Here is a 141,258-nt window from a genome sequence, read left to right as displayed (position 1 = left end):
CCGGTCGGTCAATTCCTCAGGGTGAGGTGGATCTGCTCCACTAATGATAGCTTTGAAAAGCATGCCCGGGAGCTCCGAGATCACTTTCATGATTGTGGTTATAGTAACAGGTGTATAGGGAGGGCTTACGTGCGAGGCCGAAATACACCAAGGAATGATTTACTCTACCCTTGGGCTGATCAGGGCAGGAGAGGTAGACTCAAGAATGAGACTATTCATTTCATCTCCACCTTCAACCACGAATGGGACCACATGAGGGAAATCTCGGTTAGGCATTGGTCTGTTCTCGGTGCTGAACCTTCTTTGGCTCCATCAATTGGCGACTATCCGCAGATGACCCCTAGGAGGTCAAAAAATCTTAAGGATATGTTGGTGAGGAGCCATTACATCTGCGAACAACCCAACTCTTTTGGATCTAGGGGCCCTACTCCAGGATCCATCCTTGCGGCCACTGTCTTGCCTGCCTGAATGTCCTGCGGGGCACGACATTCCACTCTTCTGATGACTCTAGGAGTTACAAGATCAGACAGCGTATATCATGTGGGAGCACCAACATCGTCTATTTTGCGACGTGTCGGTGCCCCATGATATACATTGGCCTTACATCGAGAGAATTATGGGTGAAGGTGCGCGAGCACGTTCGGGACATTCACGCAGCCAAGACAGTGGCCAATCCCTCTATTTTGAAAACCATTCCCCGACATTTTAGGGCTTGTCTCGGTTGTGACCCAAAATCATTTAAAGTTCGGGGTATTGACATTATCCATCTAGGGATTAGGGGTGGGAACTTAAAAAAACTTTTGGCCCAACGCGAGGCCAAATGGATCTTTACCCTGGACACTATGGTCCCCAAGGATCTTAATGAATCTTTGAACTTTGCCTCTTTTTTGTAGATCCTTTGTATTGCATCTGTCTTGTATACATCCATTACAGAGGATATATTTTCTTGTTTTTAATCCTTTTTAATCTTTTTCTATTTAGGTTTTTTATTCTCCATTATTGTTATTTACCTTGTGGGGTCTATTTGAGCCGATTGGTACCTCTGGGATGCGAGATCCATTTTGCCATCTGCCCTGTCATCTCTATCTGCGCTGATTGAAGAAATATTTGTCATCTATTTGGCACTTCTTTATATTTTATCTACCTGCGCTGTATAAATGATTTGTTATTTACCCAGCATTTCATCTGAATAATCATTATATGTCATTGTATGTATTTTTCTTTTGCATAATTATTTACTATTTGTGTACTTTGTGGATATTTATTAGATGATATGTTATACGTGTGTGTATGTATAGGTGGGCACCATAACATGTAGCACATAAATGATAGCTGGGTGCAGCACAGTGCCGAAAGTACCAAGAAAGAAACAAGAAAAAGCACAGAATGGAGCGCACTCACAGCTGAATATCACTATGCAAAAAGACTTTTATTGTTCATACAATGCCAAGAAAACCAAGTGCATAATAAAAACAGTTAAAAAACACCAATGAAAACAATGTGGGCATTATGCTATTTGAATATATATGATTGCTATATCATCTATACTCTGCATGTATAGGTACGCTCACATCCACTTGCCCACATTGTTTTCATTGGTGTTTTTTAACTGTTTTTATTATGCACTTGGTTTTCTTGGCATTGTATGAACAATAAAAGTCTTTTTTGCATAGTGATATTCAGCTGTGAGTGCGCTCCATTCTGTGCTTTTTTTTTCTTGTTTCTTTCATGTTATACGTGTATATTTATATGCCATTTATGCATTGATTTGCACTTTGCATCCCCGGCAGTGTGCATGCACGCTGTCCCCTTGCGTCCTTCAGTGGGCCCTGGCGTCTCCATGCCTCCACACGTGCACATTTCCCATGTGCGTGCGTCTGGATGCCGGACGCCCGCTGACTCATGAAGGACCTTGAGGTAACACGGAGCATGCGCCGCTTATGCCGTTTGGATTGGCCCGTTGTCAACGCGTGACTGATCACGTGACCTGTTGCCAGCGTTACTAAAGGTCCTATTAGGCCGCCAATACCCCACTCCCCTTGAGAAAGCGACCAGGTGCGGACGCGAAACGCGTGTCGGGGACTTTCTATCCTCTCTCTGGGTGCCCATGCATACCCTCCTTGGTTAGTGCCTTGCTGGCAGCGCAAGTCCCCCCACTTCCCTTCTGAAGGGTTGCCACACTGTGTGGCTTGCACTCATTTCATCCTTTATGGGTGTTTTCGCATGGGTTACTGACCCCCATCCTTTTTGTGTCCTGTGCTTTTTGCTATAATGCTTTTTTGTACATTGTTTATATTGACTGTTACGAAATAAAATGATGATATATTTTTTAACCATTTGAATTCGCTACACCTCTTGTTCTCCTATTTTGATACTATGTTTAAGGAATGGAATGTTTATCAATATGGCGGTACTTTTTTATATATGTCCGCCATGCCTTCCTAAGGTATTTGGCACATTTTCTGTTCTAAATGTTTTTTTGCTCAGTCTAATCTGGCCTATTTTCTGCACCTTGAATAACCACAATGTTGTCCTGATGGTAGACTTAGATACTGAAACAAAGCCTTCCTGGAGCGTGTTCTTCACTTGGGTAGATGTTGTCAAGGGGCTTTCGTCACCATGCAAAGGATTCTGTGATCATCCACCACTGTTTTCTTCTGTTGATGTCCAGGCCTTTTTGAGTTTGCAAGCTCACCAGTGACTTTTTTTTTTTTTTTTTTTACAGAATATGCCACTGTTGATTTAGCTACTCCTAACATTTTAGCTATCTCTCTGATGGATTTTTTTTTTATTTTCTAATGTAATTTAAAGTATACAGTAACTCCACCAGCAGAAAAGTGAGCGCAGCTCTGGAGTGTAATACATCAGGATGTAACTCAGGATCAGTAATGTAATGTATGTACACAGGGACTCCACCAGCAGAAAAGTGAGCACAGCTCTGGAGTGTAATACATCAGGATGTAACTCAGGATCAGTAATGTATGTACACAGTGATTGCACCAGCAGAATAGTGAGTGCAGCTCTGGAGTATAATACAGGATGTAACTCAGGATCAGTAATGTATGTAATCAGTGACTGCACCAGCAGAATAGTGAGTGCAGGTCTGGAGTATAATAAAGGATGTAACTCAGGATCAGTAATGTAACATACTGTATGTACATAGTGACTGCACCAGCAGAATAGTGAGTGCAGCTATGGAGTATAATACAGGATGTAACTCAGGATCAGTAATGTATGTACACAGTGACTCCACCAGCAGAAAAGTGAGTGCAGCTCTGGAGTATAAGACAGGATGTAACTCGGGATCAGTAATGTATGTACACAGTGACTGCACCAGCAGAATAGTGAGTGCAGCTCTGGAGTATAATACAGGATGTAACTCAGGATCAGTAATGTAAAGTATGTACACAGTGACTGCACCAGCAGAATAGTGAGTGCAGCTCTGGAGTATAATACAGGATGTAACTCAGGATCAGTAATGTATGTACACAGTGACTCCACCAGCAGAAAAGTGAGTGCAGCTCTGGAGTATAATACAGGATGTAACTCAGGATCAGTAAAGTATGTACACAGTGACTGCACCAGCAGAATAGTGAGTGCAGCTCTGGAGTATAATACAGGATGTAACTCAGGATCAGTAATGTAAAGTATGTACATAGTGACTGCACCAGCAGAATAGTGAGTGCAGCTCTGGGGTATAATACAGAATGTAACTGAGGATCAGTAACATAATGTATGTAAACGGTAACTGCACCAGCAGAATAGTGAGTGCAGCTCTGGAGTATAATACAGGATGTAACTCAGAATCAGTAATGTAATGTATGTAATCAGTGACTGCACCAGCAGAATAGTGAGTGCAGCTCTGGAGTATAATACAGGATGTAACTCAGGATCAGTAATGTAATGTATGTACACAGTGACTGCACCAGCAGAATAGTGAGCACAGCTCTATAGTATAAAACAGTATGTAACTCAGGATCAGTAATGTAACATACTGTATGTACATAGTGACTGCACCAGCAGAATAGTGAGTGCAGCTCTGGAGTATAATACAGGATGTAACTCAGGATCAGTAATGTATGTACACAGTGACTCCACCAGCAGAAAAGTGAGTGCAGCTCTGGAGTATAAGACAGGATGTAACTCAAGATCACTAATGTAAAGTATGTACACAGTGACTGCACCAGCAGAATAGTGAGTGCAGCTCTGGAGTATAATACAGGATTTAACTAGGGATCAGTAATGTAATGTATGTATACAGTGACTCCACCAGCAGAAAAGTGAGTGCAGCTCTGGAGTTTAAAACAGGATGTAACTCAGGATCAGTAATGTAATGTAAGTACACAGTGACTGCACCAGCAGAATAGTGAGTGCAGCTCTGGAGTATAATACAGGATGCAACTCAGGATCAGTAATGTAATGTATGTACACAGTGACTCCACCAGCAGAAAAGTGAGTGCAGCTCTGGAGTATAATACAGGATGTAACTCAGGATCAGTAAAGTATGTACACAGTGACTGCACCAGCAGAATAGTGAGTGCAGCTCTGGGGTATAATACAGGATGTAACTCAGGATCAGTAACGTAATGTATGTACACAGTAACTGCACCAGCAGAATAGTGAGCACAGCTCTATAGTATAATACAAGATGTAACTCAGGATCAGTAATGTAACATACTGTATGTACATAGTGACTGCACCAGCAGAATAGTGAGTGCAGCTCTGGAGTTTAATACAGTATGTAACTCAGGATCAGTAATGTAACATACTGTATGTACATAGTGACTGCACCAGCAGAATAGTGAGCACAGCTCTATAGTATAATACAAGATGTAACTCAGGACCAGTAATGTAATGTATGTACACAGTGACTGCACCAGCAGAATAGTGAGTGCAGCTCTGGAGTATAATACAGTATGTAACTCAGGATCATTAATGTAACATACTGTATGTACATAGTGACTGCACCAGCAGAATAGTGAGTGCAGCTCTGGAGTATAATACAGGATGTAACTCAGGATCAGTAATGTAATGTATGTACACAGTGACTGCACCAGCAGAATAGTGAGTGCAGCTCTGGAGTATAATACAGGATTTAACTAGGGATCAGTAATGTAATGTATGTATACAGTGACTCCACCAGCAGAAAAGTGAGTGCAGCTCTGGAGTTTAAAACAGGATGTAACTCAGGATCAGTAATGTAATGTAAGTACACAGTGACTGCACCAGCAGAATAGTGAGTGCAGCTCTGGAGTATAATACAGGATGCAACTCAGGATCAGTAATGTAATGTATGTACACAGTGACTCCACCAGCAGAAAAGTGAGTGCAGCTCTGGAGTATAATACAGGATGTAACTCAGGATCAGTAAAGTATGTACACAGTGACTGCACCAGCAGAATAGTGAGTGCAGCTCTGGGGTATAATACAGGATGTAACTCAGGATCAGTAACGTAATGTATGTACACAGTAACTGCACCAGCAGAATAGTGAGCACAGCTCTATAGTATAATACAAGATGTAACTCAGGATCAGTAATGTAACATACTGTATGTACATAGTGACTGCACCAGCAGAATAGTGAGCACAGCTCTATAGTATAATACAAGATGTAACTCAGGATCAGTAATGTAATGTATGTACACAGTGACTGCACCAGCAGAATAGTGAGTGCAGCTCTGGAGTATAATACAGTATGTAACTCAGGATCATTAATGTAACATACTGTATGTACATAGTGACTGCACCAGCAGAATAGTGAGTGCAGCTCTGGAGTATAATACAGGATGTAACTCAGGATCAGTAATGTAATGTATGTACACAGTGACTGCACCAGCAGAATAGTGAGTGCAGCTCTGGAGTATAATACAGGATTTAACTCAGGATAAGTAATGTAATGTATGTACACAGAGACTCTACTAGCAGAATAGTGAGTGCAGCTCTGGGGTATAATACAGGATGTAACTCAGGATCAGTACAGGATCAGTAATGTAATGTATGTACACAGTGACTGCACCAACAGAATAGTGAGCACAGCTCTATAGTATAATACAAGATGTAACTCAGGATCAGTAATGTAATGTATGTACACAGTGACTGCACCAGCAGAATAGTGAGCACAGCTCTATAGTATAATACAAGATGTAACTCAGGATCAGTAATGTAACATACTGTATGTACATAGTGACTGCACCAGCAGAGTAGTGAGTGCAGCTCTGGAATATAATACAGGATTTAACTCAAGATGAGTAATGTAAATGTATGTACACAGTGACTGACCAGCAGAATAGTGAGTGCAACTGTGGAGTATAATACATCAGGATGTAACTTAGGATCAGTACAGAATAAATAATGTATGTGCAAAGTTTCTTAAAGTGATACATTTCCAATGTTTATTGAGATGTATTTGTCAGCTGTGCTATGGTGTTTGAATTCTAGCAGTCACTTGACCAAAAAAATTACCGCTGCCAGTGACACAGTCGTTTCCAAAAATTTCCTAATAATGAATCGTCCCGTGTTATTACACATGCAGTTCTCTAAATATTCATGTTGTGTTCTGTAAAAGTCGTCATTCTGCTGCTTTCTAACTGAGTATACTGTGTTTCAACTAGTCATTGTCAAGATCTCTGCTGGCTGCCATCAACTAAAGCATTCTTGTTTATATCAACTTTAGATTGCCTTGTGCTAAGGAACTTCACACATCTGAATGTTTGTTACAATGTGTAAGTATAGAGAAGAGTTTCTGCTTGGAGTACAGTCGGAAGATTTATGTTGCTGGCTTTCTGCCTGCACCATCCAATGGTTTCACACATTGCAGCTCTCTGATGGGGACCTGTAGAACTGATCATCCTGAACCTCCGGGTTCATAAACATAGTACATTTTTGTAACATAGAAAAAATATATCTTTTATACAGTTAGCTTGTGACATGGAAAATAATTCAAAACAGCAGTTCAGATTTCTATATCATTTGTGAACACAGAAGGCAGTGTGACGTTTACCGATTATGGTTTTTATTAACCTTTCAGTGTAGGTTTTAATGTCGAGCAGTAAGGCCATAAGATAGGCTGTAGTAGTACTGGTATTGCGCCATCATATCCCTGTCTTCTGAGTGTTTAGCTCAGGAATTAGCTGAGTATACTATATAAAGTCTGACAGGCAGTGCAGCGAGAGCCCACAGTCAGTGGGAGTGTGCCTGACATCAGCCTCTGCTCCCAAATTAATGATGCCTCTGCTCTAGGTGATATTTTGTGTGAATCCAAACCCCTGAGCTTTGGGCCCTTATTTGGATATTACAGAGGGCGATGGCCCAGGCAGTTCTGAGCTGCAAACACTTGGAGCAGAGTTCAATTCCAGCTGCAGAATATGATGCAAGACCCTCTGCCTCCAAATAATTACATCCCGTCCCTCGAAATCCCGAATTCCATCTTGGATTGTGCCATAAATCTGCAGCCCTGGGACATGGAAAGAATCCTGTATCTTTATTCCTTACTGGTTACATAGTTTAGGAGAATGCAGCAATCCTCTTCCTGTACAGTGGGAATGTATATAGGATCTTTGAGTTTTACAAAGAGCGTTCTTGGAACGTTTTCAGTTTCCTTCACCGGAGCGAAAAATTAGAAAGTTGACTAGGACGATCTAGTTATGAAGAGCTTCTCCGATGTGTGTGCTGTGCTTTTTTATTTGTTCTGATCCATTAGCTCCCAGCTACTACCGGTAACTACAGGAAGCTGCATTGTCTGTTGGTGGCATGGAGGTGAATACCCCGTAGGTTAAAATTGAAGTAAAAAAAATGGTATTGTGAGAACTGAAGCCAACCTCCACCATTTCCCTTTTACCTTTTGGAAGCACACATCCCCCACACAAAAACTATTATTGATGAGTGATCGTTCAGCTTGGCCAAGAATTGATGACCGGAAGAAATGCAACTATTGGAACGCTCATTTAATAAGCAGGAAAAAGGGGCCAAAGTTTTCCATCTTTCACCCTTGCTTAGTGTCGTATTATTGGTTGAGGCCATGCAGCTCTTGCTATCCTAACAGGAGTAAAGGTCTCGTTACATTTAGCGATGCACAGCGATCCCGACAACTATCAGGATCGCTGGTGCATCGCTAAATGGTCGCTAGTGAGCTGCCACACAGGCAGATCTCACCAGCGACGCAGCAGCGATAAGCGATCTGCCGGCGGTCGCTCGTACCTGTCACACCACAGCAATGATGATGACTTCTGCCTGCATCCATGCATCGCTAGTCGGTGCCAGCGGGATGCCAACGAGGAAGAAATGGCCCAGGATGTTCTCGCCCAATCAGTGATATCCAGCGGGGAGCCGGGTCAGAGGTATGTGTCACATGTAGTGAGATCGCTAGCGATATCGCTGTTGCGTCACAAAATCGGTGATGCTTTAGCAATATCGCTAGCGATCTCACTATGTGTAAAAGGCCCTTAAAAAGCAGAACCAGACACAGCCACACCCAAAAGGATGGCACTGTGCCAGAGTAAACAATAAGAAGTAGCACTTGCTGAAGATCTGTGTCTTTAACTTTTTGGGGTGCAATAGTTGGATCCTCAGTTATCAGATATTGATGTCCTCTAGGCGTTGGCATCTCCCAGCCCTGGTAAACCACTTTTTACACCGCTATGATGGTAATGAATAGATAACTGTAAATGTTGCTGCTCTCCCACAACTACAATCTCAGCATAATATTTTCACAGGAAGCAAAGCTAGAACGGTCATCCCCTGCTCTGTTCACTGGACGTCAGGGGCTTCCTTAACCAACTAGTTCAGAGGGAACACATCCTATCCCCATCGCATGGCCCCTGAAATTTTACATACCAAGTCCTTTTTTTTTTTTTTTTTTTTTTCGAGCAATAGGAGCATTTTTTTTTCCATAGCTTGTATCTTATATTCTCTAAAATGGAGTTAAAGGGGAAGTCACCTTTCAGAAAAATAGCATCCCGGGCAGCATTTTATAAAAATTTCAAATAAACCTTTCCAGTTCAGGGGATCCTGCTCTACACCCAATATTCAGTGTTGGCTGTGGCACAGACGTCACATCAACGGAGCAATAGCCAATCATGAGCTCAACGGCTCTGCTGGTGAAGACCTGAGCTCACCGATCAGCTGCCAATGTGACATCAGTGCTGCAGCCAATACCGGACACAGAGGAGCAGCAGAGACTCCGCACTGGACCTGGGGACAGTCAAACTGCGTTCTATATAGAAAAATGCCACAGACCAAGTTTTTCTTAAAAGAGACAACCCGTCTAAATGTGACCCGTCAGCAGGTTATTTACATATACAGTAGAAGTAATGGTTAAGACACTTTAACCCAATTAAATACCTTTTTTTGTAGCAATCCGTTGCGCCAGACCTGAAAAATCTAGTCTAGAAGCCATATGGAAATCAGTCTGGAAGTGCACTGAGGGCATGGCAATGCACTAGGAAGCACTTGTCTAAGGCTGGTTTCACATTTGCGTTAAAACAATGCTGCGCCTTGCGTCGTTAAGCCCCGCCCCGCCCCGGCTCCCTGCCCGCCCCATCCGGGATCACCGCCTACTTTCGCATTTGCACGCATGCGATCGGCGCACCCTATCTTTAGCATAGGGTGCGCAGATCATGCGCTGCCAGTGTGAAAGTAGCGTGCTGCGCACTTTTGACGGTGCGCCGTGCGCGCCGAAATGCAGCATGTTGCAGGTTTTCCCAAATTCTTAAAAAAGTGAGCCCTAGACCAATTAGTAAATTAGGGCTCTAGAAGGTTGTGTATAGCATCCATATAAGTTCCCACCCAGTTGTACAAGAAACGTTCACAGTTAAATTTTTGCATTTCTTAAACTTCCAGCATAAAGGTTCAATATAAATCTTTCTATTTCTTCAAACCAAACTGACTCACCAAGTCTATTTTAGGACGAAGGCTGACACCCACAATATGAGCTGCACATCGGGAATGGGAGACATTCATGTGACTGGTCGTATTACGCGGTAGAACTTTCACCACATAGGAAAGCCTAATCATGGCTTACAAGAGGCGGAGGTCTCAGCTGTAACAAAGGGGAACATAACATCAGGGCAGATAACCAGTATACACCCCTGCCAGACAGATATGTCATGAACATGACATATCTGTGATCAGTTTGTTAGATCAGACTCCGATAATTTTCACATGCAGGAAACAATGTTATCTTTGCTGTATTCAGAGTTACAAGATAGATACATACAGTATATAGTTAAATAGTGCAGGAAAAAATATTCCCCATGTGGCGATAACATGCCAACTCAGGGCTTTTGCCATTGAAAACTGTAACTTAAACCAATGGGACCCATTTGTGTGTGTATCACCAACCAATCACACACGAAGCATCTTTCATTTCACCAGAGCTGTTCAAAAGAAGCTGAGCTGTGATTGGTTGTTATGACCAACAGTTTTCCCACTTGACAAAACCTCAGCAGACACTGACATGGTGGGAGAAATCTAGCATCCCTGGGAACAGAAGCTCCCAGCCATTGTCTGCCCCCAGAAAGGAGCAGAGAGTACATGACAAATGAATCCCCCCCTCCCGTGCCTATATACACATCATACATCCTCCCATAGGCACATCTTCCCTCTTAAAGGGATCATTGGTATGGAAGTCAGAGCAAATCCATCCAGCGCTTTGGTTTTAACCCCAGGCCTCTCTTAAAGGGATCCCCGGTATGGAATTTAGGGCAAATCCACTCCGCACTTTGGTACTGACACCAGGCCCTTCCTAAAGGGATCTCCTGTATGGAAGGCAGGGCAAATCCATCCAGAGCTTTAATTCTCACCCCAGGCCTCTTTTAAAGGGATCTCCGGTATGGAAGTCAGGGCAATTGCCTTCAAATGCTCTGGTACTGACTCCAGGCTCTCTCAAAGAGATCTTCTGTATGGAAGTTAGGGCAAATCCCTTGGCGCTCTGATTCTGACCACAGGGTTCTATTAAGGGGATCATTAGTATGCAAGTCAGGGCAAATCCACTCAGCGCTCTGGTTCTGATCCCAGGCTTTCTTAAAGGGATCCTTGGTACAGAAATGAAGGAAAAGCCACTACGCTTTGGTACTGACCCCAGGCCTCTCTTAAAGGGATCTCCGGTATGGAAGTTAGGGTAAATCCCTCAGCGCTCTGATTCTCACCCCAGGCTTCTATTAAAGGGATCATTGGTATGGAAGTCCGGGAAAATCCACTCAGCGCTGTGGTTCTGACGCCAGGCTGACGTGATGATGTGGGATATTAGTGGTAGTTGTCCGGTGGCTCTGGCTGATGAGCTGATGTGGGATATTAGGAGTAGTAGTCCAGTGGCTCTGGCTGACGGGATGATGTGGGATAATATGGGTAGTAGTCCGGTAGCTCTGGCTGACGGGATGATGTGGGATATTAGTGGTAGTAGTCCTGTGACTCTGGCTGATGGCACGATGTGGGATATTATGGGTAGTTGTCTGGTAGCTCTGGCTGACGGGATGATGTGGGATATTATGGGTAGTAGTCCGGTGGCTCTGGCTGATGGGAAGATGTGGGATATTAGGGGTAGTAGTCCGGTGGCTCTGGCTGACGGGAAGATGTGGGATATTAGTGGTAGTTGTCCGGTGGCTCTGGCTGAAGGGACGATGTGGGATATTAGGGGTAGTAGTCCGGTAGCTCTGGCTGATGGGATGTGGGATATAGTGAATGTGGCTATGCAGAGTGGGCAGGGCTCTACACTCAGCTATATATATATATATATATATATATATATATATATATATATATATATATATATATATATATATAGATATAATCATTATAATTTGTTATAACTAACCATAGTTAGTTACTATGTCCGGGCAGCGCCGGGCTCTTCAGCTAGTAAAAGATAAAGATGATTGCAAAAGTAACTTCATAAAAAAATCTACCTAGAGTTTTGTTAACAGCTCCTCTGCAGTCTTGTGTCTCCATGGTTTCAGACTACAGTGTAGTCTGACACTGTAATTTAAAGGTATGTCAAGGTCTCGTGTCTTCTTGTCAATCCACTGACAGCAAAAGAATGCACATGGAAGAAATGACAGGGGTTGTCTAGGACCGACATAATGATAACATGTCATCAATATCAGAACGGTTGGGGTCTGGCAATTATTACCCGCTCTACAGGCCCAGAAAGTACAAAGTCTGTACACAGCAATACCTAATAATGGTCAATATACAGTGGTCTTGACTTTACACTAGGGTAAGATATAGAGATATTGATGACATTAGGATAGTTCATAAAAAGCAGGGTTGTCTAGGACTTAAGTTCACACTTAGAAGATCTGACAACACAAAGTTCTTTGTAGTCTGGGACCATGAAAACACGTAGGTTTGCCTGGAGTTATTCAAGTAAAATATTTTCAATTCAGACCATGTTACTCCATTTTATTATGTTGGATTGAAGCATATTACATGTATGTGTCAGTATTACGCAGTGATGAATATCCTGTGTGCAGTTTCCATTAGAGGCAATACCAGCGCCTGATGCATATGTTGTCATCACGCTGACTTTGCTGCCTTGTAATCAAAATACATTTTGATCCGCGAGTGGTGCCGATGTTCTCATCACTAACCCACCTAACACTAAAACCACTCAAAGATGAACTGAATCTTCTTGAACTTGAAGACTCAGAAGGTTAAATTCACATATTTACATAATAGTAACAAATATGCTTTGCAAGTTGATAGCGTTAACATAATGGTTGTGCTAAATATACTTTTAAAGTTTCTCTCTCATCATCCATCTGCTAACTGACAACTACTCTCATGTTCAGTCTAAAGGACAAGTTCACATTCTAAGCCAAAACCAGGAGTGGGTGAAAAATACATAAGTGGTGACGTGTTTCTATTATATATAGTGCAAAGGTAGCACACTTACGCAGTGATGAGGCAGTGACCCACAAAGTTCCAACACAAAACTCCTTTAATGCATTAGTTGACGGCATGAAAAGTCCAATTCACACACAAGTGCATATAATAATTGTCCGTTTCACAGCACTACAGTCACTAAACATGCTGGACCTCCCTTTGCCCTGTGGGCGACTGCACCACCATATCAATGTTTTTTACTCATAGCATCACATAGCACACAATATCCTTTAGACTACAGTCACTAAACACGCTGGACCTCCCTTTGACTCTTGCCGTTGGCAACTGCACCGCCCTGTACGCTGTGGGTCCCAGACCATTCAGCTGCCTTGGCTGTTCGGCTCTGCTTGCTTGTGCTTACTTCACATACCGTTAGCGCTCGGCAGGCCCTCCTGCTCTACACTCCCACTGAACTCACACTGACATTACACCTGACACACCCAAACCCTTTCCTGCAGGGCTTTTAACAAAGAAACCACATGAAAAACCCCGGGCCTGGAATGAAACAAACTGCACAACTACCATCCTGCAGTCTGTTTCACAACACAACATCCCAGAGCAGGTTTTTCCTACATCTGCCTTGGAAACTAGCATGTCCAAAACTAACACATTATTTCTAGTCTGCATGGCAGTCACCGCTATGCCCGTGACTGCCATGCACTCCTATGGCCTTCATACGCCTCCGTGCACAACCTGTGGAGAACACACAGCGACCCCTACGTGTGACACCGGTCACTGCTTCAACACTGCAATCATAGCTACACCTGTGACTGCAATGCCCCCTCATGAACTCAATATGCCTCCGTGCGCATCCTGGGGAGCACAAACAGCGACACCTACCTATGACACCAGTCACTGCCTCACATTTCCTCTTATTGTTCCATTCCTGATTTTGGCTTACAAATATGGTTGTAAAAAACTGACCAAACACTGAACATGTGAACGTGGGCTAAGATGAACAATATGACTATTATATTCTTGTACATTGGGGGTAGTAGTATAACTACTATAATACTGCCCCCTATGTACAAGAATATAACTACTATCATACTGCTCCCTATGTACAAGAATATAACTACTATCATACTGCTCCTATGTACAAGAATATAACTACTATAATACTGCTCCACATGTACAAGAATATACCTACTATAATACTGTTCCTATGTACAAGAATATAACGACTATAATACTGCCCCTATGTACAAGAATATAACTATCATACTGCTCCTATGTACAATATAACTACTATCATACTGCTCCTATGTACAAGAATATAACTATAATACTGCTCCTATGTACAAGAAGACAACTACTATAATACTGCCCCTATGTACAAGAATATTACTACTATCATACTGCTCCTATGTACAAGAATATAACTACTATAATACTGCTCCTATGTACAAGAATATAACTACTATCATACTGCTCCTATGTATAAGACTATAACTACTATAATACTATCCTCTATATATAAGAATATAACTACTATAATACTGCCCCTACGTACAAGAATATAACTACTATAATACTGCTCCACATGCACAATAATAATAATAATAATCTTTATTTATATAGCGCCAACATATTCCGCAGCGCTTTACAGTTGAACAGTTTCAAACACAACAGTCATAAGTAACAACGTTAACAATACAATAATTAAAGCGAAATAAGACGACCCTGCTCGTGGAGCTTACAATCTACAATGAGGTGGGGGGGATACAAAGCACAGGTTTGTATTTACAATGATGTATTTACAATGACGGTCCAGCCATCTTCAGGGGGTGGGGGTTAGATGGAGATAGTGAATGGGCTACACACACACAAACATGACTTTGATTACTGAATGTGATAGGCCGCTCTGAACAAATGTGTTTTGAGCGAGCGCCTAAAACTATGCAAATTGTGGATGGTCCTAATATTTTGGGGTAGAGCATTCCAGAGGATTGGCGCAGCACGGGAGAAGTCTTGGAGTCGGGAGTGGGAGGTACGGATTAGGGCAGAGGTTAGTCGAAAGTCATTTGCAGAGCGCAGCGGTCGGTTAGGCCGATAGACAGAAATGAGGGAGGAGATGTAAGGGGGTGCCGCACTGTGGAGAGCTTTGTGGGTGAGAACAAGTACTTTGAATTGTACCCTGTAATGAATTGGCAGCCAGTGTAACGACTGGCGAAGAGCGGACGCGTCTGAGAAACGATTAGCCAGATGGACAACCCTGGCTGCTGCATTAAGGATAGACTGGAGAGGGGAGAGTCGAGTGAGAGGGAGGCCAATTAATAGAGCATTACAGTAGTCTAGGCGGGAGTGGATCAGGGCGACAGTGAGAGTTTTTGTTGTTTCCATGGTGAGAAAAGGGCGGATTCTAGAGATGTTCTTTAGGTGTAAGCGGCAAGAGCGGGCAAGAGATTGTATATGGGAGGTGAAGGAGAGATCGGAGTCGAACATAACACCCAGACAGCGCACCTGCTGTCGGGGTGTTATTATGGTGCCACCCACAGAGAGGGAAATGTCAGATTTAGGGAGGTTAGTAGATGGTGGGAGCAGAAGAAGTTCAGTTTTGGAGAGGTTGAGTTTCAGATAGAGAGCAGACATGATGTTGGAGACTGCAGACAGACAGTCAGTGGCGTTCTGTAGTACAGCGGAGGTAAGGTCAGGGGATGATGTGTACAGTTGTGTGTCATCAGCATAAAGATGGTACTGAAAGCCAAATCTGCTGATGGTCTGTCCAATTGGGGCTGTATAGAGAGAGAAGAGAAGGGGGCCAAGGACTGAGCCCTGAGGTACCCCAACAGTGAGAGGAAGAGGAGATGAAGTGGAGCCAGAAAACAGAACACTGAAGGAGCGGTCGGAAAGATAGGAGGAGAACCAGGAAAGAGCAGTGTCCTTAATGCCTAGTGACTGGAGCCTAGAGAGTAGGAGAGGATGGTCAACAGTGTCGAAAGCTGCAGAAAGGTCGAGAAGAATGAGCAGAGAATGGTCACCATTACGTTTTGCTGTCAGAAGGTCATTGGTCACTTTGATGAGTGCAGTTTCTGTCGAATGTAGGGGGCGGAAACCGGACTGTGAAGGGTCTAGGAGGGAGTGAGTGGAGAGGTAACGGGTAAGGCGTGAGTATATCAGGCGCTCCAAGAGTTTAGAGATGAAGGGGAGATTGGAGACTGGTCTGTAGTTGTTTGTGCAGGATGGGTCAAGGGTGGGTTTCTTTAGTAATGGAGTAATGATAGAGTGTTTGAAGGAGGAGGGGAAAATGCCAGAGGAGAGGGAGAGATTAAAGATTGTAGTTAGGTGAGTTGTGACGACTGGGGAGAGAGACTGGAGGAGATGTGAGGGAATGGGGTCGGTTGTGCATGTAGTTGGACGAGAAGAGGAGAGGAGCCTGGAGACTTCTTCTTCTGTGATGGGAGCAAATGTGGAGAGTGAGCCAGGGGAAATGCAGGGAGGGATGGGAGTCACTGAACTTGGTGATTGGGAGCGGATTTCCTGACGGATATTGTCTATTTTCTCTATAAAGTGGGAGGCCAGGTCATCAGCGCAAATGTCTGTGATAGGGGCTTGTGCTTTTGGCCTGAGGAGGGAGTGAAAGGTGTCAAAAAGTTTCTTGGGGTTGTTGGATAGTGAGGAGATCAGGGTGGTGAAGTAGGTCTGTTTGGCGAGGTGAAGGGCAGAGATATATGTCCTTAACATAAATTTGAAGTGTATGAAGTCTTCTGGTGTGTGTGTTTTCCTCCATAAGCGTTCAGCACACCTAGAGCATCGCTGGAGAAATCGGGTTTGCGATGTGAGCCAGGGCTGTTTCACTCTGTGTTTGGAGGTTCTGAGGGTGAGGGGAGCTACTTGGTCAAGGGTGCTTCTAAGAGTGTCATTGAAGTGATGTACAGCCAGATCAGGACAGGACAAAGAAGAGATTGGGGACAATGATGAGTGTAGGGAGTCTGAAAGTGTATGAGGGTTAATGGCTTGTAGATTTCTGACTGAATGGTAGGTAGGAGGGTGCTGGGGTGAGCGAGGATTTGTGAGTGTAAAGGAGAGAATGTTGTGGTCAGAGAGGGGAAGCGGTGAGTTATCTAGGTAGGAGATTGAGCAGAGCCGGGCGAAAACCAGGTCCAGGGTGTTACCGTCTTTGTGTGTTTCAGAGGTTGAGAGCTGAGAGAGGCCTAGAGAAGTGGTTAGTGATAGAAGCTGGGATGCAGATGTGGAAGTGGGGCTGTTAATGGGGATGTTGAAGTCTCCCAGGATAAGGGTTGGTAGTTCTGAGGACATGAAGTGCGGCAGCCAGGCAGAGAAATGGTCCAGGAAGTGGGTGGGTGAGCCTGGGGGCCGGTATATGACCGCTACTCTGAGGGAGAGGGGACGAAAGAGCCTGATGGTGTGGACTTCAAAAGAAGGGAATGAGAGTGATGGAACTGAGGGGATGATCTGGAAAGTGCATTGTGGGGACAGGAGTATGCCGACTCCACCACCAGGTCTATTTGTCGGTCTCGGGGAATGGGAGAATTGTAAGCCACCATGGGAAATGGCAGCAGGAGAGACAGTGTCAGAATCCTGAATCCAGGTTTCCGTGAGGGCCAACAAATTCAGAGAGTTTTTCAGAAAGTAATTGTGTAGGAAAGGAAGCTTGTTGCATACAGACCGTGGATTCCAAAGGGCACAATTGAAAGAAGGAGATGAAGGAGTGCAAGTGATATTAGTAAGATTATTAAGGTTTCGATGTGAGGTAGGGTAGGGGTTGAGGTTGGGGGATGGTGGACCGGGGTTGGGGGAGATGTCCCCTGAAATCAGTAGGAGCAGGAAGATAAAGAGCAAGTAGTTTTTGGAATTGTATGAAGAGTTTATGTGCAGTGTGTTTGGGCAAGATGGGCTGAGGCTTTTTAAGAAGGTGAGAAGTGCATGGGAGCTGTACATGGGAGAAGCAAAGAGAGAGGAGCTGATGTATATGAGTCGTGATGGAGGGGGGATTGGTCGGTGAAAGTGGATTGCAAGAGAACATAGGAGGATAGGAATAAAGCACATGGTTAAAAGAAACAGCAGAGTGAGGGTTACCTGACTTCTGCCCTGACTAACTGCCATGTAATAACTGCTGTATCCCGACGCTTATCTTCGTGACGCTTTGCTTCTGTGATGCGTGCACCCCCACATGCGTGCACCCCTATGGATGGTTCTAAATTTATAGTCCAGACTGCAGGGTCTGAAGAGATGGATTGTGGGAACTGGTTGAGGATAATTTGGCAGCTGGGGTCAGCACACCAGGGTTTTTTTTTTTTTTTTTTTTTTTTTTTGGGATGATCAAAGACATTCAGCCTGGCAACATCTATTTTAACACCTCCACCAGATAAGATCTACACTGATCCCAGTCATGGAAATGCAACAGTGAGTTTTAAGTACAATGCACCAAATGATTTATAACTCAAGAATATAACTACTATAATACTGCTCCTATGTACAAGAATATAACTACTATAATACTGCCCCTATGTACAAGAATATAACTACTATAATACTGCTCCTACGTACAAGAATATAACTACTATAATACTGCCCCTATGTACAAGAATATAACTACTATAATACTGCCCCTATGTACAGGAATATAACTACTATAATACTGCTCCTACGTACAAGAATATAACTACTATAATACTGCTCCTACATACAAGAATATAACTACTATAATACTGCTCCTACATACAAGAATATAACTACTATAATACTGCTCTTATGTACAAGAATATAACTACTATAATACTGCCCCTATGTACAGGAATATAACTACTATAATACTGCTCCTACGTACAAGAATATAACTACTATAATACTGCCCCTATGTACAAGAATATAACTATTATAATACTGCTCCTATGTACAAGAATATAACTACTATAGTACTGCTACTATGTACAAAAATATTACTATACTACTGCCCCTATGTGCTATATGGTTTTGTATTTTAGCAGATTGCAATTCACCTTTACACAGATGTAAAATGTCACTCACTTCACCCCAAGGTTACGACTTTACTGTCAGCCAAAATGTCTCCATCTTATGCAGAATGAAATAATATCAAGACTTAGATAAAGAAATATTTCTGCTATTTCAGCACTTGACACACAGATCTCTCAATGACATTTCCAGCACTCGATGTGCGGAGATATAAAGCAGCTGTGTAAACGGGAGCAGCATTCCTCACTACTCGTATGTATGTGGGCACAGGAAAGCTTTCACTACAGGACCTCATCCTAACTTTCACCAGTGTGTGTGAGGAGTAGAAGGGAAGGGTGGGGGGGCAAGAACCTGCTAAAATGTTTATAATGAGATGAAAAAGCTGACGATGCCAAGACACCCCCAAATAGTAAAATGAATAGTAAATATGGTTGAGAATGGTTTACTGTCTAATACATTCATAGTCATTATTGTATGGTTTAATGACTTCTCAGGGATGTATAGCACAGAGCTGCTCTCAGATATTTTACAGGTTACACCTGGTTATTAGTTTGTATATACTTTGCTTTATTTATTGCAAATAAGGAACAGGAAACCTGTCAGGATGATTTTACTACTGAGACTAGTGGTATAGGTCCTAGAACAACAATAAAAATTATACTTATTTGTAAACCGTTGTGCCAAAACTGAGAAATCAAGCTTTGAAGTATTACTCAAATTAGAGAAAATGCACTGAGGGGTGTTGACTCCGCCCCACTGCACTTGAAGGTTAATCTACATGTGGCTTTATTGCTCACCTCCAGCACCTCAAGCTTTTCATGTATACAAGACGTACCTATGTGGGCACCATCAAGCCTTAGGGCATTACAATCCCTGCTCCTGGCACCTGCTATCCTTAATGTATTCCAGATGCATCCTGACATTTTATTTTGACAAGTTTTGCACTTTTTCACATTTTTTGGTTTAATTTTTGCATGATCTTAATAATGATCTTATTAGTTACCCCATGACTGCCGATTTCAGGTCCCCCATATCCTGTTTCTGGTGTAACCATGGCTATAGCAGTAAATTATAGAATTAAAAATCTCTCTCTTTTTGAGAACGGAGAGGATTTTTAATAGGAGGTAATTTGCAAAGTCGCTCATTTTTACAAACCCTTTGCAACTTTACTTATATAACAAGAAGAGACAAACCATTTAAAATGGTCAGCTTAGTTTCAGAAAACATGATTTGATAGGGATTTTCAGATATAAGCGTATCTCCTAACTATAGATTACATTCCCTTACCCAGAAAAACTATTGCTTTGAAATGTCGGCTACCAAGCGCCTTGTGCAGGAGACCATGTAAGAAGTGCAACAACCGTATGCATCAGTATTTGGTGCATGGGTGACGTGGCAGCAGTCCAAGAGCACCAAGATGCAAGGACGGTGTTGCAATGGGTCCATTTATAAGAAGAGGCAGCAGGGATGCCAGCAGATAGGAGGAGGTTCACAAGGCTCTGGTCCAGGAGCCACAGACTACTAATGTGGCTGCTGGAACATCAGTCCATGCAAATCTTTTTGAGAAAAGTTGCAGCTATGTCCCAATAATTTGCATTTTACTACACTTTTCAGTTTATTTTTTTTTCTATATACAATATTTAAAACTTTTAATTAGCGCTGGCGCTATCCTATTTGCAGACATATAGGCTGCAAGTTCAGCCTCTACTAGCTGTAGTCCAGTAAGTCACACTGTAAATCCATCACTCTGGTCTATTTTTCTTTGGGATTTCAGACTTTAATGGCATTCAGTAGCTCAGCACATTAATACGGTGTCACGGGAGGAATGTGCTTGTCTGCGATGTCCGCATGTGCTTCTAATGTCTTCCATATGGTGGACCTACAATTAGCGGTCGTCAGCAGTATCATCTCAAGAGGATGAGCACCCCGGAGTAGTTAGTGCCAGAATCGGAGGGTTTCATTAATAGAGCATTTACCCCACACTTTTGGCCGCCCCCTGCGTAGCCAGATCATCACATTCCCAGAGACTTGAGTCATCACTTACCTATTTTCTAGCAGTCCTGATCTAATCTGCCCTATGTGACGAGGAGAAATTAAAAAAAAAATGTAGGGCAGTAGGAAAGTATTATGAGAAGACTATAAGTCAACTGTTACAGCAATTTAGTAAGACGATAACCAGCTTTCCCAGAGACAGATACTACTACTAAGGTCACATTCACACGTTCAGTATTTTACATTAATATTTGTAAGCAAAAATCAGGAGTGGAACAATCCGAGGAAAAGTTTAATAGAAACATGTCACCACTTCTGCGTTTTTCACCCACTCCTGCAGTTGGCTTAGAAATACTGATGTAGAAAACTGGCCAAATACCGAACATGGCCTAATAAATAGATGGACTGAACCTTTACCGGACAGTAAACTGACTTACCATCACTATTGATAGCAGCAGTGTCTGAGGCTCTCGCTGACGGAGGGAATTAGTCACTCACAAGTCCTCGTAAAATAACATCATTTCTACAACTCACCTGCGAATGTCACGGGCAATTTATGACAACATTTATGACAACATGAATTCTTTCCCTCTGTAGGAAAACACTGAGGTCATGGTATGGCAGCAACTTTAAAAGGACTTATTGGCTGGGAACAGCAGCCTTACCCACTGCCTGCCATAAGTGTATGTTCTGATGAGTGGGTTACACCCAAGAACTGCTGTACTATCATAGCACAGCGATGCTGCAGGCACAGGAGTATGGAAAAATCACTCGTGGATGGCAACTGAAATATACAGATATAACGCCATACAGACAGGGATCAGAGAATGACAATCCCAACCATTTAATGCTATGGTCAATACCTGCTAAACCCAAGTGATTTTACAGAGGGAGATGGCTTGAGACACTATATAGACATTGTTATAGTAGGAAAATCTTTCTAAGTTGGTGTAGTGACACTCTTCACTGGACGATACCTCAAAATGGCACAAAAAACCCCCCATAAAAACCTTCAACTTGAACAGCAAAAAAAGAAAACTCAAAACCCACATCTCAACAATGTAAAAATGTATAAGGATTTTGGAATGTGATGCATTATGCAAAAAATAAATAAAATTATATAAATATAAATATGCAAAACTATATATTATATGTGTAATCCGTAATTTATCGGCCCCATATAAGGTTATTGTGCAATTTATAACTGCACAGTGAATGACAATCTAAAAAAAGTGTACTTACCCCTCCTCATTCCATCTCATCCCCAAAAAATAAAAATAAAATAAGTCCCCCCCACCCCCCAAAAAAAGCAAAAAAAAACAAAAAAAAAAAAACAGACCAAGGCTTCACACGGTGACGTCAATGAAAATACTAAGTTGTGGCTTCTGCAGAGCAATTTGAAAAAAAAAAAAAAAAAGACCCACAACAAGCCACAATCTATATCAATCCCTAAATCTCTCTGAGCATTTGTTAGGTTCTACAATACTCTAGGCATCTCAGATTTACTGTGCTTTCTCCACCGCTCAGCCTGAAATTCAATGCCACATACTCCATTAATTAAAATCAGATGTTGACACTAATATTTGGGGGTCTCTATAGCTCGGTCATCTCCCCACCCGGCGGATCAGATATCAGTAGCTGTTATGACACATTCTCGCCATTTCTTAAATAACTCCATGCACGATCTTGTATGTGAAACCACAAAGATTTATTGACTTTTTTTTGTAATGAAAATATTACTGAGAGTGCGCCAGAGTCCACAATTCTTTTAGTACAAAGATATGTATTTTGGGAAATCAACTCCAAAATATGTAGAAAAATGAATAGGATTTCTTTAGACCCCTACAATTCCCACAAAAAAAAAACAAGTAGAAAAGAAAAAAATAAAATAAACTACAAGAGGCATTAATAAAGCTAAACTTAGGCCACGCTACTCTGAAGCTTTTTGAAGTTTTATTATTTCTGGTTAGACAGAACCCAATCCTGAATAGCTCGCCAGGTGAATGCAAAGTCGCCGACATCTCACACTATCAGCGGGCGGTAGAAACGTGGCGGCCTCCTCTTGTGATGCCTAAAGGTCACCTAAAGAGATGGTGATGGTGTTAGGCACTCGCATACAAAAACTATGCGCTGCATTAGGCAACTAAGGAAGTGTCTATTGCTCTAATGGACAGGGTCAATAAGGGGTTAAAGAAACTGATAATTAGTAAATGATAATGATTAAGGTACGTTATATAAAACAAAATGAAAACATTCGCTCATGCATCATCAATGTCTCCAACAGTCTGCCATCGCCCCTCTACAGTTCATCTACACCTAGCTTGTCTTCATCGTCATTCTGGCCGTCTTTGTATAAGAATGTTAGGAGGAAGAGAGCCACGTCCATGGAGGACCAGTATGCCGTGTGAGACGTCATGGCCGACCAGTATCTACTTTCTACCAGCCCTTCTCGTAGCTCAAAGTCGATTCGGTGCTCCAGGTCCACTGTAAGATCAGTATAAAAGGAAAAAAAAAAAAAAGATCATATAGTAATTCTGGGCTAGAAATATAACTAACATAACCACGTATTATGCCGGTATCTTCAGCTATTAGAACGACTTTTTTTGTGCACCATGGGGACAGCAGTCTACAGGACAGCGGACCCCTGGTACAGTCTGGATTCAGTGCATGGGTCTTAATACAGTATATTGCAATGATGTAATGAGGGTGCAGAAGTAGTGGTAGTAGTAGTGGTAGTAGTAGTGGTCACCTGTGCAAATGCTTAACATAGTCGCCCCTCTGCGGACAATCTACAAAAAAAAAATGTAAGTGGCCCTTTAAAATCTATAGGGATTAAAAGGAAGGAAGCAGGGAATGCTGTTCTTCATTAGTCTCTACTTTCTTATTGTAGATGTCCGCGCGCAGAGAGGTCTGGACGAATGACTTGCATTTCTGACGTCTTGAATGAAGAGGCATTATTGGTGTCTGTCCAAGGGCTGAGATCATTTCCTTCAGTAGAGGAACAGGCCGGGAATAACAATGGGGTGATGCCGTGTGTATACACAGGACGTAATGCAAACTATTAGTACGGCCGATCAATGAAGGAGTCTCAATGATGAGCATTAAACAGGAAAATGCAAAACAAGCAGAGGTCAATTATTTACACTGCACAGACGGATCATAGGGGCTCCGGTAATATTTGCTTTATTTATGTTATTCCTAGTACTAGGAAAGAAGCTCAATGGAGGACAAGTTTCGGTATATAATTCAAGGCTTTTGCTAAAAGAATAGTAGCAAAAACGCTTCAGGTAGCCACTGATCCATCTCCGCACTTCTCTTCATCTACATATGCATGTCTATGAGAGGAGGATGATTATCCTGGAAGCAAACCAATATTCAAAATAGTCCTTTCAGTATTCAACATCAGTCTGCAGCTATTGCACTACACAGGGACTGTATATACCCAACGGTGGGCTGTATTTCTGCTCCAAGCCTGTGACATGGAAATGCTAATGACCCTTACCAGTGTCCAGTGAGCCGGATATGCTGTGTGGAATGGTTTGGGATGCCACAGTACTTTGACTCTGTACTGATTTTTTGTCTTCCCCATCAGCGGAGTCTTTTACATCACAACCTTGAGATGTAGTTGCACTAGAACGTGCAAATCTTGAGAACAACATTCCCCCCAGGCCTTTTCCGATGCTTGCGGCACCTGAAAGACGCACAATGAGCAATGCTAGGAAGGACAAGCCTATGACTTTGCTGCCATCTAGTGGCTGGTTCTTAAGTTGACAATATTCAAGGATTTTTCTTAAAACATTTACGTTTTACATTTACGTAGCAATCCAGAGAACGGGGTTTTCTGCAGAGTACTTTTTTTGAATGGAGCTGAGATATACATACTCAAACTCTGTTGCATGCATCGACCCTGGGACTGCCCGAAAGAGTGGTGCGCTAGACCTGCCACCCTTCCCCCCACAGTCCCTTAGAAAATGACTAGAATGGAGGTGAAGTATTGACACGACACTTCCATTTAAGAGAGGGAGTCCTATTTTCACATTTGTGGAGGTTATGTTTGGTTGGACCAGCAGCAATAAGCAAATTATCCCTTATTTGACGGACAGGGGATAACTTCTTACTTTGGGAACAACCCTTTAACCTGATAATCAAGAGTCTCAAATTTACAGAGCTCGGTAGTAGAGCATTGTAAATTAGAGCACTGGATTTAAGCTCAGACAATTTAGCGGGCCGCCCACCCAGAGTCAGGCAGAGAAGTGTACCCCAAGGTGTTTATTAACCCTTCTGTCTTCTCTTTTGAAGGTTACATAGTGCTCAGTAAATGCTGCTGATGCTTCTGTAGGACCTGACGATCACATGCCCTCTGGGTGCGGGACATCATAAGCCCAGATCAGCTCTGCCAGTAGCGTGTGTCATAGAACTGGGCTCTATTCCCCTGTATCTGGAGCTTCTATAGATGCCTCAGTCACAGTGGAATAAAATGCACAATAAGCAGAGAAAAAAGCCACAACATGCTCCTCAGACTGTGAGAGTTTGTCTTCATAAAAATAGGAGTATGTAACCAAAAAAAAAGCCTAGAGAAATCAGTTATCTACATGACCATAATAACCTGTTCAATTAATTTCTCAAATGTTATTTCTTGCGAAATTAGAACAGGAAAAAAAAAGTATGATTACTGAAATGGTGAGAGGCAAAAACAAAACACAACAAAAAAAAAAACCATTTACTGGTAATTAATGGGTTATCGTAAATACAATAAAAGGTGGGCATTACCTAATATGCTTGCTTTGCCGATATTCGTTATGGACTCTCCATAGTGTCTTCGAGGCAGGACTGGTGACGTACTTGGGCTCGGGATGCTTTCTGTATCGGACATTGAGGTAGTATCTTTGGACGGGTTGATGAGACACGGTCTCAGGTGTTTGTATGGAATGGGATTTGTGGTGTTGGATGAGTGGATCTGGACTGGTGCAATGTTGCTGTAGTGCTTCAATATTAATGGCTCAAGTCTGTAGGCCTAAAATGGAACAAAGTAGACAGAAATATCAAACTTCTAAGGCAATCTGGTCCCTGGTAAATAATGAAGAATCGCATAAAGATAGGGAGATATGGAACATGCTCAGTGACCTCCACACAACTCATTCACTCTTTTGGGTTTTCTTGGACTTCTATTTAGACAATAAAGGGGTTATCCACTATTAGGACAACCCCTTCTGAGTCTCTATGTTTCCCCCCAGTAATCCTAAGGTACTGGAACCCGTTGCAGGGGTGGCAACGCAGGTTCTTCCAGCGGAGCTCCGTTCCGTGCACCGACTGTTCTCAGTGCTGCAGGTTAGCGCTCCTAATTAAGTGCACGAGTTCTGTATCTTAGCCGGATTGCGAAGGTTCTGACCTGATCAAATAGTATCATAGATAGCAATGATACAGCAATGTGAACGCACCTTTATATTCTGCTTACTTTGCCGCCAACACCTGAAGTGAAAGCAGCTGTACAAATTGGTTTCCATAATTAAGTTTCTAATATTGATCAGTAAATTGCCATTTTTCTCTTTAGTTGGAGCAGCTGTTTTTGAAAATAGGAACTGCGGCCATATTGGTTGTTACTGAATTGGTTTCACAACAACTGATAAAATAGGTTAGTGACATAATGACGACCAATCGTTAGCTTAAATAAAAATGGATATACAGTGGGGAAAAAAGTATTTAGTCAGCCACCAATTGTGCAAGTTCTCCCACTTAAAAAGATGAGAGAAGCCTGTAATTGACATCATAGGTAGACCACAACTATGAGAGTCAAAATGAGAAAACAAATCCAGAAAATCACCTTGTCTGATTTGGCAACATTTATTTTGCAAGTTATGGTGGAAAATAAGTATTCGGTCATTAACAAAAGTTCATCTCAATATTTTGATATATATCCTTTGTTTGCAATGACAGAGGTCAAACGTTTTCTGTAAGTCTTCACAAGGTTGGCACACACTGTTGGTGGTATGTTGGCCCATTCCTCCATGCAGACCTCCTCTAAAACAGTGATGTTTTGGTCCTGTCGCTGGGCAACACGGACTTTCAAATCCCTCCAAAGGTTTTCTATGGGGTTGAGAGCTGAAGACTGGCTAGGCCACTCCAGGACCTTCATGTGCTCCTTACAAAGCCACTCCTTCATTGCCCTGGCTGTGTGCTTGGGATCATTATCATGCTGAAATACCCATCCACGTTTCATCTTCAATGCCCTTGCTGATGGAAGGTGGTTCGCACTTAAAATCTCACGATACATGGCCCCGTTCATTCTTTCATGTACACGGATCAGTTGTCCTGGTCCCTTTGCAGGGAAACAGCCCCAAAACATGATGTTGCCACCACCCCCATGCTTCACAGTAGGTATGGTGTTCTTTGGATGCAACTCAGCATTCTGTCTCCTCCAAACACGATGAGTTTTGCTTCTACCAAACAGTTTTACTTTGGTTTCATCAGACCATATGACATTCTCCCAATACTCTTCTGGATAATCCAAATGCTCTCTAGCAAACTTCAGAAGGGCCCAGACACGTACTGGCTTAAGCAGGGGGACACGTCTGGCACTGCAGGATCTGAGTCCCTGGTGGCGTAGTGTGTTACTGATGGTAGCCTTTGTTACGGTGGTCCCAGCTCTATGCAGGTCATTCACTAGGTCCCCCATGTGGTTCTGGGATTTTTTCTCACCGTTCTTGTGATCATTTTGACTCCACGGGGTGAGATCTTGTGTGGAGCCCCAGATCAAGGGAGATTATTAGAGGTCTTGTAAGTCTTCCATTTTCTTATTATTGTTCTCACAGTTGATTTCACACCAAGCTGCTTGCCTATTGCAGATTCAGTCTCCCCAGCCTGGCGCAGGGCTACAATTTTGTTTCTGGTGTCCTTCGACAGGTCTTTGGTCTTCACCATAGTGGAGTTTGGAGTGTGACTGTTTGAGGTTGTGGACAGGTGTCTTTTATACTGATAAGTTCAAACAGGTGCCATTACTACAGGTAATGAGTGGAGAACAGAGGAGCCTCTTAAAGTAAAAGTCATAGGTCTGCGCTGCAAGTAAAAATCTTCTTTATACAGAGCTGGATAGCATCAGATTATGTGGATATTACAGGAAACAAAATGAGAATTCATGATTCCAACAGAACGTAACAGACAGGTGAGCTGGAATAACCATGCCGCGTGCAGCTCCCTGATTAATGTCTCGTTAGGTATAGAAGGGGGTATCCAAATGAATATGATCTGAGCTGTAATTGAGGGCAGCTATGCAATGTACAGAGCCATGCTGTTTCCAGGTCTGATCACATCGAGCCGGTGTGTTGGATGCAACTTTAGTGTGAGCTCAGTGCACCTTCCCACCTACTTGTTTTGCACCCATCTTTCCTCCCCCTCTTCGTTGATTGACAGCTCTAGTTTTACAGGACCCAGAGGAGGGTTAAAATAAATAGGTAGGTGCCCTGACCTGCTCGGTGTACCCTTGGCGTGTCCTTGGTGCGACCAGTCATTTTGTACTCACGGACTCCCTATAAAAGGAGTATTCTCTGTTCTAAGGAACTCATGACCTATTCACAACTGTGAGATTGCTGTAGGTCATCAACTACCTCACCGGTGAGCTTGGCAATCTGCGTGCATCATTCAGTGATGACCTTATGCATGTGACCCTTGCAGTCAATCTTCAGCATCAGCAGGCCTGTGCCTCACCTGGCAGCACTTCCACTGAGGATCATGATGGACAGTAGCGATCATATGTGCTTGAATCGGCACGTTATTGCTACAGAAAATAAGTACAGACTGGCACAGAGACCAGTGGACTGGTAAGACTCAGCAGCACCCCTTGAGCTATATACAAGTGCTTCTCACAAAATAAGAATATAAAAAAGTTAATTTCAGTTCTTCAATACAAAAAGTGAAACTCGTATAGAGTCATTACAGAGTGATCTATTTGACGTGTTTCCTTCTGTTAATGTTGATGATTATGGCTTACAGCCAATGAAAACCCAAAAGTCATTATCTCAGTAAATCAGAATACTTTATAACACCAGCTTGAAAAATGATTTTACAATACTAAATGAAATGTATGTTCAGTTAATGCACTCAATACTTGGTCGGGGCTCCTTTTGCATCAATTACTGCATCAATGCGGCATGGCGGCTAACAGCCTGTGGCACTGCTGAGGTGTTATGAAAGCCCAGGTTGCTTTGCTGGCAGCGTTCAGCTCATCTGCATTGTTGGGTCTGTTGTCGCTCATCTTCCTCTTGACAATACCCCATAGATTCTCTATGGAGATAAGATCAGGCGAGTTTGCTGGCCAATCAAGCACAGTGATACTGTTTGTAAACCAGGTATTGGAAAGAAAAAAGAAGTTCCAGCGCCAGGAATGGAAAATTAAAAATCCATTTTATTTTGTGCCATTGCATATTAAAATTCCAGCAGGTACAGCATATCTGTCGGATGACTACAGAACAACGCGTTTCGACGCCTCAGGTCTTAATCATGATCATCCGACAGATATGCTGTACCTGCTGGAATTTTAATATGCAATGGCACAATAAAATGGATTTTTAATTTTCCATTCCTGGCGCTGGAACTTCTTTTTTCTTTCCTAATATTGATTGACTGCCTAGTCAAATCCGTGCACAGGATTTGGATCCTACCAGCAAGGCAGTGCGGTGAGCTGGATTAATTTCTCTCTTTTTTTTTTTTTTTAAACCAGGTATTAGTACTTTTGGCAGCGTGGACAGGTGCCAAGTCCTGCTGTAGAATTAAATTTCCATCTCCAAAAAGCTTGTCGGCAGAGAGAAGCATGAAGGACCCTAAAATTTCCTGGTAGACGGCTGCGCTGACTTTGGTCTTGAGAAAACACAGTGGACCTACACCAGCACATGACATGGCTTCCCAAACCATCAATGATTGTGGAAACTTCACACTAGACCTCAAGCAGCTTGGATTGTCTGTCTCTCCACTCTTCCTCTAGACTCTGGGACCTTCATTTCCAAACAAAGTGCAAAATTTACTTTCACCTTAAAACACCACTTTGGACCACTGAGCAACAGTCCAGTTCCTTTTCTTCTTGGCCCAGGTAAGATGCTTCTGGCGTTGTGTATTGGTCATTAGTGGTTTGATACAAGGAATGCGACACTTGTAGCCCATGTCCTGGATGCGTCTGTGTGTGCTGGCTCTTGAAGCAATGACTCCAGCAGCAGTCCCCTCTCCTTGTGAATCTCCCTCATATTTTTGAATGGCCTTTTCTTAATCCTTTCAAGGCTACGATTATCCCGCATGCTTGTGCACCTTTTTCTACCACATTTTTTCCTTCAACTAAACTTTCCATTAATATGCTTGGATACAGCACTCTGTGAACAGCTACCTTCTTTAGCAATGACCTTTTGTGGCTTACGCTCCTTGTAGAGTGTGTCAATGACTGCCTTCTGGACATCTTTCAAGTCAGCAGTCTTCCCCATGATTGTGGAGCCTACTGAAACGGACTAAGGGACCTTTTTAAATGCTTAGGAAGAACCTTTTCATGTGTTTTGTTAATTATTCTAATTTACTGAGATAAGGACTTTTGGGTTTTCATTGGCTGTAAGCCATAATAATCGACATTAACAGAAATAAACACATGAAATAGATCACTCTGCTTGTAATGACTCTATAGAATATACGAGTTTCAATTTTTATATTGAAGAACGGAAATAAATTAACTTTTTGATGATATTCTATTTTGATGAGAAGCACTTGTATTACGAAACAGCTGGGAGTGGTGCTTTAAAGGGAACCTGTCACCTATTTTTGTCGCTATAAGATGTGTACACTGCCTTTCAGGGCTTATCTACAGCATTCTATAATGCTTCAACAGAGAGGGGAGTGGTCTGTGAGGACCACAAATACGACGAGAAAGTCCATCAATATTATAAAAATATATAAATCTTTATTTGACAAGTATGCAGAAATAGACGGTGACAGTGAGTACAACCATTAGGCACCAAAGTGCCATAAAAACACCAGGACGCCTGAACCCATATTATTGCATGATGTCCCTATAAATGTGGTCAGTGACCAACAAGTAACCACAATGGTATCCATTAGCAGGTATAGCACCCATATCCGCTGGCCATAATGTCTCATCTAATGCTAACATGAGAAATGCCTAATGAATGATCGTGCATAATGGGCCAAAATGAGGCCAATAATCATACCTGTAAGGGTCCTATACAGGGGCGTAAGGGTCAGCACATCCGCTGGATACCATTGTGGTTACTTGTTGGTCACTGACCACATGTATGGGGACATCATGCAATAATATGGGTTCAGGTGTCCTGGTGTTTTTATGGCACTTTGGTGCCTAATGGTTGTGCTCACTGTCACCGTCTATTTCTGCATACTTGTCAAATAAAGATTTATATATTTTTATAATATCGATGGACTTTTTCGCCGTATTTGTGTCCTGGTGTTTTTATGGCACTTTGGTGCCTAATGTTTGTGCTCACTGTCACCGTCTATTTCTGCATACTTGTCAAATAAAGATTTATATATTTTTATAATATCGATGGACTTTTTCGCCGTATTTGTGTCCTGGTGTTTTTATGGCACTTTGGTGCCTAATGTTTGTGCTCACTGTCACCGTCTATTTCTGCATACTTGTCAAATAAAGATTTATATATTTTTATAATATCGATGGACTTTTTCGCCGTATTTGTGTCCTGGTGTTTTTATGGCACTTTGGTGCCTAATGTTTGTGCTCACTGTCACCGTCTATTTCTGCATACTTGTCAAATAAAGATTTATATATTTTTATAATATCGATGGACTTTTTCGCCGTATTTGTGTCCTGGTGTTTTTATGGCACTTTGGTGCCTAATGGTTGTGCTCACTGTCACCGTCTATTTCTGCATACTTGTCAAATAAAGATTTATATATTTTTATAATATCGATGGACTTTTTCGCCGTATTTGTGGTCCTCACAGACCACTCCCCTCTCTGTTGACACATTTTAAGAGACTAGTCCATATTTAGTCCTTTATTTGCAGCAACCATTATTTGCTTCATTATGAATTTTGTTTCCATAGTTACTTGGTTAGTATTGCTGCTCTTTATTATTGGCTTGTGTTAGCATTCTATAATGTTGTAGATAAGCCCCCAGCCTGACTTAGGAGACAAGAAAAATAACTTATTTTACTCACCGGGGGGGGGGGGGACTGGCGGTCCGATGCAGTCCAGGGCGCAGACGCTGGGCCTCTCTGACCTTTCCCGGCGCCTGCGTACTGCAGTACTTTACTCTGCTCAACGGGGCAGAGAAGTACGCCTGCGCAGGAGCGCGATGCCAGGGAGACATGATGCAACAGATGCAAGAAGATGGGAGGCGCCGGACCCAGACCTGCAACATCCAGCAAACCGGACCACCCCTCTCGGGTGAGTAGGTGAGTATAATAAAACTTATTTTTCTTATCTTTCAGGTCAGATCGGGGGCTTATCTCCAGCATTATAGAATGTTGTAGATAAGCACTGAAAGGCAGTGGCCGCATCTTATAGCAGCCAAAACAGGTGACAGGTTCCCTTTAAAGTACAGGTAAAACCCTGCAAATTGGTGCATGTTGAACAGATATTGCAGGGGTTATTTTCTTTAAGTCTACAGAATGAGCAGAGACTTACCACAGGATCTGCAGGGTGGAAAACATTAAACAAACGATTACAAATAGCTCTAGGTAAAATATGATCTTGAGTTCCGCGATTTCCTGGACGAATTCCACGTAATGCTAAAAATACTGCCAGGGGCGAACCCATGCAGAAAAAGTTCTCCACCTACAAGGGTAAAAGCAGGCAAATGGTCAAAGTATAATTGTGCTATGGGTAAACTGCATTGACCACTCTCCACAAAAAAAAAAAAAAATCACAACTGTTAATAGCCGTAGCTAACCTCATTTCCAGAAATCTACTTGCCTTGAATTTTAAAACAGGGGTATTGGAACTCTTAAGTCCATTTAGTCTGTCTTCCAGTTCTTTTAGCCTGCAAAGAACAATATAATTATATTTTCACTTTTTATGCAAACATCTCTATTATGTAAGTAGTAAACCGGGGAGAACAGACAGTAATTTTAGCAGTCTTCTGTTGTAATGTCAGCCTGAATTATGGCATGTGGATAATGTCGCCTCACGCCCACAGAAACCGAGACAATCTGCTGACCATGGCAAACTTACTAACAGATAGCAGCTTTGGAGCTGCGGCCAGAGATGTTTAACCCCTTCACGACCTTGTGATTTTCCATTTTTCCCCCTTTCTTCCCAGAGCCATAACTTTTTTATTTTTCCATCAAAATGGCCATATGGGGGCTTGTTTTTTGCAGGACAAGTTGTTTTTTTGAACAACACCATTGATTTTTCCATATAGTATCCTGGAAAACAGGAAAACAAAATCCAAGTGTGGTGAAATTGCAAAAAAAGAGCAATTCCACAATTGTTGTTTTGTTATTTACCATTTTCACTAAATGCTAAAACCGACCTGTCATTATGATTCTCCAGGTCATTACAAGGTTGCAGATACCAAACATATATAGGATTTTTTTAAATTTAAATTGTAAAAAAAAATGCACAGTTTGAAGAAAAAAAAATGGCGCCATCTCCCGAAACCCATAGCGTCTCCATTCTTTGGGGCTGAGTGAGGGCTTATTTTTTGCGCACCGAATTAACGTTTTTAGTGATACCATTTTTGGGGTAGATACGATGTTTTGACTGCCTGTTATTTCATTTTATTGCAATGTTGTAGCGACCAAAAAAAAACGTAATTCTGGCGTTTTGATTTTGTTTCTCGTTACACCATTTGCCAATCGGATTACTTGTTTTTATATTTTATATACTGGTCTAATAGGTTGCTTGCACATATGCAAAAGGAAAGGGGTCCTCAGACTCATCTTGCTAGTCATTTGTTGCTCCATCCAGTTGGAAACTCAAGGGAGAGTTAGTTGTAAGACTTTATCGGGTTAACTTCTATTGGAGTTATGGAAAGAGCTGAACAGCCCGACAACATAACCCGCAAGATAATCTGTCATTTTGCTCCACAATAGAGTCTAACAAATGCTAATATTTGTGTCCCATCTCGTAGCATCCAACCATCACCTCTGACATTCACTTAAGTCACTGAGCTAAGCCATGATACTACGTACCGTTGCTTGGTCAAGCAAAGCTCCCGAAGTAGATGTTGTTCTTCATAACTAATCCACTGGTCCTCAGTCTCCTCCTTATCCAGCTGTTCATAAACATGGACTGGATTCCACCCAGTCATGATATCGAAGGTAATCACACACCCCAGGGAGTGGGACACAATAGACACTTTGCCTCCTCTTTCTTCAAACTCTGGGTTTCGGGAGCAGAACAAGTTGTAGAGACGGTTCAGTTCTTGCAGTAATCCTTTCACTAACTGATAAAGGAAAATTAAGCTTCTTATTGCTAATGAACTCTGCAAAACCACAATTTATAATTTAAGACATAGGTACGATAAGGTAGGCAATTTGATACTTTAACAGTCAGAAGAATGCAAACATCTATTAGTGGCAGTCTGTATTCTGCTCATGTTACTACTAAAACCATAAAGCAACTTTACAGTGTAACAAACTTCTTATAAAGGGGGTATATAATTCAGCCCTTATCTCCATCACCCAATGCCAGTTTAGTTGTTGTGGACATGTGTCTGTGAGTGTGGAGGAGGCCAGTTATACAACTGACGACTATCTTAAGTGTGCAACCAGCATGGAAGCGCCAGCCAAAAAAGTGGGTGTGGGTGACGGACACATTTTAACAGCCTTACAAGGTCTCTGTGACTCAGCGAGGCTTTTTCCAGCAAATTCTGGCACATGATGCCTAAAGCTCAATAATTGATGAGTTACAAGGTTGAGCAGGTGACACCGATACTCTTTAATAAGAAATTGCATTGTTTTTGTCCAACTAGCAGAACAAGAGCAAACATACACTGACATAAGCTTTCTGGTCCACTTATTATACCGGCTATGTAATGAATGTCAGCATTGTTGTAGAAAATTAGAACATGGGAAATAAAACCACCCAGTCGGCACCTTCTCTGTGTCATGTCCTAGCATGCCATGAACCGTGGTGACATTACAGATACATGACTGGCACTACGGACAGTGGGCATGAGGGAAGCACAGACTTTTTATTATACATTGCCCTGCTAATTCGGTTTTGGAAACTCGATCCCATAAGGACTTTCTTTTTGGCTTTGTCAATTAAGTGGGGGCCTTTGAATATGTTTGGTTTACTGGCACATGGCAGTGCATATACATGTGTTGTGCCAAGATTGTATGTCATAGACACGACTTATGGAAACTGGAAAAAGGATGACTAGTGAAACAGGGATTTTTGTCGTACTCACCGTAAAATCCTTTTCTCCAAGACGCTCATTGGGGGACAGGACTGTGGGTGTATGCTACTGCCACCAGGAGGCGAACACTAAGTGAATGAAAGACAGGTTAGCTCCTCCGCAGTATACACCCTCGTCCTAGTTGCCAGCGAGACCAGTTCGGTGCAAAAGCAGTAGAGAACAAAAAAAATAGACAACATCAACCTTAATGCAGGTATCATGTCTAGAAAACCCACTTACTATCATAAATACATATTAAACAACATAAGGAGCCAATTGGCTAATGGGGGGTGCTGTGTCCCCCAATGAGCATCTCGGAGAAAAGGATTTTACGGTGAGTACCACAAAAATCCCTGTTTCTCCTTCACCTCGTTGGGGGACACAGGACTGTGGGACGTCCTAAAGCAGTACCTGGGTGGGAAGTCGACTCACCGGTCCAAGCTTTATGCACCTCCTGTCTACAGGTGCACCACCGCTGCTTGGAGAATCCTTCAACCCAGGCTCGAGTCTGCTGAAGCCCGAGTATGGATACTGTAATGCATAGAGAATGTATGCAAACTGGACCAGGTTGCCGCCTTGCAGACCTGTTCTGCTGATGCCGAAGAGCCGCCCACCGCCCGAGTGGAGTGTGCTCTTATCCCTGCCGGAACAGGTGCGCCTCTGATACGGTAAGACTCCTGAACAGTCAAACGAATCCACCTGGCTATGGTTGATCTTCAGGCAGCGAGTCCCTTCCTGTGACCCTCAGGGAGCACGAACAGAGTGTCTGTCAGACGAAAGGATGCCGTCCGTGACACGTACCTCCTGAGGGCACTCACCAGGTCCAAAGTATGAAGAGCCTTTTCCACACGGTGTACGGGTGCTGGGCAAAAAGAGTGTAAGTCAGTGTCCTCATTAATGTGAAATGAGGAAACGACCTTTGGCAGAATAGGGGGAGCAGGCCTGAGAACCACCTTATCCTTGTGAAAAATCAGGAACGGAGCTCGGCAAGATAGAACCGCCACCGCAGAGAACCCGCCTGATTGATGTTATAGCTACGAGGAATACCACATTCCAGGAAAGGTATGTCAAAGAGACATCCTGTAGTTGCTCAAATGGAGATTCCTGCAGAACACTTAGGACCAGGTTAAGGTCCCAGGCTTCCAGAGGAGCCCTATAGGGAGGTACCAAGTGGGAGACCCCCTGGATAAAGGCCTTTACCTGCAGATTGGTAGCGATCCTGCGCTGGAACAGGACAGATAAGGCAGATATCTGTCTTCTGAGGGAACTTGGAGCTAGCCCCGAATCTAGGCCAGTCTGGGGGAAAACTAAGATGTTGGTAATGGAGAAACTCAGCAGGGAATAACTGCGGTCTTTACACCATGCGAAGAAAACCTTCCAGGTGTAGTGGTAGATACATGCTGAGGCGGGCTTCCGGGCGCTAACCATTGTAGCGACCACATTCTGGGAGAAACCAGCCTGGGTCAGAATCCAAGATTCAAAGGCCACATCATAAAACAGAGGGCCCCCAGAGTCCTAGTGACAGATCGGGCCCTGGGAGAGCAGTTCTGGGCGCTCTGGCAACCGCCAGGGGATGTCGGAGAGTAGCTGAACTAGGTCTGGGTACCACGCCCGACGAGGCCAATCTGGGGCAATCAGAATTACTGGGACCCTCTCTGCCTTGACCTGCCTGATGACCCTCGGAAGTAGTGGCAGCGTGGGAAATAGGTACGGGAGGCGAAACTGGTTCCATGGTAGAACCAACGCGTCCACGGCAATTGCTTGTGGGTCCGGGGATCAAGCGACAAACGTGGGCACTTTGGCATTTACCCTGGAGGCCATCAGGTCCACATCCAGCGTTACCCAACGTTGGCAAATCTGCAGGAAGACTTAGGGGTGTAGTGACCATTCCCCGGATGCAAGACCCTGCTGGCTGAGGAAGTCTGCTGCCCATTTTTCTACGCCTGGGATGTGGACTGCTGAGATCACCGAGTGGTTTCTCTCGGCCCAGCGGAGGACGTGCTCCACCTCGTGCATGGCCGCTCTGCTGCGGGTGCCCCCCTGATGATTTATGTAAGCCACGGCCGTGGCATTGTCCGATTGAATCCGGATGGGGCGGCTCGTTAGAAGATGATGGAAATGCTGCAAAGCCAGCCGGATTGCTCGTATCTCTAGAAGGTTGATCGGGAGGCATGATTCCCGTGGTGCCCAATGTCCCTGAGCTGTATGGTGGCAAAAAACCGCTCCCCAGTCGAGGAGACTGGAGTCGATTGTGACCAACAGCCAATGGTCCGGGGGAAAAGGCTTCCCCTGAGGAAGGGAGGAACTCATAGTCCACCACCTGAGTGCCTGTCTGACCTGCGCGTACAACCGGCACCGATGGTCGAGAGTAAAAGGTTTCTTGTCCTAAGATGCCAAGAGGGTGTGTTGCAGGGGACGAAGATGGAGTTGGGCAAATGGAACTGCTTCCATTGCTGCCACCATTTTCCCTAAGACCCTCATGCAAAAATGAATGGTACGAGGGACTGGTTGGCGAAGTGCCTCGACTCCCTGCTGGAGGGCTAGGGCCTTGTCCTGAGGGAGAATTACCAACCCTCGGGAGGTGTCGAAAATCATCCCTAAAAAGGAAATCCTCTGAGTTGGAACAGGGGATGATTTCTTCAGGTTGACCAACCATCCTAAGCGGGAAAGAGTATCCAGCGTGATGTTGACGCTCTCCTCGCATGCTCAAAATGACGGGCCCTTGACCAAGAGGTCGTCTAAGTAAGGCAAGACGACTATGCCTCGGGAGTGCAGGATGGCCATGACGACCGCCATGACCTTTGTGAACACTCTGGGCGTGGTGGCTAGCCTGAAGGGCAGAGCTGCGAACTGGAAATGTAGGCCGTTGATAGCGAAGCGCAAAAATCTTTGATGCGGTGGGAAAATCGTAGTTACTTACCGATAACGGTATTTCTCTGATCCCATGACGGCACCACGGAGAGAGGGATCCGCCCTCAGGGACAGGAAACCTGCAGATGAAAAAGGCAGTACCTCTCTCCCACATCAGTTGGTTTACAGAGTGTTACACAGAACTTCCAGCTGCAACTCAAATGGTTATAAAAATCCAAAATCAAACTAAGCTTAATAGAGGCACCGCATGGTAATAAGGCAAATTAACTCACTCTAATGTGCACACCTGTGTGTAAAAGGGAGGGGATGTACGGGTGCAGTTATGGGATCAGAAAAATACCGTTATCGGTAAGTAACTACGATTTTCTCTTTCCCCCATGACGGCACCACGGAGAGAATTACAAAAATTGTACATCTAGGGAGGGACCACAGCCTCCAGAATCCTTTTCTCAAAGGTGAGATCTGAAGAGAAGGTCAAGTCTAGACGGTAGTGTTTGAAAAATGTAGAGGGGGGGGGGGGGAAGACCAAGTGGCAGCTCTACATATCTGGTCTAATGAAGAGTCGGCTTTCTCCGCCCAGGATGATGCCACTGCCCTGGTTTAATGGGCCCTTATGTCCTCTGGGATGGCCGCCCTGCAAGAGGAGTAGGATAGGGTGATGGCCTTTCTTATCCATCTTGCCAGTGTGGCCTTCGATGCTTTTTGACCCTTCCGTGGACCCTGAAAACAGACAAACAGAGCCGTATCCTTTCTAAACTGCCTTGTGGTTAACAAGTATTGGACCAGTCACCTTTTTACATCTAAAGTATGCAGTACCTCTTCTGTTTTGTTCTTGGGATTGGGACAGAAGGTGGGTAAGGAGATCTCCTGGTCCTATGAAACTGTGATGGAACCTTGGGGAGATAGGCCGGGTCGGTTTTGAGAATTACCCTATCCTCCAGTACTTGGGTGAAGGGTGAGTGGGCAGATAAAGCTTGCATATCACTAATGCGAAGGGCCGAAGTTAAGGCTACGAGGAGGGAGGTCTTAAGGGACAATATTTTTAGGGGAGCTTCCTCTAGGGGTTCTAAGGGAGAGTTGGTCAGTGCGTTTAACACTAGGTTTAGATCCCGGGGGGGTGGTGCGTAGAGAGATCGGCCTGGATCTACGTGAGGCTCTCATGAATCTCCTAACCCACCGATTTCTGGCTAAGTCATGTTTATACAAAGCTCCTAAGGCTGCCACCTGTACTTTCAAGGTGCTGGTAGGTAACCCCTTTTCCAGCCCCCTCTGTAGGAATTCCAGAATTTTGTTTATTGGGATTTCTCCCGTTGGGTCAGAACCTGATACTGACATGAATTTTTTACATACTTTCCCATATGCCTTAGTGGTTACTGGCTTCTTACTTTGTAGTAGCGTGGTTACCAAGTTTGACGAGAAGCCCCTATTGCTTAGGAGTTCCCTCTCAAAAGCCAAGCTGTCATGTGTAAGTTTTTTATATGGGGGTGATACACTGGTCCCTGGGATAGAAGGTCTGGAGTTTATGGTGGAACCCAGGGGTCTGTAACGGACATTCTTCTCAGCCAGGGGAACCATATTCTGAGGCCAGAAGGGCGCTATTACCACTACCGTCGCTTTGTCCCCCTGTATTTTCCTCAGTACTAAGGGGATGAGAGATATTGGTGGGAAAGCGTAAGCCAGATGATAATCCCAGGGTATCGTGAAGGCATCTAGAGCTACTGGGCCCCCCCTGGGGAGCGATCAAGCAGAAGGTTTCTAATTTCCGGTTCTGAATGTTCGCAAATAAGTATTTCTGGCCGGCCCCAGAGTTTCACAATCTGGTCAAAGACTAACTGACTTAGTTCCCACTCTCCCTGTTTTAGACGTGTTTGGCTTAGGAAGTCCGCTGTTCGGTTTTCTGAACCTTTTATGTGGAGGATTGTCAGGGATTCTAGATTGTGTTCTGCTAGGTGAAAGATGGATTTGGTTACCTCCATCAGCGCTCGAGATCTGGTGCCCCCCTGGTGGTTTAGATATGCTACCACTACCCGGTTGTCTGAGAACACCCTTATGTGTTGTGAGCGAAGTGAATCCAAAAAAATGTATGACTGCTAGCTTTACTGCCAGCAACTCCTTCATGTTTGAGGAAGCTGACTCTCTTCCCACAGTCCAGGGCTCTTGCGCCACCTGGCTGCCTAGATGTTCACCCCACCCCCAGGGACTTGCGTCCGTAGTTAGGATCTTTGTCGTTGGTAACGCCCAAGGAACCCCCTTGGTGAGATTGGCTGCATCTGTCCACTATGTTAAGGAGTGTATTGCGTTTGGTGAGATGTCTAATTGCATGTCTAAATTCCCGTGTAGGGAAGCTTCTGCGTCTAATATTTCCCACTGTAAGTCTCGAGTGTGGCTGTACTGCTGGCATGCAGGCTGTTATCGACCCCAATAGAGACATTGCTTTTCTCATGGTAGTGACTGGGGAAGCTATCATTTGTGACACCATTAGTGTCATCTTGTGACTATTCGTCTGCGGAAGATAACATTTTTGTTCGGTTGAGTCCAGTATTATCCCCAAGTACTCCTGTACCTGACTTGGTACAAGTCTGGATTTGGGCAAATTCAGCATCCATCCTAGACTCAGTAGAGATCTCATGATCATGTCCAATTGTTATCTGCAGTGGTGGAAGGTGACGCCTACTACTAAGAGATCGTCCAGGTATATCAGGATGTTTTGCTCTCTTATGTGGGCCATTACTTCTGACATTATCTTTGTAAATACTCTTGGAGCAATAGCCCAAAGGGGAGAGCTCTGAACTGATAATGTTTTATCTCCCCCTGGATCGTCACCGCCACCCTGAGGTATTTCCTGTGGTCTTTGTGAATAGGCACATGGTCTCAAGTCTAATACCGCCATGAAGCACAATGGGGGAAGCATTTTTACACAAGATTTCATTGTCTCCATTTTGAAATGCTGAACTTCCAGGAACTTGTTCAGTCTTTTTAGATTTATGATCGGCCTGTATGTTCCGTCTGGCTTTCTGCAAAGGAAGAGAGGGAGTAAAAGCCTTTGCCTCTGTCCTGGTAGGGGACTTCTTGTAATACGTCCTTCTCCCTTAGATTCGCGATTTCTTGTTGCAGAGCCAGCTGCTCGTGTGATGTCTTTTGGGGCGTTATCACGAAAGAATTGTTTAGGAGGGTATTGAATTTTAGCCTCAGACCTTCGGAATCCACGAACTCGCGAATATTTTTTCCCAGGCCTGGAGGAAGTAGGACAATCTTCCCCCGACCCGGGGAGCACCTTCATTGTGGCTTTTTGCTGTCGGGGGGTTTGTTAAACATAAAGCCTTTGTTTTTATTTCTTTTATCCTCCCATCATCCTTTGTTTCCTTTTGGGGGTCTTCGTTGCATAAATCTTCTGTTCTGAAAAGGCCGTTTGTATGACTGACTAGGGAACCCAGGAAAGGATTTTTTCTTGTCCCCTGCCTTGTCCAAGATGTCGTCTAGCATTGGCCCAAATAAAAATTCCCCCTCACACGGGATTGCGCACAATTTGGTTTTAGTCTGCAGGTCTCCCGGCCAGCATTTCAGCCATAAGGCACGTCTCGCGGCATATGAGGAGGCTGCCCTAGCTGCCAACCTAGTCGAGTCTACGGACGCATCCGCCAGGAAAGCTGCTGCTCCCTTCATTACAGACACTGATCTTTACATTGTTTCTCTTGGGAATTTTTCCTTTCTTTGGGAATCTAAGTGATCCAGCCAGACCATTAGGGCGCGTGCCATGCATGTGGCTGCTATGGCTGGCTTTAGACCACCTCCTGCCGCCTCCCAAGCATTTTTTAAAAAAGTTTCTGCTTTTTTATCCATTGGGTCCTTCAGGGTGCCCATGTCTTCGAAGGGCAGGGCAAATTTTTTAGAAGCTTTTGCCACAGCTAAGTCTAATTTAGGTGCTTTACTCCATAGGGAGCAGGCCGGGTCGTGGAAGGGGTATTTTCTCTTGGGTGTTAGGAGCACTTTCTTGTCTGGCTTTTTCCATTCTCGTTTAATTATGGAGTGGATTTTCTTGTTGACCGGAAAAGCCCTCCCTTTTTTTTGTTCTAGCCCACTGAACATTAAATCTTGGGCAGTTTTCTTAGGGCGTTCATCTACCACCCCCATAGTTGTCCTCACGGCTTTTACCAGGGCGTCCGTTTCTTCAATAGGGAAGCAGCTGCGTTCCCCTTCTGAGGATGATGAAGAGGACTGGGAGGATGATGAATTACTTGAGTCAGATAGTTCACTTCCTGATTCACTAACACTGGACTCTGGCTCTAACGCCCTTAAGGGTGTCTTCGACCTGGGTCCTTATCAGTGTTTTGAGGTCTGAAGCAAACCTCGGGGATTCGTCCTGAATTGTCTGTTCTATGCACGTAGGGGGTAGCTCCTCCGTGCATATAGCACATACCGTGTGCTTGGATTTGGCTGTGCATTTACGCCCCTGAAAGAAATTAACAATCGCACATTAGCGATCGGGCTTTCACGGAGATCACTCACCCTCCTTGTGGAACGAGAGATACCATCTCGGGTGTAGGGATTATTTCCACCGCTGAATCCACTTCTGGCTGTGACGCTGTGGTGGAGCTTTGGCTGCGCCGGGATCCTGCATGACCGTTGCTGCTGCGCTGCTGGAAAGGGACGCGTGGCGCTGTGAATGCTGGCGCTGTTCTTGCTTTTGCCGCTGCCCCTGCTTCGGGGACCGCCGCGTCTCCTCTTTTTGTGGCTTTTCGCTCATGGTGATCGCACCTCTCCCCTTTAGTGGGGTTTTAAATATGGGTTTTTTTTTTTTTTTCCTTCCCTGCAGCGCGACTCCGCCTCCCCTTCCCAGTGGCGCTCTGCGTCCTCACCCGGAAGTGGCTGCCCGCGCATACGCACTTCCCGGCAGTGCCCTGCGCCTCCCTTTCTCAAGGGAGCTGCATTCGCGCGCGTCCCCGATGCCGGCGTCCTGCTGCAGAGGCCCTGTATACCGCGGCTCCCGGTGGCCGCCGCCACCCTTCACTGGCCGCTCCGAGGCCCCGCTAGGCGCCTGCAGAGGGCCCGTATACCGTGGCTCCCAGTGGCCGCTGCCACCCTTCACTGGCCGTTCCGAGGCCCAGCACTCGGCGGGGGGACTCTCCTTTAGTGACCGTCGCCACTATTCTTGGAGGAGGCAGCACCCCTTTTTTTTTGGGGATCGGCAGACTTCTTCCTTCTTGACTGCCTCTCCCCACTCACCCTCAAGGCCCGCCGACCCCGGTGGTGCTGCTCCGGGTGAAGCCAGCACATGGCCTCGACCCAGCCGAGGCAGGGAGCCCCACTGCCTGTTTCCGCACTGGTTTGGTCCCCGGCATCCCACGTCGATCTGCAGGTACGTGCTGTAGGTTCCCTGTCAGGGACAGGAAACCAACTGATGTGGTAGAGAGGTACCGCCTTTTTCATCTGTAGATTTCCTGTCCCTGAGGGCGGATCCCTCTCTCCGTGGTGCCGTCATGGGGGAAAGAGAAAATGGGGATGTGCAGGTAGGCGTCTTGAATGTCGATAGTCTCCCCCCGTCCTATGGCAGATATGACCGAGCGGAGAGACTCCATCCGGAAATATCTGATCCTGACAAATCTGTTCAGGAGCTTCAGGTCCAGGATGGGCCTGACAGTTCCGTCCTTTTTGGGAACCATGAACAGGTTGGAATAGAAGCCCTGAAATCTTTCGTTTTCCGGTACGGGAACAACAACCCCGTTGTGCTGGAGCAATTCGATGACCTTGAATAAAGCCCTTGCCCGGGTGTCTATTTTGGGAGAACAAGAAAGAAAAAACTGTCTTGGGGGGGGGGCTTGAAAAACTTGAACCCCGAGGACACCAGCTGTCTTACCCATGTGTCGTGTACAACAGTGAGCCAGATGTGGCGAAACCAGAGTAGGCGGCTGCCTACCCTGATGGTGTCGCCTGGACATTGCCTCGAGTCATTTGGCTGAAGATCTTTGGGATCTAAGTCCCCTTGATCTGGGCTGATGGGTTCACATCCAACCCAACAGGTTGGCTCTATATGAGATTTGACGTTCTCTGTCCTGGTTGGGATGACCTAAAGCGGCGGGGTTGCAAAAAGACCGAAAACGTGTCTGAAGCTGGTGACGAAAAGGCTGTTTAACCCTTTGCTGAGGGAGAAAACTGCTCTCCCCCCCCCCCTGTGGAGTCAGAGATGAGCTGATCTAACTTCTCACCGAATAGGCGGCCGCTCTGATAAGGTAAAGAAGTTAAGGATTTCTTGAGGGTTGAGTCTGCCCGCCATTGTCCTCAACCACAGAGCCCTCCTAATGGAAATTGAATTTGCGGCAGCGAGTGCCACGCAGTTAGCCGCATCTAAAGATGCATTGATTAAGTAGTCTCCGGCCAAAGCAATCTGATTTGCGATCTCTGACATCTCTGATGGTAGGTCCATACCCTGAAAGGCTGTTTAAGGATTCTGACCAAGAAACATGGACTTGGCTACCCAAGTTGCCGCGAACGAGGGAGAGAGTGCTGAACCTGACGCCTCAAACACTGAGCGAGCCAGGCTCTCTATGAGACGGTCAGTGGGGTCTTTGATAGAGGAACCATTAGGTATGGATAACAGTGTCTTAGAGGCCAAGCGCGACACGGGTGGGTCTACCGCCGGGGAGTCCGCCCACTTTTTAAGGAGATCAGGAGCAAACGGGTATCATGCCTCAAGCACCTTTTGGCCTGAGAAACGCTTGTCTGGCCGTTGCACTGTGTCCTCAAACTCTGGGTGAGTGCAAAACACTCTAAGGCCGCTTGACTCGCTTAAAAGCCACCATGTGGCCTGAGGCCAAGGTGGATTCATCGTCAATCCCCAGGGTCTGGCTGACGGCCTCGATGAGGCTGTCAACTGTTTCCTGGTAACCCGGTGTCTCCAAGTCAAGGGGCTCGTCCGAGTCGTAATCCGAGCTTTGATTGTTAATGACCACTGGCGTAGGTGAGCGAGAGGCAGAATTCATGGATGCCGAGGCACCAGACGGATCGGGAGATGCTGTGTGGGTTTGTTTCCCCTGCATCTGCCTAGAGAGAGAACGGCCCCTGCAGGCCGGAGGCTCCTGTGAGGCGGAGGATCCCTCCAAAACAGGCGAGCCGTTGTCCCTGCCCTTGTCTGGGGCTCGAAGGGACTCGATTGCTCTTGTAAGTGACGCCATAGACTGCAACAAAAATAGAGCCCATTCCAGGGGGACTAGGCACACTGGGCTGAGTCGCAGGGGAGGGCTCCTGGGCACGTTCGGAATCGCAGGCTTCACATATTTGTTTGCTTTGTGCCTGTGGGAAAGCGGCAAATAAGACCGTGTGTGCGTCTTAGTCTTTCTGGACACGGTGGCCCTGCTAGGTGATATGTCTGCGGGGGGGGATAAGCAAAGCCCTGGAAAAACAGGGACGGGCCCTGCCAACAAACGGGGGGTGTCCCTTCTCCTTTGGGGGTAGCACTTACCCCAGTCCTGTGTCCCCTTAGGCGTCCAGGCTGCCGAACAGCTGCTCTCTTTTCAAAAAAGTGCGCCTCTACGTGTGGGCAGGTCCGCCGGATGAAGGTGCGACCGCCGGTGACGTCATAGAGGTGGGGCTTGTCCGCGGCCTAGCGCCGGCTGAAGCCAGGGACTAAATTTCCGGCGCGCGCCCGAGGCCATGGGCTCGCCGGAAGTAGACGCGTCGCGAGAGGCGGGACTTCCGCCAGGGCCTATTGCCGGCTGAAAGCCGATGACTAAATTTTTGGCGCCCACCCAGGTATGGGATCGCCGGAAGCGGGGGCCTGGGCCAGGTATGGCGCTGCCGACCACCACAAGCTCTGGGAGTGTGGCCAGAAAGAGGGGCCACCAGCCTATGCCGCCTGCCATGCGGACCTCCAGGAGCCCTCCCAGCCCACCTCCTTCTGCGCCTCACCCCTGGATGCACTGACAGCCTCAGGTTAAGGGGAGAAAAGGGACTGCATAAACACAAGGACAGTGCAGACACCCTAACTTCACCTTCCCTCCAAGGGATGAGGAGAGGGACTGTCCTCCTCCTTCCACCACCGCAGTCCTTGCATCGGTGGTGCAGTGGGGGCCGCATGGACTGTACCTGTGCCTCTGTACAGCCTAGGGTTTCTCTACCTCAGGGTGGTCAGGGCTGAGTCCGGCATCATGTCCCACGTTGCAGGAGAAGATACGTGGAGGCGACACTCCACATGCTCGCCCGTTGATGGTTTGGGGAGATCGGACCCTTTCAATAGGGCCCATCGCCCCTGTCTCATCTTCATGGAAAAGAAAAATAAAAGTCTGGGAAAAGACATGTGCCTCCTACGGACACTAAGTATGAACTGGTCTTGCCGGCAACTAGGCCGAGGGTGTATACTGCGGAGGAGGAGCTAACCTTTTTTTCATTCACTTAGTGTCAGCCTCCTGTCGGCAGTAGAGTAGCATACACCCGCAGTCCAGTGTCCCCCAATGAGGTGAAGGAGAAATTTAGATAGAACAGCCATCTGAGCGACTGAAAGTTGCTCAGATGGCTGTTCTGGTCGCAAAGTGTTTAAGAGCATTTTCCATTTTTAGGTAAGTGGACGCCAAACACTCTAAAACAGATAAAATAACAAACAGAGCAGGTTGCTCACCCTTCTTACGTTCCAGCACTGGTTCCCAGATCTTGACATCACGTTGAACCGCGCACATCAGACCTAAAGTTCAGTGGCTGGCTACAGCAGCTGCGAGCCGGCACTGGAGAACCTGCTCCCTTTGTTATTTTACAACACTTGGGGTTCACTTTCCTAAAGCCATTTAAAAGATTTCTCCGTAGTAACTGAGAAAATAAGTTGGTTGGTGAACACGCTTTTTAGTTTTGTCATGACTACGTGTCACTTACCTCATCTCTGTAGAGAGGGCTGGTATAGTACATAATGTCCATTGCGCTGCTGTTTAGCATGTCCCGAATGCCACGCACCTTATCTGGAGTAATAGTATCTACTGTATCTGCAAAAAAGGAATAATAGCTACCGATAAATACAATAACAGACAATACTACTAAATAACTAGCATCGATATATAGATCACATGCACTTTGCTCTCTTGGATCCTCTGAATACAGTAGCTTCATATATTACTGTGTCTAATAAGAAGACAGAATTGCAGCGTTGAGCAACAATTGGTTCTTTATTGTAACTGTTGGCATATAGGATCCAATCATCGCTGTGTTTGATGCAGTCACACAATGGAAATTTAGCAGCTATCTGCAGAGTAGGCCATACATTTTTTTTATTTGGGGGGGAGGCTCTATGATCAGTTGAATATTGAGGTGTATTATCATGGCATGACAGCGGTGAGCATAACTTTGAATAAAGAGGGGGTTGGGCATGTGACATTGAAGGAAGCGGCATAATCCATGGCAGAATACCCCTTATTTCAACCTCCTCTCAATGCAGCAAAGGAATGGTTAAAAATGAAAAGCTTCAGACTCCCCCGCATTCTACTGATACATTAAGGTGCCAGCCACGGGTGGTGGGTTGGTGGTTTTGGTTTGGGGGGCATGATTATCACCTATCCACATGTCCATAGTGCAACACTGTGACTGGAAATTAAACAATAAAAAGTGAAATCTGAGGTAAGGACCCAGGCCTCATTCCTGTCTGTACTGGTCTGAGGACCATTAGAAATATCAGATGAAAAGTGTATTAATGATTAAATACAATGTTTTGTATTTGTTTCCTGTTTGCTCTGGGGTTGCTATGGTAGCATGAACAGAAACAATTGATGTCACCGAGACAACTACAGTGCAAGCACGAATGTGAATCATTATATGACTGCAGTAATTTCCATGTCAGTTAATAGGATAACATCAGGTTTACCTCCGTCCAGAGCAAGCTTGGATCGCCATTCCACAGGAAGGAACTCAACATGCTCTGACGTCTGATTGGAAAAGTGCTTCTCTTCAATCTTTCTTGCAGTTTCTCTCATCCTATAATTACACACATATAAAAAAATAAAATAAGCCTTTAGATGGAGGAAGACTAAAAAATATTTTTATATTTTTATCACCCAATTTTAATACAGGCGATTTTTGACAACCGGACAAGTACTTCACCAGTCACTATTATTCACTGGGCGAATTAATCTGCAAGGTTTGCCTTTCACTTGTTGATTCTCCGTGTAATCTATATACTTGCATACATGAGCATAGGCAAAAAGTGATGACCTAGACAACAATTAGCTCATCTCTAGTCAAGACTATATTAGTTTGGCAAGAGTGAGATTTTAACTAGAATATAAAATCAGAAGAAAAAAAATACTTACATGGCGGTATTTTTGATAATTCTTCCTTGATCCATCTTCTGTCCAATACCATGAACGACAAAAACTATGTGGGTTGTGTCGACAGGCTTATCCTCGTATGTAGCTTCTTCAACATAACCTCTATGGAGCCTGGTCCCACTGCTTGAAGCTGCAACGATACCAGACACATAAAAGCCAATACATTGTGTACAAGAACCTGTAAGGGTGACTTTATATGTTGACAGCTAAAAAAATATCCAATCATCTGAATAGCGTTTTTTCTGTAGCATGAGCATGGATTTCTGAAAGCGCAACTCTGCTACACAGGACAGTCACGTGCAACAAACCTGCCACGTGTGAATAGTTTCATTAGAACATGGGCTTACGTTCAGGGATTTTCCTGCATTGCAGTGCCCTAAGTAGCCCACTATACAGAGGCATGCAATACAAATCTATTTTAATGGATGGAGATGCATTGCGGACCCTACCAGAGTGGGGACTTGGGATCAGGTGTACAGGTAAAAACAAGAAGTGTATGTGCTTCAAGTCATTCTCCGCACTGGTGGTGTTACAGAGGTCAGATTGGCCATAACGAAATGGCATATGCTAGTAATATGGCATGCATTTCTGCCATTTAACCCATGGAAAAATCAGCTCAGCCTGACTAGGATCACCCTATGCTTGTTAAAGTAGTTGTAAGATTGATGACTCAAGTATTCAGTATCCGATTGGTAGGGGACAAAAATCCGTTAACCCAAACCATCATCTGCTTACAGGTCCTGTGAAATACACAGGGTACAGAATAGGAATCCCACAGTGCCACATTGCATTAGGAGCAGAGTTGCAGTACACAGTATGGAGCTGTGATGGACATGAAAACATCTGATAGGTAGAGGTGATGAATGTCAAATTCCCATCAAACTAATTGATAACCTATCGCAGGGACATGTTATCAAAACCCAAGTCCTGGACCTCTCCCTCAGTCATTAGATGATCTTACCCTTGGAGAATCCCAACTTTTGGGTAACAGTCCTTGCTATTTTAGAAGTAGTTGCATCGCTGTAGAGATAGACTTCATCCACGCTATGCCAATCCACGTGGCTGCGGCTTAACTTCAGACTGTGGACAGCTGTAAAACGTAAGAATTACAGTCATGTCTCTCAAACACTGGCGTCCGATAACATACTGACAGGTTTATAGCCACTCAAAATATGGAACTGTGACTGTACAGTACAATGAGCAACTATTAAATATCATATGACGCAATTTGACTCAGAATTGATAATCTTACAGGTTTCCATCCAAGAAATCAAGTTACAGTTTGTAAATAGCCAAAAATCTACAGTATTCCTGCCTATGAGCTTAAGATATCTGTAGAATATACAAACGTCTGCTTTGTCCAGTATGTGCATCCGATAGACCACAAATGTGCAACCTGTGGTGAAACTACAACTCTCAGCATGTAAAATCCTGGCCTTCATCAAAATTGTAACTATCCAAACATGTAAAATAATTTCTATTAATAACTAAAGATTAAAAAAAAAAAAATCTCTGAAGATCCAGCCTCCATGAGAAAAGTCTCTTTTGCAAAATTACTATTAGTCACTAACAAGCATATTAAAGGCTTATGACTGTCTCCAGATCTACAATATGAGTTTCTAAATGACTAGTGTGCCCTCAGACATGGCCGATAGCATCGGATTGGCTGCAAGTAACAAACGGTAAAGGACGGAGGTTTAGGGTGACTGCAATTACAGTCAGTCTGTTGAGCAAAAAGCGGTGATTATTCATTAAAAACGGAAAAAGGAGATCAAACTGAAACAAAACTGGAAAAACAAGCTGGGTCTGGTTAATAGATCCCAATAGAAGCAAAATGAGTGCACTCTAATTATACAGATTTTGGGGATCAGAGTATTGAAGCCCTTTTGTTACAATAGATCAGACCCGCGGGGGGTGTATGGGGTCCATTGTAAGAAGGTCTTCAATGTTTGCTTTGCACCATCTAACAAGTTGCAGCTATTCTGGGTATGGCAGTTACCCTAATCACTTCAATATGACAACACTACAATCCCTAACACCGCCAACTACTAACTGTGTGTGCAGATAGAGCAATTAAACGACCATTTGGATTCCATCCCCCCAAAAAAAATCCTTTTCAGAAAGTTAAAGGGAGATTTCCATTTGCTAAAGCTATGACATTACATTATCATGAGTAGGGTTTTGAACTATGGGTACCTTCTGTCTGACCCGAGAATGAGGGGGGAGCAGAATTCAATCAGTGCTGTGTTCCCTACATTGTTCTTAGCCACACACTCCCAATCACAACCGTTGAGGATGGCTGTAGCTCCCAGTGTCATCACGTGGCCATGAGTGCCAGAAGCAGGGAAGGCCGCGGGGCTCAACTAGCACTGCACCGTTTTCATTCTCAAAATCAGTGGGGGGCTCAGATTTGTCGTACACCCGCCGATTATAAAAAAATGGAATATCCTAGTGATACGCAATCACGTTATAAGATAAATGCCCCTTTACCAGATATCCATAATATGCATTTAGTTACAGGCTGAGCAACATCATAGCCACATTGCTGGATACCTGTAATCATAGACAATCAATTATCAAATTTAAGTCTTAAAGGGGTTGTCACATTTCCTTAAATGGGTAAAATGGCAAAGTGATTGTAAAAACAAACATTGCGAATTTACTTCTTATTTAAAAAAAAAAATCCTCTCCGTTCTACGGACAGCTCAATGCTTTGGCTACCGGCCACCTATGAAGTCTTAAGAGAGGGCAGTTTTAAAAGCAAGAAGCGCACACTGCTCCCCGCCTCTGGGCTTTAGGGCCGCTGACTCCGACACTGGCTGGATATGTCCAGCTTGAGCGTCCCCATGCTCCAGCGTGACCATGTCCCTTGTCCCAACTGTCAATCCTCAGTAGCACTCTACCCAGGCAGAAGAGCGGTGCGCTCCTGAAACAACCTAAGAAAACCCCTTTAAGTAATTACTGGGATGGTGATAATCAATAGGCTGCAAAAAAAAAAAGAAAAAGCGGTGGAAATTGAGCATTGTTGGCTGCAAAATTAGAAATCTTGCATCTATTTAGCCCAGGTAGTAACCTGGGGCATGTGGTTAAAATGCAACACAAGAAAAGACGTTAAAAACTACAAAAAAATCTATATGGATCTTGTTACGGTTTGCCCAAAAACTACCTTAACCACATCAGCAAAAAGCACGAGAGGCGACATCTATGCTACTCTAGTGAGAGCGTCTAAGGCCAGAGAGCCTTCTACTAGGCAGAGCTCGATTACCGTACCTTCGTAACGCTTTCTTTTAGCGCATGGGGCATCTGTGCTCTCGTTATATCCTCTCCAATTGAACGGGAAAGGGAGGGAGAAGGGAGCAAGGTGGTAGATAACTAGCAAAGTGAAGACAGGGAACTTTACTTTGGTTTTCAGTGGAAAACTTCTCACTATCACAGTGTTAAAAACGGTAAAAAGAGCAAAGCAGTAATGATAGCATGCACGGCAAAATTTTATTACAATTTTTTTTTTTACTTTTAATATTCCTTTTGTCGTGCAAAGTCTCTATAAAGTGCGCCTATATCTGACACCGACCTATTATACGGGTTAGTTTTCTCCTCATCTGTTTTTTTTTTTTTAACTATTGGGGCACTGGTTATTAACAGGGGGCGCTCTGCATGTTAGATTACTTACAATCCATACGGTTTTCCCTGTGGCAATGTTGCTGATGGAGTTTCTTGTGTGATTATTGATTACTTGCTACAATTGTGGTGTCTAATCAATAACGAGTAATGAAAACACATAGCAAGTCTCCATCTGTTGTGATGGATGGAACAAGTTGTTGTTCTAGCAAATGCACAAATCGTGCATCCGAGGAGAATCGCTCTTATGTGTCTGACTACTATTAAAAACTAAAAAGCCGGAGTCTCACAGTGTCAGTCCAGGTGCCACAGGTCATAGAATCATAGAATGGTAGAGTTGGAAGGGACCTCCTGGTCCAACCCCCTGCTCAAAGCAGGATTCGCCAAATCATCCCAGACAGATGTCTGTCCAGCCTCTGTTTGAAGACTTCCATTGAAGGAGAACTCACCACTTCTCGTGGCAGCCTGTTCCACTCATTGATCACCCTAACTGTCAAAAAGTTTTTCCTAATATCTAATCTGTGTCTCCTCCCATTCAGTTTCATCCCATTGCTTCTAGTCTTTCCTTGCGCAAATGAGAATAAAGATGATCCTTCTACAATGTGACAGCCCTTGAGATATTTGTAGACAGCTATTAAGTCTTCTCTTCTGCAAGCTAAACATTCCCAAATCCTGCAACCTTTCCTCATAAGACAGGGTTTGCAGACCGGTCACTTTTGGTAAGCCGATACTTAGGCCTTGACCAAGAATGAAAGACTTTTAGCTAAGCTAAGCACTTTGTCGCTTAAATTCGCAACCCCATCATTGATCAGTTCTATTTGGGCCTTAATGACATTATTCATTTTTCTTACATTTTTGAGTCTTCAAAAGGATAAGTGCATGCTTGATCACACCAAGTAAGACTCTTGTATTCAGTGTGGATCCCAGTTATTAGATGCAACAATCCTGACATTAATCTTCTGACGATTATGGATAATAAATAATAGTAAATTTACCACTCCAATATATCAGTAATCAATCAATAGTAATCAATGGCTTATAGCGAAGTAATGAAGACTTTGCATGACAAGAGGACATACTGGCTTCCATGTTAACAGGAATTAGTTTGTGGATACAAAACCAGAGGAGCACAATGATCCCCAAGAACAAAATCATAATACCCCAACTATCAGATAATTACATATTGACATCACATCGGAAAAATCATAGGCAAATTAAGAAATACATTGATTCCGATCACGGCAGAGGAAACACTGTTTTGGAAGTAGAACAAACCTTATGGCTCACAAGCGGTTGCAAAACTTAAGTCCCAGCCTGCCCTGAAGGCTGAAGACCGAGAGTGGTCGTTTCTACACAGCTGGAGAGTCACAGGATGGAAATTACTGATTTAATGCATAAAACATGCGATTAGTGAAAGGTTGACATTATTGCTTCAAACACAAAAAAAAAAATGTAAAAAGGATTTTCTGGCTCTGCACACTTCATCAACAGGGAATTCTTGATACCGACCAGGGAAAGGCATTAATAGGACTGGTCCTATTAATTTTCTCTATTTACCTCCAGATGTACAAGTGATTAGTGTGCCAGATCCCACCTTTAAAGGGAATATATCACCACAGAAAATGCTATGTACCTCCAGCTATAGGGTTAATCTTCAGGTTAATAGCATTACAATGCTGTCCATCCACATTACAGAAAGCGAGGCTACCGGGAGAAAATGCACGATTTCCTTCCAGGAGCCGCAGACTTTCAGTCATGGGGTCTTGCACGGAGTGGCTACAGCCAGCGCTAACAGCACCAATGACTACACTGTGAGGAGGCTGTAAGCATGGTCCGACACTTTGACAGCAGGCTCTGCAGCGCATCTGTGCACAGTGAGCAATCAAAGTGCCGGGGAGCGTTTACAGCCGCGGATCACAATATAGTTAACGGTGACTGTAGCTGCTCTGTGCCCCCATGACTGAAAGCTGGCAAGTCCCGGGAGCAGAAAAGTAAATTTTCTCCCAGTACCCGTTTCCGAGGTGACAGTTTTCCTTTAAGTTTTAAATAACAAACACTCTCACCGTCCTTGTGGTCCACGGGCTTCGCCACTTCCAGGTCGAAGTTGTCGTGCATCTGTTGACCCCTAAAGCAAGCAAGATGTTCCTGTTCAATCAAGTTGCTCTCGTCTTCATCGAGAGGTTGCCATGTGCCATCAATGAACCATTGCCCTCGCATCACAGGGATTTTATCGCTCTCTGCAAGAAAAATCAACAGCTAGGATATGGAATCTAGAAAAACTGGATGTGACTTTTATATACATAGCAACTAAACAGTGAAATGTCTCTAATTGGGGACCTAGGATGATAGGGGAGGGTCCCACATCTAGCAAGAATAGGGTCATGTATGTCACCACTGGGGATTTAACATTCACTACTCTATTCCTGGCAGAGCACAAGTTATTAGAACTGGAAGACAAGATGGAAAAAAAAAAAATTCTATTTATATATTATGTGTCATCTAAAAGGGGTAAAAATGGCCTGGTCCTGTATGGGTTAAAAGTCCAACTAACCAAATACAGTAGGTTTTACACAGACACTCTTATACCGGATTCTGATCAGCTGACTAAAAGCGACTTACAAATGCAAGGACACAAACAAATAAGATGAATGTGAAGTCATTTGAATTTCAAATCCCCAAAAAAAATCCCATGAAAACGTAGATCAATTTCCAGTGCAACCTCAGATCTCGTGTTCTCCAGTGTACCTTTTCAATTACATTGAAATCCTACACTGGCTGATAATGCATGCCTTAAAGGGTTATTTGCAAAAAAAGAAATATAAAGTATCCTGTACACGTGGCATAGGAAATAACTGGGGGTGCAACAGCTACTACTCCAGCAATACTGAAATCAGGGCTTTGCAGCTCCAATCACATCACAATGGGCGCTAAATCAAGATCTCAGGACCACTGGGAGTCCCAGTGATTAGAAAGTTCTCTCCCATCTTATAGGTAGGGGGATAACTTTTCTCTGGGATGGGGGTGTGAATGATGGGGGTGTGAATAACAGTGTAAAGCTAAAAGGAGAGAAAAACAAAACACTCACAGGAGCACTGATTATTTCAGGAGAGAAAGATGAGCGTAGGAAACAATCTACTGACATTACAGTGAACATTTGTATGAGGCAAAGAGACACAGATGAAAATGGTCGCAGCAGGGTACACAGGTAGATAGGCCATAGTCAAGAATTACCATTAAATGCAAAGAATCAGATCTTTGGTGCTAAAATATCAATGCAATAAGACGGGAGCTACACACAAAGTCAAATGTAATAGGAATAGCCATGTGAAAAGTTATGACATGTCTCATTACAAAACCCACATCACAACTGTACCCATAGAAACAGCTAGGAAAGTGCTATAACTAATCCCATGAAAAGCCTCATTGTGGTCTCCCATGATGAGCCTTGCAAGAAATGTACTGAGGACTAAGGTCATGGGCACCTTTGTGGACTTTTTATTCAAAACGCATGCGTTGTTTGCTAAAAAGTGTTTTTGCAATAGGGTTTTGTTACAAGTTTTACTCATTTTACCTTCTGCATCCTGCATTTATCACATACTTTTGACAATGTATGAAACCATTGGATAGTTCAGAAAAATAAGCATGATCATTGTACTGTGAAGAGATTTGTGGCTGATATAGTGCATGGACGGGTTTGTGCAGGTAAAGGCATAATGAGGAAGGTTTCTGCTAGACAAATTCATTGGATTAAGATAGCAGCTGCTAAAATACTATTACAAAGGAACAAACAGATATCTGAATCTGCTTGTGCCTCTGGAGTCGGGTGAACCTCAAGGTGTAGGATCTTCCACATTGACAGTGCTCAAGTAGAGCCAGTTGCAGTGAGCCCAGACAAAGAAGAATTTTAAAACCAGTCTTGCTTACTGAGGAGTGCTGTGCAACCCTAGATGGACCAAATGAATGTGTAGTGGATGTCCACCTTGTCCCAAACAATGCTGCAATGCCAGCAAGGATATGGCAGTCTTGTTTTGAGCCGGAATCATGGGAAGAGATCTAGTAGGCCCCCTATACGTGTGAAAATGATCCTGGCAAACTATATAGAGTTTCTGGCTGACCGCCTTCTTCTAAGACACAAAGATTAACCGTGCCATCCGTAGCAAAATCTTCATGCTGACAATGCCTCATTCTCATGCTGAAAGTAACCTGAGAGTCATTGGCTGTTATGGATATTAAAGGGAGAGAAAGGGTGACTACCATCCTCCACTGACCACAACTCTATTGAGAACCTTTGAAGTATCCTCAAGAAAAAGCTCTATGAGGGTGGGAGGCAGATCACATCAAAACACCATCTCTGGGAGGCGATTCTCACATCTGGCAAAAAAATTCAAGCAGAAACTCTCCAAAAACTCACAAGTTCAAGGGATGCAAGAATTGGGAAATACATGCTTCTATTTAAACATGGCCTGTTAGGATGTTTTTGATTGAAAATGCTTTTGATTTCAGTAAATGTGACCTCTTAATGTTGCAAATTCAACAAATGACCATTTTCAATACTTTACAATCTATAAAATGTTTGTAATCTCTGTTGTACAGAATAATTGGATGCATTTTAAGTTATCATTGGGTGTTTTATCCAATGAACTGCGATTTATCCTCTAATGGTTGATGATCAGAACATTATATTAACTCATTTGCATCAACCATTTAGAAAAATCAGAGAAAAATAGCATTTGCATAATAGTTTAGAACACTGTGTAATTAATTCAGCAGTGATACATAGAGGTTGAAGGAGGCAAACGATCCACAATTTTTTTTGAAACACACCGGTAAAAATGTCTAGTCATGACATCGACCATTTCAGTATCTGAGAAAAAGGGAACGAAGGATGATCGGTAGGTTTTAAATGACTGCAGACTATTAGGACATGAGACTATGGACAGTACATTTGTTTGGCCATGGCCCAAGGAGTAAAAAGTGAATTCTAGGTAGACTGTGTGAATAAATTGAAAGGACTCGGATGCGAAGTCCTATATATAAGGAATGACATTAGTTAAAGGATATGAGGCTAAAGAGATAAAGCTTAGGGATAAAGCAGCTCAGGGAACCGCCAGAGCAGGGGAAGGACTAAACCCGTTGATCTGCGGCTGCTGTGGTATGCCATCCTCAGCCTGTGTGTCACCGCTTATCACTAAAACGATCAAACGATCATTCCTTCCATGATATCGGGTGATAGAGGCAGAAGAAACATCCGTAGCACATACAGTTGGAAAATAAATATTTCATACACTGCCAATTACGCAAGTTTTCCCACCTACAAAGAATGGAGGTCTGTAGTTTTTATTGTAGGTAAACTACAACTATAAGAAACAGAATCTTTATTTTTATATAGCGCTAACATATTCCGCAGCGCTTTACAGTTTTGCACACATTATCATCACTGTCCCCGATGGGGCTCACAATCTAAATTCCCTATCAGTATGTCTTTGGAATGTGGGAGGAAACCGGAGTACCTGGAGGAAACCCACGCAAACACAGGGAGAACATACAAACTCCTTGCAGATGTTGTCCTTGGTGGGATTCGAACCCAGGACTCCAGCGCTGCAAGGCTGCAGTGCTATCCACTGAGCCAATTAAATATTTGCATTTATTGCATGAAATAAGTATTTGATGCAATAGAAAAACAGAACTTAATATTTTGCCCAGAAACCTTTGTTTGCAGTTACAGAGGTCAGACGTTTCCTGTAGTTCTTGGCCAGGTTTGCACACACTGCAGCAGGGATTTTGGCCCCCTTCTCCATACAATGTGATTTTCTGGTTTTTATTTTTAGATTCTGTCTCTCACAGTTGAAGTGTACCTGCCAGGGCTGTGGCGTTGGTGTCCATTTTGGTGGAGTCAGAGTTTAAGTAGGTATAAAATAGACCGACTCCTAAAATACAACAAGTGAGGGTGATAAAGGAGAGGTACCTCCAATCACCAAGAAAACTCCCTACTCACCAATCAGTATAGATTCAGCATCCAGAGAAGATTACAGAATAATATAACACTTAATGTTGTTAGAATAATAAACATATAAAATGTCGGGGTGGGGAGGGGGCAATAAGACGCTCATATACCATAAACTCAAGTACCATATATACTCGTGTATAAGCCGAGATTTTCAGCCCATTTTCTGGGGCTGAAAGTCCCCCTCTCCGCTTATACACAAGTCATATACCTGGGGGTTGGCGGGGGAGGGGGAGCGGGGGTGTCAGAGATCATACTTACCACCCCTGGCACAGTCTCTCTTCAGCGGTCATGTGGTACCGCTCATTAAACTCATGAATATGCACATATTCATGAGTGTAATGAGTGGTACCACGTGACCGCTGAATGCAGATCGTGGAGAAGCGGAGCTGCAGAGAGGGGGTAAGTATAGCGATATTCACCTGTCCGGGGTCCATTGCTGCTCACCGCTGTCTGCTGCGTCCTCTGTCTGTGACATCTAGGCAGCAGGGGGCGCAGTGTAGTGGTTACTGCGCGCTGCGCCCTCTGCTGGCTGAACAGTCACTGACACAGGAAGCGGCAGACAGCGGTGAGCAACGATGGACCGCGGACAGTTGAATATCTCAGATGCCGGGTCCTGAGCAGGAGAGGCGAGTATGGCATTTTTTTTTTTTTTTTGCAGCATATGGGGGCATAATATATGGAGCATCTTATGGGGGCATATTCTATGGATCAGCATATGGGGGCATATTCTATGGAGCATATTCTATGAGGCAGCATATGGGGGCATAATCTATGGAGCATCTTATGGGGGCATAATCTATGGAGCATCTTATGGGGGCATAATCTATGGAGCATCTTATGGGGGCATAATCTATGGAGCATCTTATGGGGGCATAATCTATGGAGCATCTTATGGGGGCATAATCTATGGAGCATCTTATGGGGCATATTATTCTATGGAGCATCTTGTGGGGGGCATTATTAACCTTTGTGCAGCATTATATGGGTTGTATTTTGTACGGAGCATCTTATGGGGCCATCATAAACTGTATGGAGCATTATATGGGGCTCCTGATTCAATATGGCTATTCAAAAACATTTAACCTACTGATGTCTCAATTAATTTTACTTTTATTGGTATCCATTTTAATTTTTGAAATTTACCAGTAGCTGCTGCATTTTCCACCCTAGGCTTATACGCGAGTCACTAAGTTTTCCCAGTTGCGGGGTGGGGGGTGCGGGGGGGATCTCGGCTTATACACGAGTATATACGGTATTATTAAACATAGTAAACCCGAACAAGTCTGACAGATCACATATACACTGTCTTCAAATACTATAAAAATGTGGTGGAGCGGACATCGGTTCAGCTTGCACTAAAGATACTAGTAGACTCAAATGAGCCCAAATAAAAAAGTGAGAAATGGGATGAAAATAGTATGTCCCCATTAGGGATGCTGCATCTCAGACCACATATCAGTGGTTCAAATTATTACCGTAATTAGAAACACAAAACAGAACCACCGTTCGCATTATCCACCAGTAATGATTCAGGAACTAATAAGATCACCGCACTTATATCCTGCACATCTCAAGTATCAATTTAAATGTGTTTAGGTGAAGCAGAGGCTAACTTATAAGAATCACATAAATAGAACACGCTTCACATATATATCCCCAGTGGTGGACCTAGAAGGCATTCAGTTTTTCTATTTAAGGTGACATTAATATTACTTTTTTACTTTAGTTCACCCCTATTCTTGTGAAGCCAACAGTGGTTCGGCTCACTTATATATGTGTGGGCAGCACTGCAGCCTTACAGCGCTGGGGTCCTGGGTTCAAATCCCAACAAGGACAACATCTGCAAGGAGTTTGCATGTTCTCTCCGTGTTTGCGTGGGTTTCATCCGGGTTCTCCGTTTTCCCCCCACATTCCAAAGACATACCTATAGGGAATTTAGATTGTGAGCCCCGTGTATGTAAAGTGCTGCGGCATATGTTGGCGCTATATAAAGAGATTATTATTATTATATATCAGGTCCAGATATAAATCTATTTTGAATACTCATTAAATTAGAACTAAAACATAGAAAGACAGTCTGAAACTGTCTCACCCAGGTTTGATCCAAAGGGAATTCTCAATACACCAGACATATGTCCTACCTCTCAGCCAGGTAGGAGGTCCTAGATGTCCCTCAAATATCTGAGTTAAGGCCCTTTTACATTTAGCGATGCACCAGCGATCCGACCCGGTCAGGATCGCTGGTGTATCGCTAAATGATCGCTAGTGAGCTTTCACACAGAAATATCTCACAGCGATGCAGCAGCGACGCAGCGCACGATACTCACCTTTCACACACAGCGATCCTGACATCCTCCCGCCCGCCTCCACGCGTCGCTCGTCGTCACAGCAGGAAGCGCCCGACGAGAAATGGAGCCGGACATTCTCGTGCGATCAGCGATGGACAGCGGGGGAGCCGGTCGTTGGTAAGTATCACACATAGCGATATCGCTATAACGTCACAAAACCAGTGACGTTTTAGCGATATTGCTAGCGATATCGCTTAGTGTAAAACCCCCCTTTAGCCCTAAACCCCATAGCTCCTGCCCTGAACAAGGGCAGCCCACAGCTGGCCCTGGTAGTGAAGTGGCTCTCAACACCATGTGCCTCCCGACGTGTTTTCCCCATTCAGGGTTCTTCAGGGAAGATGCTTGCACACTAGATTCTACATAGACATAATTCATAGACTTGCTATTGATGGATCATGCTCTATTGATACAGCTCCTAAAATATATAATTTGGTTCAGTGCCAGGATGTGCTGTAAATGTTTTCATAATAATTTTGGAAAGTTATGAAATGTCCTATAAAGATCTGTTTTATTCCTAATCTGAGTGAGGATCTGGGATTTTAGTTGAGATGAATCTGTGCTGCACTTTATGTACATGCTCAGTAGTGACCAGTGCTGTGGAGTCGGAAGTCAGGGAAATTGAGGAGTCGGAGTCAGTGGTTTGGCTTACCAACTCCACAGTCCTGGCACCTGCGATAAAAATGACAGACCTCGCCATTCTTTGTAGGTGGGAAAACTTGTAAATTCAGCAGTGTATCATATACTTATTTTCCCCACTGTAGAGGAATCAGAGGTAGTGGTCACACCCAGGACCGATCACCCCAAAACACTAGTATCAGACGTTACATGGTTAGGGAGGGAAATTGTCAGACTTTGCATTGGGGTCCAGAAGCTTCAAGTTCCACCTCAGGCACCATGATGGGTGCTTTATTAGGCATCTATGGGTATGAAAGAGCTAACACTCAACTACATCAGCTGGCTTAGCCTTAAAGGGATGTAGCATCATCTTTCTTCAGGGGAACACAGATCCAATGCCTCCATCTTGCTGTGGGTCAATGCAGTCCAGATGTTTGCTTGGTCCAAGAATTTAGCATTCTCCCATGCTGCAATCACAGCTTAGCTTCTGCAGAATGGGAGAAGCACAAGGGAAATAAAAGGTGGCTGGATGCAGCAACCAACCCTTTAAAGACACTTTTTCAGGCTCATGCAGATGAGCGTAAAAAACCAACGTGTGCCATTAGATTTTTAATCTAAGACTAAGAGTATTGTGGTTCAAGCTATTTCTTCCTTCATATAATTATAATCTTTATTTTTATATAGCGCTAACATATTCCGCAGCGCTTTACAGTTTGCACACATTATCATCACTGTCCTCGATGGGGGCTCACAGTTTAAATTCCCTATCATCTTATACCAGCGACACTAATTGCAATTGATTTTTACTTTCATATTTATACCTATTTAATATGAGACGACCCCTGTATTTAGACTGACTTGTGGAAAAGGTCATGTTACAATTGTGCAAAGTAGCAAAAGAAATTAAACATTTATACAACTTTTTTTTTTATACACATATAAAATAACCCTAAGATAAATGTTTATTTTCCTGTATGTGTAATGAGCCTTGCACTCTGACCCATATCACACAGATGGCGCTGCGTATGTTCCACGTCCCTAGAGTATAAGTGGTAATTATGGAGACTGAGTTGCACACACACATAATCAGAGCAGAGGGGGCAATTTACTAATAGTCACTGGGGTCACTTACAGATACACAAGGAACAATACAGATAATCTTCACTGGAGATCCCCTGCCTATAGTGGATTTCGAGCACGAGTAAAAGTAATGTCTCCTTGTTTTTCAGGTGTGGGTGCACAACATGTTGTAACAGGATCTAATGCAGCTAGTTCCAAACAACGGTGGTGTCGCCCACAGTGACCAGACATCATGCATGTAGAAAATGTTCAAGATATGCCCTTTAGCCACAGATGCCAGTCTTCCCTTGGTTCAGGGAGGTATAATTGGGAGATGGCAACAAATTTGCAACCTGTGCCATTTGTCTGTCTGTTTTCTGGAGTCTGGGATTTCTCCTGGAGGGAATCATCTTAAGGGGCATCACACATAGTGATATCGCTAGCGCGTCACCGATTTTGTGACGAAGCAGCGATATTGCTATATGTGACACTTACCTCCGACCGGCTCCCCTCGCTGGCTATCGCTGATCGCGCGAGAATGTCCTGGGCCGTTTCTCGTCGGCGGCTTCCTGCTGGCACCGACGAGCGACGCATGGACGCGGGCGGGAGGACGTCATCGCCGCGTCTGACAAGTAAGTAACGACCGCTGCTACGTCGCTGGTGAGATCTGCCTGTTTGGCAGCTCACTAGCGACCATTTAAAGATGCACCAGCGATCCTGACCGGGTCATATCGTTGTCGGGATCGCTAAATGTAACGGGACCCTTACTCCCACATTGGTGTTATTAATAAAGTGTGAGACAGAGGAAAGAAACTTATGGGTATTAAGGGTTTCACCAAATACATGTCAATTTGGGTGAAGTATCAAAGTTAAAGGGTTTTTCTGTTTCGGAGCAAAAAAGGGATCTGGTCGATAGTTTGTAAATAATTGTCCTATGTCCTTAAAAGTTTTCAACAGCTCCAAAAGGAATTTAATTTGTTTAATAACACTTTTTACTAATACCTACAAATCCAACATGCTCTTTCAGCTAAATCGGTTCTGATGGTTCTTAGCATACAACATCATCCTTTAATACAGACCTGGGCAAAGTGCGGCCTGCGGGCCACATTCAGCCCTCTGGCTGTCTCATTCCGGCCCATGGCCCTAAACAGCCCTGGGGCTGGAAATCAGAGGTCCGCGGGCTTCACCGTGCCTGCCCGCTCGCTGTCTCCATCTGCACTAACTGCACTGGTGGAGGAGGGGTCTCCGGCCACTTCCTCCAATAATCAGCGTGTGAAACAGCTGACGCGATGACATCATTTCATCGAGTCATCTGTGTACTGCAAAGAGTCAGCGCACTGGAGGCAGAGAGGGAAGCAGAGCGCCGGGGAATGGGACCGAGGTATGTGGTGGTCTTTTTTTTTTTTCTCATATGTATGGAATGTTTGGGTGGGCATGTGGAGGCTATGGGCATGACGTGTAGCGCATGGGGAGGCTATGGGGGCGATATGTTGTGCAAGGGGAGGCTGTGTGGGGCCTCAGGCAGTATATACAGGGAGGCTGTGTGGGGCCTCAGGCAGTATATACAGGGAGGCTGTGTGGGGCCTCAGGCAGTATATACAGGGAGGCTGTGTGGGGCCTCAGGCAGTATATACAGGGAGGCTGTGTGGGGCCTCAGGCAGTATATACAGGGAGGCTGTGTGGGGCCTCAGGCAGTATATACAGGGAGGCTGTGTGGGGCCTCAGGCAGTATATACAGGGAGGCTGTGTGGGGCCTCAGGCAGTATATACAGGGAGGCTGTGTGGGGCCTCAGGCAGTATATATAAAGAGGGTGTGGGGCCTCAGGCAGTATATATAAAGAGGGTGTGTGGGGCCTTAGGCAGTATATATAAAGAGGGTGTGTGGGGCCTTAGGCAGTATATATAAAGAGGGTGTGTGGGGCCTTAGGCAGTATATATAAAGAGGGTGTGTGGGGCCACAGGCAGTATATATAAAGAGGGTGTGTGGGGCCACAGGCAGTATATATAAAGAGGGTGTGTGGGGCCACAGGCAGTATATATAAAGAGGGTGTGTGGGGCCACAGGCAGTATATATAAAGAGGGTGTGTGGGGCCACAGGCAGTATATATAAAGAGGGTGTGTGGGGCCACAGGCAGTATATATAAAGAGGGTGTGTGGGGCCTTAGGCAGTATATATAAAGAGGGTGTGTGGGGCCACAGGCAGTATATATAAAGAGGGTGTGTGGGGCCACAGGCAGTATATATAAAGAGGGTGTGTGGGGCCACAGGCAGTATATATAAAGAGGGTGTGTGGGGCCACAGGCAGTATATATAAAGAGGGTGTGTGGGGCCACAGGCAGTATATATAGGGAGGGTGTGTGGGGCGACATGCAGTATATATAGGAAGGGTGTGTGGGGTGACATGCAGTGTATATAAGGAGGCTGTGTGGGGCCTCAGGCAGTATAGGGAGGCTGTGTGGGGCCTCAGGCAGTGTATATAGGGAGGCTGTGTAGGGCCTCATGCAGTGGTGTATATAGGGAGGCTGTGGGGGGGGGGGCTCATGCAGTGGATATAGGGAGGCCTCATGCAGTGTATATAGGGAGGCTGTGTGGGGCTCATGCTGTATTTATAGAGAGGCAGTGTGGCGCTCATGCTGTATATGGGGGAGGCTGTGTGGGGCTCATGCTGTATACGGGGGGAGGCTGTGTGGGGCTCATGCTGTATACGGGGGGAGGCTGTGTGGGGCTCATGCTGTATACGGGGGGAGGCTGTGTGGGGCTCATGCTGTATACGGGGGGAGGCTGTGTGGGGCTCATGCTGTATACGGGGGGAGGCTGTGTGGGGCTCATGCTGTATACGGGGGGAGGCTGTGTGGGGCTCATGCTGTATACGGGGGGAGGCTGTGTGGGGCTCATGCTGTATACGGGGGGGAGGCTGTGTGGGGCTCATGCTGTATACGGGGGGAGGCTGTGTGGGGCTCATGCTGTATACGGGGGGAGGCTGTGTGGGGCTCATGCTGTATACGGGGGGAGGCTGTGTGGGGCTCATGCTGTATACGGGGGGAGGCTGTGTGGGGCTCATGCTGTATACGGGGGGAGGCTGTGTGGGGCTCATGCTGTATACGGGGGGAGGCTGTGTGGGGCTCATGCTGTATACGGGGGGAGGCTGTGTGGGGCTCATGCTGTATACGGGGGGAGGCTGTGTGGGGCTCATGCTGTATACGGGGGGAGGCTGTGTGGGGCTCATGCTGTATACGGGGGGAGGCTGTGTGGGGCTCATGCTGTATACGGGGGGAGGCTGTGTGGGGCTCATGCTGTATACGGGGGGAGGCTGTGTGGGGCTCATGCTGTATACGGGGGGAGGCTGTGTGGGGCTCATGCTGTATACGGGGGGAGGCTGTGTGGGGCTCATGCTGTATACGGGGGGAGGCTGTGTGGGGCTCATGCTGTATACGGGGGGAGGCTGTGTGGGGCTCATGCTGTATACGGGGGGAGGCTGTGTGGGGCTCATGCTGTATACGGGGGGAGGCTGTGTGGGGCTCATGCTGTATACGGGGGGGAGGCTGTGTGGGGCTCATGCTGTATACGGGGGGGAGGCTGTGTGGGGCTCATGCTGTATACGGGGGGAGGCTGTGTGGGGCTCATGCTGTATACGGGGGAAGGCTGTGTGGGGCTCATGCTGTATACGGGGGAAGGCTGTGTGGGGCTCATGCTGTATACGGGGGAAGGCTGTGTGGGGCTCATGCTGTATACGGGGGAAGGCTGTGTGGGGCTCATGCTGTATACGGGGGAAGGCTGTGTGGGGCTCATGCTGTATACGGGGGAAGGCTGTGTGGGGCTCATGCTGTATACGGGGGAAGGCTGTGTGGGGCTCATGCTGTATACGGGGGAAGGCTGTGTGGGGCTCATGCTGTATACGGGGGAAGGCTGTGTGGGGCTCATGCTGTATACGGGGGAAGGCTGTGTGGGGCTCATGCTGTATACGGGGGAAGGCTGTGTGGGGCTCATGCTGTATACGGGGGAAGGCTGTGTGGGGCTCATGCTGTATACGGGGGATGGCTGTGTGGGGCTCATGCTGTATACGGGGGGAGGCTGTGTGGGGCTCATGCTGTATACGGGGGGAGGCTGTGTGGGGCTCATGCTGTATACGGGGGGAGGCTGTGTGGGGCTCATGCTGTATACGGGGGGAGGCTGTGTGGGGCTCATGCTGTATACGGGGGGAGGCTGTGTGGGGCTCATGCTGTATACGGGGGGAGGCTGTGTGGGGCTCATGCTGTATACGGGGGGAGGCTGTGTGGGGCTCATGCTGTATACGGGGGGAGGCTGTGTGGGGCTCATGCTGTATACGGGGGGAGGCTGTGTGGGGCTCATGCTGTATACGGGGGGAGGCTGTGTGGGGCTCATGCTGTATACGGGGGGAGGCTGTGTGGGGCTCATGCTGTATACGGGGGGAGGCTGTGTGGGGCTCATGCTGTATACGGGGGGAGGCTGTGTGGGGCTCATGCTGTATACGGGGGGAGGCTGTGTGGGGCTCATGCTGTATACGGGGGGAGGCTGTGTGGGGCTCATGCTGTATACGGGGGGAGGCTGTGTGGGGCTCATGCTGTATACGGGGGAGGCTGTGTGGGGCTCATGCTGTATACGGGGGGAGGCTGTGTGGGGCTCATGCTGTATACGGGGGGAGGCTGTGTGGGGCTCATGCTGTATACGGGGGGAGGCTGTGTGGGGCTCATGCTGTATACGGGGGGAGGCTGTGTGGGGCTCATGCTGTATACGGGGGGAGGCTGTGTGGGGCTCATGCTGTATACGGGGGGAGGCTGTGTGGGGCTCATGCTGTATACGGGGGGAGGCTGTGTGGGGCTCATGCTGTATACGGGGGAGGCTGTGTGGGGCTCATGCTGTATACGGGGGAGGCTGTGTGGGGCTCATGCTGTATACGGGGGGAGGCTGTGTGGGGCTCATGCTGTATACGGGGGGAGGCTGTGTGGGGCTCATGCTGTATACGGGGGGAGGCTGTGTGGGGCTCATGCTCTATACGGGGGGAGGCTGTGTGGGGCTCATGCTCTATACGGGGGGAGGCTGTGTGGGGCTCATGCTGTATACGGGGGGAGGCTGTGTGGGGCTCATGCTGTATACGGGGGGAGGCTGTGTGGGGCTCATGCTGTATACGGGGGGAGGCTGTGTGGGGCTCATGCTGTATACGGGGGGAGGCTGTGTGGGGCTCATGCTGTATACGGGGGGAGGCTGTGTGGGGCTCATGCTGTATACGGGGGGAGGCTGTGTGGGGCTCATGCTGTATACGGGGGGAGGCTGTGTGGGGCTCATGCTGTATACGGGGGGAGGCTGTGTGGGGCTCATGCTGTATACGGGGGGAGGCTGTGTGGGGCTCATGCTCTATACGGGGGGAGGCTGTGTGGGGCTCATGCTCTATACGGGGGGAGGCTGTGTGGGGCTCATGCTGTATACGGGGGGAGGCTGTGTGGGGCTCATGCTGTATACGGGGGGAGGCTGTGTGGGGCTCATGCTGTATACGGGGGGAGGCTGTGTGGGGCTCATGCTGTATACGGGGGGAGGCTGTGTGGGGCTCATGCTGTATACGGGGGGAGGCTGTGTGGGGCTCATGCTGTATACGGGGGGAGGCTGTGTGGGGCTCATGCTGTATACGGGGGGAGGCTGTGTGGGGCTCATGCTGTATACGGGGGGAGGCTGTGTGGGGCTCATGCTGTATACGGGGGGAGGCTGTGTGGGGCTCATGCTGTATACGGGGGGAGGCTGTGTGGGGCTCATGCTGTATACGGGGGGAGGCTGTGTGGGGCTCATGCTGTATACGGGGGGAGGCTGTGTGGGGCTCATGCTGTATACGGGGGGAGGCTGTGTGGGGCTCATGCTGTATACGGGGGGAGGCTGTGTGGGGCTCATGCTGTATACGGGGGGAGGCTGTGTGGGGCTCATGCTGTATACGGGGGGAGGCTGTGTGGGGCTCATGCTGTATACGGGGGGGAGGCTGTGTGGGGCTCATGCTGTATACGGGGGGAGGCTGTGTGGGGCTCATGCTGTATACGGGGGGAGGCTGTGTGGGGCTCATGCTGTATACGGGGGGAGGCTGTGTGGGGCTCATGCTGTATACGGGGGGAGGCTGTGTGGGGCTCATGCTGTATACGGGGGGAGGCTGTGTGGGGCTCATGCTGTATACGGGGGGAGGCTGTGTGGGGCTCATGCTGTATACGGGGGGAGGCTGTGTGGGGCTCATGCTGTATACGGGGGGAGGCTGTGTGGGGCTCATGCTGTATACGGGGGAGGCTGTGTGGGGCTCATGCTGTATACGGGGGGGAGGCTGTGTGGGGCTCATGCTGTATACGGGGGAAGGCTGTGTGGGGCTCATGCTGTATACGGGGGAAGGCTGTGTGGGGCTCATGCTGTATACGGGGGAAGGCTGTGTGGGGCTCATGCTGTATACGGGGGAAGGCTGTGTGGGGCTCATGCTGTATACGGGGGATGGCTGTGTGGGGCTCATGCTGTATACGGGGGGAGGCTGTGTGGGGCTCATGCTGTATACGGGGGGAGGCTGTGTGGGGCTCATGCTGTATACGGGGGGAGGCTGTGTGGGGCTCATGCTGTATACGGGGGGAGGCTGTGTGGGGCTCATGCTGTATACGGGGGGAGGCTGTGTGGGGCTCATGCTGTATACGGGGGGAGGCTGTGTGGGGCTCATGCTGTATACGGGGGGAGGCTGTGTGGGGCTCATGCTGTATACGGGGGGAGGCTGTGTGGGGCTCATGCTGTATACGGGGGGAGGCTGTGTGGGGCTCATGCTGTATACGGGGGGAGGCTGTGTGGGGCTCATGCTGTATACGGGGGGAGGCTGTGTGGGGCTCATGCTGTATACGGGGGGAGGCTGTGTGGGGCTCATGCTGTATACGGGGGGAGGCTGTGTGGGGCTCATGCTGTATACGGGGGGAGGCTGTGTGGGGCTCATGCTGTATACGGGGGAGGCTGTGTGGGGCTCATGCTGTATACGGGGGGAGGCTGTGTGGGGCTCATGCTGTATACGGGGGGAGGCTGTGTGGGGCTCATGCTGTATACGGGGGGAGGCTGTGTGGGGCTCATGCTGTATACGGGGGGAGGCTGTGTGGGGCTCATGCTGTATACGGGGGGAGGCTGTGTGGGGCTCATGCTGTATACGGGGGGAGGCTGTGTGGGGCTCATGCTGTATACGGGGGGAGGCTGTGTGGGGCTCATGCTGTATACGGGGGGAGGCTGTGTGGGGCTCATGCTGTATACGGGGGGAGGCTGTGTGGGGCTCATGCTGTATACGGGGGGAGGCTGTGTGGGGCTCATGCTGTATACGGGGGGAGGCTGTGTGGGGCTCATGCTGTATACGGGGGGAGGCTGTGTGGGGCTCATGCTGTATACGGGGGGAGGCTGTGTGGGGCTCATGCTGTATACGGGGGGAGGCTGTGTGGGGCTCATGCTGTATACGAGGGGAGGCTGTGTGGGGCTCATGTTGTATATAGGGAGGATGTGTGGGGCTCATGCTGTATATAGGGAGGATGTGTGGGGCTTATGCTGTATATAGGGAGGATGTGTGGGGCTCATGCAGTTTATAAATAGGGAGGATGTGTGGGGCTCATGCTGTATATATAGGGAGGCTGTGTGGGGCTCCTGCAGTATATATAGGGAGGCTGTGTTCGGGTTCAAATGCTATATAGCGGAATGTCAGGATACTTAATTCTCCTCAATATTAAGTGATACAATTAATATTATCAATAATATAATAATTATAATATATTGATATTAATATTGAGTAGAATTAATTGCAGCCTATAGGTTCGGCCTTCCAGAACAGTCTCGGTCTCTCATGTGGCCCCTCGGGAAAATGAATTGTCCATCCCTGCTTAGATACTATTGCTTCTACAAGTCATACAAAGTGTTTAATTTTTACCATATATAAGGGCCAATTTGATAATCACCCCTTAACAGTTATAGCTAAATGGGAGGCGGATGTAGACCCTACATCGATGGAGCAACGGAGAGAGATTCTAGAAGCTGTTCTAAAATTATCTCCCTGAGAGGCCCAAAAGCTTTCATTATATTTAATTCATATAAAAAACTGCCAAACTTTTTACACAAGACAGGGCATTTTGCATCATGGCGATATCCTAAATGTGGGCTTGATGAGGCACATTTGATGCACATGATGTGGGAAAGTAGACAGACCCATTTTGGAATGAGGTCATCTCCTTGACAAAAAAGGTGTATGGAGTGAAATTGTTAACAGATCCTGGTATATGTATACTGGGAATGTTTGAAGACGGAATGGATCCCGAATTACCCCTATTTATGGGTATCTCTCAAATCTTATTTCAAGCACATAAACTTGTTGCATTTAACTGGTTAGACACATAACTTTCACCTATGGGAGAGCTACAACGAAGGATAAATAATATAATCTGGTTGGAAAGGAGTCTATCATAAACTAACTTTATTTTCAAATCTGAAAAGATATACTCCAGGGCTGCCCACAAATCTTCTAATTAGAGATAGCATTGTAAATATTCCTCTTTTTTCCTTCTCCCCCCTTCTACGAATTTTAAAGTCTGTTATTCTAGAACTACTCTGAAAATGAAAAAATAGTCCTGTCTGGGATTATTGGGATTTGGGTTTAGGGTGGGCTAGGGAATTCAAGTCGAGTTATTTTATTTGTTTTATAATAGGGAATTATGTAATTTAAGTTATTTGAAAGATTGAAAATTTGTATTTGGAGTTTTTAAATAAAAAGGAATTGATTTAAAAAAAAAAAAAACAATAACCCAAAGGTGCCATATCAATTATTGTAATAAGTGGGAGGGTAGGCAACTTTTTCTATGGCAGCCATCTCAAGCTACAGGAGCTGATCATTTGATGGTTTCAACATCCAGCCTTCCATGGGTCTGTGAAGCTAGGACAACCCCATTATTGACATTGTTTTCTCACTACAAGTCACTGAATTGCAAGGGAACACCACAGAAATGATACTGCCATACAGTAGAGGCCATGTTACAGCTGTGCGGTCATCTGAGCTGAGGGAAGATAGAGCTGGTCCTACCCATCATTTCTTAGATCTGTTACTCGTCAAGCAGCAGGTCACATAAGAGCTGGCACAAGTTGTCAACATGCACGATACCCCAAGAGAAGCTCATGACCCCATCAAGGAGAAGTGAAGACTGCTGAAGGGAGCAAAGCACCAAGAACAGAAAATTTAAAATAAAAATAAATAAATCACATAACAGTGCAACATTGTTTCCAGACCTGAAGTTAACAACAACTGGAAAAATATCTCTAGATACAAATTTATAGATCGGATGAGTGGTATCTGATGTTTTATCAACATAGATCAGTGCTGATCAGCAGTAATGAGTGAACGATCCGAGCATGCTCGGGTGCTAACCGAGTGGCTTTGACATGCTATAATAATCTGTTTGAGTCACCGCGCCTCTCACGTCATTACGAGGCCTCCACTATGCCAAGAATACAGTATGATCCCGCAAAGTACTCACAATACAGACAGGGCTCCCAATTAGTGAGGATGTGGGGGTGGATACGGTGCATACACTGGATGTGGGGGTGGATACGGTGCATACACTGGATGTGGGGGTGGATACGGTGCATACACTGGATGTGGGGGTGGTTACGGTGCATACACTGGATGTGGGGGTGGTTACGGTGCATACACTGGATGTGGGGGTGGTTACGGTGCATACACTGGATGTGGGGGTGGTTACGGTGCATACACTGGATGTGGGGGTGGTTACGGTGCATACACTGGATGTGGGGGTGGTTACGGTGCATACACTGGATGTGGGGGTGGTTACGGTGCATACACTGGATGTGGGGGTGGTTACGGTGCATACACTGGATGTGAGGGTGGTTACGGTGCATACACTGGATGTGTGTGTGGGGGTTACGGTGCATACACTGGATGTGTGTGTGGGGGTTACGGTGCATACACTGGATGTGGGGGTGGTTACGGTGCATACACTGGATGTGGGGGGTGGTTACGGTGCATACACTGGATGTGTGTGGGGGGGGTTACGGTGCATACACTGGATGTGGGGGTGGTTACGGTGCATACACTGGATGTGGGGGGGTTACGGTGCATACACTGGATGTGGGGGTGGTTACGATGCATACACTGGATGTGTGTGGGGGGGGTTAAGGTGCATACACTGGATGTGTGTGGGGGTGGATACGGTGCATACACTGGATGTGTGTGGGGGTGGATACGGTGCATACACTGGATGTGGGGGTGGATACGGTGCATACACTGGATGTGGGGGTGGATACGGTGCATACACTGGATGTGGGGGTGGTTACGGTGCATACACTGGATGTGGGGGTGGTTACGGTGCATACACTGGATGTGGGGGTGGTTACGGTGCATACACTGGATGTGGGGGTGGTTACGGTGCATACACTGGATGTGGGGGTGGTTACGGTGCATACACTGGATGTGGGGGTGGTTACGGTGCATACACTGGATGTGGGGGTGGTTACGGTGCATACACTGGATGTGGGGGTGGTTACGGTGCATACACTGGATGTGGGGGGTGGTTACGGTGCATACACTGGATGTGGGGGGTGGTTACGGTGCATACACTGGATGTGGGGGGTGGTTACGGTGCATACACTGGATGTGGGGGGTGGTTACGGTGCATACACTGGATGTGGGGGGTGGTTACGGTGCATACACTGGATGTGGGGGGTGGTTGCGGTGCATACACTGGATGTGGGGGGTGGTTACGGTGCATACACTGGATGTGGGGGGTGGTTACGGTGCATACACTGGATGTGGGGGGTGGTTACGGTGCATACACTGGATGTGGGGGGTGGTTACGGTGCATACACTGGATGTGTGTGGGGGGGTTACGGTGCATACACTGGATGTGGGGGTGGTTACGGTGCATACACTGGATGTGTGTGGGGGGGTTACGGTGCATACACTGGATGTGGGGGTGGTTACGGTGCATACACTGGATGTGGGGGGGTTACGGTGCATACACTGGATGTGGGGGTGGTTACGGTGCATACACTGGATGTGGGGGTGGTTACGGTGCATACACTGGATGTGTGTGGGGGGGTTACGGTGCATACACTGGATGTGGGGGGGTTACGGTGCATACACTGGATGTGGGGGTGGTTACGGTGCATACACTGGATGTGGGGGTGGTTACGGTGCATACACTGGATGTGGGGGTGGTTACGGTGCATACACTGGATGTGTGTGGGGGTGGATACGGTGCATACACTGGATGTGGGGGTGGTTACGGTGCATACACTGGATGTGGGGGTGGATACGGTGCATACACTGGATGTGGGGGTGGATACGGTGCATACACTGGATGTGGGGGTGGATACGGTGCATACACTGGATGTGGGGGTGGATACGGTGCATACACTGGATGTGGGGGTGGATACGGTGCATACACTGGATGTGGGGGTGGATACGGTGCATACACTGGATGTGGGGGTGGATACGGTGCATACACTGGATGTGGGGGTGGATACGGTGCATACACTGGATGTGGGGGTGGATACGGTGCATACACTGGATGTGGGGGTGGATACGGTGCATACACTGGATGTGGGGGTGGATACGGTGCATACACTGGATGTGGGGGTGGATACGGTGCATACACTGGATGTGGGGGTGGATACGGTGCATACACTGGATGTGGGGGTGGTTACGGTGCATACACTGGATGTGGGGGTGGTTACGGTGCATACACTGGATGTGGGGGTGGTTACGGTGCATACACTGGATGTGTGTGGGGGGGTTACGGTGCATACACTGGATGTGTGTGGGGGTGGATACGGTGCATACACTGGATGTGGGGGTGGACAGGGTGCATACACTGGATGTGGGGGTGGACAGGGTGCATACACTGGATGTGGGGGTGGACAGGGTGCATACACTGGATGTGGGGGTGGACAGGGTGCATACACTGGATGTGGGGGTGGACAGGGTGCATACACTGGATGTGGGGGTGGACAGGGTGCATACACTGGATGTGGGGGTGGACAGGGTGCATACACTGGATGTGGGGGTGGACAGGGTGCATACACTGGATGTGGGGGTGGACAGGGTGCATACACTGGATGTGGGGGTGGACAGGGTGCATACACTGGATGTGGGGGTGGACAGGGTGCATACACTGGATGTGGGGGTGGACAGGGTGCATACACTGGATGTGGGGGTGGACAGGGTGCATACACTGGATGTGGGGGTGGACAGGGTGCATACACTGGATGTGGGGGTGGACAGGGTGCATACACTGGATGTGGGGGTGGACAGGGTGCATACACTGGATGTGGGGGTGGACAGGGTGCATACACTGGATGTGGGGGTGGACAGGGTGCATACACTGGATGTGGGGGTGGACAGGGTGCATACACTGGATGTGGGGGTGGACAGGGTGCATACACTGGATGTGGGGGTGGACAGGGTGCATACACTGGATGTGGGGGTGGACAGGGTGCATACACTGGATGTGGGGGTGGACAGGGTGCATACACTGGATGTGGGGGTGGACAGGGTGCATACACTGGATGTGGGGGTGGACAGGGTGCATACACTGGATGTGGGGGTGGACAGGGTGCATACACTGGATGTGGGGGTGGACAGGGTGCATACACTGGATGTGGGGGTGGACAGGGTGCATACACTGGATGTGGGGGTGGACAGGGTGCATACACTGGATGTGGGGGTGGACAGGGTGCATACACTGGATGTGGGGGTGGACAGGGTGCATACACTGGATGTGGGGGTGGACAGGGTGCATACACTGGATGTGGGGGTGGACAGGGTGCATACACTGGATGTGGGGGTGGTTACGGTGCATACACTGGATGTGGGGGTGGTTACGGTGCATACACTGGATGTGGGGGTGGTTACGGTGCATACACTGGATGTGGGGGTGGTTACGGTGCATACACTGGATGTGGGGGTGGTTACGGTGCATACACTGGATGTGGGGGTGGTTACGGTGCATACACTGGATGTGGGGGTGGTTACGGTGCATACACTGGATGTGGGGGTGGTTACGGTGCATACACTGGATGTGGGGGTGGTTACGGTGCATACACTGGATGTGGGGGTGGTTACGGTGCATACACTGGATGTGGGGGTGGTTACGGTGCATACACTGGATGTGGGGGTGGTTACGGTGCATACACTGGATGTGGGGGTGGTTACGGTGCATACACTGGATGTGGGGGTGGTTACGGTGCATACACTGGATGTGGGGGTGGTTACGGTGCATACACTGGATGTGGGGGGTGGTTACGGTGCATACACTGGATGTGTGTGGGGGTGGATACGGTGCATACACTGGATGTGTGTGGGGGTGGATACGGTGCATACACTGGATGTGTGTGGGGGTGGATACGGTGCATACACTGGATGTGTGTGGGGGTGGATACGGTGCATACACTGGATGTGTGTGGGGGTGGATACGGTGCATACACTGGATGTGTGTGGGGGTGGATACGGTGCATACACTGGATGTGTGTGGGGGTGGATACGGTGCATACACTGGATGTGTGTGGGGGTGGATACGGTGCATACACTGGATGTGTGTGGGGGTGGATACGGTGCATACACTGGATGTGTGTGGGGGTGGATACGGTGCATACACTGGATGTGTGTGGGGGTGGATACGGTGCATACACTGGATGTGTGTGGGGGTGGATACGGTGCATACACTGGATGTGTGTGGGGGTGGATACGGTGCATACACTGGATGTGTGTGGGGGTGGATACGGTGCATACACTGGATGTGTGTGGGGGTGGATACGGTGCATACACTGGATGTGTGTGGGGGTGGATACGGTGCATACACTGGATGTGTGTGGGGGTGGATACGGTGCATACACTGGATGTGTGTGGGGGTGGATACGGTGCATACACTGGATGTGTGTGGGGGTGGATACGGTGCATACACTGGATGTGTGTGGGGGTGGATACGGTGCATACACTGGATGTGTGTGGGGGTGGATACGGTGCATACACTGGATGTGTGTGGGGGTGGATACGGTGCATACACTGGATGTGGGGGGTGGTTACGGTGCATACACTGGATGTGGGGGGTGGTTACGGTGCATACACTGGATGTGGGGGGTGGTTACGGTGCATACACTGGATGTGTGTGGGGGGGTTACGGTGCATACACTGGATGTGGGGGTGGTTACGGTGCATACACTGGATGTGTGTGGGGGGTTACGGTGCATACACTGGATGTGGGGGGTGGTTACGGTGCATACACTGGATGTGGGGGTGGTTACGGTGCATACACTGGATGTGGGGGGGTTACGGTGCATACACTGGATGTGGGGGTGGTTACGGTGCATACACTGGATGTGGGGGGGTTACGGTGCATACACTGGATGTGGGGGTGGTTACGGTGCATACACTGGATGTGGGGGTGGTTACGGTGCATACACTGGATGTGGGGGGGTTACGGTGCATACACTGGATGTGGGGGTGGTTACGGTGCATACACTGGATGTGTGTGGGGGTGGTTACGGTGCATACACTGGATGTGTGTGGGGGTGGTTACGGTGCATACACTGGATGTGGGGGGTGGTTACGGTGCATACACTGGATGTGTGTGGGGGGGTTACGGTGCATACACTGGATGTGGGGGTGGTTACGGTGCATACACTGGATGTGTGTGGGGGGTTACGGTGCATACACTGGATGTGGGGGTGGTTACGGTGCATACACTGGATGTGGGGGTGGTTACGGTGCATACACTGGATGTGTGTGGGGGGTTACGGTGCATACACTGGATGTGGGGGTGGTTACGGTGCATACACTGGATGTGTGTGGCGGTGGATACGGTGCATACACTGGATGTGTGTGGGGGTGGATACGGTGCATACACTGGATGTGTGTGGGGGTGGATACGGTGCATACACTGGATGTGTGTGGGGGTGGATACGGTGCATACACTGGATGTGTGTGGGGGTGGATACGGTGCATACACTGGATGTGTGTGGGGGTGGATACGGTGCATACACTGGATGTGTGTGGGGGTGGATACGGTGCATACACTGGATGTGTGTGGGGGTGGATACGGTGCATACACTGGATGTGTGTGGGGGTGGATACGGTGCATACACTGGATGTGTGTGGGGGTGGATACGGTGCATACACTGGATGTGTGTGGGGGTGGATACGGTGCATACACTGGATGTGTGTGGGGGTGGATACGGTGCATACACTGGATGTGTGTGGGGGTGGATACGGTGCATACACTGGATGTGTGTGGGGGTGGATACGGTGCATACACTGGATGTGTGTGGGGGTGGATACGGTGCATACACTGGATGTGTGTGGGGGTGGATACGGTGCATACACTGGATGTGTGTGGGGGTGGATACGGTGCATACACTGGATGTGTGTGGGGGTGGATACGGTGCATACACTGGATGTGTGTGGGGGTGGATACGGTGCATACACTGGATGTGTGTGGGGGTGGATACGGTGCATACACTGGATGTGGGGGTGGATACGGTGCATACACTGGATGTGGGGGTGGATACGGTGCATACACTGGATGTGGGGGTGGATACGGTGCATACACTGGATGTGGGGGTGGATACGGTGCATACACTGGATGTGGGGGTGGATACGGTGCATACACTGGATGTGGGGGTGGATACGGTGCATACACTGGATGTGGGGGTGGATACGGTGCATACACTGGATGTGGGGGTGGATACGGTGCATACACTGGATGTGGGGGTGGATACGGTGCATACACTGGATGTGGGGGTGGATACGGTGCATACACTGGATGTGGGGGTGGATACGGTGCATACACTGGATGTGGGGGTGGATACGGTGCATACACTGGATGTGGGGGTGGATACGGTGCATACACTGGATGTGGGGGTGGATACGGTGCATACACTGGATGTGGGGGTGGATACGGTGCATACACTGGATGTGGGGGTGGATACGGTGCATACACTGGATGTGGGGGTGGATACGGTGCATACACTGGATGTGGGGGTGGATACGGTGCATACACTGGATGTGGGGGTGGATACGGTGCATACACTGGATGTGGGGGTGGATACGGTGCATACACTGGATGTGGGGGTGGATACGGTGCATACACTGGATGTGGGGGTGGATACGGTGCATACACTGGATGTGGGGGTGGATACGGTGCATACACTGGATGTGGGGGTGGATACGGTGCATACACTGGATGTGGGGGTGGATACGGTGCATACACTGGATGTGGGGGTGGATACGGTGCATACACTGGATGTGGGGGTGGATACGGTGCATACACTGGATGTGGGGGTGGATACGGTGCATACACTGGATGTGGGGGTGGATACGGTGCATACACTGGATGTGGGGGTGGATACGGTGCATACACTGGATGTGGGGGTGGATACGGTGCATACACTGGATGTGGGGGTGGATACGGTGCATACACTGGATGTGGGGGTGGATACGGTGCATACACTGGATGTGGGGGTGGATACGGTGCATACACTGGATGTGGGGGTGGATACGGTGCATACACTGGATGTGGGGGTGGATACGGTGCATACCCTGGATGTGGGGGTGGTTACGGTGCATACACTGGATGTGTGTGGGGGTGGACACGGTGCATACACTGGATGTGTGTGTGGGGGTTACGGTGCATACACTGGATGTGGGGGTGGTTACGGTGCATACACTGGATGTGGGGGGGGTTACGGTGCATACACTGGATGTGGGGGGGGTTACGGTGCATACACTGGATGTGGGGGGGTTACGGTGCATACACTGGATGTGGGGGGTGGTTACGGTGCATACACTGGATGTGTGGGGGGGTTATGGTGTATACACTGGATGTGTGGGGGGGTTATGGTGTATACACTGGATGTGGGGGTGGTAGTCACTTACGGTTCCAGTACACGGGGTAGCACTCCCCCTCGGTGACGTCCACCTCGTACAGGCCGCTCCGCACACACACCGGCTCGATCTTGCCCACGTCCCCGATGGTGATGAGGTCCAGGTCGGTGGTCCCTGGCGCACCCCCTGCCTCCTCCGCAGTGGCTTCCCCCTCCGGGGCGGCGCTCAGCTCCAGCAGGCGGCGGTAGGCCAGCTCGATGCGCAGGGAGTCGTACCCGATGAACGGCTTCCAGCTCTTCTTCTCCTCCCGGTAGAACCAGCGCACCTCCTCCGCGCCCAGCTCCGTCACTACCTCATAGCGGTGCCGGGAGCTGCTGGAGCGCGTCCGACGCCGGCCCGGGACCTGCAGCCGCTCCTCCCCCTCCTCACCCTCCGAGGGGGACCCGGCCAGCCCCGGCACCGGGGGGAAATCATGGCCGGTCAGGTGCAGCTCCAGGCCCCGGGACATGGGAGAACGGCAGCGCCGGCGGGAGGAGGGACACCGGCGGTTCTGCCCTTCCTCTTCCCCAGCCTCCCCGTCCTCCTCTTCTTCTTCCTCCCAGTCACACTCGCCGTTCTCCTCCGGTGACCGAAGCCCGGAGAGACTCATACCGGCGACGTCCAGCTTCTGTCAGTGCTCATGAAGTCTCTCGGGCGCCGGCATCGAGGCCGCACCGTCCGCTGAAACCGTTAGCTGAGCTCCGCCGCCCCCTCAGGAGCGCGGCTTCTCCCTCACACACCGGCTGCCGGGCGCGCCCCCGCTGCTTCCACCATCTCCTCTGACGTGCGCGTCCCCGCCTGCTGGCTGTCACGTGTTCACCACAGGTCAGGTGACTGAAAAGATGCTGCGGCTGCCAAAAAAAAAAGAATCATCGTATTCATTCATCCCGCGCGGGTTTTGAAGCTGATTCAGATCCACCCTGAAAAAATATTCAAAGGGCTTGTTCACACGCAGCTTTTTGTGACTTTTTCCATACAGGAATTTTTTTTTTTTATAGCAGCAGTAAAATAAATGAGATTACTAAAATCTTATTCACACAGCTCATTTAGTGTCGTTGCTTTTTTTTATTATCTGTGTTGCATTTTTTTTTCAAAGTTTTTTTGTAACGTATTCGCTCAAATGCATAAAACATACAAATAGTGCATCAAATCTGCAGGTAACCTCTTTCACACTTCCGTTTTTTACAATCAGTCACAATCCGCCAGGTTTTGAAAAAAACGGATCCTCAATTTTCTTTTGAGGATCCGTTTTTTCCCCATTGACTTCCATTATTGGCGGATTGTGACGGATTGCTGTCCGTTGCATCCGTTTTTTTTGCGGATCCGCCAAAAGTTGCTGTCCGTCACCATCCTCAAAGATTTCAAAACGGAGCTTGCAACGTTTTTTTCTCTGGCGGATCCTCCAGACACTCATTTAACCCAAAATTCTTTCTGGGTGCCGGACAAAAAAAAACTCTCTCTCTCTCATTCTCTCTCTCTCATTCTCTCTCTCTCTCTCATTCTCTCTCTCTCTCATTCTCTCTCTCTCTCCTTTTCCAGGCTGCGATTTCTTCATTTGTCGGATCCGTCAAAAAACGGACAGGTGCCATCCTTTGTCATCAGTAATAAAACGGATCCGCCATCCATCCTTTTGGCGGATTTTGACTGATGCAAAAAACTGAAGTGTGAAAGAGGCCTAACGTGCAGCTTTCTCCCACCGGCACTGTGCTTTCCATGCAGAAAAACACTGCAAAAAAGAAAAGTCCTCTCCCTGTTCCAAGCACCTGGAAGCGAGCGCGGAGGTCGGCTCACAGCCCAACACTGTGCAGGACGCTTGGCATTTGCACAGAACACCAGGATTGGCAAGTTCGCCGCTGGCGCCCTGTGCTCTTCACAGATGAAAGCAGGTTCACACTGAGAACATGTGACAGACGTGACAGAGACTGGAGACGCCGTGGAGAGTGATCTGCTGCCTGCAACATCCTTCAGCATGACCGGATTGGCAGTGGGTCAGTAATGGTGTGGGGTGGCATTTCTTTGGAGGGCCGCACAGCCCTCCATGTGCTCGCCAGAGGTAGCCTGACTGCCATTAGGTACCGATATGAAACCCCTTGTGAGACCATATGCTGGTACGGTTGGCCCTGGGTTCCTCCTAATGCAGGACAATGCCAGACCTCATGTGGCTGAAGTGTGACAGCAATTCCTGCAAGATGAAGGCATAGAAGCCATGGACTAACCCGCCCGTTCCCCAGACCTGAATCCGATTGAGCACATCTGGGACATCATGTCTCGCTCCATCCACCAACGTCACGTTGCACCACAGACTGTCCAGGAGTTGGCAGATGCTTTAGTCCAGGTCTGGGAGGAGATCCCTCAGGAGACCATCCGCCTCAGGAGCATGCCCAGGAGTTGTAGGGAGGTCATACAGGCACGTGGAGGCCACACACACTACTGAGCATCATTTCCTTTTCTTAAAGCATTTCCACTGAAGTTGGATCAGCCTGTAATTTGATTTTCCACTTTGATTTCGAGTATCCTTCCAAATCCAGACCTCCATGCAGGGCCGTATTTTCCACTAGGCACCCGCGGGCACGTGCCTAGGGCGGGACGATGCGGTGGGGCAACACCTGGGCAAAGGTTTTTTTTTTTTTTAAATGGAAGTCCGGGTCGGATCCTCCCCTCCGCTCCCCTCCCCTCTCCTCTCCTCCCCTCTTGAAGACATCATACTCGGCTCCAGCGGTGCCTGCGGCTCCGAAGTTCTCCGGCATTCTTCCTGTATCACACAGGCTGTGTGTGTGAGCGGTCATGTGATACTGCTGCAGCACGGTGGCTCAGTGGACAGCACTGCAGCCTTGCAGCGCTGGAGTCCTGGGTTCGAATCCCACCACGGACAACATCTGCAAGGAGTTTGTATGTTCTCCCCGTGTTTGCGTGGGTTTCCTCTGGTTTCCTCCCACATTCCAAAGACATACTGATAGGGAATTTAGATTGTGAGTCCCATTGGGGACAGTGATGATAACATGTGCAAACTGTAAAGCATTGTGGAATATGTTAGTGCTATATAAAGATTATTATTATAGTGGTTTGAAAAAACCACTATATTGTAATTATTATTACCGCTCATTACAGGTATGAATATGGACGCCACTCCTCTCTCACGTGACCACTCACACAACACAGCCTGTGTGATACAGGAAGAATGCCACTGCCAGCGCCTGGAGCTGTAAACATGCATACAGGGAGGGGGAGATGAGTATGAGCCGGGGGATGAGAATGAGTGGGGGGGAGGTGAATATGAGTGTGGGGGGATGGGAGATGAGTATGAGCCGGGGGATGAGAATGAGTTGGGGGGGAGGTGAATATGAGTGTGGGGGGATGGGAGATGAGTATGAGTGGGGGGCGGGGATGTGTATGAGCCCAGCAGGGAGGGAGGGGGGAGATGGCTGCACTGGGCAAACGGCTTCACTAGGGAAACGGCTGCACTATGGAGAAAGGCTACTTTCACATCAGCGATTTTTGCCAAAGTGTCTGCATTAGTCGTACTCATCAATGGGGGAGGCAGCACTAAAAGTGCCTAGGGCAGCATAAACTCTAAATACGGCCCTGCCTCCATGGGAGATTAATTTTTATTTACATTGATCATTTTTATGTTTTCTTGTTCCCAACGCATGCCACTATGTAATGAATAAAGATTTTCAGCTGCGATATTTCATTCAGTGATATCTACAATGTGGTATCTTAGTGTTCCCTTTATATTTTTTTTAAGCAGTGTATATACTGTATATATAGCCACACAGACATACATGTAAATTCATTACATAGTCTCCTTTATTATGTATATTGCCATCCCTTATTATACAGTGCCCTCTCTTGTTATGTACAGCACTGTCCTTTACATATTGGACTATATAGAGCCCTGTTTTTAATTACATACCGTCCTGTCTTGTTACCTGTATAATGCAATGATGGCTGATGGAGCATGGGAAAGCTTCTTTTCTAATGGAGGAGCTGATGGACTGGTCGTCTGCCACCAGCTGCTCCATCAGCAGTCATTTCATATCTAAAAAGAGAGGGGACTATGTAATAAAAGAGGGCGCTGTGAATTGCCCTCTCCATCACCTCCATCATGGCATTCTCCCCATCACCCCCATCATAGCCTTCTCCTCATCACTACTCCCATCATTGCCTTCTCCATCACCCCCATCATGGCCTTCTCCCCATCACCCCCATCATGGCCTTCCCTCTCCCCATCATGGCCTTCTCTCCATCACCTCCATCATGGCCTTCCTTCTCCCCATCCTGGCCTTCCTTCTCCCCATCACCCCCATCATGGCCTTCCCTCTCCCCATCATGGCCTTCTCTCCATCACCTCCATCATTGCCCTCTCCATCACCCTCATCATGGCCTTCTCCCATCACCCCCATCATTGCCCTCTCCTCCACCTACACACACACACAGACACCCACAGCGACATTCACCTGTCGGCACATTCCCCCGCAGCGCTACACATGCACACACACCCACACACACCACCACTCATCTCTACACACACACAACACACATACATTTTCTCTTGTAGGCAGCGGAGCTGCAGGGATCGCTTCCTGCCCGCCGCACATGAGGGCAATCTGGCCAGGAGCCCCCCAGGGCCTTGGGGGTAGATACACAGGCCAGATTGCCCTCATTATTAGCCGCCCTGCAGGGGCCCCCCTCCAACTCTGGGCCCCGGTGCAGCCGCATAGACTGCACATGCGCTATGTCCGCCCAAGCCCTTTAGGCAGTGTTCACACAAGATTTTTTTTCACAGTGTTTTTTCAAATGAAAGAAATAAAATGACAAGCACCACTGCTGCACCTACTTCTACAATGCACCTCTAAATGAATGGATGAAAGCTGTAGGAGCATATACCCTGACCCTAGGGTGCTCAACCAGAAATTAACAGCACTCTATGTCCACAAAAAAAGAAAAGAGGTGGCATACACTGGTAAAAATCCAATGTTTGTTGTGAGGCTAAAACATGTTCAGCATGACAAGGGGGAGTTAAGTGTGAGGACCACAGCTGTTTCGGGCTCCTACGGGTCAATGATGACCCGTAGAAGTGCAGGAGCGAGCGTGAAACGGCTGTCGTCCTCACACTCCACTCCCCCTCGTCCGGCTGAACATGCTTTAGCCTCACACTAAACATTTACCGGTAAGTGCCAACCCTTTTCGTTTTTTGTAAATTTATCAGTCTATTGGCTTCTTGATTGCAGCTCCTCGGTCTCCAACGGTGGCACTGACAACAGCGGCACGTGTAGTCTCTGAGTCGCCCGGCGTAGACGAACTTCCGGTTTCCTATGCGGGCGAGGGGTCTTTGCTGGGTCAGCTGGGCCCCCGGTCCAATGGCTTCTACACAGTGTGCTCTGTTCGTTGTGAGATACCGCCGGAGAAAGGCTCTGCTTCACGGTGTATGCGGGTAAGGTGGGTTACAAACATCTATACAGTCCTAAGCTCTCTCCTTGCGGCATGTGCGCTGTATTCACGGTCACAAAGTGCACGGCACCTTGATCTCTGCCAGCTACTGGGCACGCCGCACTTTTCCTCTCTATGTTGTGCGCTGCCTGCTCGCGCCAAGCACTGACAACCACTGGCGCACTGCTTCTCTCTGGTAGTCACTGGCACCCTGCACATGTCTCTCCCCCTCTGGTCCTCGCTGCTGGTGGCGGGCGATGGCAGATGCTGGCTTGCACGATGCTGGCACTCCCCGGACTAAGCACTTTTCTTCCTGGCTGCTGCTACTGCTGGACCCACAGCTCTCCTCAGCACAGCAGTCCCTGTCCTTCTGGTCTGCTGCAGCCCGGCTCTGCTCTGTGTGCACGGCTCTGCCCTGCACAGCTCTGCTCTGCTCCAAGGAGATCCTTCTGCGAGCGACGGGTGCTCCCTCTACGCAGCCTGTCAAAGCGCCGATACTCGGTGGTGAGGGAAGGGGAACCAGGGCGCGCCACTCACCGCTCTGCGTGTTGCAGTCTGTCGGCGCCAAACTGTCCTCCAGTGCTTGCTTTCTGCTCTTATCCCCCCACTGCTGTGCTCGCTTTTCTCCTCTCACCCTCAGCCCCCTTCTCACAGCAGGAAGCTATGTCTCGCTAGGGCTTCCCCCAGGCAGCAGGGGAAGGTCCGCCTCGCTAAAGCTTACCCTTGGGAACAGAGGATGCAGCCTCTCTAGATCCAGACCTGGCACACAGGTACCTGCTGTCTCTTCAGGCTCCTTATACTCGGATAACGTGTTGTCATGCTCAGGTGTCATCTGAGTATCTCTGTTGTGTTCGAATAATGTGTTATCACTCTCGGGTGTTATCTGCGTGTCTCCGGTTAGCTTGGATAACGTGATATCATGCTCAGGTGTTATCTGAGTATCTCTGTCATGCTGGGATAACATGTTATCATCCTCGGGTGTTATCCGAGTATCTTCGGCGTGATCGGATAATGTGTTATCATTCTCAGGTGTTATCTTAGTATCTCCGGCGTGCTCGTGTAAGGGGGTGGTGCTGTTACGGACAGTAAGAGACACACTGCCACTTTAAGAGACAGCACCCCCTTGTTTGGTGTGATGGAATGCTCTGCACCCCCTGCTTTATGAACTGCCGAAGACTGAAGAGGGGAGGAGTTGAGCCTGTGATAGAGAGAAGGGAGCTGCTGCTGAGAACGGGTGTGCATGTAGCTGTGAAAAAGGTCTCACAGCCTGGGATGTATTTGTGCCGCCCCTGAGGCTCGGTCGCCACAGAGGTACTGCACCTTCTCCTAAGTTGTAGTGCCCCACCAACTAGGTAAGTTGGGAACTCCTTTCCACACTCCAACACCTGCACCCACACACAGGATAGTTCAGCAATGGACAAGATTGCGGCTCCATGCTTAGAGGGTAGCAGAGCACCTTTCGTGGGTCCTTGCTTCGTAACACGAGATGTGCTGGGAGGTGGGTGGAGTTAGATATAAAAGAGTGGGAAGGTTTAGAATTGGAGTTCAGATCAGTTCAGTTCAGTCCAGTCTGGAGGAGAGCAGGCTGACGGGAGGTCAGCCTGAGGGGAGCTCAAGGCGGAGGAAGACAGTCAGTCAGGTGAGGCTGAGGACTGGTCTTAGTGGAACAAGCTCCCCAGAAGGGAGATAGAAGGGAGAGTGCTGCAGCTGTCTCTGTGATCTGAGTCAGCTGGCACTAGGAAAGGAACAGAAGGAGAGAGACGTAGAACTGCAACCTAAGCTTCCATAAGAGAGAGAAGGAACAGCGCGGAACGAAGGAGTAGGAGAACAGAGAGGAGTTGTGGGTTGGAAGAGGAACCCTGCCTTTAGGTTCTCAGCGCAAGGCCGGGGCCCGGTCCCCGAGGTTGTATGGACACTTATGGTTCTGCAGCAGACACCGGTGGAGTAGTTGGCAGTAAATGCACTACTCCCATCCAAGACTTTGGACACAACAGCAACACGGATAGAGAGCCGGGATCCAGGAGGTTCCTGATCAGGCTACAGCTGTCTGTCATACAAGTAGAGTTGTTAGGAACATCTGACAGGAGGAACTTCAGAGTAACCATGGTACTGGAGCTCTTCACACTAAAAGGCGCAATAGAGGAGTCGTTCAGGACAGGTACATGTTGGCGGAGTATTGGAGAGGAGAAGCCTAACTTGCCCGGGAGGTTGATTGAGTCTCTGCCCCGGAGGACACGGCATGGAAGCGGGCACCAGTGGTACCAAGAACTGTGAGTAAAGCGTTGAAACTGCAAGCCCTGGTGTCCTCCATTCCTTCTTGCGTCCGCCAGCACTGCTACATTCCCTGCGCCGGACACTACACCATCAAGGTGTCCCCACATCTACACTGCCCTGGGACAACAGCCCTGCCTGTGGAGGGCTATACCACCATTGCTGCATCCCACCATCTGTCCCAGAGGATCTGTCTGCAGCGTCGGCTTAACATCTCCCTTGCCGAACACCACAGGTGGCGTCATGAACTATTCAATTCCATTAACCACACACCACCATTGACACTGGGCACCCTGGGCCACGGACCGGGTCACAGCTGCCGTGATACTTTCCCCCTGACACCGGCCCAGTACCGAGTACCCCACTGCCCTGGGACTGGAGGGCGACCCATATTGGACTTATGAAATTGAAGAGACCCTTCGGGTGTAGCAAAGATGGCTGTCCTGTGCTAATTTGAGAAGCCAGGAAGAGACCAAGAAAGGGATTTACAATTTCCAGGAGCACCTCCAGGACCCTGAAGCAAGGAGAAGACCACGTTTCACGGATATGCCAGACAATCGTGCGCACCACCGTACAGGATTGCTGGGGGCACCGGGACTGGACCTCAGTCCCCAACACTACAGTGAGTTTGTTCCCATTTGTGCACAAGTCAGGGCCTAGTGTAGGCTTCAACAGACAGAACATGGCAGCCGTGTGGCCTGTTTAGTAGAGGCCAGGGAGGTTATACGTAGAGTAGCATCATTCTTTGTACATTGCTTGGATTTGCCTGTGTGAAATATATTGATCCTGTAATAGTTGGAGCTCTGTGCTATTTGATGGCCCAGCTAAAGAATACAAACTCTTGTAAATTATCTTTTGCTACTGCATACCCCTGTTTGCACCTTCCTTATCCACTTCATTCCTTGCCTTCCAATAAATTTATCCTTTGTTGTTTGCACCTCATCTTGTGTACCGTAGTCTCCCTGCACCGTGGTGGTTCCTTGGTCATCGTTTCACTCGAATAACATGTTATCATGCTTGGGTGTTATCCAAGTATCTCTGGTGTGCTTGGATAACGTGTTATTATGCTCGGGTGTTATTTGTGTGTCTTCGGCGTGCTCGAATAACGTGTTAACATGCTTGGGTGTTATCGAGTATCTTCGGTTTGCTGGTATATTATGTTCCTGTCCCCGAGGCTGCATGATTTTTGGCTGTTAGGACGACACAACACCTGTGGAGATTGCCTGTTTGTTAGATAATCCCCGCAAGTGTTGTGTCCATGTAACAGAACTTTTAGCTGCAGGACAACAACATAATATCCAAGCACGCCCAAGATACTCGGATAACACAATAACGTTATCCGCACTCATTCGCTCATCACTAAAGGCGATGTTTGGAGCAAACACAGAAAAAATGCCTGGGGAGACAAAAAAATAAAAAATAACCAGACATGATGTTGTAATTACTCATATTTTTTGCCAAGATTGAGGAAATATAATTGTTACCAACAGGGTCTGAAATTACCACAGCTGTTGGAAAACTACTACTCTCAATATACTCTGACAGCCTTCAGTTATTTAACCCTTTAGTGACAGGGCCAAATTTTTTAAATCTCACCAATATCACTTTGTGTGTTAATAACTCTCGAACACTTCAACAAACCCCAGTGATTTTGAGATTTTTTTTTCATGGCACATTATAGTTTATGATGATAGTAAATTTAGGTCGATATGTTTTGTTTATTTATAAAAAATATCAGAAATTTGATAAAAATGTAAAAAAAAATTAGCAATTTTCAAACTTTATATGATTATCCCTTTAAGGGCTCATACCCACTATTGAGAGACTTGCCGCCAGCACTGGGACCGGAGCGTGCGGGCTGCATAGAAATACATGTAGCCGCACGCTCCGGTCCCAGTGCCGGCAGCTGTGCCAGGATTTCATGCGAGAGACTTGCACGAGAATCGTGCTAGTCTCTTGCAGGTGAGTATGAGCCCTAATCCAGATAGTCATACCACAGAAAAACATTAATAAACAACATTTCCCTCATGCCTGCTTTACATCAGCACCATTTGCAAAATGTTTTATTTTGTTAGCATTTTAGGAAGTTTAAAAATGTAGCAGTAATTTTTCATTTTTTCAAGGAAATTTACAAAATTTATTTTTTTGAGGGACTTATCCAGGTTTGAAGTGACTTTGAGGGTGTTATATTTTGGAAACCCCCAAAAGTGATACCATTTTGCAAACAGCATGCCTCCACATATTGAAAACTTCTGTCTGGCAGTCTATTAACCCTTCAGGTGATTTTCAAGAATTAATGCAAAGTGACATGACAGAAATGGAAAAGTGTATTTTTACCACCGAAATGTATCAAACTTAGGCCTGTTTCATACCTCCGTCATCGGCGGTCAGTTGAAATCCGCCAAAGGTTGAAACCAGCGGATTCGTGACGGACGGATGTCAGCGGAGCACGTAGGATGAAGGATCCGTGGGAGAAGTGATGCGGCCAAATTTAAAGCGACCGCGGCGGTCGCAAATTGCATGTAGATCGCGGGAGCTGGAGTAGCGTGATATCACGGGAACTGGAGTAGCGCGATATCGCGGAAGCTGGAATCGCGATATTGCGGGAGCTGGAATAACCGGGAGCTGGAGTAGCGCGATATCGCGGGAGCTGGAGTAGCGCGATATCGCGGGAGCTGGAATAGCTCGGAGCTGGAGGAGCGCGATATCGTGGGAGCAGGAGTAGCACGATATCACGGGAGCTGGAATAGCTGGGAGCTGGAGGAGCGCGATGATGGGTGAGGAGAGAGAGAGAATTTTAGCGGCTCCCGAAGCGGCATTTATGGGTTAATGCTGAAATTAGTGGACCGTCAAAGCGAAAAAAGTTGCAGGGTCCGTTTCATCCGCCCGGGAGCCGCTAAAATCTTGGCGGATCCGTAAAAAAACGGGTGGGACGGACGACTGTCAGTCAACATCCGCCAATAATGTAAGTCTATGGGGGAAAAAAACGGATCCGCCCCTTTTTTGGCGGATGTGTGAAACAGGCCTTATGAAAAGAACACTGTAGCCAGCTGACTCTAAGACCGCTATTTGGCCATGAACTGCCATTGCAAATATCAGGACCACACGATCATGATACCAGGGTGCTGATGGGGATAAAGCGGAAGCCGATGTAGGGGAGTGAAGTAAGACGTCCCCTTTAAGGTCTTCTCCCTTTAAGAAGTCCTAATGTATATATGTCATTATTCTCGGTACTGCTACACCTATACAGTAGTGTATTACCATTGTTTGCTTTATTGGTACTGCAACATCATATATGTGTTACCATGCTGTAAAGATTGTAATATATTGTGTTGTATAAAGTTCTGCATATCTATGTATAGATTAGTGTAAGCTGGTGCATCCTTTGGGGTCATTAGAGGAGGGCACTATTAGTATAGAGTTCCTAGATATGGGTAATTGTAGTTCTGTTGTGGGTCACTAGATGGGGGCATGCTAGTGGGCCTTGTAGGTACAGTTAGGTCCATATATATTTGGACAGAGACAACATTTTTCTAATTTTGTTTCTAGACATTACCACAATGAATTTTAAACAAAACAATTCAGATGCAGTTGAAGTTCAGACTTTCAGCTTTCATTTGAGGGTATCCACATTCAAATTGGATGAAGGGTTTAGGAGTTTCAGCTCCTTAACATGTGCTACCCTGTTTTTAAAGGGACCAAAAGTAATTGGACAATTGACTCCATGGCTATTTCATGGACAGGTGTGGGCAATCCCTTCGTTATGTCATTCTCAATTAAACAGATAAAAGGCCTGGAGTTGATTTGAGGTGTGGTGCTTGCATTTGGAAGGTTTTGCTGTGAAGGAAACAAGCGGTCAAAGGAGCTCTCCATGCAGGTGGAACAAGCCATCCTTAAGCTGCAAAAACAGAAAAAACCCATCCGAGACATTGCTACCACGTTAGGAGTGGCAAAATATACAGTTTGGTTCATCCTGAGAAAGAAAGAAAGCACTGGTGAACTCATCAATGCAAAAAGACCTGGGCGCCCACGGAAGACAACAGTGGTGGATGATCGCGGAATAATCTCCATGGTGAAGAGAAACCCCTTCATAACAGCCAACCAAGTGAACAACACTCACCAGGAGGTAGGCATATCAATATCCAAATCTACCATAAAGAGAAGACTGCATGAAAGTAAGGGTACCGTTACACCTAGCGACTCACCAGCGATACCGACCAGCGATATGACGCGGTCAGGATCGCTGGTGAATCGCTGGGTGGTCGCTAGTGAGCTGCCACTCAGGCAGATCTCACCAGCGACATCGCAGGGGACGGGGATCGCTACTTACCTGTCAGACGCGGCGATCCTGCGTCCTCCCGCCCGGCTCCACGCGTCGCTCGTCGTCACAGCAGGAAGCGCCGCAGGAAGTGGACGATGAGGAATGGTCTAGCAGCTTCTCGCGCGATCAGCGATGAGCAGCGGGGGAGCCGGTCGGAGGTAAGTATCACATGCAGCGATATCGCTAGTAATATCGCTGTAACGTCACAAAATCGGTGACTTTACAGCGATATTGCTAGCGATATCGCAGTGTGTAACGGGGGCTTAAATACAGAGGGTTCACTGCACTGTGCAAGCCACTCATAAGCATCAAGAATCAAAAGGCTAGACTGGACTTTGCTAAAAAAACATCTAAAAAAGACAGCACAATTCTGGAAGAACATTCTTTGGACAGATGAAACCAAGATCAACCTCTACCAGATTGATGGAAAGAGAAAAGTATGGCAAAGGCGTGGTATAGCTCATGATCCAAAGCATACCACATCATCTGTAAAACACGGCGGAGGCAGTGTGATGGCTTGGACATGCATGGCTGCCAGTGGCACTGGGTCACTAGTGTTTATTGATGATGTGACACAGGACAGAAGCAGCCGAATGAATTCTGAGGTATTCAGAGCCATACTGTGTGCTCAGTTCCAGCCAAATGCAGCCAAACTGATTCGTCGTCATTTCATACTACAGATGGACAATGACCCAAAACATAAAGCCAAAGCAACCCAGGAGTTTATTAAAGCAAAGAAGTGGAATATTCTTGAATGGCCAAGTCAGTCACCTGATCTCAACCCACTTGTTAAAGAATAAACTTCAGACAGAAAGGCCCACAAACAAACAGCAACTGAAAACCACCGCAGTGAAGGCCTGGCAGAGCATCAAAAAGGAGGAAACACAGCGTCTTGTGATGTCCATGAGTTCAAGACTTCAGGCAGTCATTGCCAACAAAGGGTTTTCAGCCAAGTACTAGAAATTAACATTTTATTTACAATTATTTAATCTGTCCAATTACTTTTGGTCCCTTTAAAAACAGGGTGGCACACGTTAAGGAGCTGAAACTCCCAAACCCTTCATCCAATTTTAATGTAATAATGTCTAGAACCAAAATTAGAAAAATGTTGTCTCTGTCCAAATATATATGGACCTAACTGTATATCTTGTAGGAAGTTCATAGATGATTAATTGTAGGAGGAGCTGCTATGGGTTATGTAAGGGTTGGCGATAGGAGCAGGTCAGAAGGGTGAGGACGCCTGAAGTGTCCATAAGGGCTGTGGGCTCAGGATGAAATAGCAGCTACAAAATGTTCTGTTGGAAGAAAAGTGCACGGGCACAGTCAGACAGGTGTTGGATGAGACTTAAGAACCCCGGGATTTACGGTGTTCCACGACAGCATGGAAACGAGAGAATTACGTGGTCCAAGAGTCATGCAGGGTGCAGAATATTCACAATGTGACAGATCTTAAATAGGGCTGAAGCTTGTAAGTCTGGGGCGAAACGGATGAATTGGATCCCCTATGTCTTGAGGTCCTGCAGAAGTGATGCTGCGGTACCGCCTAGAGTGCTACTACCCCGTAATGTGCGTGAGGACAAAGAAAGCAGGAAATTGAAAGAGCAGGAGGAATGCTGTGTGGACTGTAATGTAACTGATGTGCCCAGGATCGTTGAAGAGAAAAGTAAAATCGTTTGTTTAGCATCTGAACTGGTATCTGTGTCCATTCTTTCCACCCTATGCACTGAAACTGAGTGTACAGGAGTTATGCAACACCGCTGTGGAATCCGTGACGGTGAACAGGAACCCCAAACAGGTACTCCGGTAGAAGTTGACAATTTTCCAGTGAGAGGAGGCCAGGACACCAAGGCTCTGATGTCCTCGGCCATGACTACCTTCCTGCCCCCTTCTTACACCCCCACACTCTGTTAATTTACATGATGTAGTCTCTATTGACAGCAGCATCTAAGGGGTTAAACAGATATAGACAGTGCAAACACTGATCGTTGCTGATACAGCAAGTTGTCAGCTATAGTGGACAGCCGACAGCTGCTAGATTGTCATCTGTGTGGGCATGCTAGTCTCTTATATCTCAGGTCGGTAAAAAGACGTATTGATGGTCATTAAGGGGTTTGAATTAAAAAAAAAAACTCAACAAAGTCCCAGAGTGCCATGGCAGCCCTCATATATGCTTTTGCTGTCAAGGTATGCTGGGAAATGTCGTTTTTTTTTTTAATTAAAAAAAATAGCTGAAGAGTCAAATATCAGAAAATTCCGCACAAAATTAATTCTTAGCTCATCTTTGCATCCTAAATATTTACACACCTGGCTGACCCCAATTCCATTAGAAAATAATGGGTGAAGTAAAAATCATCTGAAGGGAACTGTTTTCGACTCTTGGTGCGGGAAATGGGTGACAAAATGGTGGCTGAGAACAGCTGTGATGTCAAATTAGGTCTACAGCTGCAAAAAATAAATAATTTAGCAATATTTTAAGGTAAATTATTAGTGAGATGGGAATATATTTTTAATATATTATGGGTCGTCATTGGGATGTTGTGAGGTGGCAGGTGAGAATTCAGTAAAAAAATAAAAGGAGACTGACTAAAATGACTTAGAAAATGGAGAATCCGCGTGTTCAAAACTCATGTTAATAGTCCAGTCGCGGCCCCTCTGCATCTCAAATATCTGCGCCCTTGGATACCCCCAAATTCATTACAACTCCCCCCCCAAAAAAAAAAAAAAAAAACTCAGCAGGGTCATAGAATAACATATCTCACAGCTTTGCAGCCTTAAAATTAATTTTCCTCCTACTGAAGCCCTAGACTCCCTATCATTGCACCCATAAAGTGTGACCCAAACAAAAGTGCCCCCAAAAACAGTATGATACCCCCACAGAGAATTCCTCCACCCACACAGTATGATGACCCTACTGTATCCCACTTCACCTCCCCTGGCAAAGTATGGTGACCCTAACACAGAATGATACCACAACTGTAACCCCCACACAGCTATCTATGCAGTATAATGGCCCCCACACAAATCTTCACACTGTATAATTGCTTACATACAGTATAATGGACTTCACATAGCACTCCATAAAGTATAAAGGCTCCCAAATAACCCTCCAAATATTATAATGACCCCCACTTAACTCTCCAAACATTATAATGGCCCCCACACAGCCTCCATTTATTATAATAGCCCCCAAATAGCCATCCATATAGTTTTATTGACCCAATAGTCCTCCATATAGTATACGGCACACCATAATCCTTCATATCGTTTAACTCCTTAACACCTGGGCCGTTTTACGTTTTTGTGTTTTCGTTTTTTGCTCCCCTGCTTCCCAGAGCCATAACTTTTTTATTTTTTGGTCAAAATGGCCATGTGAGGGCTTTTTTTAAATTTTTTTTTTAACTCTTGGCATGCTTCAATAGTCTCCATGGGCGACTAGAAGCTGCCATAATCCGATCTGCTCTGCTACATACAGGCGATGATCAGATCGCCTATATGTAGTAGATTGCTCACTTGCAATGAGCGCCGACCACCGGGCGGCACTCATAGCAATCCGGCAGTGAGAACCATAGAGGTTTGCTGGAGACCTCTGGTTGTCATGCCAACATGTGATCTCTTGATGGGGTCACCAATGGGCAGGATTTTCGGCGCGCTTGCCAGAAGCGTGAGTTAAATGCTGCTGTCAGAAATTGACAAATTTAGTTAACAGCTACGGGTAGATCGCGATTCTGGAACTGTTGGGGCTGTCACCATTGTTGCTGGGGGAAAGCTTTCTGACCTGGACATACGTTTGCACTAGACTGTAGGGGGCGTGTCGGGGATAAAAGGGACAGTGCGCGGGAAAGCGGGGGACTTGGCAGGAAGACAGAGTGCGCAGCAGGGAAGGTTGGTTCACTCTCCTGCTAGCGGCGCGATACCTCAGTTCCGCGCTGTATTTCCACGGCCTATGCATGCACTGACTGTGAGCAGACAGTAGCTTTGAGTCCGCTCACCTCTGACACCGAGCAGCCTTCTCTCACCGTTCCGCTGATTGCTGCTGGTGTGGGGAGGAGGACTCCCAGACAGTGACTGGGCCGGAACCCAGGGGACCGCCATCAGGGTTCCTGAAGGAACAACACTGGGGGGACAACAAAGGGAGACACACGACTTAAGGTGTCAGGGCAACAGGGGGTGGGGCAAAGACAAAAGGAGGAGGGGGCGCGCTCGGTTGGCAGTTGGCAGAGAGTGCAGGAGGGGAGAAGTCGAGTGACTTAGAGAGAGACGGGGTGACGAGCGGTGTGTGTAAGAGACACCGTCAGGAGTCTGTGGGGAGAAACCTACGCACTCACCGACAAGAGAGACGTGAGAGACTTTTACCGGAGGCCGCTCCCCGCCCACGGTCGCACACACCCACGCCCGCTGTCCCCCGCCCTTTTGAGACAGGTCCGTTACCTCAAGTCGCCGCTGCGACGACACGTAAAATGGCTACAGCGGCCTGGACACTGCCCCCCGTCTCCTTCCACAGCTGCGGCCCTGCCATCACCGGCCTCAGTGGACGCCACCTCGCCATAGGCGGCAATAGAGGCCCACGTCCCGTCTACAAGGGGACCCTGAGCAGAGGCCGGCCGAACGTCATTTGGGAAACTGCGTCATCACTGCGCTGTGAGACGAGAGCCGGTAAAAGACGTCCTGAAAGCCCACCAGCACAGATTCTTCAGGGCCTGATGTGCCCCACCAGCACAGATTCTTCAGGGCCTGTTGTGACCCACCAGCACAGAGTCTTCAGGGCCTGTTGTGCCCCACCAGCACAGAGTCTTCAGGGCCTGTTGTACCCCACCAACACAGAGTCTTCAGGGCCTGTTGTGCCCAACCAGCACAGATTCTTCACAGTCTGTTGTACAAACAGATGCCTGCTTCCGTGCCGTGTCCTCTGGTTTAGGGACTCAGTTAACCTCCAGGCCAGATGGAATATTCCCTTCCAACACTCTGCCAACATATGTGCCTTTTCGGAACGTCTCCTCTTATAGCGCCTTTGAGTGAAGTACTCCTAGTACTGAGTTACACTGGAGTTCCTCCTGTCAGATGTTCCTATGAACTCTACTTGTACGGCAGACAGCTGTAGCCTGCTTCTGGGACTCCTTGCTACTAAGTCCCGGCTCACTAATATGTTGCTGTTGTGCCCCCAAGTCTTGTGTGGGAATAAAGTGGTCACTACTTCTATTCCTCCGGTGTCTGCTGCAGGACTATTAGTATCCATACAACCTCAGGGACCGGACCCCGGCCTTGCGCTTAGAACTTGAAAGGGGTTCTCTTCTAACCCTGGTCCTTGTTCTTTTATTCTCCTCACGTTCCGTGCTAATCCTTCTTCCCAATGGAGAATCAAGCTTCCTTTCTCTGTCGCTTTCCTGTGCCAGCAGACCCAGATCACTGTGGCCTGCTGCAGCACTTCCTTCTTCCATCCCTCTCCCGGGGATCTTCTGTCTCACATTTTGTCCTTCTACATCCTCACTCACTGACTGAGTGTAAGACTGACTGACTGACTCAACTCTTCCCGCTCTTTTGGTGTGAAATAAACTCCACCCACCTCCCAGCACGTTTCGTGTTCCAAGCAGGGAGCCAACAAGGGGTGCTTTGCTATACTCCAAGCAGGGAGCCGCCGAAGGTGCTTTGCTACACTACTTTGTGGTGTGGGTTGCAGGTGTTGGAGTGTGGTCAGGTGTTTCCACCTTACCTGGATGGTGGGGCACCACACCTCAGGAGGAGGTGCAGTACCTCTGTGGCGACTGAGCCTCAGGGGCGCCACAAGTGAACTATAGGAAATAAGGACCCATAGTTTGGCCATACATGGCCTTCGACACCCGGACTGGGCTAGCCGGGTTTGTCACATTGAATATAAGAAAAGTATTGTTTATTTTGTTGAGTCCCTGTGAGGACAGAATGTTGTTACACCTTTTACTTGTTCAGCAAAGCCCCAGCGGCTCCAAGTTATAAAAGTTGATTTCACAAGTCATACCCTGTCTCGTGTCTCGTCAATGCATCCTGAGAATCTGCTCAACCCTACACTTGGCGTAGTAGGCAGGATGTAGTCTCCGAGCACGGACAGTGGTGCCCCCGATCAGGGTGGAGCTGTCAACTCTACAAATATTGAGGGTCCCCGCTCCAGCATTTCATTGGGGGCCATGCTGAACAACCTGCCTAGATTTTCCGGCTCCAATACTATGCTATGGAGCTGGACAGAGCGGTTGCGGGGGCTCTTTCGGATGCACCCAATGACCCCTGATCTGGAAGCCGAAGTGGCACTCATGGCACTAGACGGGGAGGTGTGGAGGTCAGTGATGTTGAAACCTCCGGGGCACCGCAACACTTTTGAAAGAGTGTTACAGATAGTAGAACAGACCCATGGGGACCCTACTAATGTGGGAGAGTTAAGAACCCATTTGTTTAGTCGGATGCAGGCAGAGGGGGAGATGATCACTCAGTACATGAATGTCCTCCAAGAATTGCATACGGCTATTGAATGAAAGTACGGGGTAGGGGTAGGACCTGTTGACATTACCCTACGTGACCTACTGGTGACTGGTTTGCGAGATCCATTAATAAAGCAGGCATAGCGGGAGCAGATCAGTAGTCCAGTCAAAATCCGAAAAAAAAATCCTTTACCCTGAACAAATTCCAAGAAAGCGTTTTATTGTTTTTTTTGGTAGTATTACATGTAGGGAAAAACATACTAAAAGTTTACCAAGATAGGGTTACCACAAAGGGTCCAAATGTGACGTCAAGGAATATGGCCGCCAAAGCTGTAAAATGTTAAATGCGACTCGCCTTTTAGTGTCTATCATATTTCTTTTACAATTACTACTATTATTATATTTATTATTTAACGATTTATCTTCTTTTACAGGGCTGAGAATGATGGAAAGTCAAGAAACTTGCCCCTTATGCAGCCATGAAGTAGAAGATGACGGAGAAAGAGTGGTGATTGGTGCGAAAGGAGCTGAAGGGATCAATAAAGCCAGTATTGAGAGGGGCGTTAGCACTGTGGTAGCTGCTGGAACAGTGGTGCACAAGAGATGTCGTATGAACTACATAAACAAGAAGCAAATAGACTTGCATAAGAAAGCTACTTCCGTTCATCGTTCACCTGCCAAGAGAGGTACACGGGTGTCTACTGGATCCTATGATAGCACGACGCAGTGTTTGTTCTGTGGACATGAAGTGGTGAAGACAAGATCTAGTAGTGATTTCGATGACTATAGCTTTGTTAAAACGGATGGCTTTGTAAGGTCCATCTTGTCACATTGCAAACAGCGTAATGATGACTGGGCAATCACCAATCAAGGGAGAATCGCGTACTTTGGGAAGGACTTACATGCTGCAGACTGTCTGCATCATCGTTCATGTGACATTAACTTTCGGACAAATTACGGAATTCCTATGCGTCATGGTGGTGGATCTACTGCAAAGAAACCGCGGAAGGTAGGGAGGCCGATGAACATGGACCAAGAGCAAGCGTTCTTGAGAATGTGTGCATTTCTCGAGGACAACGATGAAGTACAACTGACTGTCACAGATCTTGCAAAGAAAATGATGGAGTATCTTGTAGAAGGAGAGAGTGCTGCCTATAGTAATAAATGACTGAGGTATAGGCTGGAGGAGAGGTATGGCGATTCGCTATTCATAGCAGAGTGTGAAGGGTTGACTAACATTGTAATGTTCGGTGAAAAGACCAGAATAATCCAGAGGGACTATTTCCGTAGTCAGGAAACGGATGAAGAAGCCTAGAAGAGAGCCATCATAGAGACTGCGGCCAAACTAATCAAGAGAGATATCAAGTCTAAGATCCCATCTTCAACCGATGAATATCCGAAGACTTCTTCGCTTGAATGTCAGTCTGCCTTAGATTATCTCCCCCTGAGTTTGCTTTGCTTGCTTGAAACCCTCTTCGGTGGAAAGGACATTCACAGGAAGGTCGCAAGCATTGGACAATCAGTTGTTCAGGCTGTACGTCCCAGGGCTGTAGTAGCTCCATTGCAGCTTGGGTTAGCAGTCCAGCTCCATCATCATTTCAGGTCTTGATTTCTTGTAGACAGTCTCTCAGCCATGGGATTTTGTCCATCATATTGGGAAGTTCAGCGATTCGAGGAAAACGCTGCCGCTTCTGTTGGCCAGGATGTACTCGGTGGTACCATAGACAGACTGGATACAGCACTGCTGTTCGCTGCGGACAACGTCGATCATAATATCATCACGTTAGATGGGAAGGGGACTTTCCAAGGCATGGGGATGGTAGCTACTGTGACTCCAGGAAGGAAGGTCAGCCGCACTGTTCTCAGACGGAAGACTGCGGACTTGAAGATAGTTGAACAAAGCAGAGTTGATGTAAGGGAATACCGTTTCACAAAACACACTTGCCGAAACATAAAATTCAAGCCCTTGCCACTTCTCGACGCCATTGACCATCGTGTTGATGTATTGTGGGAGATGTCTTTACGCTTCAAACAACCTGCACTGAGCTGGAATGGAATGATGCACATGCTACATAAAGACTGTGATCATCCGGGGTCGTCTTCGGTAATCTTCCTGTCCATCATTGACATGTATTCCGGAGACAAGTCATGCATCTTCTTTACTCTTGAGTATCGATGCAACCTTGCTGACAAACACCGATCCACTGCAGTTGTTACATTCGATCAGCCACTCTACTGGAAACCGTCAGAAATCAAACACGAGGTGCCTGAAGACAACCCGGTTCGAGATGTTGTCCTGATGCTCGGGAGCTTCCACACATTGATGAATCTTATGGGTGCCATAGGAACGTTGATGGATGGGAGTGGAATCAAAGAGATCTTGGGAACAATTTACGGTGACAATGCTGTGCAACACATCATGACTGGAAAGACAGTTCAGCGTGCAGTTCGTGGCCATCTCCTCCTTGATCAGTGTCTTACTCAGCAAGTGCAGACAAAGTACTTTGCGACCATCCCGGTTTTGCAGACCTGTTGCAAGAACTTGAGCAGTTGTATGCTCGGACACTGACAGGGGAGAGTGACTTGAATTTGGTCATCACCTCTACCTGCCTTAGTGAAAATGTCCACCTCTTGTCCACCAAAAGAAACGAATTATCTCCTCACTCTCGCACCAGTAAACTATGGCTGAATTACCAACAGATGGTTGGAATTGCAAGGGAGCTTATCGAGGCCGATCGTACAGGATCCTGGCTGATGCACCTTCATGCTGTAGCCGAATGTTTGCCCATTCTTGCAGCTGCTGGGCATGGGAACTATGTGAAGGCCGCCTACTTTTTACATCCAGTCTATGACCACTCTGGAAGATGATATGCCATCAGTCTTCCATAGATTTATGAATGGCTTGCATGTTGTAAGGCGGACTGATCAGTACTGGGTAGGCCTGGATTGCGACCTAGTCATCGAGCAAGCTCTGATGCGCTCCCTAAAAGCTGCAGGAGGACTCACCAGAGGAAGTGGAATGTCCGAACATCAGAGGGCCTTGTGGACTCTGTCTGTGCCAGTGTCCTTTTCCTACAGTGATGCAATTCAGGGTTTCACTCGCAAGAGTTTTGTCACCAGTGAACAACACAAGGAGGCAAGAACGTCAAGGACGAGAAGATATCGTGAAGACCTGGAGAAAATTGCAGATAAACTCGAGACCTTTTCACCTTTCTCTGATGAAGTGTCTCTTCGCAACATTATCACCGGTGTCAATGCAAATAAGGATGTGAATGTCCATAACCTGTTCACCATTGGCAGAGAAATAGTGGCAACAATGGAGGGTCAATCACTGTTTTCAGTTAAGTACAAGCGGTCAATGAAAGCCAAGACCCTGGCATCCAGTGAGGCTATTGACGTTGCTAAGGACAAAACATTAGACCTCGCTCTTTTGTTCCAAAGGTTTCTTGTGGTGTCTCAAACTGCTGATCTTTCCCTTGATGAGGTGATGGCCTATGAACTTTCACCATACCCACCATCCCTCTTTGAGGCAAAACATCTCTTACGCAAACCAAACAAAGCACAACTGATGGCTGCTATAAAAGAACAGAGTTCAGATGGCGCAGTACTCAAGGATGTACCAGAAGTGGAACATTATGTTCTTGACGGAGGTTCTCTTCTCCATTGACTGAAGTGGTCAGAAGGAAAGACATATTGTTCAGTCGCTGAAGACTATGCATCTTTCACACTAAAGCACTATGGTAAGGCTACGATAGTATTTGATGGTTACATTGGAGGACCAATCACTAAGGACATTACCCATCAGCGATGGCGCAAAAAACGAACAAGTAACAAAGTGAACATTGCTGAAGGACTGAAATTTGTCAGGAAAAAGGAGGATTTCCTTTCGAATGTGGAGAACAAACAGTCTCTTTTCAATCTCGTTTCACAGCGCATGAATGACAGAGGTTGCCACGTAATACAATCAGAGGGAGATGCAGATGTGGAGATTGTTAAGGCAGCAGTGTCAATGTCATCCAACAAAAGTACTAGTCTCATTGGCGAAGATACAGATCTTTTGGTGTTGTTACTTCATCACGCGTTAACCAGTGATGGCAACAAGCTTAATTTCTACTCGGATAAAGGGAGTCCTGCAACAGTATACGACATTAAGGTTATGAAGAAGTTCCTGGGAAACCATGTCTGCAGCAGTCTTCTGTTCCTTCATGCATTCATGGGATGCGATACCACTTCCGCGGTTTTTGGAATCGGAAAAAAACTTGGTCTACACAAGGTTTTGAAGGGAAACTCGGTCTTAAATAGCTGTGCTAAAATCTTTTCCACACCTAACAAAAACAGAGCTGAGATTGAAGATGCTGGGTGTAAAGCGATGGTGGCATTGTTCGGGGGCAAACTTGGAGACAATCTGTCTGCAATGAGGTATTCTACTCTCTGCAAAAAAGTTGGTTCAGCCAAAATCTTTGTTACACCTGAACGACTGCCACCGACCTCCTCTGCAACGAAGTATTATGCCCTTCGGAGTTACCTCCAAGTGATGCTTTGGATGGACAATGGTGAGGCCATGGACACTACTGAATGGGGATGGGAATTGCAGAACAACAGTCTAGTTCCAGTGATGATGGATACTTCACCCACGCCAGAAACACTTCTGAAAATAATTCACTGCAATTGTTCTCGTGGTTGTAGTACACTTCGGTGCACTTGCAAAAGACACGGACTTACCTGTTCACGGGTATGCGGACCATGTCAAGAAGGGCATTGTGGCAATATGAGTGAGGAAGCAGTGTCTGATGATGAAAATAGTGACTATTGACCTGACACGCTTATTCAGTGATGAAGTAGGTCTTAAAATGCACTGTGTATTATTTTTTGTCCGCGGCGTGGGAGATACCCACCCCGGCGGCCATTAAAATAAAGGGCTCCGGGCTGGGGGGATGCCGCTCGGAGCCAAAAACCACAACTAGGGGTGGTAGAAGTCCCGAAGATTTGGTAGCAAAGTGTCCGGTGGTATGGGCAGAAGTGGAGGGTCGGGCCATCCGGTGTCTGGTGGACACGGGGTCACAAGTAACCACCATGCCCGCAACGTACTTTCAACAAAACTTCCCGGAGGCAGCAAGACCTCAGTGGGGGCCCATGATTAGACTAATAGCCGCCAACCAACTGCCGGTCCCGGTTGCTGGGGTAGTGTGGGTGCAGGTGACGTTGTGCGGTAAATCCCTTGGTCGCAGAGGGGTGGTGCTAACTCAAGGAGAAGCTGATCAACGGCACCCTGTCACCCTAGACATGAATATTTTACAAGAGTTCGGCAACTTACTACTAAATGATCCCACACAGAAGATTCTGAAGCAGTGGGGTTCTCGCACAGCTCAGGGACAGGTATTCCAGCAGCTGGTGCGAGGTGCGCGGGTGCATCAGGACTGCCAGGAGGGCGAGGCTCTGGGCAAGGTCATCGCGTCAGCAGCTCCCCTGCTTGTGCTACCTCCTGGACAGACTGTGGTGGCCCTGCCAATTCGAGCCCCGATACCTTTGGAGGGTGTGGAGGTGCAGGTGGAGCCGTGTCACCCGGAGCGCTTACCTCCTGGCATACTGGTGGCCCGTTCCCTGGCTACGGTGCAAAAAGGAACCATCCTGGTACGCTGCATTAACCTTGAAGACCGAGACACTGTTCTGAAAGTATGGACTGAACTGGCCAAACTAGTAAGGCCTTTAGAAGAAGTGCTGCCAGCTCCTGCGGTTCAATTGCAAGTACACCCCGAGGATCCTTGGGAAGTAACAATTCGAACCTTACAGGCCAGCGAAGTCTCAGCACAGGAAAAGGGTCGAAATATTTTGGAGCAGATGCAGGCCGAGCTTTCTGGGTTTACTGCAGCCCAACTCTCACAGATAAAAACATTGCTTGGACAGTACCATGAAGTATTTGCTAGTCATGAGGACGATTTTGGGTGTACCACCGCCATCACTCATGAAATCTCCACAGCGGGAGCGGCCCCTATCCGGGAACGATATCGACAGATTTCGCCACAACTCTATCAAGAGGTAAAAGCTTTGCTGGCCCAGATGCTGCGAAAAGGGGTGATACGGGAAAGTCAAATCCCCTGGGTGGCTCCAATCGTGTTGGTCCGGAAGAAAGATGGTACACTATGATTCTGTGTGGATTATCGTAAACTGAATGCTTGCACTATTAAAGACTCATACCCACTGCCCCGCATAGAAGAATCCCTGTCCGCCTTGGGGAAGGCAACATATTTTTCGACCCTGGACTTGGCCAGTGGGTACTGGCAGGTGCCCATGTCAGAAGAAGATAGAGCCAAGACGGCATTCATATTGCCCATGGGACTGTTTGAGTTTAATCGAATGCTGTTTGGGCTGGCCAACGCCCCCGGGACCTTTCAGCGATTGATGGAGCGGTGTCTGGGAGATCTCAATTTTGAGGCCACGTTGATCTACCTCGACGACATCATCGTCTATGCCGCCACCTTCGAGGACCACCTAAAGCGGTTGGGGCAGGTACTCGGCCGGTTGCAAAAGTACAGGTTGAAGGTGAAGCCTCAGAAATGCCACCTATTTCGCTCCCAGATTGAGTATATGGGTCATGTCGTTTCGGCAGAGGGTGTGAGGCCATCCCGGGAGAAGGTTGCTGCTATCCAGGAATGGCCTACCCCCGAGACGGTAAAAGATGTCCGGGCTTTTCTTGGGTTAGCCGGATATTACCGTCGTTTTGTAAAGAATTTTGCATGTCAAGCTCGAGCCCTGCACGACCTGCTGAAGCGGGCTCCCGCTGAGGCCAATGGGCTAAGAATCCAGTGGCAACACCCTCAGGAAGAGGCCTTCCGAGACCTCAAGGCTGTGCTCTCGGATGCCCCAGTGTTGGCCTATGCAGATTTCTCACAACCGTTCATCTTGCACACTGACGGGAGTCTTCACGGGCTGGGGGCTGTGTTGTCACAGGTTCAAGATGGCCGGGAGAGGGTGATCGCATATGGAAGCCGCTCACTCCATGACTCCGAGCCTAACCCTGATAATTACAGCTCCTTCAAGCTCGAGCTCCTTGCAGTGGTGTGGGCCATGACGGAGAGATTCGCAGAGTACCTAACGGGCTCCAAGGTGGTGGTGCAAACTGACAACAACCAGCTGGCTCATTTGGAAAACGCCAAATTGGGGGCTCTGGAACAGCGATGGGTGGCCCGGATGGCGAAGTACAATTATAAGATTATCTACAAAAGAGGGGCAGAGAATGTCCATGCAGACGCCCTCGCCAGGATTCGACATACAACTCCAGGACAGAATCGAGACGAAGAATTAGAAGGAGAGAAAATACCGTTCGCTCTCACTGCTGCCGTGCTCACAACTGACAATAAAAAATATCTTCCTCCGAGACCCCAAGGGGCATGTTAGAACAATCCCGGGATAAGTGGATACAACAACAACAAGAAGAGGTTGGCCTTCTCAGGACGTGGGTCGCCGCTGGGCAATTACCCACTGACTCTCAACGACAAAGTTTGACTCAAGACCTGTTGCTGATGTTGCGACAATGGGAGAGATTGGTTATCCGAAATGGACTATTGTACCGTAAAATAACATCACAAACAACCTCAACTCAATGACGGCTTAGTAGGTGGTTACGCCAGGAGCCCAACTTCACGTACTGGCTCGGGAGGCTCATGAATAAGGGGCCCACCTCGGAACAAAAAGACCTTGCAATGGCTGCAACAGAAAGCTTACCACCCGCGCTTGCCGGCTGTTGTGGACGAAATTTGCCGGACCTGCCGCTTATGCGAATTGGCCAAACCACCCGCTCAGCGAGCCGCAACACAGACTATTGTGACCTCGGCGCCCCTTGAGCTCCTGACGGTGGATTACCTGACCATTGGGCCCGCATTTCAGGGATACGAACACTGTCTCGTTATGGTAGACCAGTTCACCAAGTTCGCTGTGGTCACCCCCACTCGGGATCAGACCGCAGAGTTAGCTGCCTCCACAATTTTTAGAAACTTTATACAAGTATACGGCTGTCCTTAACGAATACATTCTGATCAAGGAGCATGTTTATTGGGAAAAGTTATGGAAGAACTACATCACCTCTATGGAATTGACAAATCCCGGACCACACCATATCACCCGCAAGGAAATGGGGCTTGTGAACGATTTATTTGGACATTGATTCAGATGTTGCGCACTCTGGAGAGTGACAAGAAGGCCCGTTGGCCCGAATACGTTTCTGAATTAGTATGGGTCTATAACAATCGGGTACATCGAGTTACTGGCTATACCCCCTACTCCCTGTTGTTTGGACGAGAGGGTAAAGGGATCACAGAGGTGGAGTTGGACCCCAAAGAACCTCAGCCCTGGACAGGAGTGTCGTCTTGGGTCCGAAATCATCGCCATCGGCTGCAAACTCTTCACCGAATTGTACACACCAAGCTTCGAGGCTGGGAGCACCCAGGGAAAAATGCAACCCCACCTCCTCACCTCCAAAGCGGGGACTGTGTGCTTGTACTAGATCAACGCCCCCAGAACAAGCTAGAGCCGCGTTGGGAAGAGAGTCCTTATCAGGTCTTACGCCGTATCCATCCGGAAGGACCTGTGTACGAAATACGACCCGAGGAGGATGAAACACTGCCCACTCGTATCGTGCATCGTAATATGTTACGCCCGTGTATTTCCACCGACCCGAAGCAACTGGAGCCTGCCCCGTCGACATCTGAACCATCATCAATATGTTGAGACCCGGACGACGACGAAGATTTTCCTTCAGAACCCAGAGACCCTCCACTCAGTAATGAACCAGCTGACACAATTAGCCTGCCTGCACCAATCAGCCCACCAATCTCCACCACCCCAGAAGACTCCACCCCAGTTGAACTGAGACGCTACGAGTGGTCAACAGCTAGCAAACCCCCTGAACGATATGAACAAGATCAGTTCATATGGGAACGAACATTGAAACCCCTACAGACCGATCTCAATAGACTAAGGCCCTCGCCCGAGGACTGGCGAGCTTACAGGTTGGGGGAATGTGGAGAGGAGGACTCCCAGACTGTGACTGGGCCGGAACCCAGGGGACCGCCGTCAGGGTTCCAGAAGGAACAACACTGGGGGGACAATAAAGGCAGACACACGACTTAAGGTGTCAGGGCAACAGGGGGCGGGACGAAGACAAAAGGAGGAGGGGGCGCGCTCAGTTGGCAGTTGGCAGAGAGTGTGACAGGAGGGGAGAAGCCGAGTGACTTAGAGAGAGACGGGGTGACAAGCGGTGTGTGTAAGAGACACCGTCAGGAGTCTGTGGGGAGAAAGCTACGCACTCACCGACAAGAGAGACGTGAGAGACTTTTACCGGAGGCCGCTCCCCACCCACGGTCGCACACAGCCACGCCCGCTGTCCCCCGCCCTTTTGAGACAGGTCCGTTACCTCAAGTCGCCGCTGCGACGACACGTAAAATGGCTACAGCGGCCTGAACACTGCCCCCGTCTCCTTCCACAGCTGCGGCCCTGCCATCACCGGCCTCAGTGGACGCCACCTCGCCATAGGCAGCAATAGAGGCCCACGTCCCGTCTACAAGGGGACCCTGAGCAGAGGCCGGCCGAACGTCGTTTGGGAAACTGCGTCATCACTGCGCTGTGAGACGAGAGCCGGTAAAAGACGTCCTGAAAGCCCACCAGCACAGATTCTTCAGGGCCTGTTGTGCCCCACCAGCACAGATTCTTCAGGGCCTGTTGTTCCCCACTAGCACAGAGTCTTCAGGGCCTGTTGTGCCCCACCAGCACAGAGTCTTCAGGGCCTGTTGTGCCCCACCAGCACAGAGTCTTCAGGGTCTGTTGTGCCCCTGGGTCGCCCATCACACCCAGGGCAGTGGGGTACTCGGTACCGGGCCGGTGTCAGGGGGAATGTGTGTCACAGCAGCGGTGACCCGGTCCGTGGCCCTGGGCGCCCAATATCAATGGCGGTGATGTTAATGGTGTAATAGTTTATATGGATAGTTCGTGACGCCACCCGTGGTGTTTGGCAAGTAAGATGTTGAGCCAACGCTGCATGCAGATCCACTGGGACTGATGGTGTGGTGCAGCAAAGATGGTGTAGCTCCCCACAGGTGGAGCTGTAGTCCCAGGGCAGTGTAGGTGCAATGAATGAGGAGAGGCACAGAATGGTATAGATGCTGGTACCCAGGTGTAGCGGTGCTGGAATAACTGGAGGACACCAGAGTATGCAGTTCCAAAGATTTACTCACTGTTTGCAGTTCACACAAATGCCTGCCTCCACACTGTGTTCTTCAGGTCAGGGCCCCAGTCAACCTCCAGGTAGGATAGGATTCTCCCCTCTACACTCTGCCAATATGTATCTTACTGAACGACTCCTCCAATGCGCCTTTAGGTGCCAAGCACTGCAGTACTTAGTTACCCTGGAATGCCTCTCTCTAGGTGTTCCTAGTCTCTACTTGTATGACAGACAGCTGTAGCCTGCTTCGGGGACTCCTCTCTGTGTCTCGGCTCACTATCCAGTTGCTGTTGTGTCCCAAGTCTATGATGGGAGTAAGGCGTTAGGGGCTCACTACTCCTCCGGTGTCTGTTGCCGGACATAAAGATCCAATCAACCTCGGGGACCGGGCCCCGGCCTTTGCGCTCTGGACTGGAAGGGTTCTCTCTCTTTCTCAACCTGCTTCCCACCGTCCTTCTATTCTCCTTCGTTCCGATCTGTTCTATCTCTCTTATGGAATCTGTAGTCTCCAGTCTATGTCTCTTTCTCCTTCTCTTCCTTCCCGTGCCAGCTTGCTCAGATCACTGAAGCTGCACAGCACTCCTTCCTCCATCCCTCTTCCAGGGATCCTCACTCCTGTCTGAGTGACTTCCTACTCCACTGATCTTCTGTCAGACTGACCTTCTCTGGGACTCACCCCAGACTGACCTGAAATCCTACACCTTCCCTCTCTTTTATAGCTAACTCCACCCGCCTCCCCAGCACCTCTCATGTTACGAAGCCAGGGACCACAAAAGGCTCCCTATGACCTTTCCAGCATAAAGCATGGATGGGTCCCTGCTGAACTATCCTGTGTGTGGGGTGCAGGTGTTGGAATGTGAAAGGGAGTTCCCACCCTACCTGGATGGTGGGGTACCACACCTTAGGAGAAGGTGCAATACCTCTGTGGCGACTGAAGCCTCAGGGGCGCCACATATTTATCTCTATGTAGCTACATAGTGGGCCCCAAAAATTATTTTCTCTGGTGGGCCCAAGGTGATCCAGTCTGACGCTGCTCTGGCGTGATCCTGAAGACAATTGAGAAGCTGGCTTCTGATGAATGCGGCGTACCCAGGCTCTCCTAAGTGTGGTCCTGCGTTCCCGGGTTGATGAACATGCAATGTCACAGTCTGTGGAATCACCATAGCATGGCTCAGTTTATCGGTGGCAGCGGGGGTGAAACTACCCAGCTCTGTTATGAATGGGTCACTGAGGAGGAAAAAATAAACAACAAGCTAAGTCTCAGAAAATCAGAGAAGTTGGTAACTATGCAGATTGCAGATCCCTGATCTTAACCGTACAACTAGCAGCAGTGGTGGAGCGTTCCTACGTTGGTCCTAGACGCCTCGTGACAACCGGAGAGCTACATAAGCCTAAAGCAGGAAAAGAGGAAAACTAACTGCCCCAGAGCAGACCACAAAGGAAAGACAGCCCCCCACATGTATTGACGGTGAAACAAGATGAAATTACAAACAAAGGCAGGAAAATAGGCTGAGCAAACGATGGGGCCCGGCTAACTAAACAGGACAGGAAAGGAAAGACACTGTCTGCAATCTGCCAAAAAAACCTACAAAAATATTGTCCAACACTTCTGATAACAAAATTAACCCTGAAGTCACTAGACTTCTACACCTATATCAGCACTCTGAAATATTCTGAGACAGAGCAAAAAGAGGCCAATCCAATAAGGGACAAAAAGCAGCTTGGCAAATACTGATACATAGGAGTGGAAATTCAGCATAGCCCCAGCAGGGGCAGGCTGACCACGCAAGAAACTGAACTGACCAACAAGCGCAAGTGTGAACAATAGCAAAAAAACAAACTTAACTTGAGACTGGAAGAGAGCTGAAGTCCAGGACCTGAGAAGCAGACTGAATCACCAGCACTAGGATAGGGCATCGGCTGTCTTTTATCCAGTCTGATAGTCCAGAGATCCAATCGTTATCTTCCTCATCAGGTGGCAGATCACTACCACTTAAACCAATCTCACTACCTCCTGTCACCACCAGAGGGAGAACGGGAGGGGAACGCTCAACTGGTGGAGCCGAAAATGAGTTCATAACAGTACCCGCCCCTTGAGGAGGGGTCACCGAACCCTCATCCATGCCACCAGGCCGATCAGGATGGTCCCGGTGAATAGCACGAACCAATTTATTGGCATGAATATCAGAGGCAGAGACCCAAGAATTATCCTCCTGGCCATAACCCTTCCATTTGACCAAATACTGGAGTCTCCGTCTAACCAAACGAGAATCCAATATTTTCACTACCTCATATTCCACATTGCCTTTAACCAATACAGGATCAGGAGGTGCCGCCACAGGAACTACTGGCTCAACAAACCTCTTCAACAGTGACTTGTGAAATACGTTATGGATTTTGAACGTAACTGGAAGAGCCAATCGAAAAGAAACAGGATTAAGAATCTCCAAAATCTTATAAGGTCCAATAAATCTTAGCTTAAATTTTGGAGATGCAACCTTCATGGGAATATTCTTAGACGACAACCAAACCATATCACCCATTTTAAACCGAGGACCAATGGTCCTACGCCGGTTGGAAAACCGCTGGGCCTTTTCCTGAGAGAGTGACAACTTATCCACCACTTGGTCCTATATCTGCTGCATTCTCACAACCACAGTGTCCACACCTGGGCAGGACGAAGATTCCACTTGCCCTGAAGAGAATCGAGGATGAAACCCAAAATTACAGAAAAAGGGTGACATCAGAGTGGCAGAACTAGCTATATTGTTCAGCACAAATTCGGCCAAGGGCAAACATGAGACCCAATCATCCTGATCAGCAGATATAAAACATCTTAAATAAGACTCCAGGGTCTGGTTTGTTCTCTCAGTCTGCCCATTGGTCTGGGGATGAAACGCGGAGGAGAAGGATAACTGAATTCCCAGATTGGAACAAAAGGCTTTCCAGAATCTGGAAACAAACTGGACCCCTCTATCGGACACAATGTTCTCAGGAATCCCGTGTAACCGAACCACCTGTTGTAAAAACAAGGGCACCAACTCAGCGGAAGATGGCAACTTTGGAAGTGGTACAAGATGGACCATCTTCGAAAATCTATCACAAATCACCCAGATAACAGTCATTCTCTGAGAGACAGGAAGATCAGAAATAAAATCCATTGAGATATGGGTCCATGGCCTCTTGGGCACCGGCAGGGGCATCAGCAACCCAATAGAACGAGAACCGGGTTTAGACCGAGAACAAGTCCCACAGGACTGTACAAAATTCCTGACATCACGAGATAAGGCAGGCCACCAAAACGACAGACTCTGGTGCCAAAAATACCCGAATGACCAGCCAATGCGGAGCAATGGACTTCAGACATCACTCTCTTTCTCCACTGGTCAGGAACATACAATCTTCCCATAGGGCAACGCTCAGGTTTATCCTCCTGAAATTCCTTCAGGGCGCATCTCAAATCGGGCGAAATGGCAGAAAGAACTACCCCCTCACCTAGGATAGTAGTAGGCTCGGTCACATTAAGAGAATCAGCAAAGAAACTCCTAGAAAGGGCGTCTGCCTTAACATTCTTAGTGCCCGGAAGAAAAGAGACCACAAAATTAAAACGCGTGAAAAACAAGGCCCATCTAGCCTGTCTAGGATTCAAGAGTTTGGCCGACTCCAGATAAATCAGATTCTTGTGATCAGTGAGGACCACAAATTGATGTCTAGCTCCATCCAACCAATGTCTCCACTCCTCAAATGCCCATTTCATGGCCAACAATTCCCGATTCCCCACGTCATAGTTGCGTTCAGATGGGGAGAACTTTCGAGAAAAGAAGGCACAGGGATTCATCTTAGAAGTCACAGGGTCTTTTTGGGACAAATCAGCTCCTGCACCAATCTCAGAAGCGTCGACCTCCACTTGAAATGGAAGTGAGACATCAGGTTGCCGTAAAACTGGAGCTGAAGTAAATCTCCGCTTAAGCTCCTGAAATGCTGAGACAGCCTCAGGAGACCAATTCAACACATCAGCTCCCTTCTTGGTCAGATCAGTCAGTGGTTTGACAATACTAGAAAAATTACCTATAAATTTACGATAGAAATTAGAAAAACCCAAAAACTTCTGGAGAGCCTTCAAAGAAGTAGACTGAACCCAATCATAAATGGCCTGTACCTTGGCCGGGTCCATTTCAATAGTCGATAGAGACAAGATAAATCCCAAAAATGAAATCCTCTGTACACCATAGAGGCACTTCGATCCCTTAACAAACAGGGAATTTGCCCTCAAAATCCGGAACACAGTCCGGACATGTTCCACATGGGAATTCCAATCACTAGAAAAGATCAAAATATCATCCAGATAGATGATCAATAACTTATCCACAAAGTCTCGGAAAATATCATTCATAAAGGACTGGAAGACAGAAGGGGCATTAGAGAGCCCAAAAGGCATCACCAGGTGCTCAAAATGTCCCTCCTAAGTATTAAACGCCGTCTTCCATTCATCCCCGTGCTTGATGCGAATAAGATTATACGCCCCCCTGAGGTCAAGCTTAGTAAACCAGCAGGCACTCTTAACTCTGGAGAATAAATCAGACATCAGAGGTAACGGGTACTGATATTTAACCGTCATCTTGTTAAGGGAACGATAATCAATACACGGTCTTAATGAACCGTCTTTCTTGGCCACAAAAAAAAAACCAGCGCCTAAAGGTGACGAGGATGGTCTAATATGACCCTTCTCCAACGACTCCTTAACCCCTTCACCACCAAGGGTGGTTTGCACGTTAACTCCCGGGCCAATTTTTACAATTCTGACCACTGTCCCTTTATGAGGTAATAACTCTGAAACGTTTCCATGGATCCCGGTGATTCTGACATTGTTTTCTCGTGACATATTGTACTTCATGTTAGTGGTAAAATTTCATTCATATAACTTGCGTTTATTTGTGAGAAAAACGGAAATTTGGCGAAAATTTTGAAAATTCCACAATTTTCCAAATTTGAATTTTTCTGCCCTTAAATCACAGAGATATGGCACACAAAAAAGTTAATAAGTAACATTTGCCACATGTTTACTTTACATCAGCACAATTTTGGAACCAAAATTTTTATTTGTTAGTAAGATATGAGGGTTAAAAGTTGACCAGCGATCTCTCATTTTTGCAACACCATTTTATTTTTACGGACCACATCACATTTGAAGCCACATTGAGGGGTCTATATGATAGAAAATACCCAAAAGTGACACCATTCTAAAAACTGCACCCCTTAAGGTGCTTAAAACCACATTCAAGGAGTTTATTAACCCTTCAGGTGCGTCACAGGAATTTTTTGAATATTTAAAAAAAATTAACATTTAACTTTTTTTCACAAAAAAAATTACTTCAGGTTCAATTTTTTTTATTTTACCAAGTGTAACAGGAGAAATTGAACTGCAAAAATTATTGTGCAATTTGTCCTGAGCACGCTGATACCTGATATGTGGGGGGAACCACTGTTTCGGCGCATGGCAGAGCTCAGAAGGGAAGGAGCGCCGTTTGACTTTTTCAATGCAAAATTGGCTGGAATTCTGATTGGATGCCATGTCGCGTTTGGAGAGCCCCTGATGTACCTAAACAGTGGAAACCCCCCACAAGTGACCCCATTTTTGAAACTAGACCCCCTAAGGAACTTATCTAGATATGTGGTGAGAACTTTGAACCCACAAGGGCTTCACAGAAGTTTATAATGTACAGCGGTACAATTAAAAAATCATATTTTTTCCACAAAATGATCTTTTCACCCCCAATTTTTATTTTCCCAAGGGTAACAGGACCCTAAAAGTTATTGTGCAATTTGTACTGAGTACGCTGATACCCCATATGTGGGTGTAAATGACTATTTGGGCACATGGCAGAGCTCGGAAGGCAAGCAGCGCCATTTGACTTTTTTGGCTGGAATTGAGATCGGACACCATGTCGCGTTTGGAAAGCCCCTGATGTACCAAAACAGTGGAAACCCCCCACAAATGACCCCATTTTGGAAACTAGGAACTTATCTAGATGTGTGGTGAGAACTTTGAACCCCCAAGTGCTTCACAGAAGTTTATAACGCCCAGGCGTGAAAATAACAAAAATTTTTTTTTCCACAAAAATGATATTTTTGCCCCCAAATTTTTATTTTCCTAAGGGCAACAGGAGAAATAGGACCCCAAAAGTTGTTTTGCAAATTGTCCTGAGTAGGCTGGTACCCCATATGAGGGGGTAAAACACTGTTTGGGTGCATGGCAGAGCTTGGAAGGGAAGGAGCACCATTTGACTTTTTCAACGCAGAATTGGCTGGAATTGAGATCAGACGCCATGTTGTGTTTGGAGAGCACCTGATGTGTGCAATTAGTGGAAACCCCCAATTCTAACCCTAACCCTAACCCTAGCCCTAACCCTAACCCTAACCCTAACCCTAGCCCTATCCCTAACCCTAGCCCTAACCCTAATGGGAAAATGGAAATAAATAAATTTTTTTAATTTTATTATTTTTCCCTAACTAAGGGGGTGATAACGGGGGGTTTGATTTACTATTTATGGCGGTTTTTATGTTTGGCAGCTGTCGCACGCTAAAAGACGCTTTTTATTATAAAAATAGTTTTTGCATCACCACACATTGATAGCTTTAATTTTTCCATATTTTGACCCACCGAGTCATGTGAGGTCTTATTTTTTGCGGGACGAGTTGATGCTTTTATTGGTATCATGTTCAGGCATGTGACATTTTTTGATCGCTTTTTATTTCACTTTTTGGGATGCAGAATTTACAAAAACCAGCGTTTCATGAATTTCTTTTGGGTGGTGCGTTTACGTCGTTCCGGGTGCAGTAAAATTTATAAGGCGGTTTTATTCTTCGGGTCAGTATGGTTACAGGTTTTTTTTATGTTTTGGCGCTTTTATGCAATGAAAACAATTTTATATAAAAAATAATTATTTTTGCATCACTTTATTCTGCGAGCTATAACTTTTTTATTTTTTCGCTGATGATGCTGTATGGTGGCTCGTTTTTTGCGGGACAAGATGACGTTTTCAGCGGTACCATGGATATTTATATGCGTCTTTTTGATCGCGCGTTATTGCACTTTTTGTTCGGCGGTATGATAATAAATCATTATTTTTTGCTTCGTTTTTTATTTTTATTTTTTAAGGGGTTCGCTTAAGGGGTTAACTATTGGGACAGTTTTATAGGGCGGGTCGTTACGGACGCGGCGATACCAAATATGTGTACTTTTATTGTTTGTTTTTTTTTTTATTTCCAAAAAATGAATTTATTGGGGAATATTTTTTTTTTTTTAATTTATTTAGCGATTTTTTAAAAATTATTTTTACACTTTTTTTTAATTTTTTTTTTACTTTATTACAATGTCCCAGGGGGGACATAACTGTCCTGTGACAGATCGCTGATCTGTCACATCACAGATCACTGTGACAGATCAGCGATCTGTCACAGGCACTGCACAGGCTTCCTCATGCCTGCGCTTTGCAGGCACTGAGGAAGCCAGCTTCCTGCAGGCCCCCGGAGGTCCCTGTCGCCATATTGGATCCGGGGACCTGCAGGAAAGGAGCCCCCCACAGCAGCGCTGCACATTGCGCTGCCGTGGGGGGCTCAGGGAAGCACGGAGGGAGCCCCCTCCCTGACGATGCTTCCCTTTAACCCCCGGTACACCGCGATCGTGTTTGATCGCGGTGTGTAAGGGGTTAACGTGTCGGGGGCGGTCCGTGACCGCCCCTGACACATTGTGCCGGGTGTCAGCTATGATAATTAGCTGACACTCGGCCGCGATCAGCGGCGCTCACCACGTGGGTGCCGCTGATCGCGATGACGTAATATTCCGTCCATGGTAATTAGGTCCATGGTCACATGGACGGAATATTACGTCAATTGTAGGTAAGGGGTTAATATAGGATCGCATAGCATCATGTTCGGGTACAGATAAGTTGAATAGCCGACCCTTGGGAAATTTACACCCAGGCATCAACTCAATTGCACAGTCATAACTCCTATGAGTAGTCAAAGACGCAGACTTACTCTCACTAAAATCATCAGAGAAATCAGCCAGATAATCAGGAATATCATGAGACTGAGGAGAGGTGGAGAAAACAGGAGCGTCCCTAAGAACACACTGACAACCCCAACTCACCACAGACACAGATTTCCAATCCTAACTGGGTTATGAGTTTGCAACCAGGGGAACCCCCAGAACAATTGTATCATGCAAATTATGCAGCACTAAAAATTTACACTTTTCTTGGTGGTCTGGGGCAACTCGCATTATCACCTGGGTCCAAAACTGAGGTTTATTCTCCGCAAAAGGAGTGGCATCAATACCCCTCAAAGGAATAGGCATCTGCAGAGGCGTCATGGAAAAACCACAACGTTTAGCAAAGTCCAAATCCATCAGATTCAGAGCTGCTCCTGAATCCACAAAAGCCTTAGTGGAAAATGTGGACAAGGAGCAGATCAGAGTAATTGCCAAAAGGAACTTAGGTTGTACACTGCCCACAGCAAATGTGTGTACAAAACATTTCTCTCGTTTAGGGCAGACAGAAATAGTATGAGAGGCGTCTCCACAGAAAAAACACAGCTTATTACGCCTTCTAAACTCCCGACGTTGCGCCCCAGACAAAACCCCATCACATTACATAGGTTCAGACATTTGTTCAAAAGGTGGCAGCGCCTCCCGTGTAATTTTACGTTCACGTAAACGCCGATCAACTTGAATGGCTAATGACATAGAGCCATCCAGTCCAGAGGGAACAGGAAATCCCACCATCATATCTTTTACGGTCTCTGACAAACCTTTCCGAAAGAGAGCTGCCAATGCACTATCATTCCATGTAGTAAGGACCGCCCACTTTCAGAATTTTTGACAGTACAACTCTGCAGGATCCTGACACTGGTTTAATGCCAACAGGGTTCTCTCAGCTTGATCAACGGCATTAGGTTCATCATACAACAACCCCAAGGCCTGAAAAAATGCATCCACATTAGTCAGAATAGGATTTTCAGGTGTCAGACAAAAAGCCCAATCTTGGGAATCGCCGCGCAGCAAGGTGATAACAATTTTAACCTGCTGCACAGAGCTCCCCGATGAGCTAGGCGTCAAAGCAAGAAATAATTTACAATTATTCTTAAAATTCAGAAATTCAGACCGATCCCCAGAAAACACATCAGGAGTAGGAATCTTGGGTTCAGCAGCATGTGACTGAATAAGGTAGGTGGAAATTCCCTGTACTTCAGCAGCAAGCTGCTCCACACGATCAGACAGTTGCTTAATCTCCATGAGGAAAAAAAAATACTCCTACGGCCCCAGAGAAAAAGAGGAAAAAATACATAAAAAAAAAAACCTCACACTTTTCCTTTTTTTTTCTTTTCTCCTTAACAATTCCTTCCTGCTTTTGAGTACCCTAGAATCTGCGGTATGGCTGGTGATTCTGTTATGAATGGGTAACCGAGGAGGAAAAAATAAACAACAAGCTAAGTCTCAGAAAATCAGAGAAATTGGTAACTATGCAGATTGCAGATCCCAGAACTTAACCGCACAACTAGCAGCAGTCGTGGAGCGTCCCTACGTTGGTCCTAGACGCCTCGTGACAACCGGAGAGCTACATAAGCCTAAAGCAGGAAAAGAGGAAAACTAACTGCCCCAGAGCAGACCACAAAGGAAAGACAGCCCCCCACATGTATTGACAGTGAAACAAGATGAAATTACAAACAAAGGCAGGAAAATAGGCTGAGCAAACGATGGGGCCCGGCTAACTAAACAGGACAGGAAAGGAAAGACACTGTCTGCAATCTGCCAAAAAAACCTACAAAAATATTGTCCAACACTTCTGATAACAAAATTAACCCTGAAGTCACTAGACTTCTACACCTATATCAGCACTCTGAAATATTCTGAGACAGAGCAAAAAGAGGCCAATCCAATAAGGGACAAAAAGCAGCTTGGCAAATACTGATACATAGGAGTGGAAATTCAGCATAGTCCCAGCAGGGGCAGGCTGACCACACAAGAAACTGAACTGACCAACAAGCGCAAGTGTGAACAATAGCAAAAAAAACAAACTTAACTTGAGAAGACTGGAAGAGAGCTGAAGTCCAGGACCTGAGAAGCAGACTGAATCACCAGCACTAGGATAGGGCGTCAGCTGTCTTATATCCAGTCTGATACTCCAGAGATCCAATCGTTATCTTCCTCATCAGGTGGCAGATCACTACCACTTAAACCAACCTCACTAGCTCCTGTCACCACCAGAGGGAGAATGGGAGGGGAACTCTCCACTGGTGGAGCCAAAAATGAGTTCATAACATGGCTCTGTGTGAGGCACCAGGTTAGTTTTAGGCAGTGAGCCCACGGCAATCAGCGGGACGGTGAGAGGAGGCTGCTCGGTGTCAGGGGTGAGCGGACTCACAGCTACTGTCTGCTCACAGTCTGTGCGTGCATAGGCCCAGGAAATACAGCACGGAACTGAGGTATCACGTCGCTGACAGGAGAGTGAACCAACCTTCCCTGCTGCGCACTCTGTCTTCCTGCCAAGTCCCCCACTTTCTCGCGCACCGACCCTTTTATCCCTGACATACCCCTACAGTCCAGTGCAAATGTTTGTCTAAGTCAGAAAGCTTTCCCACCAGCAACAATGGTTACCGCTCTGACAGTTCCGGAACCGGCGCAAGAGAGGTACCACCAGCCCTGTCCATCTGTCCACCTGTCCTACACTCCTCTCTTTTTGCTCGCCATTCCACGGGTGAGTGCTCCTGTAAAATGCGTGGGAAGTCTTCTGTACTCTGGACAAGTCATTGTCAAATAAATTGATCCTGATTGTATCGGTTGGGGCGTATTCCGGCTGTTGTTCGTTCGGAGCGAGGTAAGTCAGAACAAGTAGCCGAGTCACATTGAGTGGTCGAATCAGGTTGTATAGGTTAGAATGGAAATGCGACAATAAAAAATATCTTCCCCCGAGACCCCAAGGGGCATGCTAGAACAATCCCGGGATAAGTGGATACAACAACAACAAGAAGACGAAAAGGTTGGCCTTCTCAGGACGTAGGTCGCCGCTGGGCAATTTCCCACTGACTCTCAACGACAAAGTTTGACTCAAGACCTGTTGCTGATGTTGCGACGATGGGAGAGATTGGTTATCCGAAAGGGACTATTGTACCGTAAAATAACATCACAAACATCCTCAATGACGACTTGGCAGGTAGTTACGCCAGGAGCCCAACTTCACGTACTGGCTCGGGAGACTCATGAAAAAGGGGCCCACTTCGGAACAAAAAAGACCTTGCAATGGCTGCAACAGAAAGCTTACCACCCGCGCTTGCCGGCTGTTGTGGACGAAATTTGCCGGACCTGCCGCTTATGCGAATTGGCCAAACCACTCGCTCAGCGAACCGCAACACAGACTATTGTGACCTCAGCGCCCCTTGAGCTCCTGACGGTGGATTACCTGACCATTGGGCCCGCATTTCAGGGATACGAACACTGCCTCGTTATGGTAGACCAGTTCACCAAGTTCGCTGTGGTCACCCCCACTCGGGATCAGACCGCAGAGTTAGCTGCCTCCACAATTTTTAGAAACTTTATACAAGTATACGGCTGTCCTTAACGAATACATTCTGATCAAGGAGCATGTTTTTTGGGAAAAGTTATGGAAGAACTACATCACCTCTATGGAATTGACAAATCCCGGACCACACCATATCACCCGCAAGGAAATGGGGCTTGTGAACGATTTAATCGGACATTGATTCAGATGTTGCGCACTCTGGAGAGTGACAAGAAGGCCCGTTGGCCCGAATACGTTTCTGAATTGGTATGGGTCTATAACAATCAGGTACATCGAGTTACTGGCTATATCCCCTACTCCCTGTTGTTTGGACGAGAGGGTAAAGGGATCACGGAGGTGGAGTTGCACCCCAAAGAACCTCAGCCCTGGACCGGAGTGTCGTCTTGGGTCCGAAATCATCGCCATCGGCTGCAAACTCTTCACCGAATTGTACACACCAAGCTTCGAGACTGGGAGCACCCAGGGAAAAATGCAACCCCACCTCCTCACCTCCAAAGCGGGGACCGTGTGCTTGTACTAGATCAATGCCCCCAGAACAAGCTAGAGCCGCGTTGGGAAGAGAGTCCTTATCAGGTCTTACACCGTATCCATCCGGAAGGACCTGTGTACAAGAAACGACCCGCGGAGGATGAAACACTGCCCACTCGTATTGTGCATCGTAATATGTTACGCCCGTGTATTTCCACCGACCCAAAGCAACTGGAGCCTGCCCCGTCGACATCTGAACCATCATCCATATGTTGGGACCCGGACGACGACGAAGATTTTCCTTCAGAACCCAGAGGCCCTCCACTCAGTAATGAACCAGCTGACACAATTAGCCCGCCTGCACCAATCAGCCCACCAATCTCCACCACCCCAGAAGACTCCACCCCAGTTGAACTGAGACGCTCCGAGTGGTCAACAGCCAGCAAACCCCCTGAACGATATGAACAAGATCAGTTCATATGGCAACGAACATTGAAACCCCTACAGACCGATCTCAATAGACTAAGGCCCTTGCCCGAGGGGAATGTGGGGAGGAGGATTCCCAGACAGTGACTGGGCCGGAACCCAGGGGACCGCCATCAGGGTTCCTGAAGGAACAACACTGGGGGGACAACAAAGGGAGACACACGACTAAAGGTGTCGGGGCAACAGGGGGTGGGGCGAAGACAAAAGGAGGAGGGGGCGCGCTCACTTGGCAGTAGGCAGAGAGTGTGACAGGAGGGAAGAAGCTGAGTGACTTAGAGAGAGACGGGGTGACGAGCAGTGTGTGTAAGAGACACCGTCAGGAGTCTGTAGGGAGAAAGCTACGCACTCACCGACAAGAGAGACGTGAGAGACTTTTACCGGAGGTCGCTCCCCGCCCACGGTCGCACACAGCCACGCCCGCTGTCCCCCGCCCTTTTGAGACAGGTCCGTTACCTCAAGTCGCCGCTGCGACGACACGTAAAATGGCTACAGCGGCCTGGACACTGCCCCCCATCTCCTTGCACAGCTGCGGCCCGGCCATCACCGGCCTCAGTGGACGCCACCTCGCCATAGGCAGCAATAGAGGCCCATGTCCCGTCTACAAGGGGACCCTGAGCAGAGGCCGGCCGAACGTCGTTTGGGAAACTGCGTCATCACTGCGCTGTGAGACGAGAGCTGGTAAAAGACATCCTGAAAGCCCACCAGCACAGATTCTTCAGGGCCTGTTGTGCCCCACCAGCACAGATTCTTCAGGGCCTGTTGTGCCCCACCAGCACAGATTCTTCAGGGCCTGTTGTTCCCCACCAGCACAGAGTCTTCAGGGCCTGTTGTGCCCCACCAGCACAGAGTCTTCAGGGCCTGTTGTGCCCCTGGGTCGCCCCTCACACCCAGGGCAGTGAGGTTCTCGGTACCGGGCCGGTGTCAGGGGGAATGTGTCACAGCAACGGTGACCCGGTCCGTGGCCCTGGGCGCCCAATATCAATGGCGGTGATGTTAATGGTGTAATAGTTTATTTGGATAGTTCGTGACGCCACCCGTGGTGTTTGGCAAGTAAGATGTTGAGCCAACGCTGCATGCAGATCCACTGGGACTGATGGTGTGGTGCAGCAATGATGGTGTAGCTCCCCACAGGTGGAGCTGTAGTCCCAGGGCAGTGTAGATGCAATGGATGAGGAGAGGCGCAGAATGGTATAGATGCTGGTACCCAGGTGTAGCGGTGCTGGAATAACTGGAGGACAAAAGAGTATGCGGTTCCAAAGCTTTACTCACAGTTTGCAGTTCGCACAAATTCCTGCCTACGCACTGTGTTCTTCAAATGCCTACTTGTTCTTCAGGTCAGGGCCCCAGCCAACCTCCAGGCAGGATAGGATTCTCCCCTCCACACTCCGCCAATATGTATCTTACTGAACGACTCCTCCAATGCGCCTTTAGGTGCGAAGCACTGCAGTACTTAGTTACCCTGGAATGCCTCTCTCTAGGTGTTCCTAGTCTCTACTTGTATGACAGACAGCTGTAGCCTGCTTCGGGGACTCCTCTTTGCGTCCCGACTCACTATCCAGTTGCAGTTGTGTCCCAAGTCTATGATGGGAGTAAGGCATTAGGGGCTCACTACTCCTCCGGCCTTTGCGCTCTGGACTGGAAGGGTTCTCTCTCTTTCTCAACCTGCTTCCCACCGTCCTTCTATTCTCCTTCATTCCGATATGTTCTATCTCTCTTATGGAATCTGTAATTTCCAGTCTATGTCTCTTTCTCCTTCTCTTCCTTCCCGAGCCCGCTGGCTCAGATCACATAGATACCCATGATCAATGGCTAAATGCGTCTCCAGCTCCCTCCCTCACGCATTTAGCCATTGATCACGGGTATCTATGATCTAATTACATTTCCTATGCACTTTATTTGAGTTTTTATACTCTTTGTCTGTTCATTATATGCACTTTGTTGCGGATGGAACTTTTATGATCACTATATTTACTTATGGCTTATGTGTTCACTATGTAACTACCTTCTTACATTATGACATTTTATGGTATTGTATCATGTCCTATTTGTCTGGTTTTTCTTTTATTGTGTAATTAATAAAATTTTTTTTAAGTCTTTATAATCTGGACTTTAATTTGGTTTATTCATTAGTTGAGAAGGTTTCAATTGGGAAGCAGGTAACGGGCATGCTGTCACCATAGGGATGAACGTGCTGAAAGAGTTCAGGAGCCTCCTCATCCATGAGTCCTCAGGTAATGCCTCGAAGCAGTGGAGCCCAGACACTCCCCAAAGGAGAGTATTTCAAAAGTTAATCCGAGTGGCTCAAGCTCAAGAGTCCTTCAGTGACGGAGGGGCATTGGGAAAGGTGATTTTACCACCCTCTGCTAAATTCGACTTGCCACCGGGATAGACCGGCCCATGCGAGCTTGTACTCCTCTGGAAGGAGGTGAGATACAGATTGAGTCAGCTACTGTGGAACACTTGCCTCCAATGCTCCTTGTGGTGCGAACGTTAGCCATTGTACACGGCCTCAGAAATGTAATTTGTTTTGCACTCAAATTGAATATCTGGGTCATGTTGTTTCTGCTGAGGGAGTGAAACCATCTTGAGAGAAAATTGCTGCAGTGCAGGATTGGCTTAGGCTACTTTCACACATCAGTTTTTTGCCGTCAGGCAGGATCCGGCTGTTTTTAGAAAAAACGGATCCGGCATAAATTTTGGAGAACTGTAGAAACGGATCCGTTTTTCTGCTGGATCCGTCTAGCAGGTTATATCTGTTTCCTGGGGGCTGGCCAATTGGATCTGAGCATGCGCAGAGTTAAAAAAACGGATCCGGTGGCTGGATCCGTCTTTTTCTGGATCCGGCGCCCATAGACTTTCATTGTGGCAAAAAGCCGGAAGCGTCGGATCCGGCGCTTCCGGCTTTTTCGCCGGAGACAAAAAACGTTACAGTAGCCGTTTTTTCCAGACGCCGGAATGAGACAAGTAGCTGGATCCGGCAAAAAACGGATGAAACGCAATGCCATCCGGCGCGATCCGGCACTAATGCAAGTCAATGGGGAAAAACTGGATCCGGCATTGCATTTCGCTGGATCCGGTTTTACAAAAAAAAGCCGGATCGCGCCTGACGGCAAAAAACTGATGTGTGAAAGAGGCCTTACCCTGACAACTGTGAAAGACGTCAGAGCGTTCCTGCGTCTGACCGGATATTATCGGCGCTTCGTGAAAAACTTTACCAGGCATAGTGAATCCACTAGTAGAACTTCTAAAGGGAGTACCCTCAGGCGCCAAGACCCGGACTATCCAATGGGGAGACTGTCAGGAAAAGGCATTTCAAGCTCTGAAGAAGGCGTTGACTGAAGCACCTGTGTTGGCTTGTGCGTACTTCTCTCATTCATTCAATCATTCATTCATTCTCCATACCGACGGAAGCTTGCATGGACTTGGGGCTGTGTTGTCGCAGATGCATGACGGGAGATAGAGGGTGATTGCGTATATGCGAGTCGGTCCCTTCATGATTCCGAACAAAAACCTGACAACTACATTTCCTTCAAGCTAGAGCTGCTGGCGGTGGTGTGGGCTATGACGGAGAAGTTCGCGGAATACCTATCCGGGTCTGAAGTACTGGTGCGAACTGATAACAACCCTTTAGCCCATCTGCAGAATGCGAGACTTGGAACTCTGGAACAATGGTGGGTGGCAAGGATGGCAAAGTTTCAATACAAAATCACCTACAAGAGAGGTGCCGAAAATGCTCATGCTGACACCTTACCCAGAGTGACACATAGAGAACCTGGGCACAAACGAGAAGAAGAATTAGAAGATGAAGAGATTCCCAAATTTCGAGACTGTCAAGATGGTGACAGCTACGCAGGAGTAGATGCAAGTGTTGACCCAAGAGGGCCTCTTGAGGCGGTCCCACGATGAGTGGGTACAGTTACAACAAGAAGATGGAGAACTTGTGCAACTGAGGCAGTGGGTAGTATCAAAACAACTTCCTAGCCAACGAGATGCCCTGTTTCCAGAGACATTGTGGATTCTTCGAATATGGGAAAGACTTTAGGTGAGAAATGGACTGCTATATTGGAAGCTCCAACTTCAACGGGAGCAAGTTGTCACGTGACAGGTGGTGTTTCCAGAGATGCTGTTATCCAAGGTGGCCACAGAGGCACATGAAAGAGGAGCGCACTTTGGCCAAGAAAAGACCTTTCAGTGGTTACAAAGACTAGTATGTCACCCTCGGCTGAAGGTCGTACTGTAGTGGTAGAGACCTGTAGGCTCTGCAGAAATTGTGAACTGGCAAAACCACCAGAGAGCTCCCACACAAACCACTGTGACTTCCACTCCCCTGGAGGTGCTAATGATAGACTATCTGACTATTGGGCCCATCAAGGCTAAGAGCATTGTCTGGTTATGACAGACCACTTTACGAAGTTCGCGGTCGTGACTTCAACACGTGATCAGATGGCTGAATGTGGTACACACGCCATCTGTAAGAATTTCATTCAAGTGTACGGTTTTCCAAAGCGAATCCACTCTGATTAGGGGGCCTCTTTTCTGGGGAAAGTAATGGAGGAGTTACACCGGCTATACCAGATTGAGAAGTCTCGCTCCACGCCATATCATCCTCAGGAAAATGAGGCCTATGAACGGTTTAACGGCACTCTAATTCAGATGCTGAGAACACTGGAGGAAGATCGGAAGGCCCAATTGCCCGAGTATATAGCTGAGTTAGTGTGGGTATACAACAATAGAATACATCGAACCACTGGTTATACTCTGTATACCTTGCTATTTGGCCGTTCAGGAAAGTAGATCACCGAGCTGGAGCTGGATTCAGAGGAGGACTACCCACGGACAGGGGTGTCCACCTGGGTCCGAGAACATCGTCATCGTCTCCATACTTTGCATCGCCTGGTGCAGACCCAATTTCAGGAATTGGAACATGCCGAAAAAAACTCCTCTGCGGAGGGACAGATCTCCAGGTTGGTGACCGTGTACTAGTTCAAGAAAAACGTCCTCAAGATAAACTAGAAAACAGGTGGCAGAGAAACCTGTATCGGGTGAAACGGCAAATTAATGCCGAAGGGCCTGTCTACGAGATTCAGCCTGAAGGGGGAGAGAACTCTGCTACTTGTAATGTTCATCAGAATATGCTGCGGCTCTGTCTGTCAAGAGACCCTGATCAAGTAACGGAGGTGCAAGATGCCCCCGAGGTACCTTCGCCAAACCAAGAAGAATAAGAAGAAGGTCCTGGACAGCCATCCAAGAATCTATGGGACGGACAGGTACCTGAAATTCCCCAGGAGTCTGTCCCGGTGGAAGCAGACGCATTTCCATCCTAACCTATACAACCTGATTCGACCACTCAATGTGACTCGGCTACTTGTTCCGACTTACGGCGCTCCGAACGAACAACAGCCGGAATACGTCCCAACCGATACAATCAGGACCAATTTATTTGGCAAAGACTTGTCCAGAGTACAGAAGACTTCCCACGCGTTTTACAGGAGCACTCACCCATGGAATGGCGAGCAAAAGGAGAGGAGGAGTGTAGGAAGATGGACAGGGCTGGTGGTACCTCTCTTGCGCCGGTTCTGGAACTGTCAGAGCGATAACCATTGTTGCTGGGGGGAAAGCTTTCTGACTTAGACAAACATTTGCACTGGACAGTAGGGGTGTGTCAGGGATAAAAGGGACGGTGCGCGAGAAAGTGGGGGACTTGGCAAGAAGACAGATTGCGCAGCAGGGAAGGTTGGTTCACTCTCCTGTCAGCGACGTGATACCTCAGTTCCATGCTGTATTTCCTGGGCCTATGCACGCACTGACTGTGAGCAGACAGTAGCTGTGAGTCCGCTCACCCCTGACACCGAGCAGCCTCCTCTCACCGTCCCCATTGTCGTATCTAGGGGGGGGCAGCCGGGGCAGTTGCCCCGGGCGCAGCCAGCAGGGGGGCGCAGTCGGGCCGCCTAATGCAGCGGTCCGCAGTGTCCTCCCTGGCGGCTGCGTTCTGCCGCCCCCCCGGCCTGAGAGTCGGCGGTTCTCTGTGTCAGCTGTCAAGCTGACAGCCGGCGCAGAGAAGGAGGCTGTGCCGGCTCCCAGGGAGCAATTGTACTGGCGTCTATACAGACCCCCGTACAATTGAAGCTCTGACCGCCGAGCCAGAGCGACGTCAGCATCGTGATCAGGTCATGTGATCACGCTGCTGACGTCACTCCCCGGCGCCCAAAGCAAACGCTGGTGGTAAGTGTGCTCCACTATGTGGAGCTGAAGAACCACCGAAGATGGGAGATGAGGGGGAGTTAATGAGTGGAGATGGGGGGGATTTGTAGAGGGGATGGCGGTTAATGTGTGGGGATGGGGGTTAATGAGTGGGGATGGGGGTTAATGAGTGGGGATGCCATGGGGTTAATGTGTGGGGGGATTTGGAGAGGAGATGGGGGTTATTTAATGTGATGGGGTTAATGAGTGGGGATTGGGTTAATGTGTGCGGGGGTTAATGAATGGGGATGGGGATTAATGTGTGGGGGCGTTAATGAGTGGGGATGGGGGTTAATGAATGGGGATGGGGGTTAATGTGTGGGGGTATTTGGAGTGCAGATGTTTATTTAATGTGTGGGGGTATTTGGAGTGCTGATGGGGGTTAATGAGTGGGGATTGGGTTAATGTGTGGGGGGATTTGGAGAGGAGATGGGGGTTATTTAATGTGATGGGGTTAATGAGTGGGGATTGGGTTAATGTGTGCGGGGGTTAATGAATAGGGATGGGGATTAATGTGTGGGGGCGTTAATGAGTGGGGATGGGGGTTAATGAATGGGGATGGGGGTTAATGTGTGGGGGTATTTGGAGTGCAGATGGTTATTTAATGTGTGGGGGGATTTGGAGTGGTGATTGGGTTAATGTGTGCGGGGGTTAATGAATGGGGATGGGGGTTAATGTATGGGGGCGTTAATGAGTGGGGTTGGGGTTAATGTGTGGGGGTATTTGGAGTGCTGATGGGGGTTAATGAGTGGGGTTGGGGTTAATGTGTGGGGCTATTTGGAGTGCTGATGGGGGTTAATGAGTGGGGTTGGGGTTAATGTGTGGGGGGATTTGGAGTGGGGATGGGGGGTTATTTAATGTGTGGGGGGGATTTGGAATGGGGATGGGGGGTTATTTAATGTGTGTGGGGGATTTGGAGTGGGGATGGGGGGTACTTAATGTATGTGGGGGATTGGGGATGGGGGGATTTAATGTGTGGGGAGATTTGAGGACACAAAATAAAGAGTATGTATGAGGAAACAGTATGGGGGATTGGTGCAGACAGTATGGGGAGCGAATGGGTTAATGTATGTGGATGGACACAGTATGGGGAGTCGGGGATATGTGTGAGCAGACAGTATAGAGAGTGAGGGGGTAAATATATGAGGAGACAGTATAGTTAACAGGTGGGATGCTAGAGGGGAATAGTGTGAGGCGACAGTATATTGCAGACATTTTTATTTAGGAGCATTATAATGACACTTCTATCTTTAAGGGCTTCGTGTGGAGATTTGCTGCAGAAGACCGGAGAAGATGGATGTCTACAGAGACGAGATGTGGATGAGAAAACTCATCATGGGGTCTAGAAGAAAAGGTGACTGACTGCAGAGACGACGTCATCTATAAGGTACTTGGATGTAAATGTTATTTGTGACGCTGACTAATTCTCATGTTTTTATTTGTTAGGAACATTAAAGGGGATGTCAGGTTTGTGCTGAGTCTGCAGACATTCTATGTGACTGCAGACGTCTGAATTCTCACAGTGCTCACTGAACGCTGTTAGGATTCTCTCATGCCGGTAATTTACATACATGCGGTCACATGCTGACTAGACATGTGTGGCCTCACTCAATGAAAATGAACGCAGCGAGGCCGGGCACGTCTAGTCGGAATGTGGCCAGAAGTATATAAATCACATACTTGTGCTGACATGACTGTACATCGGCAAGGGAGAATCCTAAAAGTGTGCAGGGGGGGGGGCTGGGGGGCGCCGAACCAAATTCTTGCCCCGGGTGCCAGAAAGCCTAGATACGACTCTGACCGTCCCACTGATTGCCGCGGGCTCACGGCCTAAAACTAACCTGGTGCCTCACACAGAGCCGGGTAGTTTCACCCCCACTGCCACCGATAAACTGAGCCATGCTATGGTGATTCCACAGACTGTGACACCGCATGTTCATCAACCCGGGAATGCAGGACCACACTTAGGAGAGCCTGGATACGCCGCATTCATCAGAAGCCAGCTTCTCAATTGTCTTCAGGATCATGCCAGAGCAGCGTCGGACTGGAACACCTTGGGCCCACCAGAGAAAATCATTTTTGGGGCCCACTATGTAGCTACATAGAGATAAATATGTGGCGCCCCTGAGGCTTTAGTCGCCACAGAGGTACCGTACCTTCTCCTAAGGTGTGGTGCCCCACCATCCAGGTAGGGTGGGAACTCCCTTTCACATTCCAACACCTGCACCCCACACACAGGATAGTTCAGCAGGGACCCATCCATGCTTTATGCTGGAAAGGTCATAGGGTGCCTTTTGTGGTCCCTGGCTTCGTAACATGAGAGGTGCTGGGGAGGTGGGTGAAGTTAGATATAAAAGAGAGGGAAGGTGTAGGATTTCGGGTCAGTCTGACAGAGGGTCAGAGAGAAAGGAAGTCACTCAGACAGGAGTGAGGATCCCTGGAAGAGGGATGGAGGAAGGAGTGCTGCAGCTGCCCCAGTGAGCTGGGCCAGCTGGCACGGGAAGGAAGAGAAAGAGACGTAGACTGGAGACTACAGATTCCATAAGAGAGATAGAAAAGATCGTAACGAAGGAGAATAGAAGGACGGTGGGAAGCAGGTTGAGAAAGAGAGAGAACCCTTCCAGTCCAGAGCGCAAAGGCCGGGGCCCGGTCCCCGAGGTTGATTGGATCTTTATGTCCAGCAACAGACACCGGAGAAGTAGTGAGCCCCTAACGCCTTACTCCCATCATAGACTTGGGACACAACAGCAACTGGATAGTGAGCTGGGAGGTAGAGAGGAGTCCCCGAAGCAGGCTACAGCTGTCTGTCATACAAGTAGAGACTAGGAACACCTAGAGAGAGGCATTCCAGGGTAACTAAGTACTGCAGTGCTTCGCACCTAAAGGCGCATTGGAGGAGTCGTTCAGTAAGGTACATATTGGCGGAGTGTGGAGGGTAGAATCCTATCCTGCCTGGAGGTTGGCTGGGGCCCTGACCTGAAGAACACAGTGTGGAGGCAGGCATTTGTGTGAACTGCAAACAGTGAGTAAAGCTTTGGAACCGCATACTCTGGTGTCCTCCAGTTATTCCAGCACCGCTACACCTGGGTACCAGCCTCTATACCTTTCTGCGCCCCTCCTCATCCATTGCACCTACACTGCCCTTCGGACTACAGCTCCACCTGTGGGGAGCTACACCATCTTTGCTGCACCACACCATCAGTCCCAGCGAATCTGCATGCAGCGTTGGCTCAACATCTTACTTGCCAAACACCACGGGTGGCGTCACGAACTATCCATATAAACTTTAACACCATTAACATCACCGCCATTGATATTGGGCGCCCAGGGCCATGGACCGGGTCACCGCTGCTGTGACACACATTCCCTCTGACACCGGCTCGGTACCAAGTACCCCACTGCCCTGGGTGTGAGGGGCGACCCAGATACAAGACCACCAAATGTAAGGTAAAACACGCTAATATCCGGGTATGATATAAGGTAGTACAAATCTTAATTATGTAGCAGGAGTTGGGGTAGCCTCCCTCATAGAATATAAAGAAGCCACCTCATATAGTATAATGCAGCCTCCTCATAGAATATAATGTAGCCCCCCTCATAGAATATAATGCAGCCAACTCATAGAATATAATGCAGTCATCTCATAGAATGTAATGCTGCCCCCCTCAGAGGGTATAATGCTGCCCCCCTCATAGGGTATCCTGCACCCCCTTGTAGGGAAGGTGACCTGACGGACGGACGGACTAGTCAGAGTGAAGAAAGATAGGTTTGCACAGTGTAGGTAGGAGACAGTGATTACAGTGGGGAAACAACTAGAAAAGTGTAGTGGACGTGCAGTACCTTGGGATGACCATTAGATGGCAGGGTGGAGTGTGAGCAAAGGACTTTACAGCAGCTTAGGGCTTTAGAAACCGTTGGTCATGGGGGGCGTGGTGACAGTTAGAGTGACAGTTTCAAGGAACCGGGGGAGTTATAAATACTGAGGGAGGGTTCCAGAAAGTTCCAGTCCCCAGGGGGAGCCCAGGTGACAGGAGGACTTCGCCAGTCTGTGTGCCCTGAGGAGAATCCGACCAAGGGGACTGAGGAGAGGAAACGTCAGGGGGTGGTCCTGACAGAAAGATACCGCAGAAGAGACGAGGCAGTGAGTGCCATATACCGTATTTGACACGACGACTGACCAGTGAAAGCGCTGTTGGTTATTGGGCCTAGGGCGGCCACAGTGGTGGACCTGTCAGGAGCGTCGAACAAGTGAAGGAGGGACAGTACGCATATGTACGTCCCTATTGTAAAAGTACGGTGTGTAAACGGCTCTGGAAACGGAGGGCCGATAAGTGAAGAAACGTGCGGTGTGCTGCGGAGGCCGTCAGGCGGACGGCAAGTAAAGAAATAAACTTGGACCTGTTGCACCCAGAATCTGCCTCATCGTGTCTCTGTTATCATCTCTGCGCGGTACAAAAGTAGGACCACCCCCCTATCACCCCCCCAGCTCGGCACCCCACCACCGACTCTACATTTGGCGTAGTCGGCAGGATCGCCGCCGCTAATACGCTATCTTCTGCGGCAGGCCTGCAACTGAAGGACTGAGGAAAACTTGGACTGCTCTATTTCGGATTATAAACACCTGTGGACTAAAAATTACTGACCTGTGGATTACAAATTGGGACGCTGTGTCGGATCTGTGTTGCTTGCAGAGGATCCAAGGCAGTAGCTGATTCTGCCCAAGATGGCGGTATTACTTCAGCGCAGAGGAGAGGTCCGGGTGTTTGCAGTTGTTCAGAATGGACTGGGACCCCCTCCAACGTACCCCAAAAGGAAGCAATATATGCCCGGAGACCGACGTTTCCATATATTGGACCCTGGCAGATGGATGGAAAGGTCTGCCAACGCCCCACCCAGCAGGAGGAGTGGCACAGAAGAAAAACTTGGCTGCGGCTGTCTGACGCCATTCGAGTGCTGCCCAACGGACGGTATGAGATGCTGCGGGTGTCGGGGCATCGGCCGCCTAGAGTGGCAATGGCGGCGAGAGATGGAGCTGCACCAGAAGTCATCTTCAGATTTACGGGCAGGCAGCGGGATGCTGAGCCGGGGAGCGGAGCCTGAGGGGAGTCAGCGAGAACGGCTGCTACCAATACCAGCAGAGGACTTCTCAGCGGAGCCCCCGAGTCCGGAGGGAAGGCCCGCAGGACAGTGGAGCAAGGAACGGAGGCTGCGGGTGAAGCCACGTATTGATGTGATGGAGGCCGCAGCGCCGGGGAAGGTGAGAGTACCCCCGGCACCACCAGTGCCTCCGCCAGCGGCCCTCATCATTCCGCCGCAGCACGCTGCCCCCTGCGCACCGGAAGGCCTGGGTACATCGGGCCCAGTGGTGTATGCAGAGTTGTGCGAGGCCCCTGCTCAAGTCCCTGAGGTACCCCGCCTGGAGCCGCCAGTGCGGAAGTCATCCAAAGAAGACGCTGCTGCGTTCCCCCTGCTGATAGCAGCTGCGTCGTTGGAACCGGCCGTTACTCCGGCTCCAATGGAAGTAGTGGATGCGGCCTGTCCTGAGGCCGCGGTTATGCCGCTGCTGAAGTCGACTGCGGCCGACTTAGTGGGCCTTGTGATTCCAGCCTCCAAGGACCCGGTTGTCCCAATTTGCCACCTGGCCCCAGCGGCTGTTGAGCCGCAGGAATCATCGGCCGCCTCTGATCCACGTCCTTCCTCGGTTAAGTCCCGCCCACCGGACTCCAGGGCTCATGCCGGACCCTCTGTTTGGGTCGCAGGAGTTATAGAGAAGAAGAGGGCCAGGGGGCAGGAAGTCTGGAACCTGCTCCATGAGAGGGGAGAGGCTGGCATGGCGGCTGCACGACCCCCGGGACGGCTCGTTTATACTATCTTGCAGAAAGGGACACTTCTTGCATCCTGGGAGCTCCACGGTTGTGGGGTCCCATACTACTGACCACCGAAAGGAGGATTGAACTGTCAGGAGTTCGTTGCACCGTTGTGCAGGTCAAAAGGACAGTTCGCGGTCAGCTTTTAAAAAAAAAAAAGGAAATGTTTATCTGTGATTTTTATGTCTGTTTTTCTATGTTCCTCTTACAGGATAGTTTGTGTTTACTTGTTAGACTGACAGAGCGGGGATACTTAGAAGAGAGGGAGTGTCCATGTCCAAGGAAGGGGGGAGAAAGAAGACATGCAATGTTATGTTGTTATATGTTGGTTTTAAAATGAGCAAAAGAAAACGGAAAAAAAAAAAATTATAAAAAATGGGGTACTTGTGCTATTATAAAGTTGTATGATGTATAATATGCAAAGTAAAATGCAACAGGTCCGGGTAAGGAAAGGTCTGCGGGACCAAAGGAAAGTGTGAGATCCGGTAGGGATCTAAGAGTTGAGGTCTGGGAGACCGGGACGCCGACCATGACATGTAATTGAAAGAAGGAAAATGAATGGGAAGATGTGAGAAAGACAGCCGTCCTAGGTCAGGTCCCCCGACACCACGGACACCCCTGAAGAAGGAAAGGCGGGCGCCGGCAATGATCTGGCAGGTGAGTGGCCTCGATCATGGCGTACCGGATAGTGAAAGGTAACAGTAGGGGAGAGTAGGGGAAAGATACACGCCGTAGAGAGAATACGGGTGTACCTTGCCCAATTTAAAAGACGTCATGTGGCGTGCGCGCTGGTGAGTAGCAGTAGGCTGCTCAGAGCATAGTGCTCCCAGTGTGGTTCGGCCCCCGCAGATAGTGGGTTTGGCTCAACTTCTGGTCCGACAACAGAATGTAGGTGTAGATTCAGAACGACGAAGGCAGGGATGACGATTGTCGAGGACGACAATGGAAAAAGGAAGGGGGAGTGTAGGGAAGGTGACCTGACGGACGGACGGACTAGTCAGAGTGAAGAAAGATAGGTTTGCACAGTGTAGGTAGGAGACAGTGATTACAGTGGGGAAACAACTAGAAAAGTGTAGTGGACGTGCAGTACCTTGGGATGACCATTAGATGGCAGGGTGGAGTGTGAGCAAAGGACTTTACAGCAGCTTAGGGCTTTAGAAACCGTTGGTCATGGGGGGCGTGGTGACAGTTAGAGTGACAGTTTCAAGGAACCGGGGGAGTTATAAATACTGAGGGAGGGTTCCAGAAAGTTCCAGTCCCCAGGGGGAGCCCAGGTGACAGGAGGACTTCGCCAGTCTGTGTGCCCTGAGGAGAATCCGACCAAGGGGACTGAGGAGAGGAAACGTCAGGGGGTGGTCCTGACAGAAAGATACCGCAGAAGAGACGAGGCAGTGAGTGCCATATACCGTATTTGACACGACGACTGACCAGTGAAAGCGCTGTTGGTTATTGGGCCTAGGGCGGCCACAGTGGTGGACCTGTCAGGAGCGTCGAACAAGTGAAGGAGGGACAGTACGCATATGTACGTCCCTATTGTAAAAGTACGGTGTGTAAACGGCTCTGGAAACGGAGGGCCGATAAGTGAAGAAACGTGCGGTGTGCTGCGGAGGCCGTCAGGCGGACGGCAAGTAAAGAAATAAACTTGGACCTGTTGCACCCAGAATCTGCCTCATCGTGTCTCTGTTATCATCTCTGCGCGGTACAAAAGTAGGACCACCCCCCTATCACCCCCCCAGCTCGGCACCCCACCACCGACTCTACACCCTCAAAGGGTATAATGCTGCCCCCTCATAGGGTATAATGCTGCCCCCTCATAGGGTATAATGCTGCCTCCTCATAGGGTATAATGCTGCCCCCTCATAGGGTATAATGCACCCCTCATAGAATATAATGCTGCTCCCCTCATAGGGTATAATGCAGCCCCTCATAGGGTATAATTCTGCCCCCCCTCATAGGGTATAACGCACCCCCTCATAGAATATAATGCTGACCCCTCACAGGTTATAATGCACCTCCTCATAGGGTATAATGATATAGGTATAGAAAGATAGATAGATAGATACAGTAGATAGATAGATCGATCTATGGATAGATAGATAGATATATAGATAATAGATAGAGATAGTCTATCTATATCCATCTATCTCTATATCTATCAATCTCTATATCTATCTATCTCTATATCTACAGTATCTCTACATCTATCTATCTATCTCTCTATCTCTCTATCTATCTCTATATCTATCTATGTCTATACCTATCTATCTCTATATCTAAAATAGAGATAGATAGATAGATAGCTATAGAGAGATAGATAGATAGAGAGATTAGTAGATATAGAGCGATAGATAGATATAGAGATAGAGATAGATAGATAAAAAAAAGAGGGCAGCAATACCAAAATTATACAATTGGTGCAAAACCTATTCAGCAGTGTCCAAACAGCCGAGTTAATAAAATAAAAAAAATAGGCAGCACTCCAAATTAAATGTGAAAAAGTGGATACTTTACTGATCCTCAGGTGGCGACGTTTCAACGGTGACCTGTCTTTATCAAGATAGATAGATAGATAGCTATACAGAGAGATAGATAGATATAGAGATAGATAGATATAGAGATAGATAGATAGATAGATAGATAGATAGGGGTCCACGGTGCAGAAGGTGTTACACTGCTGCTAGGTAATGGCAGACGCCCAATGTGGCGGTATAACGCACGTGGGTTGAACGTCACCCGGAGTGCGGTGGGTGGTCTCTGTTTCTTCACAGAGGCGCCGAGGCATTAAATACAAAGGCCAAGCCTGTTGACGTCACAGGACTCGGTGGAATGCACGCACGGTATATGGTCACATATGGTCCTAGGGCCCCCTCCCCCCTGAGCCGTCCAATCCACCAAATAAAGTTTTTTGCCACGTCCGAAGACAAGTCTGATGTCCCGGCAGATGACTCGGAAAACCGGGACATGTGGACAGGTTTGAGAAGGGACACGTGGAAGGCGTCAGAGATGGCCAAGTGTGGTGGAAGGGCCAGACGATAGACCACCGAGCTGATCCACTTGAGGATTTTGAAGGGACCAATTTATCGCGGCGCGAACTTGGTGAACTCGACCCGCACCCTGATATTTCGGGCAGAGAGCCACACTAAGTCGCCAGAGGCAAAAGTTGGAGCTGGGCGCCGATGTGTGTCGGCGGGCGCCTTCATTCTCTCCTTAGGGACTAGAATGACATGTCGGGTGCGATCCAAACGGTCGCGAACCTCCATTGTTCAGTCTGCCACCGGCAAGGGATACAGTAACCCAGCCGGCCTCTGCTTAGAGGACCTGTTCCGAGCACAAGAGGCGCATGCCTGAATGTATTCTTTAGTGTCCCGTGCCCTGTGCAGCCACCAATAAGTCCTTGCCAGGAGTTCTGTGGTCCGCTTGTAGCCAAATTGACCACCCACCCTGGACGCTTGTGCCCACGTGACAATCTTTGGCCGCAGGTGAGGAGGGACAAAGGTCTTGCCTAGCGGCACTGACTCGAGAGCGACTTGAGACACGGTCCTCAGATTCCCAGTGGGGGGTGCGGAAAGATCCGCGGGCACCTCCGCAGAGGCTACTTGGACGCTGCCCCCCATGCACCTTCCCATACAGCCCTTGCTCCATCCCAGTATTCTCCCCGAGGACCACTCTATATGAGGGGAATGGCAACGGAGCTAGGGAACCATGAGGAGCACCTGGTCGATGCCTTCTGGCATAATGAGCAGGGACAGCGTCTCATGGTGAGATGGTGGAATTGAGAGCCTAAGGGGTGCTGTCTGGTGGGTAATCTGGGATGATAAGGTCGAACCGTTGACCACCCTGATGGGCACGGGGTGAGGAAGTGGCACCAACAGAATAGCGTGCTATTGGGCGAAGGCCGAGGACATAAAGTTCCCTTCTGCCCCGGAGTCAACCGTGACCTGTACCTCCCAGGAGGAAGCACCGCTATCTAATGTCCCTCGGAATGCCAGTTTGGGGGAGAAGGTCTCCATAGCAAATAGACCCCCACCAATTACCACTGGACGCGATCGTTTTTTCGACTGCTGCGGACACCTGTTAGCCAGGTGACCAGACTGTCGAGACTGGTAACAGCGTGTGGAGCTTTGTGCCGGACGCGGCTTGGGACCGGTGTGGGACACCTCCATGGGCTCTGGAGGTTAACTCTCTGGCTCAGGTGGTTTAAGAGGTTCAGAGAGGTTGGGAGCCAAGCTAACCTTCTGTCTGGATTGAGCACGCTCCAGCCTGCGCGCTGAAAAACAGAGATCAATGCGGGTGGAGATGGCAATCAGCTCTTCCAGACTTACAGGAACCTCTTTGGTGGATAGAGCATCCTTAACATGCTCCGCCAAACCTCTCCAGAACACAGGGACAAGGGTTTTATCAGGCCACTCCAGCTCGGAAGCCAGTGTCCGGAAACGGACAGCGTACTGGCTGGCCGACAGGGATCCCTGTGTCAGTGCAAGTAACTGGAGAGAGGTGTCATGACCCGAGGCCCCAAAAAGACCTGCTTTAGTGACTTTAGAAACTGAGCAGCGCTCAGAACCACAGTGTTATCACGCTCCCATAGAGGCGTGGCCCATTCCAACGCCCTGCCCGACAGGAGGGAGACGATAAACCCCACCTTAGCCCACTCTGTAGGGAATCACGCGGCCAGTACTCGAGCTGGATAGAGCACTGGCTCACAAAATCCCTACAGGTGGCGCTGTCACCAGAAAATTTATCGGGCAACGGGAGGCGGGAAATTGTCGGCGTAGGCGTGGACATGGACGCACGAGAGACAGTTTCTGTGACTGTCTGGGCAGCGACCGCAGCAGCATTCGCAGCCAAGGTGGAGCTATCGAAGGCCGCCAACCTGCCCTAAAGCTGCCGAATGTACCGCTGTAGCTGCTGCTGGTCTGCCATTACAAGCCAGACCCTGGCGCTAGTATAATGTTAGGGACGGCGGAACGCACTAAATAATAAATAATAATTTCGTCGCCCGGGGTCCACCTTGCAGAAGGTGTTACACTGCTGCTAGGTAATGGCAGACGCCCAATATGGTGGTATAATGCACGCGGGTTGAACGTCACCCGGAGTGTGCTGGGCGATCTCTGTTTCTTCACAGAGGCGCCGAGGCGTTAAATACAAAGGCCGAGCCTGTTGACGTCACAGGACTCAGTGGAATGCACGCACGGTATATGGTCGCAGGACTTGGGCCCAAGACACGGGGTCCGCGTCCATCTAGACCTACCGTGCGTGCTGCGTCGCAACCGCGGACGCCAAGAAATACTGCTGACTGCAGCGCGGCGACAGACACTGCCGCTAAACGACAATGCCCGGTAGCTGGCACACTGTCGGACGCTAGCACTGTGGAGGATCTGCACTGTGGCCTGTAGCTTGCCACTGACTGGCGCTGACTCTATCACTAGTTCCCTATCCACACACGTAATTTTTTTTCTCTCAATGGAGATAAAGCAATTGTCTGATCGTGTGGAGCAGCTCGCTGTGGAAGTGCGGGGAATTTCCGCCTACCTTGCTCGTTCGCATGCTGTTGAACCAAAGATCCCTACACCTGATGTATTTTTTGGGGATCGATCTAAATTTTTGAGTTTCAAAAATAATTGTACATTATTTTTTGCCTTGAAGCCTAACTCGTCAGGGAGCTCCGTGCAGCAGGTTAAAATTGTCATCTCTTTGCTGCGTGGCGATCCCCAGGATTGGGCGTTTTCTTTGAAACCAGATGATCCTATTCTGACTAATGTGAACGCATTCTTTCAAGCTTTGGGGTTGTTGTATGACGAACCTAATGCTATTGATCAGGCTGAAAAGACCCTGTTGGCATTGAACCAGGGTCGAGATTCTGCAGAGTTGTACTGTCAAAAGTTCCGAAAGTGGGCGGTCCTTACTACCTGGAATGATAATGCCTTGGCTGCTCTCTTTCGGAAGGGTTTGTCAGAAGCCGTAAAAGATACTATGGTGGGATTTCCTGTTCCCTCTGGTCTGGACGATTCTATGTCATTAGCCATTCAGGTTGATCGGCGTTTACGTGAACGCAGGATTGCATGAGAGGTGTTGCCACCGGTTGAACAGACGTCTGAACCTATGCAATGTGATAGAGTTTTGTCTAAGGCGCAACGTCAGGAGTTCAGAAGGCGTAATAAGCTGTGTTTTTTCTGTGGAGATGCCTCGCATATTATTTCTGTTTGTCCTAAACGAGAGAAACGCTTTGCACACACGTTTTCTGTTGGTGGTGTTCAACCTAAGTTTCTTCTGGCAATTACTCTGATCTGCTCCCTGTCCACATTTTCCGCCAAGGCTTTTGTGGATTCGGGAGCAGCGCTAAACCTAATGGACTTGGATTTTGCTAAACGTTGTGGATTTCCGATGACACCTCTGCAGACGCCTATCCCTTTGAGGGGGATTGATGCTACTCCTTTGGCTAAAAATAAACCTCAGTTTTGGACCCAGGTGGTCATGCGGGTCACCCCAGACGATCAAGAAAATTGCAGATTTTTGGTGTTGCATGGTCTGCATGATGCCGTTGTTCTGGGGTTTCCCTGGTTGCAAATTCATAATCCAGTTTTGGACTGGAAATCTGTGTCTGTGGTGAGTTGGGGTTGTCGGTGTGCCTTTATTGAGGCTCCGGTTTTTTCCACCTCTCCTCAGTTGCATGATGTTCCTGACTATTTGGCGGACTTTTATTATGTATTTAGTGAGAATGAGTCTGCGTCCTTGCCTCCTCATAGGAGTTATGACTGTGCAATTGAACTAAGCCCGGGGTGTAAATTTCCCAAGGGTCGGCTCTTCAATTTATCTGTACCCAAGCACGAGGCTATGCGGTCCTATATTAAGGAGGCGTTGGAGAAGGGTCATATTAGACCATCCTCTTCCCCTTAGGTGCCGGTTTTTTTTTTGTGGCCAAAAAGGATGGTTCTTTAAGGCCTTGTATTGATTATCGTGCCCTCAATAAAATTACTATTCAATATCAGTATCCGTTACCCCTGATTTCGGATCTATTCTCTAGAGTTAGAGGTGCTTGCTGGTTTACCAAGCTTGACCTTAGGGGGGCGTATAATCTTATCCGCATTAAGCAGGGGGATGAATGGAAGACGGCGTTTAATACTCCGGAGGGACATTTTGAGTACCTGGTGATGCCTTTTGGGCTCACTAATGCCCCTTCTGTCTTCCAGTGCTTCATGAACGATATTTTCCGAGACTTTGTCGATAAATTTTTGATTATCTATCTGGATGATATTTTGATCTTCTCCAAGGATTGGGATTCTCATGTGGAACATATTCGGACTGTGTTCCGGATCTTGAGGGAGAATTCCCTGTATGTCAAAGGATCGAAATGCCTTTTTGGAGTACAGAGGATTTCATTTTTGGGATTTATTTTGTCTCCGTCAACTATTGAAATGGACCCGGCCAAGGTACAGGCCATTTATGATTGGGTTCAGCCCACTTCTTTGAAGGCCCTCCCGAAGTTTTTGGGTTTTGCTAATTTTTATCGGAAATTTATTGCAAAATTTTCTAGTATTGCCAAGCCATTGACTGATCTGACTAAGAAGGGTGCTGATGTGTTGAATTGGTCTCCGGAGGCTGTTGCTTCCTTTCAGGAGCTGAAGCGAAGATTTACCTCCGCCCCGGTTTTGCGGCAACCTGATGTCTCACTCCCGTTCCAGCTAGAGGTGGATGCTTCTGAGATTGGTGCAGGAGCTGTTTTGTCCCAAAAGGATCCTGTAACATCTAAAATGAATCCCTGTGCTTTCTTTTCCCGAAAGTTCTCTCCATCTGAACGTAACTATGATGTGGGGAATCGGGAACTGTTGGCCATGAAATGGGCATTTGAGGAGTGGAGACATTGGTTGGAGGGAGCTAAACATCAAGTTGTGGTCTTCACTGACCACAAGAATTTGATTTACCTAGAGTCGGCTAAACGCTTGAACCCTAGACAGGCTAGGTGGGCCTTGTTTTTTACACGTTTTGATTTTGTGGTCTCTTTTCTTCCTGGAACTAAGAATGTCAAGGCAGACGCCCTCTCTAGGAGTTTCTTTGCTGATTCTCCTGTGGTGACCAAGCCTGCTACCATCTTAGGCGAAGGGGTAGTTCTTTCTGCCATCTCGCCCGATTTGAGACTTGCTCTGCAAGAGTTCCAGGAGGACAAACCTGTGCGTTGTCCCAGTGGAAAGTTGTATGTTCCTGACCAGTGGAAGAAGAGAGTGATGTCTGAAGTTCATTGCTCTGCATTGGCTGGTCATACAGGTATTTTTGGTACTAGAGATCTGGTAAGTCGCTCTTTTTGGTGGCCCACCTTGTCTCATGAAGTCAGGAATTTTGTGCAGTCCTGTGGGACTTGCTCCCGGTCTAAATCTTGTTCTCGCTCTAGTGGGTTATTGATGCCTCTGCCGGTCCCCAGGAGGCCATGGACCCATATTTCAATGGATTTCATCTCTGATATGCCGGTCTCTCAAAGAATGACTGTTATTTGGGTGATTTGTGATAGGTTCTCTAAGATGGTTCATCTTGTACCACTCCCTAAGTTGCCATCTTCCTCTGAATTGGTGCCCCTGTTTTTGCAACAGGTGGTTCGCTTACACGGGATTCCTGAGAACATTGTATCTGACAGAGGAGTTCAGTTTGTGTCTAGATTTTGGAGGACCTTCTGTTCCAAGCTGGGAATTCAGTTGTCTTTCTCCTCTGCTTTTCACCCTCAGACCAATGGGCAGACAGAGAGAACAAACCAGACCTTGGAGTCGTATTTGAGATGTTTTATTTCCGCTGATCAGGATGATTGGGTTTCATTTTTGCCCTTGGCCGAATTTGCTTTAAATAATAGAGCTAGTTCTGCCACTTTGATGTCACCTTTTTTTTGTAACTTTGGGTTTCATCCTCGATTTTCTTCAGGGCAGGTGGAGCCTTCTGCCTGCCCAGGTGTTGACACTGTGGTGGAGAGAATGCACCACATCTGGGACCAAGTGGTGGATAAGTTATCTCTCTCCCAGGAAAAGGCCCAGCGGTTTTCCAATCGACATAGGA

General features: G+C 47.7%; 1 protein-coding gene across 4 annotated transcripts; it reads right to left on the bottom strand.

The window, feature by feature from the left end:
- Window positions 1–22,494: 22,494 nt before the first annotated feature.
- On the bottom strand, window positions 22,495–79,736 carry DDHD1 (DDHD domain containing 1). Of its 4 annotated transcripts, none has more exons than XM_073577944.1 (13): window positions 78,920–79,736; window positions 54,027–54,200; window positions 51,616–51,717; window positions 49,307–49,435; window positions 48,328–48,475; window positions 47,883–47,992; window positions 46,904–47,010; window positions 33,966–34,219; window positions 32,746–32,812; window positions 32,458–32,607; window positions 25,579–25,822; window positions 24,315–24,499; window positions 22,495–23,305 (listed from the first exon to the last, which is right to left on the bottom strand). In XM_073577944.1, the coding sequence occupies exons 1-13, from the start codon at window positions 79,515–79,517 to the stop codon at window positions 23,108–23,110; spliced, it is 2,466 nt and encodes an 821-aa protein (XP_073434045.1). In that variant the 5' UTR covers window positions 79,518–79,736; the 3' UTR covers window positions 22,495–23,107. The 4 variants fall into 4 exon arrangements, with proteins under 4 accessions (XP_073434045.1, XP_073434046.1, XP_073434048.1 ...); XM_073577945.1 differs by having other exon boundaries at window positions 22,495–23,292; window positions 24,311–24,499; window positions 78,920–79,735; XM_073577947.1 differs by lacking the exon at window positions 51,616–51,717 and having other exon boundaries at window positions 22,495–23,292; window positions 24,311–24,499; window positions 78,920–79,734.
- Window positions 79,737–141,258: the final 61,522 nt, after the last annotated feature.

This window comes from Dendrobates tinctorius, unplaced genomic scaffold (genome assembly GCF_039654945.1).
Source record: "Dendrobates tinctorius isolate UK_male_01 unplaced genomic scaffold, ASM3965494v1 ptg000058l, whole genome shotgun sequence".
In the NCBI taxonomy this organism is placed as follows: domain Eukaryota; kingdom Metazoa; phylum Chordata; class Amphibia; order Anura; family Dendrobatidae; genus Dendrobates; species Dendrobates tinctorius.
The sequence above is the reverse complement of the archived record's forward strand: the minus strand, read 5'-3'. Positions and strand labels throughout refer to the sequence as shown.

Bases quoted from the DNA above. Each gene is read 5' to 3' on its own strand.
- DDHD1 (XM_073577944.1), bottom strand. From the start codon at position 79,517: ATGAGTCTCTCCGGGCTTCGGTCACCGGAGGAGAACGGCGAGTGTGAC. The intron at 34,220-46,903 runs GTAAGTGACACG...TTCCTTTATCAG, and splicing joins GCCCTCTCTACAGAGATGAG to TTAGTGAAAGGATTACTGCA. The intron at 23,306-24,314 runs ACTGGTAAGGGT...TTTTCCTTTTAT, and splicing joins GCATATCCGGCTCACTGGAC to ACTGATCTTACAGTGGACCT.